At 42.4% G+C, this 119,476-nt stretch overlaps 4 protein-coding genes across 10 annotated transcripts in view; 2 read left to right on the top strand and 2 right to left on the bottom strand.

The window, feature by feature from the left end:
- Nucleotides 1–41,135, top strand: part of col14a1b (collagen, type XIV, alpha 1b) — an 89,489-nt gene extending 48,354 nt beyond the window's left edge. For 2 of the 4 annotated variants that reach the window (XM_029731812.1, XM_029731809.1), the window contains 27 exons: nt 2,816–2,965; nt 5,531–5,647; nt 7,927–8,073; nt 9,085–9,159; nt 12,297–12,436; nt 12,641–12,764; nt 13,480–13,623; nt 13,764–13,928; nt 14,024–14,062; nt 14,460–14,598; nt 15,249–15,391; nt 15,653–15,762; nt 19,480–19,638; nt 21,314–21,391; nt 21,644–21,730; nt 22,003–22,056; nt 23,006–23,101; nt 24,593–24,646; nt 25,445–25,498; nt 25,627–25,680; nt 26,020–26,091; nt 30,881–30,916; nt 33,201–33,267; nt 33,496–33,684; nt 33,977–34,054; nt 36,078–36,233; nt 39,472–41,135. In XM_029731812.1, coding sequence (XP_029587672.1) covers nt 2,816–2,965; nt 5,531–5,647; nt 7,927–8,073; nt 9,085–9,159; nt 12,297–12,436; nt 12,641–12,764; nt 13,480–13,623; nt 13,764–13,928; nt 14,024–14,062; nt 14,460–14,598; nt 15,249–15,391; nt 15,653–15,762; nt 19,480–19,638; nt 21,314–21,391; nt 21,644–21,730; nt 22,003–22,056; nt 23,006–23,101; nt 24,593–24,646; nt 25,445–25,498; nt 25,627–25,680; nt 26,020–26,091; nt 30,881–30,916; nt 33,201–33,267; nt 33,496–33,684; nt 33,977–34,054; nt 36,078–36,233; nt 39,472–39,839 — 3,095 coding nt within the window. In that variant the 3' untranslated portion in view covers nt 39,840–41,135. Of the gene's footprint in view, nt 1–2,815; nt 2,966–5,530; nt 5,648–7,926; nt 8,074–9,084; nt 9,160–12,296; nt 12,437–12,640; nt 12,765–13,479; nt 13,624–13,763; nt 13,929–14,023; nt 14,063–14,459; nt 14,599–15,248; nt 15,392–15,652; nt 15,763–19,479; nt 19,639–21,313; nt 21,392–21,643; nt 21,731–22,002; nt 22,057–23,005; nt 23,102–24,592; nt 24,647–25,444; nt 25,499–25,626; nt 25,681–26,019; nt 26,092–30,880; nt 30,917–33,200; nt 33,268–33,495; nt 33,685–33,976; nt 34,055–36,077; nt 36,234–37,675; nt 37,944–39,471 lie in introns of those variants that run through there. The other 2 variants (XM_029731810.1, XM_029731811.1) reach the window with 2 other exon arrangements.
- A 7,504-nt stretch (nt 41,136–48,639) lies between these two features.
- LOC115173580 (zinc fingers and homeoboxes protein 2-like) lies at nt 48,640–69,929 on the top strand. 4 transcript variants are annotated; one of them, XM_029731805.1, is made up of 3 exons: nt 48,640–48,778; nt 65,854–68,862; nt 69,286–69,929. In XM_029731805.1, the coding sequence occupies exon 2, from the start codon at nt 66,025–66,027 to the stop codon at nt 68,857–68,859; it is 2,835 nt and encodes a 944-aa protein (XP_029587665.1). In that variant the 5' UTR covers nt 48,640–48,778; nt 65,854–66,024; the 3' UTR covers nt 68,860–68,862; nt 69,286–69,929. The 4 variants fall into 4 exon arrangements, 3 of the variants coding, with proteins under 3 accessions (XP_029587665.1, XP_029587666.1, XP_029587668.1); XM_029731806.1 differs by lacking the exon at nt 48,640–48,778 and adding an exon at nt 55,734–55,794; XM_029731808.1 differs by lacking the exon at nt 48,640–48,778 and adding an exon at nt 55,794–55,857.
- Nucleotides 69,930–81,576: 11,647 nt separating this feature from the next.
- LOC115173579 (zinc fingers and homeoboxes protein 1) lies at nt 81,577–90,526 on the bottom strand. Its single transcript, XM_029731804.1, has 3 exons — nt 90,186–90,526; nt 83,452–86,234; nt 81,577–83,182 (listed from the first exon to the last, which is right to left on the bottom strand). Exon 2 carries the CDS (start codon nt 86,110–86,112, stop codon nt 83,458–83,460), a length of 2,655 nt encoding a protein of 884 aa, XP_029587664.1. The 5' UTR covers nt 86,113–86,234; nt 90,186–90,526; the 3' UTR covers nt 81,577–83,182; nt 83,452–83,457.
- A 2,573-nt stretch (nt 90,527–93,099) lies between these two features.
- On the bottom strand, nt 93,100–117,929 carry LOC115173152 (ATPase family AAA domain-containing protein 2). The gene is made up of 29 exons (XM_029731082.1): nt 117,764–117,929; nt 117,408–117,445; nt 109,250–109,344; nt 105,982–106,031; nt 105,654–105,753; nt 105,359–105,431; nt 104,627–104,711; nt 104,405–104,530; nt 102,938–103,055; nt 102,742–102,759; nt 102,508–102,600; nt 101,816–101,924; nt 101,531–101,646; nt 101,078–101,252; nt 100,734–100,822; nt 100,454–100,613; nt 100,195–100,285; nt 99,671–99,985; nt 99,305–99,422; nt 98,990–99,176; nt 98,563–98,748; nt 98,232–98,367; nt 97,920–98,116; nt 96,318–96,477; nt 95,884–96,006; nt 95,383–95,523; nt 93,675–93,802; nt 93,382–93,510; nt 93,100–93,207 (listed from the first exon to the last, which is right to left on the bottom strand). The coding sequence occupies exons 1-29, from the start codon at nt 117,927–117,929 to the stop codon at nt 93,175–93,177; spliced, it is 3,555 nt and encodes a 1,184-aa protein (XP_029586942.1). The 3' UTR covers nt 93,100–93,174.
- Nucleotides 117,930–119,476: the final 1,547 nt, after the last annotated feature.

Below are 119,476 nucleotides of genomic sequence, written 5' to 3'. Positions count from 1 at the left end.
TTACAACTACTACTCTTACAACTGCTTCTACAACTACCACTCTTACAACTACTACTGCTACTACTCTTACAACTACTACTACTACTACTACAAGAACAACAACACCTACTACTACTACTACTCTTACAACTACTAATACTACTACTACTACTACAACAGCAACAACAACTACTATTACTACTACTACTACTACTACTACTACTCTTACAACTACTACTACAACTACTACTACAACTACTACTACTATTACAACAACTACTACTACAACTACTACTGCTCTTACTACTCTTACAACTACTTCTACAACTACTACTACTATTACAACTACTACAACTACTACTGCTCCTACCACTCTTACAAATACTACTACTACTAATACTACTATTACTACTCATAAAACTACTGCTACTACTACTACTACTACAACTACTACTACTACTTCTACTACTCTTACAACTACTACTACTACTTCTACTACTACTACTACTACTCTTACAACTACTACTACTACTAATACTACTATTACTACTCTTACAACTACTGCTACTACTACTACTACAACTACTACTACTACTTCTACTACTCTTACAACTACTACTACTACTACTACAACTACAACTACTACTGCTACTACTACAACTACTACTACAACTACGACTACTACTACTACTACTACTACTCTTACAACTACTACAACTACCTTTACAACTACTACTACTATTACAACTACTACTACTACAACTACAACTACTACTGCTCCTACTACTCTTACAACTACTGCACTACTACTACTCTTACAACTACTACTACAACTACTATTACAACTACTACTACTATTACAACAACTACTACTACAACTACAACTACTACTGCTCTTACTACTCTTACAACTACTTCTACAACTACTACTACTATTACAACTACTACTGCTCCTACCACTCTTACAAATACTACTACTACTAATACTACTATTACTACTCTTACAACTACTGCTACTACTACTACTACTACAACTACTACTACTTCTTCTACTACTCTTACAACTACTACTACTACTTCTACTACTACTACTCTTACAACTACTACTACTACTAATACTACTATTACTACTCTTACAACTACTGCTACTACTACTACTACTACAACTACTACTACTGCTGCTACTACTCTTACAACTACTACTACAACTACTACTACTACTACAACTACTACAACTACAACTACTACTGCTACTACTACAGCTACAACTACTACTACTACTACTACTACTTCTACTCTTACAACTACTACAACTACCTTTACAACTACTACTACTATTACAACTACTACTACTACAACTACTACTGCTCCTTCTACTCTTACAACTACTGCACTACTACTACTCTTACAACTACTACTACAACTACAACTACTACTGCTCCTACTACTCTTACAACTACTACTACTACTACTCTTACAACTACTACTACTACTACTACTACTACTCTTACAACTACTACTACTACTACTATTACTCTTACAACTACTACTACTACTACTCTTAGAACTACTACTACAACTACTACTACTACTCTTACAACTACTACTACTACTACTACTCTTACAACTGCTACTACTACTACTACTCTTACAACTAAAGGTACAACTACTACTACTACTACTTCTACTACTCTTACAACTACTACTACTACTACTGTTACTACTACTACTACTACTACTACTACTCTTACAACTGCTACTACAACTGCCACTGTTACAACTACTACTACTACTACTACTACTCTTACAACTACTACTACTACTACTACAACAACAACTACTTCTACTACTACTACTACAACTACTGCTACAACTACTACAATAGCAACACCAACTACTTCTACTACTACTACTACTACTACTACTACTACTGTTACAACTACTACAACTACTACTGCTCCTACCACTCTTACAACTACTACTACTACTACTACTACTACTCTTACAACTACTAATACTACTACTACAACTACTACTACTACTCGTACAACTACTACTACTACTACTACTCTTACAACTACTAATGCTACTACTATTGCAACTACTACTACTACTACTACTAATACTACTACAACTACTACTACTATTACAACTACTACTACAACTACTACTACTACTCTTACAACTACTACTACTAGTACTGCTACTAATACTAATACTAGTTCCACTAATACTACTTCTACTAATACTAATACAACCATTACTATTACTGATATTAATACCGATACTAATACTACTAATACTACTACTACTCCCACTACTACTACTAATGCTAATACTACTAATACTACTACTACCACTACTAATACTAATGCCAATACTACGAATACTACTACTACTACACACACAAACACATGGTGTGAAAGTACATGAGTCCTCATTCAATATATTGTGTTAACTACAAAGGATGATATTCTGCACCACTTCCTACGCTTGTGATCCCACTCATATGTGATCTGGTCAGTTCATCACCTTCTAAGCACGAAATGTTTATTAAAAGAGAAATTCCTACCACCCTATTTATATATCTGCTAGAGGGAAAAATCGCCTTGACACAAAACATGTTTAAAACATTCCACACAGTGATGTCTAAAGCTGTTTTTTGACTGACAACTCACTACTCAAACTCCACTTCACCCTTAATACAATGCAGTATTCATGAAATTCTAGCAATCACAGTCAGCTGCAAAAAATCAATAACGTCTTAAATGCTCCTTAGGCGAGAGTAGCCTAAGGAGCACACACACACACACACCAAACCCTCTCTTCTCCACAGCTCCGGGACCTGCTCTGGAGACCTTTGTGGGCGAGGACGTGAACACCATGCTGATCCTGAACCTGATGAGCGGTACAGAGTACGGCGTCAGGGTCATCGCCTCCTACACTACCGGCTCCAGCGAGGCCCTCACTGGCAAGGCCAGGACATGTGAGTAGACTATCAGCAGCCCCAGGTAGAATGGGACCCGAGAATGGATATATGTTAATTAATCGATTATTCAACACAACGCCTCCAAGTAGAACAGGACTCCAGAATGGATACTGTGTATACTGTGACTACATAATTACTTACTTATCCCCTTTGTGCATAACAAACTTTATTAATTATTAAACACTTTCTGGTCACGTTGATCACTGTCAAGGTGATTGGAGCACAATGTTTGTCAAATACACTTCCGTTATTCATCATCTTCTTTCCAGGTAGGCCCCTCGACATTTTCCAGGCGCTCGGGGATTCAAACTAGCAACTTTTCTTACGTTGCTGGCCCAACGCTGTTAACCACTAAGCTACCTGCCTCCCTCTCTAATTTTAATCCCCAACTTTCCCAGCAAGCATCATTTGGATCACATGTAGGTCAACTGGTGCTGTCTGAGATTGAATCAGTTTGAATTATTGAGTAGCACAGCTTCACTCTATCGGAGACTGCAGCCGCCACAATGATATCAAGTGGCCAGGCAGGCGTGCCTAATGTAGTACCAGTGTCAGCGACTCAGCACTGTAACGGAGATCATTGTCTTATTAGGGCTGGCAGCTCCCAGATAATCAGATTGGAAGGGGGAGTGGAAACTAGAGACTCGCATTCGTTTGCATGTAACTACGATATCACCTTGTGCATGATAATTAAGTAAAGCACGCTTGGGTAGTGCGTGATTTGAAGGGCATAGATAGAGATATAGCAATCAGGATAAGGGTGTCTCTTGGGTGGAGTTTGATGCCTGACTGACATGCAGTGAGCATGTTAATGAACCCCGCACTATAATAAGAGAAAATGGGGATAGCTCAATGTTATGTTCAAGATCTCCTTGTTTTACAGTCATGTATGTGTATAGTTATTTTGTGAAAGTCAATGAATTGTTGTATTGTATGTTATGTATTATGTAACACAGTCTACCTGTGTAAACATTAATCCATGTATTCATATGCATTGGGAAATGTACATGTCCCAAAATATGGCGATTCGATTATTTACCAAACAGCTGTGAGTAAATTTGTTTTCGTGACTCTGAATACAAAATATGGACATCACTTACTCCAAGCTCCCCAAGTTAAATGGAGTTTATTTCCAAAACGCTATATCCACCAATTTTTCACGTTTGTGTTTTTTAATCAGAAATGATTGCTTATGGGTACTTTCATGCGTGGGTAAAATATTACTGTTCTCAGATTTTTTTTTATTGATATATTTTAGATGTGTTAAAATGTTTTATTTAGCCAAATGCTATATTTCCATTGTTTAGCTGGAATGGAATATCCGTATCATGTATAGTTGACAGTGATACTGTATGTGGTTGTCTTACCTAGCTTAAGATGAATGCACTTACTGTTTGTCTGGATAAGAGCATCTGCTAAATGACTAAAATGTCAAATGTAAATGATTTACATACAGATCTCATAATACTTTATTGAATTGATTTATTTTTAAAATATACGGTATATATCTATTGATGTCACAAATGTATAATTTGTACATTTCTTTGTTAAACATTTAGTTGTTTGTTACATTTGTCTCAGTGAAACTTAGCAGTACTACTTATTTCTCTGAGATTGAGGCAGGTATATAGCGTTTAGCAAAAAAACATGATTATTTGTCTCTCTGAAATGAAACCATCAAGTGACAGATGTTAAACAAATACATGTCTGTCATTGAACAACACTTGATTAGATAGTGAAAAAAAACACACCAATATGTTTAATCATTTCTTTCAAAAATTCATTTACCAACGTTTCTGAAAATGTATATAAGCGTTTTGGAATTAAACTTTAAATGTATGTCCCACTGAAATATTCAAATCGATAGCAGCACGCAAGAGTGAGATTAACAAATGCATGCAACATTTGCATAAATGGATTTGTACTGCTGATCATTAGGAGTAAGATATTGGCACCATATTTCAACTCCCCAAATAACTTTTGCGCCGTATGTTTAGAGTCCAACCCAAATGGAGACATATGCTGTGTGGCGATACATGCACTGCCTGACGATAGATGTCTGCGCATTATCATTAAGGATATGTTTATATTGCAGGGCTTTATCATTTAGTCACTTCTGCGGGTATCACTGGTGTATTTACCATCACTGCTCTGGTTAAAGTCAAGTCACGATGACGTTCCACTATGTTGCAGTATAGCATAACAATCTACTGATCCTTAGACATTCTTAGGCCCAGGTTCCAGCATGATATGGTGGGTCTGCCACATCCATGCTCACACAATTTTTTAAATTGTAACCTTATTTAACTAGGCAAGTCAGTTAAGAACAAATTCTTATTTACAATGACAGCCTACCCTAGCCAATCCTGGACGGCGCTGGACGTGCGCCGCCCTATGGGACTCCCAATCATGATGCAGCCTGGATTTGAACCAGGGACTGCAGTGACGCCTCGTGCACTGAGATGTAGTTCCTTAAACCATTGCGCCACTACAGTAGCCCAATGTTTCCAATGTGATGAGTTGGATCTATAGTGATAATGTGCCTGTCTCTCTCTGTCTCAGTATACCTGGGAGTGACCAATCTGAACACCTACCAGGTGAGGATGAACAGCATGTGTGCCCAGTGGAGTGCCCACCGCCACGCCACTCTGTACCGTGTGGTCATCGAGTCGCTGCTCAGTGAGTGCCCAGCACCACATACACACATACACACATCAATTTGCCCTGTTCCATTTGAACCAACAACAGTTTTTTACAGTATTGAGCTTACTATAAGCAAGTAATTTGTCATGGCAGCACAATATCCACACCCTCTCCTTGACAGTATGCCCTTACTTCTGTGTGTAGACGTACACTGTACAGTACACTATATGCAACCAAATCCACATTGGTATTCCCCACACACTGACACAGCCACTCTAGTGGAAGGAGGTGATTACCATGCGGCCACACGTCTTCATGTGGATAAGGCTGTCAGCTCCCCCCTAAAATCCACATGCGATCCCGGTCAGGAATTATGCACCTGGCAGGGAATCTCGGTTGGGACACGGAAACCTGCAGGGAGGAAGATTCACTTGTAATACCGACAGGGATTTCACACTTCCCCAGCAGAACTGTATAATTGTCATTTGTATATCATAGCATTTGAACAATATTCAAATGCTATGATATGCCATGTTAAATGATGCTATATTATATACAGTATAAAGCATAAGATAAAACATCAATAGGACAGACTCTGGGGGCTATATTTTGGGTTTCAGTTTAGAACCATATACATTAGGCCTACATGGCTTTTTAACAGGCGAGCTTAGTTGACGTTTACACATCCTATGGTTAAATAACTGAACGTTCGCTAGCCAAGATATACTTGTTATGCAGATGACCGTAATTGCACCTCATTGCATCTTTTTGAAAAAGTAAAACAATTGGGTTTCTGGTTCAATGTGCTCTGACAGGGGGAGTTCCAGATACTTCTGTTTCAGCTTGTAGTTAACTAGATACTGTATTTGCGTCAAAGCAGAACATTATGAGGCAAAACAATTATATTCAGGAAAATATTGTAGGCGCCTTTTACCTTCTAAGTCATAATTATCACCTCACAGACGTGAGACTTCCAACCAACAGTCAGTGTGGGTGGGTGTCTGGAAGTGAAATTAAGGTTGTTTTCAAGGTGATAGTTTGCTACTCAGTCAATGCAGTAGACGTAAATGGATATTTAAAGTTTGTGAAATGTTTTGAATTCCCTCAAGGGGTCTAAAGTTGCACGTAGTCCATATAAACTCTTTTCAGGACCCTGTCTTTCAAAGATAATTCGTAAAAATCCAAATAACTTCAATGAACCATAAACAATTAATGAACATGCACCTGTGGAACGGTCGTTAAGACACTAACAGCTTACAGATGGTGGGCAATTAAGGTCACAGTTATGAAAACTTAGGACACTAAAGAGGCCTTTCTACTGACTCTGAAAAGCACCAAAAGAAAGATGCCCAGAGTCCCTGCTCATCTACGTGAACGTGCCTTAGGCATGCTGCAAGGAGGCATGAGGACTGCAGATGTGGCCAGGGCAATAAATTGCAATGTCCGTACTGTGAGACGCCTAAGACAGCCCTATAGGCAGACAGGACGGACAGCTGATCGTCCTTGCAGTGGCAGACCACGTGTAACAACACCTGCAGTTGACAGTGAGAGGGCGTTTCTTTTTTTTCTGAGTTTAGTATGCCAGTCCATATGATAAAACAAAATACGTCCTGAATTAATGAGTGAACCTGGCCTTAGTCTAATTCTAGACAATTCATGACATACAATTAACAATTTATCCTAATATACAGTTAGCATATAGTGGGATTTATGCAACAGATGGCATGGAATATTTCAGCAATGGAACATTTAAAATGTCAATGTCTTATCAATGCTGTGTTGATCCCAATATGAGTATCATCTGCCAAATAGGAAAATAATGCGAGCAATTCATCAAGTTTAACACTGAGACCCAAACATCATTATTATCGTGTAGCGTTTCGCACATTGCAATTTCGCAGCATTACCGTTGGGAGCTCCTGAAATATTAGATCTATCAGCCGGTATTAAGCCCAAATTAGGATTTATGATGGCTAGATAAATATATAATTACCCAAAGAAAATACCACCTCGGTGTATGAGTGAAATTGGCTTAAATTGAGGCCTTAAGGGGAAGGTTCCGAAATTAAAATTCTCGGGTGAGAAATGAACCCGCCACTTCCACAGGAGACCTCATAATGAGATTCTACTCATGGAAAGGCCACTGCTCGGGTTGCCAGATATTTGAATAACCCCGAACAGTTTGGGTAAGAGGCACAGGTCTTAATACATGGTTTGTGTCAAGAACTGCAATGCTGCTGGGTTTTTCATGCTCAACAGTTTCCTGTTTTGTACACTCAGTGTATATTGTGATGGCTATTCTGTCTTCATTTTAGATGGACATAAACAGGAGGCAAGGCTGGGAGGAGGAGCCACCCGCCACTGCTTCAATGACCTGACAGCTAACACGCAGTACAAAATCAGTGTGTACGCCCAACTCCAGGACACAGAGGGACCTGCAGTCACCACCACAGAGAGAACCTGTAGGTGTCCCTATCAACTGCTGCTTAGTATACACTCTACAACAGCCCTACAACCAACTTGCTACTATTCTCAGAAAGGATTCTTACAACATTCTGACAATGTTGTGACGACATAAGTTCCAACATCACCTCAACAGTCTAGCTCAAGGGTCGGCAAACGGCAGCTCGCAGGCCAAAACCAGCCTCGAAGTGATTTATTTTGGCGCCCCAAAGTTTTTTGTGAAAACATAAACAAAAAAAGTATTCCCTCTAGACTGTAGCAACATCGTTACAACATTATCCACACCAAACATACAGTACATCAACATGCCTTACAGACAATCACAACATATACAATATTTTCAAGACATTATTAGCCTCTCTGGAGGCACTTGAATGCCTCTCCCAGGAATGAATCATGATTGAGTCTGTGGCTAGCTCACAACAGTAATCAAGGCACTCTCTCTAACCCACCAGGCATTTGTTTGCATTGAGTTGCTTTACTCTAAGTTTAGACACTGATTTATAGCTTTGTTTTGATGCCGATTAGAGCTAAAGGCCTTTTTTAAATTACCCTGCGTTTCCCCAGGCGGCCTTGCAGGCTGCCATCAAAAGTAATTCCCAGTTTCATGTAGCTGAATAACTACAGCGGTAAAGTATATGTGGGTTTCAGCAGGGTTCCAGAGCTAGAAAAAAATGCTACCATTCATTTCAATTTGACTGCCGCTGTTGGTAGTGATCAAGCTAGCAAATTACTGTATATAGGTAACTTAATCATCAACTCGACATGCTGCCAAGCATAAGCTGCCATCTCTGATTTATTCTCTGAATTCCTTCTGATTCTTCTATCATCTGACTGATTATATATGTTATGTTTGATGCTATTATCAATGTGGTATCTTCTGTCTGTAGCCATTTTTTTTACTGTAAATGAAAGCCTCACCAAGCATGTTTGTTAGGTGAGGTGACATAGACAACTAATGAGGATGTTAGAATGATTTGTGTGTATCTTATGTCATTGCGTTCATGCAGTCCCTGTTCCCACCCCGGCACCCACCAGACCACCCACTACCACCCCTCCTCCCACCATACCCTCAACTAAGGAAGGTAAGACAAAAGGCCTGTTGTAAACACATACCTGTTGGTCCGAGTGTGGTCCACTCCATTCCTATCTGGTAGACCAGTACTGATGTCATCAGTGTTTTCCCAAGTAAACACTGATGCTTGGTTTGGCTGCTGGAGAGAAAAACTTTAGGTCTGTATTGCGTTTAGTAAGCTATAGTGCTTTTGGCTTGGCCTCAAAGCCCTTCATGTTCCTTTATGGGGTAAAGGGAACTAATACTGTCCATTGTGAACGTCTACCTGGGTGATGTAGCGCAGCAATTTTGCATTCAAATGCTCACAAGTCCCCACCCATCGGCCAATAGATACTGTAGAGATATCCCCTATGGTAGATTATCTATGTATTTTTGTACAACTCACTTAGAGTGGCATGGACCTTAACATACAGGGCCTTCAGAAAGTATTCACACCACTTGACTTTTTTTCACATTTCGTTGTGTTACGAAGTGGGATTAAAATGGATTTAATTGTAATGTTTTATCAACAATCTCCACAAAATACTCTGTAATGTCAAAGTGGAAGAAAATTTCTAACATTGAAAAAACAAATGAAAAACAAACACTAATATATCTTGATTACATAAGTATTCGACCCCCTGAGTCAATGCATGTTATAATCACCTTTGGCAGCGATTACAGCTGTGAGTCTTTCTGGGTAAGTCTCTAAGAGCTTTCCACACCTGGATTGTGCAACATTTGCCCATTATTATTTTCAAAATACTTCAAACTCTGTCAAATTGGTTGTTGATTGGCCTCCCGAGTGGCGCAGCAGTCTATGGCACTGCATTGCAGTGCTTGAAGCGTCACTACTGACCTGGGTTTGATCCTGGGCTGTTTCGCAGCCGGCCGAGACCGGGAGGGCCATGAGACGGCGCACAATTGGCCAAGCGTTGTCTGGGTTAGGGGAGGGTTTGGCTGGCTAGAATGTCCTTGTCCCATCGTGCTCTAGCTATGGCGGGAAGGGCATATGCACACAGACACGGTCGCCAGGTGTACGGTGTTTCCTCCGACACATTGGTGCAGCTGGCTTCCGGGTAAAGCGAACAGTGTGTCAAGAAGCAGGGCCGTGTTTCAGAGGACGCATGACCTTCGCCTCTCCTAAGTCCGTACGGGAGTTGCAGTTATGGGACAAGACTGTAACTACCAATTGGGGAGAAAAAGGTGTAAACATTTTGGGGGAAAAAATTGGTTGTAGATCATTGCTAGACAATCATTTTCAGGTCTTGTCATAGATTTTAAAGGAGATTAAAGTCAAAACTGTAACTCGGCCACTCAGGAACGTTCACTGTCTTCTTGGTAAGTTGCTCCAGTGTAGATATGGCCTTTTGTTTTAGGTTAATGTCCAGCTGAAAGGTGAATTCATCTCCCAGTGTCTGGTGGAAAGCAGACTGAATCTCTAGGATTTTGCCTGTGCTTGGCGCCATTTATTTTTTATCCTGAAAACTCCCCAGTCCTTAATGATTACAAGCATACCCATAACATGATGCAGCCACCACTATGCTTGAAAATATGGAGAGTGGTTCTCAGTAATGTGTTGTATTGGATTTGCCATAAACCTAACACTTTGTATTCAGGACAAAAAGTTTGCTTTGCCAGATTTGCCAAATCTGCTTTGCCAGATTCTTTGCATTATTACTTTAACGCCTTGTTGCAAACAGAATGCATGTTTTGGAATATGTTTATTCTGTACAGGCTTCCTTCTTTTCACTCAATTAGGTTAGCATTGTGGAGTAACTACAATGTTGTTGATTCATCCTCAGTTTTCTCCTATCACAGCCATTAAACTCTGTAAATGTTTTAAAGTCAACATTGGCTTCATGGTGAAATCCCTGAGCAATTTCCTTGCTCTCCAGCAGCTGAGTTAGGAAGGACGCCTGTATCTTTGACTGGGTGACTGACATTCAAACCTCAAATGATTCCTGACACAAATATGTGAATCTAATACAAGTTCATATAACGTAGTGTCTATTGCACGGACATGACTACAGACATCTGAAATGATAGTAAAGCTGTTTAATGTGCTTTTAGAATAATCACAAATCTATTCAAATTTTCAAAAACGATCCCATATGAGCTTTTTAGTCTGAGATAATACCATAAACTGGAACTTATGTGACCTTGTGTCAGAATATCTCAGAATATTTACAATTCTCCAACAAACACATGCAACATAGTATTATTATACTTGTAGAAAAGCTTGTAGAAAATGTGTAAAAGTTGAACTTTATTTGCTCTTTTAGAGAACGATAATCTTAGCAGTTTTCTTTTTTCCTACACAGCTTTCCCGGGATGAGTTTTGTAGAAGTTAACTGAAAACTCAGTCCCCTCTGTTGGAACTTCCAAGCCTGTAATTCTTATTGTTTTATTATTGTCATTGTATGCCTAGGAAACATCAATAAATGCTACTTTTAGTTCACTTTGCTTCCCACGTACTCGCAACTTGGTTATTATTTTTGGTTCCTTTGAAAATGACAGAGCAGAACAGTAAACAACAGGAAATGAGGTATTCTACTGGTCAATCTGTCCCTGGCTGGCGCTGATATGCGAGAGGGAAGTTGTTGAGATAATTGCCAATCATCGCAGCTCCTCTCTCGTAACCTGTGGAGAATGAGAAAGCTCTCTCCATTCTCCATTGTGATTCTTCCACTGCTGCCTTTTGAGGCTAGTGTGTGTGTGTGTGTGTGTGTGTGTGTGTGTGTGTGTGTGTGTGTGTGTGTGTGTGTGTGTGTGTGTGTGTGTGTGTGTGTGTGTGTGTGTGTGTGTGTGTGTGTGTGTGTATTGTTCACTTTCTTTGTCAGTTTGTATTATATATGCTGTCTATTGTAGGAACTCTTATTGTGGGCACTGAATTTAAATTGCTCTTGATAAGAGCATGTTCTAATTGCCTTGTAAATGTCCTGTTCTGTCTCCCTCTGCCTCTTTCTCTGTTTGTATATTCTTTTCTCTCACTCTTCCACTCTCTCCCCTCTTCTCCTCTCCTTTTCTCACTCCTCATCCCTCTCACCTCTTTCCTCATTTCTCCTCATCCCTCTATCCCTTTTCCTCCTCCCTCCACCTACTTGTCTCTACTTCTATCACTCTCTCCTCTCTCGCTCCTTTCTCTCATTCCTTCTCTCATGCCAGTTTGCAAGGCAGCCAAGGCAGACCTGGCGTTCCTAGTGGATGGCTCCTGGAGCATCGGGGATGAAAGCTTCCTGAAAATCATCCGCTTCCTGTACAGCACCACAGGAGCCCTCGACACCATTGGACCAGATGGCACTCAGGTAAATATTGACACTTAGATCAACAAATGGGTGAGGTCCTGTAGCCGGCTAGCACTTACAGTACTGAAGTGATATACTCAAATAAATTGTAATTAATGGTCTTAAAATGTATGAAGGTACATTTATGTTTGACTATGTGCCACCTGTGCTTTTATGAACAATGCCCCATTTTTCATTAAACTCATAGTGTCTTTCTCCTGCCAGGTGGCCATTGTCCAGTTTAGTGACGATGCTAGAACCGAGTTCAAACTCAACTCCTACGACAACAAGGAGAGGCTACTAGAGGCCATTAACCGCATCTCCTACAAGGGAGGGAACACCAAGACAGGCAAGTGGACTTTATTAAAGCCAAACCTTTGTCAAACCTTATTCACTCCCTACCAATGTAGAGTTTTCATATAATTACTCTGAGCATACATTAAGTCCCCATTTCTTTTTCTTAGAATTTCTAAAGGGACTCCCATAACAGTTAATTAACAGGATAATTGGATCCCATTGAGACAGCTGTAGCCGCCAGATGAACAGAAATACCCCTTATTGACTTTCCTTTTGTAACCTGCCAAAAAAGAATCAGCCATTGTAATCAAACAGGCCAGAGTTGTCAAGCATGGCTTCCGGAGAACAGTGAGACACTGTCACTAATCAGTGTTTCTAAGTACCAAACCCAAAAACCCCAAGGGGAGCGATAATGCATTCTCCAAGTCATCCAGCATTGTTTTCTTTTTTTCAAACGGGTGCAACAAAGAAGTCCGCTTGGTAATGATAATTGTTGCGTTGTGTTCTCCTTTCATTCTGCTGTTTTTGTGTGTAATGTGTATAGTTGCAGGTGGGGTGGGAATAATAACTACATTGTATATTTTTTGCTGAATCATTTGCAGCGATAGTGGTAACCCAAAACCATGATCCTCTACCAAGTAACCTGGCTAAAACCTGCTGTCAATCTCTCTTTGAGTGTAACTCCTCTCTTCATCTTCCCCTCCTGCCTCTCTCTCTCTCTCCCTCCTTCCCTCTGTTCATCCCTCCTTCTAATTCTCTTACTCTAGGGCTAGCCATCAGGCATGTGAAAGACACCATCTTCACGGTGGGGGGAGGGATCCGGAGGGGCATCCCCAAAGTAGTGGTGGTGTTGACTGACGGGCGCTCTCAGGACGATGTCAACAAGGTCTCCAAAGAGATGCAGATGGAAGGTAATGCACGTGATGCGAGAATTCAATTGAATAGAAGGTGGTACAAAAAAGTATCTGTATATGTTAGTCCACCAAAATGTTCTAGATTTGTATGCACATTACACACAATTGGCAATACTGTATGCTTTCCTTCTTCACAGGGTACATTGTTTTTGCCATTGGTTTTGCGGATGCGGACTACGGGGAGCTGGTGAGCATCGCCAGCAAGCCCAGCGAGAGACACGTTTTCTTTGTGGACGATTTAGACGCCTTCAAGAAAATTGAGGAAAAGCTGGTCACCTTTGTTTGTGAGGCTGCCACTGCCAGTGAGTCCTACATCCGTGTAATTTGTAAGCAGGGGAGGGGCATATTATTGTGTCTATTTTTATCCATGGAGTGACATAAATGTTTTGTCTTTCAGCTTGTCCTTCGGTGGCGATGAGTGGCAGTACCTTGCCAGGTTAGAGACTGGAGCATACTTACTTATAGAACCTCTTCATGCCTCCTAGCATATAGAGCACAGTCAAGACCTCTACACTCTGACCCGTTGACTAGTTCTGACCCCAGTATAACTGTTATGCACAACATCACTGTAAACCGGACAGGCACAGTACAGTTGACACAGATCATTTCAAACGCTGGACTCTGAAGTGTCAACCCGTACCATTAACACTGTGTAAAACTGCCTGTTTCCGAGTGTGTACCAGTAAGTCAGAATATCTTTAATGATAAGAAGTAGAAGCCCAGTATTGAGAAGTCGTGATAAAAACAGATTATTTTTACTTCATCAGTAGACAAATGTGTATGGATATATCTGCTTTTACACCGACTCACGGTTGTTTATGTTGTGGCTGCAGGTTTCAGGATGATGGAGATGTTTGGCCTGGTGGAGGGTCTGTATGGACATGTATCAGGAGTGTCCATGGAGCCTGGCACCTTCAACAGCTTCCCCTGCTTCCGCCTGCACAACAACTCCCTCCTCGCCCAGCCCACCAAGTATGGACACTAGCATTTTAACTAAAAGGCATTACAGCGCATTATCTTCCATCAATCACGTAGAATTTAGTAGATGCTCTTGACCAAAGTGACAAAATGTCAGGGACTACAATGATACAGGTTGCATAACACAAGTACATGACACTTCATATATATTATAACTTTATGACAATGTATTTAAGTATCGGCAACACTTACCCAATGATAACATAAACATCACCTTATAGCATACAACTAACCCTACTCCCCCGAATTGAATCCTCTTTTCCTGTCATGTGACCTAAAAATGCTGTTATTACAATGAAGAGGTGGTGATAATGACAGACAGCTGGCCTCACCTGGTGTATTTCCTCTCCTTTATCTGCAACAATCCCCACACCACATCACACAAAGCATAGTCATTTTGTGTTCCATTCTCAAATTATAATGCAGCAAATGTGGTCCAAATACAGTATGGAGAAACAATAGCTTCCTGCTCCTAACCTCTCTTTCGAATTGAAAGACACTATTGAAAGAATTTAATTGGCAAGTTGAAACAGCATTTGAAAGTGCGTTTAACAACAGTTGAACTCGGTGAAGGTGCTACAGTACAACAAAACCTGCAGTATGTTCAGACTAGAGCCTATTGTTCTGTGAACTTTCCACCCCAGGTTTATCCACCCTGAGGGCTTGCCCTCCGATTACACCATCACCATGCTGTTCCGCCTGCTGTCTGAAACCCCCAAAGAGCCCTTTGCATTGTGGGAGATCCTCAACAAGGACAACGAGCCCCTGGTGGGCGTCATCCTGGACAGTGAGTAGAATGCCGGGGGACGGGGCTGGGACTGTCATAAGATAGACAAAGCAATGGACATTTCCCCAGGTGTCTCTGCTCATTTATCAGTTGTGTGCAGCACAAACATTTTGTCAATGGAGGCTACATTTTCAAAAGGTATCCCATTGCTCAGATTGCACAATGTCTACTAAACTGTCCGTGCCTCCTCTATTTGAAACGAGAACATTCCTCACTATATTCGAGTTGTACTGTATACTGTCAAACTCTTTCCAACTCTAGACGGTGGCAAGACCCTCACCTTCTTCAACCACGACTACAAAGGACAGTTTCAGACTGTGACCTTCGAGGGACCTGAGATCAAGAAGCTCTTCTACGGCAGTTTCCACAAGGTCAGAGTTCAAAAGCACTCCTTGTTGTCTCACTTCCTCAGTGCAAACGCTGCTACAACATCACCCTAACACCTCAGAGAATGTCCTGCTTCCTGGCTATAAGCCAGCTTGTTGAGTGATGTTAAGTCACTCTTGTCTGGCTGTCAGTGGAGCTTACAATACCTTTGCCCACATCCATGGCCTGCTGCTAAAATGAATGAGGATGTGCTTTATCTCTTCACTGGCACAGTTATCTGATAGTGTATTCAGGTCACCCACTTGCCAATGTCATTATCATCCTCTGTCTACAGATAACTAACATTATCATCTATGAGTGAGATGTAGCACCTGAAACAAACACCAACCGTTTTTGGAGCAGTTTGTAAATCACTTATGTTTTGACTGTTCAAATTGTTTCAACTTGTTTTGCTGCACAATAACTGTACTATATGTCATTTAGCAGACGCTTTTATTCAATGCGACTTACAGCCATGCGTGGATACATTTTACGTATGGGTGGCCCCAGTGGGACTATAAGCCACAACTCTTGGCGTTGTGCCGTGCTCTACCAACTGAGCCACACGGGACCAGTACACAGCGTATGGCTGTAGCAGTAATATATACTGTGAGTAATACGGTGCCATTATGATATTCACAAGGAATCCCCTTCATATTTCACCTGCTATCTGCTGAAATTCATTTTTTTCTTTTAAAATGCAAACCATGTGGAATGAAGCTGGCACCCCAATATTGCCGGAATAATATATTCATATTTGAATCATAGCCTCTTCCAAACAAGCTAAACCAACTAAACTATGTAGGGAGGAGGAATTTGATATGACTGAAAGTGACTATGGCCTGTATTCAATTAACCCGCTGTTGCCTTTTTCCTCAGCAAATTATCACCAGTGATTACTGCAATTCTTTGCCCTGCCAATCCATAAGTATTATCATGTGTCATCTTGTCAGCACATGGTGATAATGTGGTAACATTTTAGATTACCTCTCAAGAAAACCTGATTGATGGCCAGATACTTTGCTGACTCAAGTTGCCTAATTCAAATGATTAGTCAGGAATCTGTTTTTGTAGGAACAAAGGTGTAAATGCAAAGGAAATGCTACAGTTCCATCATTATCAGAGCTTTAGCATAGTAATGCACCAGTTTCAACAAAGCTGAAAGTGCTGTTTCATAAAGACACACATTTACATTTGATATTCAGGTAGAATAGATACACTACATGGCCAAAAGTAAGTGGACACCCTTTCAAATTATTGGATTCGGCTATTTCATCCACACCTGTTGCTGACAGGTGTATCAAATTGAGCACACAGCCATGCAATCTCCATAGACAAACAGTGGCATTAAAATGGCCCATACTGAAGAGCTCAGTGACTTTCAACATGGTACCGTCGTAGGATGCCACCTTTCCAACAAGTCAGTTCTTCAAATTTCTGCCCTACTAGAGTTGCCCGGTCAACTGTAAGTGCTGTTATTGTGATGATCACCATGCGCAATGCCAAGCATCGGCTGGAGTGGTGTAAAGCTCGCGGCCATTAGACTCTGGAGCAGTGGGTACGCGTTCTCTGGGGTGATGAATCACACTTCACCATCTGGGAGTCCAACGGACGAATCTGGGTTTGGCAGATACCAGGAGAATGCTACCGGCCCGAATGCATAGTGCCAACTGTAAAGTTTGGTGGAGGAGGAATAATGATGGTCTGGGGCTGTTTTTCATGGTTCGGGCTAGGCCCCTTAGTTCCAGTGAAGAGAAATGTTAATGCTACAGCATACAATGACATTCTAGACGATTCTGTGCTTCCAACTTTGGCAACATTTTGGGGAAGGCCATTTCCTGTTTCAGCATGACAATCCCCCTATGCACAAAGTGAGGTCCATACAGAAATGGTTTTTCGAGATTGGTGTGTAAGAACTCGACTGCACAGCAATATTCCCTCTAAACTGCGCGCAGGCGTGCAGTACCCCCGAGACTGCCACAGATGGCCGTGCAGAGCGCAGAGGAAATATCAGCCCACGGAGAGAAGCACAAAATGTAACTTCACTCAACTTTCTAGACTTTCCCTGTTAGTTAACACTATCAACGTTTACCTTTACTGTAGGAATTGTGATCGAAGCAATGCAATATTAACCACTTACAATGCAACACACCAAAACAAAACAAACTATACAAGAGATGTTGTTGTAGGCATCGGAGTAGGATTCTATTGTGCATGACCCAGACCATACTCTACACAGACCAGTGCAGCATAGCCATTCAGACCTGCGGTAGACCATTGCCATATATGGATCCGTGAGTAGATGCGCTTGTTTTGAGATCAAAGCAAGAGCTGCATGTAGCCACATGTGCACATTTTGTTCATATCCTTTACTAGTTAGTGAGTTAATAGCCCAGTTTCAGATCATTTGTAGTCAGCAATAGGGGAGTGATTGCTTTCTACAAGAGCACAAAAGGTGTACATTTCTAGACATTTTGAAAAGCGAGGTAAAGAGCTTTTTTTTGTCTTAAAGGGGCAGTGTTGTATTTTGAGACAGGCTTGAATAAGCTAAGTAGCCAATAGGCAGAGGGTAGAATAATTTGTCTGATTCTTTGTAATAATGGTATGGGAATAATAATGGATGTTATTTTGTAAAGTGGATCCTTTCATCAAACAACACAACAAAATGTTCAGTCACCTCCTTGTCTGAAGGACAGGTGGATTAACAGGTTAATGTCAAGCCCTGCATGTTTTCTTTATTCAGTCTCATGGAATGTAGGCCTACATTGAACACCACACATTAGCTGCTACTGTAGGCTGAATGATTAAACAGCTGTTTCCATGTTAAAATGTTATGGGATGCATTTTCTCCATTGTTTTTGATAGTAGGCCACTCTGGTAGGACCTACATTATAATAAAATAGCCACAGTAGCCTACTAGACCACTGTTTAAACTGTAACTTAAAGAGGGTACAGCCTCAGTGTTCACAGTAAATGCACGCTGGAAGTTGCACAGAATTTTCACAACGTTCAAGTTTGTGCTCAGCCGACCTGAAATTTGCTCAGTGCGGCTTTTTTTGGGGGAATATTGCTGCGCAGAGCCCTGACCTCAACCCCATCGAACACCTTTGGGATGAATTGGAATGTCGACTGCGAGCCAGGCCTAATCGGCAAATGTGATTTTGCTAATGTCTTGAAATTCCCCCATATATTTCCCCATGAGACATCCCATTTCCACGAAGCATACAGTAGAAGCTTGATGTGTCAAGGGTAAAAAAAAAAGCTAATATTTTATTTGTCACAAAAACGTCTTAAATCGCCCGACTTCAAAACCGACTCTTTCGTTTCGGGTGACTGGTGCAATTCTCAGAGCAGACCTTATTTTACAGCCTGTGTCTCTTTGAACCGCTGTCTGCGTTCTGGACTATTGGGAAAAAAGTATGTCAGCCCGCAACTCTGTAATGCTCCCCAGTGATTTATTGAGACTCACACATAAGACGTTTCAATCCCACTGTGTCTGTGTTCCAAACAGACCTGGGTTCAAATACTATTTTAAATAATTTAGGACCATTTAGCTGTGTTTAGGATTGATCTTGCCTGGCGCAATGGAACCAATAGAATAGCCACAAAAGGGTAAACTCTGCCAAATAGGCACTCCAGGCAGGCTTTGGCAAACGCTCAATGTATTTGAAAGATTTCAAGTAGGATTTTAACCCAGGTCTGGTTCTTAAACTTCCCTGTAGCTGCACCTGGCTATTAGCAAGACCAACGCCAAGGCTGTCATCGACTGTAAGCTGGTGGGGGAGAAGGCCATCAACGCGGCGGGCAACATCACCACAGATGGCCTGGAGGTGCTGGGACGAATGGTGCGCTCCCGGGCGAAGAAGGACAACTCTGCACCGGTAAGCCCTATAGTCAGACACAGCTGTTTTGACATAGAATAACTAGAATATACTGTAGTTCTAAGGACATCCCCATTCAATATCCATGTCAACATTCCGTAATTGGATTTCTATGCATTTTTAACCCCTTGATTCACCTTATTTTACATGTGTAGTCGGGCTGAATTCTAACTTGCCTTACAGTACAGTAAGATGTTTAGTGTCATACAGTAATCAATACACTGGTGGATAAACTATCTACGGCCTAGGTTATCAATTCCTATAACAGCATTAAGACAGAGGGTTTGAGTGAAGTATAATCACATCAGCACTTCAAGGTCCATTTGCCACTAAATATAAGCAAGTCATAGAAACAACAGAGACACTACCAACTGAACTTTCATATCCAATCGCCCAGTTCCATAAATAGCCCAGATATCCTCTTACAGAAAAAGCAGTGAGATGTACTCTCTGATAGGCTTGAGCATTTTCTTCCTTTGACAAAAACTCTTCACACCTTTTTTTCAAATGGACAGCAATCTGTTTGGAGAGACCAATTATTGATTCTTCCTCCTCAATAAGAGTTGTGCAACGAATCTGTTAGCTATGTGTAATACTGAAGAGTTATCATACTTTCGCTCAGGTCTTATTTAGGAGATCTGTAGCTTGCTGCTGGTTTTATCAAGAGACTAGTAGTAAAGTAGCACAACCTGTATATAATCTAAACGCAACATGCAACAATATCTAAGATTTTACTGAGTTACAGTTCATATAAGGAAATCAATCAATTTAAATAAATTCATTAGGCCCTAATCTATGGATATCACATGGCTGGTAATACAGATATGCATCTGTTGTTCACGGATACCTTAAAAAATAGGTAGGGGTGTGGATCAGAAAACCAGTCAGTATCTGGTGTGACCACCATTTGCCTCATGCAGCGCCATACATGTCTTTGCTTAGAGTTGGTCAGGCTGTTGATTGTGGCCTGTGGAATGTTGTCCTACTCATCTTCAATGGCTGTGCGAAGTTGCTAGAGATTGCCGGGAACTGGAAAGCGCTGTCGTACACATCTATCCAGAGCATCCCAAACATGCTCAATGGGTGACATGTCTGGTAAGTATGCAGGCCATGGAAGAACTGGGACATTTTAAGCTTCCAGGAATTATGTACAGATCCTTGTGACATGTATTATCATGGTGAAACATGAGGTGATGGCGGCAGATGAATGGCACGACAATGGTGTCTCAGGATCTCGTCACAGTATCTCTGTGCATTCAAATTGCCATTGATAAAATGGAATTGTGTTCTCTAAAATGACGTTGGAGGTTGCTTATGGTAGAGAAATTAACATTAAATTCTCTGGCAACAGCTCTGGTGGACATTCCTGCAGTCAGCATGCCAATTGCACGCTCCCTCAAAACATAAGACATCTGTGGCATTGTGTTGTGTAACAAGTGGCCTTTTATTGTCCCCTGCACAAGGTGCACCTGTGTAATGATCATGCTCATTTAATCAGCTTCTTGATATGCCACACCTGTCAGGTGGATGGATTTTCTTGGCACAGGAGAAATGCTCACTAACAGGGATGTAAACAAATTTGTGCACAAAGCTTTATAACACTTTACATGTTGCGTTTATATTTTTGTTCACTATAAAAAAAAATGTCTGTGTTTGTTGTTCTTTTTGTCCTCAGTTTCAGCTGCAGTCGTTTGACATCGTCTGCAGCACGTCCTGGGCCAGCCGAGACAAGTGCTGTGAGCTTCCTGGTCTGGTGAGTTCAAGCCTCACTACTGATCTCATCTACTGACTGACATGGAATGACCCTAACCTTTGTTGTAATGTGTAGTTGCATGTTGTAGGATCATGTCATATTGTGTCTTGTGGTCGTTATCCTCTTTTTTCCATCATTATGCTTTGGTCATTATCGTAATCATTAGCTCATTGTCCTCTTGTGTTCCATGTATTGTCATTTGGTCGCACAGCAGCATAGTCATGTTATTGTGGTGTTTCTCTCATCTCTCAGAGGAAGGAGGAGGACTGTCCTGCCATGCCCCGTGCCTGCACCTGCACACAGGACAGCAAAGGCCCCCCCGGCCCCACTGGACCCCCTGTGAGGACCCTCCGTCTCTCCTTCATCCCCTTCATTTGTTACTTAAAGCTGTTGTTGAGCTAGGAACTCATTCATTGCATTCAGTGGCTGATGAACAGAACACGGTGTGACATTTGGGGACGGAGAGGGATATATACATAGCTACAGTACATACACCCGGTGTGTGATAGTGTGCTTAGGATGTGTTGAAAGAGTGGGTCTTTAATGTCTGTGATACGTACAGTATGTTGATGGTGTGTGACAGAGGGTGTGTGTTTGTGTGTTATCAACAGGGAGGTCCTGGGATCAGAGGAGGGAGAGGGGACCGTGGAGAACCAGGAGCTGTGGTACAGTACACACACACACACACACACACACACACTCATGTAAATAAAAACCCAATAAAAGTCAATGCAGCTTGTAAAACTGAAACCACGATATGTTAGAATTCCACAAGCACTGAGTGGGTGGACAGACACATACCCACATTGATGGATACCAGACACATACCCACATTGATGGATACCTCTCTTCCATAAAAGATCCCTTATATGATGCTTGGCTGAAAACCCACTCTCTCTGAAAATGCCCCCTGCAAAGTTCTAATCTTTTATTCATATCTCATTCTCTCACATGCTATTCGACTCGGGATTGCATGGGTCTTGAAAGTCCCCGAAAATTGCACTGGTGGTTGAGTGGTGTGTTATTACAGCATGGGAAGGTCTTTGTAATGCAGCCGTCTTCGCAGTGCTCCCATGCTGTCTTCCTACTCTCATGAATTTTATATTCATCGGAGTCGCTGCGTGCCCCCATGAAAGTCAATGGCCTGCGACTGGTTGGCTCACGATAAGACTGACAGAGAGTGGCCTCATGGCTCTCTGATTTGCAGTTAAATCACAGAGTTAGCCTAAAGCCCCCTCAGCCGCCAAGAGCTGGGTCAGATAATGTATAAAGGATGAAGACAGTTGTATGGAATAAAAGATTTATTAACATATTGCTCGCCCTCCATGAAACCTCGCACAGTACACTATTGATATTCATGTCGTCAACTTTTGAAAGCCTTAGATTGCAGTTCCGGTGTTGTAGTCTTATATGTCATTAAAACATGTTTTTAAGTTCAACATTCACAAATTGGTATATTGTTGTTGTTTAAAATTGTACTTTCATACTACATAGAGGTAATGGCTGTAGAAAATAGGGGATTTAACTAGATCTGTAGTAAAATAGATCACTTTATCTCTTTGTTAACTATATTCTAATCTATTTGATCAATGTGTTCTTCTGTCTCTATGACAGGGGCCGATAGGTCCAGTTGGGGACGCTGGTACTCCTGGGCTGCAGGGGCCTCCTGGCCCCCAGGGCCCCAGCGGCCGCACCATCATGGGCCCCCCTGTAAGACACACACACACATGCGCATACACACGCTCACACACACCATACTGCACATATTAGAGGAGTCTAGTTTCCCGACATACATAACACAGCAACAGCAACCAGATTCACCTAGGCCTGCTATAAAGTCCACCTTGTAAAAGCTGTTGTAATACTCAGAGGTCGATTCTTTCTCTCTCAAGGACTGATGTTGAACATAAGCCGTAAAGGAGGAAGGATGTATCGTAATCTAATAGACTTAACTTTACTAAGGCAATGTTTAAGCCAACCTATGTGTTGAGAAAAACTCGTTCAAGGAATCGGGAGAACTCCTTTATCAGCAATAAGAAGTTTATTCAAGTGATTGCAAGGAAGATCACGCTCTCAGGATGAACCCGGAGAGGATCTTGATTATTTACAAGTCACTCAGTCTTCATATACTCCACCTACACAAAGAGCTGCTTAACCCTCAAAAAGAGGCAAGCTTACAAAAGAGAAAAGGGTCATTAGCTCTACTCCCTTAAAACGTTCAAACGAACAAAAGCAGGTTCTAAACGGTTCTCACAGCCGATGTGTCTAAGATAGGGGAATGATCCGATCTTTAGAGCCTAAACAGACAGGCAAATAATTCAACCTGGATGGCTTCTAGAGATAAGGAACGAGTAACAAATCACTCCTTTGTAGGGTGTATGAAGAGGTTACTGGTCAGCTGCGGAAGATTACCAGTGACTGTAACAAAACCATTTTTCACCCACAAAAGCATTAGAATGTAATAAATTAATTTTGCTCCAACACATGGTACATTTTTCTCTCTGGTATAACATACACACATTCTATTTATTTTACCAGGTAAGTTGACTGAGAACACATTCTCATTTACAGCAGCGACCTGGGGAATAGTTTCAGGGGAGAGGAGGGGGATGAATGAGCCAATTGTAAGCTGGGGATGATGGTATGAGGGCCAGATTGGGAATTTAGCCAGGACACTGGGGTTAACACTCCTACTCTTACAATAAGTGCAATGGGATCTTTAATGACCTCAGAGAGTCAGGACACCCGTTTAACACCCCATTCCAAAAGATGGCACCCTACACAGGGCAGTGTAGGGTGCCCTGTGTCACTGCCCTGGGGAATTGGGATATTTTTTTTGTAGACCAGAGTGCCTCCTACTGGCCCTCCAACACCACTTCCAGCAGCATCTGGTCTCCCATCCAGGGACCAACCAGGACCAACTCTGCTTAGCTTCAGAAGCAAGCCAGCAGTAGGCTGCAGGGTGGTATGCTGCTGGCGATGACATGATCTGTTTGTTGTTAATTCAGGATTGTGGTGACAGTTAGTAAGGGTTATTAAGGGTTAGTAAGGTCCAGCTACTGTAAGAGCTTGTGAAACAAATGGCATTTGTAATTAGAACGCAGGCGGTGACCAGATAGTGACGACCCCAACTTATGAAATAGCCTCCAAATAAGCTTGATATTTGCTGTTGATATCTATTGTTGTTTTTTCACACTTCAGGGTGGTCCAGGAGAGAGAGGTGAGAAGGGTGCAGCTGGCGCTCCAGGAATACAGGTAAAGACCACCATTCACTTCCTGCCCTTTCAGACACACTTTCCCTCATCACAAAATGGCACTCCGTCTTCAAATGACATTCAAATGACACCATTGCACCAAAGGGAGATCTTTGAATGTCATATTTAATTTCTATCTCTGTAAGGTAGCTGTTAATTGGAACAAGTCATTCTGAGTTCTGGTGAGAGAGTTTTGTGTGAAGGGCTACTGTTCCCCTTTGGTTTATGTTATGTCGGATTTGCACAGGGAGCAAAAGGAGAAAGTAGAAGTTGGTCTTAACCACTGATAACGGGTCAGATGTCTTCCCATCCCATTGATAGTAAATCTGAGCATCATCGGATAGGGCAATCTGATCCTAGATCTGTGGTTATGTGCAGCGCCTGCCTGGACCGTAACAAGACATTTTTACAGAACAACAATAGCTATTTCCTCTCTGTTGTAATGATTCATGTCTAAGATGCCATGAACTTTCATTATAATCAATCTCTGAGCTCAGCCAATTAAGTTGGATCCTGTCAATAACTGGAGATGTGTGTTTTTGTTTGTAATAGGCTTTGAGCCATGCCATTGGCATTCAGTACCCGTTGTGTCTGAGTGAGGGAATTTGGCTTTGACGGCTGTGAAGGTCATGCGAGAGACTGTGTATTACAAACAGCTCAGGCCTCACAACATTAATTATCTGTAATGAGTTAGGATAATGGTCCAACCAACTGAGCCCGTCAATACAAATGTATTCATGCTGACACCCTTAACAGGCCTTTCTGTTTTCACATGCTTTCTCTCTCTCTACGGTTGCAGGGCATTCCTGGATCTCCTGGGTCACCAGGTCGAGAGGGACAAACAGGAACAAGGGTAAGGTCTTGTAAGGCCTGTTGAATCCAAAGGAATAGATTTATGTGAATATAAAATCATGGTACAGGAGCTGGCGTAACAGCACAGTGTCATAGGTATGTATTTGTACATGTAACCCCTTTCCACAGGGACTGCCTGGTAAAGATGGACCCCAGGGGCGAACAGGACCTCCAGGGACTATGGTAAGTCAGATTGTGTGTGGATGGAGCATCAGGGACTGATGAATGAACTTGATTTCATTGAATTGAATTATAAAATACATGAATTCTGTAACTTTGAATTGTAAAATGTGATCTGCAACTTATAATACTTTCTGGTCAACAGTACTGTCCCTGTAGGTTACTTGTTTGTGCTTCTTGGCGAATGTAACAGTTTTTTCTTTTTTTTCTTGGCCAAATGTTGTTGTAGTACCTCAAGTTACCACTGGGAAAACGAAAGTTACAAATTGGAACTTTGAGTGATTGCTTAATCAGTGAGGTGACAATTTGTTTGTTTGTGTTTTTCTTCTCCTTCACCCACAGGGCACTCCAGGAGCTCCCGGCTCACCAGGGTCAAGTGGACCACCAGGGTCACTGGGAGACCAAGGACCTCCTGTGAGTCATCTGACTTCTCTATGTCCATGCATGTTACTACTTAAGGAGCTGACCCTCTAGCTAAGGAAATACCCAGCAAGCAGAAATTATGAAATTACATCATTACAACCAGATACGTCAGCATGATGTCATTTCTTTTGCCGGTTGTGTATAGTATTCCGGAGGTAGGTTTTGGGAGACAGCAAAGTCATATATGAATATATTGTACATAGTCCTACAGTACAGTATATATATCATAATTAGGACCTAGAGTTGTTCCTGACTGCCTGACTTGACCAATAAAAGTTACAAACTACAACGAGCGCCAGGCATTATTCTAGGGCAGGTCAAATGGTCAGGAATATGATGTATTTCTATGTATGTATAAAGACCTGGGAGAGAGGATAACAGTTCAAAGGGGATATTCGGAGACAGAGAAATAATTTAAGGAACTATGCATACATCTAGTTCTACATCTAGAAAATCTAACATTGTAAGGAGAAGGTATGTCAAAGATGTACTGTATTTGATGTTCGCCAGGCTTGAAAAAGGACTTTGCTAAACTAATAGACACTCAAAGTCCACCAACTTCAATCTAAAGCTATCTGTGTGTGATGCTGAAATGCAAACAGGATTATGCCTGCTTGCCTTTTGGGATCGGCACGCCTGTTGTCTGTCTGGTCTGGTGGACAGAGGTGTGATAGTCAGAGATGCCGAAAGCCAAGGAGTCTTCAGGAGATTGTTTTAAATGCAGGGGATTCAAATAGTGGATGTCTTGACATGTCAGGACACAACAGGAGCATTGTTCCTTAACGTCTTTGAGAACATTGTCCACACCATTTTCTACCTGTAATTGAAGCTAGTTTATGTTTTCTAAATGTTACTTTAACATTGATGTGACGTTGTATATACAGGTAAATGCCAAAATCAAGGAAACACTTGAGTTAATGAGGGATACAAAGTATATTGATAGCAGGTGCTTCCACACAGGCATGGTTCCTGAGTTTATTAAGCAATTATCATCCATTATGCTTAGCGTCATTACAGGAGGTTGGTGGCACCTTAATTGGGGAGAACGGGCTTGTGGTAATGGCTGGATCGGAATGGGTGGAATGGTATCAAATCCATCAAAAACATGATTTCCTTGTGTTTGATGCCATTCCATTTGCTCCGTTCCAGACATTATTATGAGCCATTCTCCCCTCAGCAGCCTCCACTGAGGGTCATGTATTTGGTGTGTGGGTGTGGGTGTGTGTGTGAGTCAGTCCCCAGATCTCCAAAAGAGTTCCAGACTAGTAATGCACATGTTGACTCATAACCCGCAGTCCCCGCGGTTATTTCAACGGGGCGGACATGTTTAGGGTCATTAAATATTGTGTGGCTGAAGGGCAGGTGGGTGGCAGGCAGGTTGAATAAAGAGAAACAATACCTTAAAGAAATCCATAAATGTAGAATTATTGTGCAATTTATACAGGCTACATTGAGGTTTTTCTTTCATTAATTTAGACTAACTGGTATTAGTGCACAAGCCTAAGCTTTAGGGTTTAACACGTGTCAAGTAGCCGACACAAAAAATCATATTTTGCACAGAAAATCTTTCCCGTTTTTTATTTTGCGTTATTGTATTTTCTCCCCAGTCTTTGCTCCGCAAACGATGACAGAGAGAACTTTACCGATGTCAACTAGATTGAACCATTCATTCTATCGATCTACTACATTATTCTGTTGTGCATGGGTTTATTTAGTCTTCTAGGGAAACATATAAAGACGAAAGAGAAGCTACATGTATCTAAATGTAGACAAGTTGACTAACAAATAGGCTACTAAAATGTTGGAAATTTTAAGCAGAAACATACAGTTGAAGTCAGAGTCATTAAAACTCATTTTTCAACCACTCCACAAATGTCTTGTTAACGAACTATAGTTTTGGCAAGTCGGTTAGGACATCTACTTTGTGCATGACACAAGTCCAACAATTGTTTACTTATAATTCACCGTATCACATTTCCAGTGGGTCAGAAGTTTACATACACTAAGTTGACTGTGCCTTTAAACAGCTTGGGAAATTCCAGAAAATGATGTCATGGCTTTAAAAGCTTCTGATAGGCTAATTGACATCATTTGAGTCAATTGGAGGTGTACCTGTAGATGTATTTCAAGGCATACCTTCAAACTCAGTGCCTCTTTGCTTGACATCATGGGAAAATCAAAAGAAATCAGCCAAGACCTCAGAAAAAACATTGTAGACCTCCACAAGTCTGGTTCATCCTTGGGAGCAATTTCCAAATGCCTGAAGGTACCACGTTCATCTGTACAAACAATAGTACGCAAGTTTAAACACCATGGGACCAAGCAGCCGTCATACCGCTCAGGAAGGAGATGCGTTCTGTCTCCTAGAGATGAACGTACTTTAGTGCGAAAAGTGCAAATCAATCCCAGAACAACAGCAAAGGAGCTTGTGGAGATGCTGGAGGAAACAGGTACAAAAGTATCTATATCCACAGTAAAACGAGTCCTATATCGACATAACCTGAAAGGCCGCTCAGCAAGGAAGAAGCCACTGCTCCAAAACTGCCATATAAAAGCCATACTACAGTTTGCAACTGCACATGGGGACAAAGATTGTACTTTTTGGAGAAATGTCCTCTGGTCTGATTAAACAAAAATAGAACTGTTTGGCCATAATAACCATTGTTATGTTTGGAGGAAAAAGGGGGAAGCTTGCAAGCCAAAGAACACCATCCCAATCGTGAAGCACGTGGGTGGAAGCATCATGTTGTGTGGGTGCTTTGCTGCAGGAGGGACTGGTGCACTTCACAAAATAGATGGCATCATGAGGCAGGACATTTCTGTGGATTTATTGAAGCAACATCTCAAGACATCAGTCAGGAAGTTAAAGCTTGGTCGCAAATGAGTTTTCCAAATGGACAATGACCCCAAGCATACTTCCAAAGTTGTGGCAAAATGGCTTTAAGGACAACAAAGTCAAGGTATTGGAGTGGCCATCACAAAGCCATGACCTCAATCCCATAGAACATTTTTGGGCAGAACTGAAAAAGCGTGTGCGAGCAAGGAGGTCTACAAACCTGACTCAGTTACACCAGCTCTGTCAGGAGGAATGGGCCAAAATTCACCCAACTTATTGTGGGAAGCTTGTGGAAGGCTACCTGAAATGTTTGACCCAAGTTAAACAATTTCAAGGCAATGCTACCAAATACTAATTGAGTGTATGTAATCTTCTGACCCACTGGGAATGTGATGAAAGAAATAAAAGCTGAAATAAATCATTCTCTCTACTGTTATTCTGAAATTTCACATTCTTAAAATAAAGTGGTGATCCTAACTGACCTAAGACAGGGAATTTTTACTAGGATTAAATGTCAGGAATTGAGTTTAAATATATTTGCCTAAGTTGTATGTAAACTTCCGACTTCAACTGTATCTAAATCAGGCAACAACAAAAAAAATGCACCCACTGTAAAAAAAAAATCATTATGTCATCATTGACTATAGCGCATATTCTATATTTGGTTAGGGTTGAGTGGGTCACATATTTTTTATTTGTAACTTTTATTTAACCAGGAAGAAACCCATTGAGACACGTTGTCTATTTTGCAAGGGGAGACCTGGCCAAGAAAGCAGCAGCGGTCAATACAACATTTAAACATACCAATACAAACAGCACAACAACACGTCATTAGGTGCTCATCTGGCCGGGAGGAAACATTTACACTCCTCAACAGAGTTTTGGGACAGAGTTTTAAACCCACTAAGGGGCACTAGTGTATCTAGGTGAAGCATATTTTGCAGACTTCCATGCCTCAGGTGCACAATCGGAATGGCAGTCTTGCTTAACTCGGCAATGGCCCTGGGGACTTTTAGTAGCAACCATCTAGTAGACCGCGTCTGGAAACTGCTAGTGGTGAAGGTGAAGGAGAGCAGGCTACCCAGAAGGGCTTTGTAGATGAACGAATAGAAATGTAGCTGTCTGCGTATGTAAAGCGAGGTCTAGCCCTCCATTTGATATACGGTGCACTGGTGGGTGAGTGACTGGGCATTTGTAACATAACGCAAAGATGCATGATAAACAGAGTCCAGTCTCTTTAACACAGAAGAGGCTGCATGCATATACAATATGTCACCATAATCAATTACAGAAAGAAAAGTGGCTTGAACAAGCTTCTTTCTGGCTTCAAACGGAAGCAAGCCTTGTTACAAGAATAAGAACCCAATTTGAGTTTAAACTTCCTCACAATTATTATCTACGTGAACTTTGTAGGACAGCTTATCGTCCAACCAAAGATCAAGGTATTTGTAGGATGACACCTTTTTAATTGGTGTGCCCCCAGACTTCAAAATGCTAACATTCTCTGGCTGAGAGCCAGACAAGGTTAGCAGTAATTACCTACTCTTGCCTACTATGTAATTACGATGTAATTACTGGTACTGCATAGTTATTATTTGTCATTATATGACCTTTGCATATAAATGGTTATGCCAGGGTTCAAATAATGACGCTAGCTTGCTTAAGGTAGCGTCTAGCTCACTGAAGTTAGCGTCTGTTCATTGTGCAGTGCTTTTTCTGAAGAAGAGTTTTTTTATACCTGTCATCCAGATTGTCTTTCAATGTCTGTTGTAATTCTGTTAACCTTTCCAAATTGATTTAACTTCTCTGGGGAAAATGTCTACTTCTTGATGCAAGTTCTTGAAAGGAAAAAGATGGCAAAGAAAATGGACAACAAAAATGTGTACAGTAAATGTACTTCATTGTTTTCTGTCCATTGTCATTCTGCCTCTTGTTCTGTTACAGGGTTCTGCCGGAAACAAAGGAGAGAAGGGAGAAAGAGTAAGTCATAGAGATAACAAACATATTGGTAATTTATGTAATACTTCATATACATTTCTTTGGCAACAGTGGCAACCACCCATTCATGCCAATAAAGCATTTATTAAATTCAATTGAATTGAGATATCTTATGATACTTATCTTGTTCTGTATAATATACAGTATACTATATATACAAATGTATGTGGACACCCCTTCAAATGAGTGGATTCAGCTATTTCAGCCACACCCGTTGCTGATAGGTGTATAAAATTGAGCACACGGCCATGCAATCTCCTTAGACAAACATTGTCAGTAGAATGGCCTTACCGAAGAGCTCGGTGACTTTCAATGTGGCAACTTTCCAACAAGTCAGTTCGTCAAATTTCGGCTCTGCTAAAGCTGCCCCAGTCAACTGTGAAGTGCAAACGTCTAGCAGCAACAACAGCTCAGCCACGAAGTGGTAGGCCACACAAGCTCACAGAATGGGACCGCCGAGTACTGAAGCGCATAGTGCTTAAAAATCGTCTGTCCTTGGTTGAAACACTCACTACTGAGTTCCAAACTGCCTCTGGAAGCAACGTCTGCACAATAACAGTTCGTTGGGAGCTTCATGAAATGGGTTTCCATGGCCGAGCAGCCACACACAAGCCTAAGGTCACCATGTGCAATGCCAAGCGTCGACTGGAGTGGTGTAAAGCTCGCGGCCATTGGACTCTGGAGCAGTGGAAATGCGTTCTCTGAAGTGATGAAATCACGCTTCACCATCTGGCAATCCAACAGTCAAATCTGGTACCTGCCCGAATGCATAGTGCCAACTGTAAAGGTTGGTGGAGGATTAATGGTCTGGGGCTGTTTTTCATGGTTCAGGCTAGGCCCCTTAGTTCCAGTGAAGGGAAATCTTAACACTACAGCATACAATAACATTCTAGACGATTCTGTGCTTCCAACTTTGTGGCAACGGTTCCTGTTTCAGCATGACAATGCCCCTGTGCACAAAGCGAGGTCCATATAGAAATGTTTTGTCGAGATAGGTATGGAAGAACTTGACTGGCTTGCACAGAGCCCTGACCTCAACCCCGTCGAACACCTTTGGGATGAAACTCTGAATGCTCAGCTATGAACTGACATTTACTCCTGAGGTGCTGACCTGTTGCACCCTCTACAACCACTGTGATTATTATTATTATTTGACCCTGCTGGTCATCTATGAACGTTTGAACATCTTGGCCATGTACTGTTATAATCTCAACTCAGCAGAGCCAGAAGAGGACTGTCTACCCCTCAGAGCCGAGTACCTCTCTAGGTTTCTTCATAGGTTCCTGCCTTTCTAGGGAGTTTTTCCTAGCCACCGTGCTTCAACATATGCGTTGCTTGCTGTTTGGGTTTTAGGCTGGGTTTCTGTATAGCGCTTTGTGACATCGGCTGATGTAAAAAGGGCTTTATAAATACATTTGATTGATTTGATTGAATTGGAATGCCGACGGCGAGCCAGGCCAAATCGCACAACATCAGTGCCCGACCTCACTAATGCTCTTGTGGCTGAATGGAAGCAAGTCCCCGCAGCAATATTCCAACATCTAGTGGGAAGCCTTCCCAGAAGAGTAGAGGCTGTTATAGCAGCAAAGGGGGGACCAACTCCATATTAATGCCCAAGATTTTGGAATGCGATGTTCAACAAGCAGGTGTCCACATACTTTTAGTCATGTAGTGTAATTCTGTGAAGTATGTGTTCGATGCTTTACACCAATGTTCAAGATAAATAATGCCCTCCTTTCAAGTAATTGCTGCTCCTCAGCTTGGCAGTATACAGTAGGTGTTCTCTGACAGCCTGACAGTATACAATTACCATTACAACAAGTTTTCTGAAGAGCAATATCACACGGTATACTGCGCCCAGAACACATTTTGTAGAAGACCTATTCATGCATACTTTATAAGCTAAAGCTTTAGAGCTGTGTTACTCAGCTGTTGAAATGAGTTTCTACTTTACAGCCGTTATATTTTAAAGAGCTATCGTTCTAGTGTTAAATACTTTATGGATTGGTTTCGCCCATAACAGCGAACAGCGAATGGGTAATAAGATTTTTAGACAAGGCTCAAAAAGCAACATCTATGCTTGTCAACAACAGCCATGTTTTCCAATCGAAAGAGTTTATGCCAAATTCACGGCTGGCAGGCTTTCTACCCAAGTAATGGTGGAGGAAATGTCACCTGTGGGATCGATGAAACAGGTTGGACACATCAAACACACAGTGTTATCTGTAGCCATGGTCTTGGTGTCACCATGTGTTTTTGCCTCCAGGGTGACCTGCAATCCCAGGCATCGGTCCAAGCAATCGCCCGGCAGGTCTGTGAGCAGCTGATACAGAGTGAGTATTTTTTTTATCCTGCATCTGACCCTCTTCCTGTATGTGTTTGTGCGGGTTTGTGTGTATGGATGTGGGTTTGCACAGGTCTTGTGTCTTTGAGTGTAATTGTATTCTATAGAAGGGGTGTACAGTTTGAAAAAAGGAGTGTTGTCTACGAAGGTGTAAATGTATTTTGCCATTGGCACCCATTCATGCGCCACTGACCTCAGTCTGACGTCTGTCCCACAGGTCACATGGCTCGCTACAGCTCCATCCTCAACCACATCCCCAGTGCACCCGCTTCGGTCCGCACCATTCCTGGACCCCCAGGAGAGCCCGGGCGGCAGGGCAGCCCAGGACCACAGGGAGAGCAGGGGCCCGCGGGCAGACCAGGGTTCCCCGGGTCCAACGGAGAGAATGGACAACCAGGAGCCAGAGGTACTGAATAGAGAAGACTCCGATTTAACTCAAGCTATCGAGTAAAGATATAGTCATGTAGCCTGTGCCATAAGCTTGTGAGAGAAGATGTTACAGTAAATGATATTGGCAGGTAATGTAAGAAAACATCACTAATATAATCAGAAAAAAGGATTACATATTAGGCTAGATCTACAATATTGGACATGACACTTGTAGTGCTGAAGGTGATATAATATGGAAAGGAGACAAGCATGCCCACTTCTCTGCATTTTGTCAAAGTGTGTGTCCCCCTCTGTCTCTGTCTGTCCAGGTTTGTCAGGAGAGAAGGGTGACAAGGGAAGCCCAGGTGTAGGAGTCCAGGGTCCCAGAGGCCCCGTAGGACCCCCAGGTAACCAAAACAATGCTTGGTGAAAAACACCCCAAAAAACTAAAAACTGCACATTTCCAACTTCAATTTTTCTCCAGGGACTTCCGTTGCCACCGAGCCTCTGCAGAGGAAATCAACATCTGTTAAGGGGATGGATTAGAAAATGGGAAGTCAGACGATCTGTTTTTTGATTTAAGCGTCTCCCTCTTGATTCAAGGGGAGAATATGACACGGAGAGGGTAGCCCAAGTTGGATTTAATTTACTTTTGTTTGTTGTTTTGTTGTTTTTCATTAAGCTGCCCCTACTGGTTTAATTAAACATTATTAGGGGGCATAGCTTTTGACTCCTTTATTGATTGTAGTCTTGCTGACGCAGTGTGTTGATTGAACTCCTGGAGCAGTTGCCAGGTCGATCTACATGAGAGAACTCGGAGCGCTACTGGGAGAACACGTAGGTGTCTGGCATGCGCGAGATCAGTGCCTCCAAGGATATTTGAAAAAGGATATTCATAGCCGTTGCATTTCCTGATGGAGACAGTTCAGTGATAATAGCATTTTGTGTCTGATGAAAAGACACAAAAGCTTATGCTTATTGGTACTGACTGCTGGGTAATGATAAATGTGCTGATTCTCTTCCTTTTGTGGAGAGATGTTTGGCCAATCAGTGGCCTAATTATGGACTAGTTTTCTATTTCAAAGCACACTACTAGATTTGAAGGGATAGCTCACCCAAATTACAAGTTGACGTATTCATTTCCTTACCCTGTAAGAAGTCTATGGATAAGGTATGACAGCAATTCAAACTTTGGTTTAGTTTCCTTGGCACTGTTTCCACATGCTAATGTTTTATCATTTTTGGCCACAAATTGAATTCAAGTCATGGGACCCAATAGTAGCATTTTTCAAAACATCTATAAGTGACTTTGTTGAGCTTTACAATAAATTGACTTGAATGGGATTTGTGCCACAAATGCTAAAACTAACTCCACGCTCGACTCTTTGACTAGCTCCAGGTCACTCCACAGCTCTCCACGGTAAGCACGGGAAGTTGGCTCAGGTCTCCCCTCTGACATTGCCAAACTCCCCGTATGCCCCCCCCCCCAAACATTTTTTGGGGCTGCCTCTCAACCTTGCCTCTTGGTGGATATAGCGCCTCGTAGTATCGTCGCTCCCTTTTTGCTGCTTCAATTTCCTCCCTCGGGCAACGATACTCCCCAGCCTGCCTCCAGGGTCCTTTCCCATCCAAAATCTCCTCCCAAGTTCATTCCTCCAGCTGATCCCTACCACGCTGCTTGATCCTTTTGTGGGTGGGTTGTTCTGTCACGTCTGTTCAAAGGATCGGACCAACGCGTAGCATGGTTGTAGTTCCACATATTTATTTATTCCGTGAAACGTTTGCTACACACCAAAATACTTGTAACAACAAAACAACAAACCGTGACGCAGAGAAAATAACACTACTCAAAAATTAACAACCCACAAACACAAGTGGAAAAACCCCCTACATAAATATGATCTCCAATTAGAGACAAGGAGAACCGGCTGCCTCTAATTGGAGATCATCCCAACAACCCCAACATAGAAATAGAAACCTAGAAAATCCACATAGAAACAGATAACAAGAAACCACCCAAAAACACCCCCTGTCATGCCCTGACCTACTCTACTATAGAAAATGACATCTTACAAGGGTCAGGATGTGACAGCCAGGGAAACTAAACCAAAGCATGGATTGCTGTCATAACTTCTACATAGACTGCTTACAGGGTATGGAAACCAATGTGTAATTTTGTTATTTGGGTGAACTATCCCTTTAACTTCCTGAATTCTACCTCAATATGCAGTGTTCTTAGTCACAATGAAGACAATAATAATGCCATCATGTTTTATTGGTTTGCCATAACGTTTCATATAATGTTTTAACTTCGGAATTTAGCTCAACGTTAAAACCTTAATTGTTCATTGAAAATGTATTTGTTGTATCAAAACACACTACCCCCATTTCTCTGCACTCTCATCACTTCTTTTCGTTCTCCTCCTGGAGGACCAACGGGTCAGGGGCGGACAGGTAGCCAGGGTCCGTCTGGTCGGCCGGGGAACCCTGGAACTCCTGGGCGGCCGGGTATCCCTGGACCAGTGGGGTCGGCTGGGCCTCCTGGATACTGTGACCAGAACTCTTGCGTGGGCTACAATGTAGGAGGTAATTATGACACTTATCCTCCCCTACCACTGTAAACACACCAAAACACCACAAGGCAACATGAGATTTTTATAATATCAAAGTCCGATACATTAGATCTAATTGTTTAGCCATAGTGAACTCCATTGGCATTCCCATCAGCTTGTTGTGTAGATAACCTTTACCTGAGAATGCACTCTCTGAGAATGGGTTTCCATGTCTGTATATCTGACCTATTGTATCATACCCTGTCAATCAATCATCAACTCATTTAATCCAATAAAAGCTCTTTGAAAGGGAGACCTGAGCAAAGAGGTCTCATTGGGTTAAATCCGCCAGGGGGTTGACCCGAATCACACCCTTATCCACACTGTATTTCAAGGTGAAGCTAAGACAACATGACCTATCTGACCTATCTTGAAAAGAAAGTTCTCAGAATCGTCTACACTATAGTATGACTAACTTACCAGTTAGCCAAGTTTAGTTTGGTTGCCCATACTGAGATATATTTAAGCAATTGGCATTTGTTTTCTGATTTACTTTATGCATAATAGACTTTGAATTCTAATGTATTGAGACCCACTTGATTAACCTCAGGACTGAACCTCATTAAAATAAACGAGTGGGAGCTCTTTATTCTCTGTTTACGACAGCTCAGGAAAATAATGAGCCCATTCTATTATCTGATGGTTTACAGTAAGATGGCCGTGAGCATATGGCTTATTTATGAATCCATTAGTTCCTGTTGCCATTTAAGCCTTGAAATACAAAATGTAACCAAGATGCAGAATTCAGCTTGGAAACAATGACTTACAATGTGATGAATTCATATAATGGTACCTGAGAATATTTTTTCAAATGTTGCCATCTCAGTATCCCAGTATTTTAGCTTGCGGAATTGAATTTAAACAAGCCTGCTTGTTTAAATGTCTATAGACCCTACAGATATCTGTGAATGCTTGTGACATGTACAATATAGTTATTCCGACAAAGTATCTATCAACTCTCAAAGTCTTATCACGATAAGTCATGTTTCAGTATTTGCATGAACAGACCACACTATTGCATCAAGTTTGGCTACATTGTTTCAAAAACAAAATTCTGCATCTTCACAGTCATGTGATCATGATTTACTCAACAATAGTTTGTCATCTAACACACATGGTTATTGTGAGTGTGGATACAATCTATAGCGCCCGAACTGTAAATGCATGTGTGCATGGACACCCATCAATGATGTCTTTCTCTATCGGCCATTTTCTCTGAGGAAAAGGCATTACGGTGAGCACACGGTATGGCTGGAAAGGCCTGCGGTGTTCTCCATGCACTCCACAGTGTGAGTAATACCAGCATGGTGACTTTATGATTTTGTCTCATCTGTCTGACCTGTGGTATGTGTGTGTCTCCCTCTTTCTCTCCTTCTGTCATCCCTCTCTCGCTCTCGCTACTTTCTCTTATTCAAGTCCAAAAGTATGGGTAGTGAGCAGCGTTCAAAAGGGTTGTAGTGGAGGTGTTAGGGTAGACAGGCTTGTCCCTTGGTCCTACCCCCTCGCTATATCATTGTCAGCAATGACTACTGCCTTGTTTCCTATAAAGCTGTCCCTCTCTTTGTAGAAACACATTCTGCCTGACACAAAAACTAATTTAGCCATAAATGCATTTTTTTTAGCTCACCCCATATAAACTAATACATACATTTGAAGTTGGAAGTTTACATACACCTTAGCCAAATACATTTAAACTCAGTTTTTCACAATTCCTGACATTTAATCCTAGTAAGAATTCCCTGTCTTATGTCAGTTAGGATCACCAGTTTATTTTAAGAATGTGAAATGTCAGAATAATAGTAGAGAGAATTAATTATTTCAGCTTTTATTTCTTTCATCACATTCCAAGTGGGTCAGAAGTTTACATACACTCAATTAGTATTTGGCAGCATTGCCTTGAAATTGTTTAACTTGGGACAAACATTTCGGGTAGACAAGCTTCCCACAATAAGTTTGGTGAATTTTGGCCCATTCCTCTTGACAGAGCTGGTGTAACTGAGTCAGGTTTGTAGGCCTCCTTGCTCGCACACACTTTTTCAGTTCTGCCCACAAATGTTCTATAGGATTGAGGTCAGGGCTTTGTGATGGCCACTCCAATACCTTGACTTTGTTGGCCTTAAGCCATTTTGCCATAACTTTGGAAGTATGCTTGGGGTCATTGTCCATTTGGAAGACCCATTTGCGACCAAGCTTTAACTTCCTGAATGATGTCTGGAGATGTTGCTTCAATACATCCACATAATTTTCCTGCCTCATGATGCCATCTATTTTATATAGGACTTGTTTTACTGTGGATATAGATACTTTTGTACCTGTTTCCTCCAGCATCTTCACAAGGTCCTTTGCTGTTGATCTGGGATTGATTTGCACTTTTCGCACCAATGTACGTTCATCTCTAGGAGACAGAACGCGTCTCCTTCCTGAGCGGTATGACGGCTGCGTGGTCCCATGGTGTTTATACTTACGTACTATTGTTTGTACAGATGAACGTGGTACCTTCAGGCATACCATGTTAGGAAATTGCACTGAATTTGAAGGTAGGCCTTGAAATACATCAACAGGTACACCTCCAATTGACTCAAATTATGTCAATTAGCCTATCAGAAGCTTCTAAAGCCATTAAATCATTTTCTGGAATTTTCCAAGCTGTTTAAAGGCATAGTCAACTTAGTATATGTAAACTTCTGACCCACTGGAATTGTGATAAGTGAAATAATCTGTCTGTAAACAATTGTTGGAAAAATGACTTGTGTCATGCACAAAGTAGATGTCCTAACCGACTTGCCAAAACTATAGTTTGTTAACAAGAAATTTGTGGAGTGGTTGAAAAATGAGTTTTAATGACTCCAACCTAAGTGTATGTAAACTTCCGACTTCAACTGTATTTTATCCAGGCTTCTCTATGCTTCTGCAGGGAATGTGTACAGTTTTTATATTCTATAAGGAGCCAATAGTTGAATACTGATTGTCATTTGATGCGTTATTCAGTTGAGCTGTCGCATATATTTAATAAGAGATCCACTTAGACATCCTGTCCCTGTCAGTGTAGCTCATCCATACCCCTCTTTAGCTCTTCTGGCCGCTTTGATGTCGTCGCTAACACTGTTCCTCGTGTGTGTCTCTTCCTCCTTCCTGTCCTGTCCCTGTCCCGCTAACCCAATCAAAAACAAACAAACAAATGCACGCTTTGGGGCTGGCCGCGGTGGCTAAAGAGGGTGGCAACGGTGGTGACCCATCTGACCACCGCAATCTTCCCTTAGTCCAATTGCCCCCCAACGTCTACCAGAATTATGACGAGGCGGAGGCGGAGGACCCCTATAGGTACGACGCGGGGGGCTACCCCTCCGAGTACTATCAGCCCAACTACCCGGCGCCCCGACCAGTTGAGCCCGAGGACCCAGCCCTGACCCAGGGCGACGAGGTGCTGAGGTCCCCCGGGATCCACCGCTCCTCCAGGAGCCTGGCTGAAGAGGAGGAGGAGAAGAAAGAGGAAGAGGGGCCGGAGGAGAGGAAAATGGTTGGTCCCATGAAGAAGAGCAGGCTAAGGAGAGTCTTGAGGAAGTCGGGGACACACGACTGAGGAGTTGGGACTGTTCAGTTAAAGGGAGAAATATCCAAAGGGGGTTCTAAGGACTATCATTAAGTGCCTGATGTCAATGTCAAAGGGACATATGGGAGGGGAAGGGTGGAGGAGGTTGGAGGAGAGAGTGGGAGGGACCATCTTCTTCTCCTTCTCTTCTCTCTGGAAGTGTTGTGGTTGGTGGTGTAGATAGGGTATCTGTACTGTTGGTTGTAGTGTGGTCAGATTTTTGTGTGTGTTAATCGGTTACTTCAGGAGATAGAATTGTATTGTTATTTTCTCTTCGTTTTCAGCATACCACCTCTGTGCTTCATTCATCTAATTTCATGCAAATGATCAATTTCCTGGTCACGGTTTACTTCAAGTGCTTGTTAATGAGCTTAGTAAATACTGGAAGAACATAGGCCTACAGTGTAGTGTAGTATATTATAGTCTAGTGTATAGTATAGTATAATATAGTATAGTTTAGTAGTAGTATTTTTGTTCAATTGCAGCTTTTATTGCTAGGATATTACTCAAGAGTGGATAGCAAGTGCTATTTGAACATTTTGAAAATAGAATAGAATATTAACGATCTACTACTTGATGATGTTTGTAGTGAATATAACTACCTATATTGATAACTATCCAACTAACATTATAAATAGACTCAATATGACCAGTTATTCTCCAGCTGTTCAAAACTTGACAATTATTATTTATTTTGATCAAATGTCCCATAATGTAATATTTGCATGTGTGTTTGTTTAACATATAATTATTCCATATCAATTTATAATGCTATTTTGTACCCACCCATGGGAAACAACATATCGACATAAATATATGCTTTCATATCTTGACAGGGTCATTCAAGCTACCAGCCATATAGCCCAACCAATACCCCCAATTGCAGTGTTACGGTACAAACATTTCGCTCTTTGTATTTTTACGATACATGTATGTCTTTAAAGGGTGTTTGAGAAGGTGCTAAACATGTAATATAACAACATTATGAGTTACATATGTGAAAAATATATTTCTTTTTTAATGTATGTTTATTGTTATTGCAAGTGTCTCGGAATATGGTCTCCAGAACAGGAACGTTCAGCCTACAGTATTGTGATGAGTTGTTAGGCCTGTGGTCTATTCACCTTGCAGAGCTCCAGAGACTAACTATGTGGAACAGGCCACTGTAGTGTCTCTCATCAGAACACGTTTCAATCAAGGAAGTCATTTGTTTTTTACTTGGTATTGATTTTTCAAACAATAAAATTGAAGTACAACCATTATTCACGGTGGGTACTCTCAACACTGCTTCTTTGTTCATATGGATGTGTTTGTTTTCTCCTACAAGTAATAAAATGCACTTCAGTTGGACCAATGGCAGAACTTCAATTACATGATCAGTTTATAAGACGTTTCATTACTAAAGGACCCACACAGATGGCAACCCCAAAGCAATGTGTACCCACACAGATGGCAACCCCAAAGCAATGTGTACCCACACAGATGGCAACCCCAAAGCAATGTGTACCCACACAGATGGCAACCCCAAAGCAATGTGTACCCACACAGATGGCAACCCCAAAGCAATGTGTACCCACACAGATGGCAACCCCAAAGCAATGTGTACCCAGACAGATGGCAACCCCAAAGCAATGTGTACCCACACAGATGGCTACCCCAAAGCAATGTGTACTTGCTATAGCTGAGAGTCTTCTAGATGACATCCTTAATCCTTGTTGTGGTTCTTTCAGCTATCGGCACTTGAAAAGGGATGGACTCACACACACTGAAACTTTGTAAGCAAGCAGTGTGCGATACTTAATTATTTTGAATCCGTGAACCTCATAGGACTTACAACTAGGGCTGTTGCGGTGACCGTATTACTGCAACACCTGCGGTCATGAGTCATGAAGGCAATCAAATTCCATGTGACTGTCACAGTAGTTAGGCTTCTCCAAGCTCTGATGCTGCTGGCCATCAGTAGCCTACAAAACATGCTAACTGCCTGGTACTCAGCACTTTATTGTCCCTCTAATCACTCTGACATCAATGCAAATGTAATGGAAAATCTAATCAAACACTTCATGAGAGCCCATGAGCTCATGTTGTGCAACATTTCTATAGGCTATGCAATTGCGCGAGAAAACAGAGTGATGGCCTCTACTAAAAAGAGGATCCCATCAGCTAGGCCTAGTATATTTATTTCTCAACTTTCCTAATATTAAGCACATAGGCTATACTCCTGTTGTAAATATAACCAAACTGGCCGGCAGGAAAATTAACCACTCAAAAAAAGCTTCCTCCATTCACTATTTAAGTGCATAGATGACATGTATTTTTTCCTGTTTCCATACAGGTGCATGATAATGGTCCATTCTAAATCAAAACAAATTTCACACACAAACTATTTAGTATATGTAAAGACAAGATTAAATCAAGAGTAGTCTGATGGGTAACAATATTAGCCTATCACTTGTGAATAATATATTATCACTTGTGAATTATGTCCAGCATAAGAAAAAATGCTTTTTTTGCAACTTTTTCTAATCATAGTCTGCACATCTCATGTAGCCTAAGCCATAGGCCTAAATGTTTTGATATGGTTTGTATCACAACTAAAGTGGCCAAATAACTTCTTAAAATGCAGCTCATTAATCCACTTTACAAGGGGTGCAGAGCCTAATTGGCATACATAAGCAGCACGTGAGTTTCAAGTTAATAAAAGCATTATAATAAAAGCATTACATGCATAATTGCATTTGCGGTCACTTTTGAGAATGCTGTTCTAATGGAACATTTGCGCTTATGAGGGTGCGTTATGGCCACACAAAGGGGATACCGCCTGCTTGTTGAGTGACGGATGTAGTGTGTATAGCCTGCGCAAAAAAAACAAAGCAGAGCTCGTTCCTTTCACGCGACTTTTTTCAAATCATCATTAGAGTCGCATCATGCAGCCTTACAATGTATTAAAATCAAAACATATAGCCCAACGTAAGTTACATTAATAACTCTAAATGATGCATATAGGAGTACTTATTTTTTGTTAACCACTCAACACAGAATAGCCGTATGAGCGCACTCTCTCAAATCGTTTGGAGAAAATATCCTTTCTATTTTATTCAGCTTTGTTCAGTTGTATTCTTCATACTATAAAATAATGCCACGGAATTCTAAGCAAATCTTGTCTGCTAAATTAACTAGTGTAGCCCACAGCCATTTGGCATAGCCAGATCAGGACCTAACATAAGGACAACTCAGAGTATGCTATTCTGTTCTTCTGAAATAGACTACATTTTCTTCATATCATGCTTCTTTAGACCTGTCTAAAATAAATAATGGATTTATTGTGATGGTGTAGGCTATATTACATGGATTTATTAGACTTTTTAGAATGTAGACGTTCCAAAGGTCTGCATCAGTGGCTTGTGGAAGCCATGGGATGCTAAATGTGTTTATGTTAATAACCGGTCAATTACCGTGAGACCGACAGTTATTTGCTTGACAATCACAGGCTGACAAAATTAGGTGACCGCCACAGCCCTACTTACAACCAAATGGAACTGACACACACGGAAACGTTGTGAAGCCAGAAACTTTCTTTCTCTGTCTGATTGCAGAGTGAGAGTAGAGTCTGCCTCGCTATTATTTCTGCCGCTTCCTGAGGGGAGGTGTAATTACATGATCTGCACCGAGGAAGTCTCCAGGGCAGGTGTTAGATCCCCTGGGGTCACGCTGCTAAGTGGGCCCTGGTGACAGACAGACAGACAGGTGCCCCTGTACATAGGTCTGCCTTTTCGTTCCAAATGCGGGCGAATGAATGACAAGCTGACCATGAAGGCCAAGGGTGTGCAAAGCTGTCATCAAGGCAAAGGGTGGCTACTTTGAAGAATCTCAAATATAACATATATTTTGATTTGTTTAACACTTTTTTGGTTACTACATGATTCCATATGTGATATTTCATAGTTTTGGTGTCTTCACTATTATTCTACAATGTAGAAAAACCCTGGAATGAGTAGCTGTGTCCAAACTTTTGACTGGTGCTGTATATATACACTACCGGTCAAAAGTTTTTTAAATAAATGTATCCTGCTGTCTTTCCCTCCCTCCCCCTCCCTCTTATCACTTCCACAAACCCAAACACACAAAAAATAAACACCCTATAAGGATTTTTTAAAATCTGATTTCAGACAAGTCATGTCACGATCACTACTAGGTTACCAAGTATTTCGGTCAAGTGAAGACAGAGAAGTCTCATCCTGGGGAAGGATACAGTGGCAGATGTTTCACTCTCTACTGTGTGAGCTGTCAACGCTAACAACCAGGCAATTTACAGGTACATTCCGAGGACATATTGAGGCATGGCGTTACATAAAGATGCCACAATCACCATGTTTTAGACCTATGTTTTTCCCAGTGAACGGTATTTGCTCAAATGCTTGGGTTGTCCGGTTGTACAGAAGCACTTTGTAAATGTACATGTTATTATTACTTCTAGTTTAACTGTCAGAGAATGTGAGAAACTTACATCAGCAGGTCTGAAAATAAGCTTGAGATTGTAAAGTTTGGACCTAGTGCCCCACCTAGTGTGGATTTTCAGATAATTCATGATCGGGAAAGAAATGTCTGCGCTATACATACATACATACTGCATATATTATATTCATATATTTTATATATATGGGATACATACATTTTGAAGGACTTCATTATCTCAGATGATTACATGACTATAGGTCTGGTGAATGTGATTACCACAGTCATTCTTCAGTTTTGAACAAGACATTAGAAGGGCCAAACAACCTGGAAAACAATCTAATATTTTCAATAGGGTAGTCATTTGGATTCGAATATATCAGAGCATGGGTAATTAGAGTAGATTTTCATAATCACATTCAATTAAATTAGCCTCCCTTTAGACAATTTATAAAAAGGCTACGTGATTTGGGGTAATCCGATGTTGTGCTTGTTTACGCTATTACTGGGTCCAACAAAGGATGTTACTGAAGTCCCTTACTGATTACCGTAGATAATACAAATAGATGTGGACTGTCTGAAGAAAAAGTGAGATTTCAATCATTTTAGTTTAGATGTTGGACTTTAAAACATATATAAAATTTAAAAACAACATGTCACGTGCCGAATACAATAGATGTAGACCTAACTGTGAAATGCTTACTAACATTAACCAACAATACAGTTTCAATAAAAATAATAGTTAAGAAAATATTTACTAAAGTAACACAAAATAACAATAACGAGGCTATATATACAGGGGGTACCGGTACCGAGTCAATGTGCTTTGAGACAGCAAGATAAATAATATATTCTCAGATATTCCAAAAAGGAAAGAAAATCTTGATGTAACAAATGTGCTTACATGTGAATGTGATGTAATGGACATACAAAAAGATAATTGCAAAGCAAAACTTTTTCTTTGGGCTGGTGTTACTATGTACAGTGGCTTGCAAAAGTATTCACCCTACTTGGCATTTTTCCTATTTTGTTGCCTTACAACCTGGAATTAAAATTGATTTTTTGGGGGGGGTTGTATCATTTGATTTACACAACATGCCTACCACTTTGAAGATGCAAAATATTTTTTATAGTGACACAAACAAGTAATAAGACAAAAAAAACAGAAAACTTGAGCGTGCATAACTATTCACCCCCCAAAGTCAATACTTTGTAGAGCCACCTTTTGCAGCAATTACAGCTGCAAGTCTCTTGGGGTATGTCTCTATAAGCTTGGCACATCTAGCCACTGAGATTTTTGCCCATTCTTCAAGGCATAACTGCTCCAGCTCCTTCAAGTTGGATGGGTTCTGCAATCTTTAAGTCATACCACAGATTCTCAATTGGATTGAGGTCTGGGCTTTGACTAGGCCATTCCAAGACATTTAATTGTTTCCCCTTAAACCACTTGAGTGTTGCTTCAGCAGTATGCTTAGGGTCATTGTCTTGCTGGAAGGTGAACCACCGTCCCAGTCTCAAATCTTTGGAAGACTGAAACAGGTTTCCCTCAAGATATTCCCTGCATTTAGCACCATCTATCATTCCTTCAATTCTGACCAGTTTCCCAGTCCCTGCCGATGAAAAACATCCCCACAGCAAGATGCTGCCACCACCATGCTTCACTGTGGGGATTGTGTTCTTAGGGGTTATGAGAGGTGTTGGGTTTGCGCCAGACATAACATTTTCCTTGATGGCCAAAAAGCTCAATTTTAGTCTCATCTGACCAGAGTACCTTTTTCCATATGTTTGGGGAGTCTCCCACATGCCTTTTGGCAAACACCAAAAAAAACACCAAAAGCAATGGATTTTTTTCTGGCCACTCTTCCATAAAGCTCAGCTCTGTGGAGTGTACGGCTTAAAGTGGACAGATACTCCAATCTCAGCTGTGGAGCTTTGCAGCTCCTTCAGGGTTATCTTTGGTCTCTTTGTTGCCTCTCTGATTAATGCCCTCTTGGCAGGTTTGTTGTGGTGCCATATTCTTTCCATTTTTGAATAATGGATTTAATGGTGCTCTGTGGGATGTTCAAAGTTTCTGATATTTTTTTATAACCCAAACCTGATCTGTACTTCACAACTTTGTCCCTGACCTGTTTGGAGAGCTCCTTAGTCTTCATGATGCCGCTTGCTTGGTGGCACACCTTGCTTAGTGGTATTGCAGATTCTGGGGCCTTTCAGAACAGGTGTATATATACTGAGATCATGTGACACTTAGATTGCACCAAGGTGAACTTCATTTAACTAATTATGTGACTTCTGAAGGTAATTGGTTGCACCAGATCTTATTTAAGGGCTTCATAGCAAAGGAGGTGAATACATATGCACGCACCACTTTTCCATTTTGTATTTTTTAGAATTTTTTGAAACAAGTAATTTATTTCATTTCACCAGTTTGGACTATTTTGTGAATGTCCATTGCATGAAATCCAAATAAAAATGCATTTAAATTACAGGTTGTAATGCAACAAAATAGGAAAAACGCCAAGGGGGATGAATACTTTTGCAAGGCACTGTAGATAAAATATGAATTTACATTTTAGTCATTTAGCAGACGCTCTTATCCAGAGCGACTTACAGTAGTGAATGCATACATTTCATACATTTATTTTTCATCCGTACTAGACCCTATACAGTGCATGTAATCATAAACATTAAACAGCGCGCGTGTGTGTGTGCGTGCGTGTGCTTTGGCGGGTATGCCCGGTGAGAGAGGCCTTATTATGCAGACCATGTGGATATGAATATGAATAAACACAATATCAAAGACTGATGACGCAACAGTGCAGAAAATACACAGTGCATTCAACCTGCTCCACGCACCAATAAATTGACTGTAAACAAGGAGGCAAATGATGACTTCAACAAACTTGATTAAGTGCTCAAAAAACACTAGCAGAGAACATACTCCTTCGCCTTACAATAACACTGATACTGTATTGTGTAGTGACATTTATAATTGGCATCCACTACATCAGCGGCGCCGAGGAAGAAGACGCCGGCCGAAGACAGCAGCAGAGGGGTGTATAAATAATGAATTCAAAGCTCATTTGTATGTAAATGTGCCCAGACACCATGGCGATCCAGTTTTGCCTCATGAATTATGCATGACGAGAGCCAACCTGTGCTGCAGTGGAGTGCAAAGAACTTCTTCTCCCAATTTATCACACCTATTTCCCCCCTCTGTAATTCATCAGATCATAACAGAAAGAGTTAGAGGCCAACTCCCTGTGCTTCATCAAAAGTGTAGTCATCCACCTCTCTGCTTATTCAATGTCACCCCTGGTCTTAAGGTCACTGAATCCAGAGGAGTAGCCTAAGACTGACTGTAGGGGGTTTTGTCACATTCCTATTGTAGTATCAATGCCTAATCATCAGTGACAGTCAGCTACATACTCCTCTTCAATTTGTTTATATCAAAATAGACATTTTAAGAGTTCAAATATTATGATACGGTGGTATCCCTAGACTTGCCTGTGTGTACTGTATAAATGTATATACATCTTGCTTGCTATTCTCCGTATGGACAGAAGATGTCGCTATCAGTCATGTTTTCACTACAGCTTGACAGTGGACATTGATGTTGCATTATTATGTTGAATTTGGTCATGTACATTAAGTTCACAGACAATATAAATTGCAAAATGATATTGTTGAAACACTGAGCTATAGGCTGATGCCTTTCTCCCATCAAAGTAAATATTCACTGATGACCATCCCTGCCAATCAATTTTCCATATTAGGTCTATATATTTAATATAACATATCTGTAATGTGATTGATGTCCCATAATATTGTTAATGCTAGGTTTATAATATTCATATTATGTCTAAATAGTCTAGTCTGCCTTATATTTATTTTGCTATATCTTATTTCAATGCATGGTAGTCTACATTATGAATTAACCGTTTTGGCACAGTCTATACCCATAGAATCCACTGAGTAAAACATGATTCATGAAGATTTATTGGATATAACCAATCAATGGAGAAAATGTGAAAATGACTTGAATTCATATTGTGTATTTCAGGGTAGATTTGACACTTTATTTCTTATGTAGGTTATGGTATACACACGAAGTTATTTGATATGTAGTATGGTCAATGTTGGAACATGCATTCGAATATAATCCACTCACCGGAGGAATTCAGACATTTTGTCCAATTGTCTTCAATTGCCAAATGTATAACTTTTAAATACATTTTCATGGCACTTGACTGAAACATATTTTTGGCGTCGTATGCAAATATATGCTGACGTAAAACATCATGTGGTTTTTGTCGTAGATCATGAACGACGACTTTTCTTTTTTTTTTCTGTTGTCTTTAGGTTATGCCAGAATCTTTAGAATTACCAGCGGAATATGCGCGTTACCACCGACTACTTAGAATTGGGAATTTTACTGCTAGTTTATCGTCCCAGCAACAAAAGGCTCTAGGCAGGTAAGAATACTATATTAAACCGTTTTTCAAGAATGGTGAAGAATATTGGCCAAATAAATTACTAAAATGAAGTTATAAACGGTTTGGTAGCAAGCGAGACTAGCCGCCTGGTTTACCCAGCTCGTGTGGTTATGCTAGCGACATCCCTTTCATCACTACTCGCGCGCTGTCACACTTGAATTAGAATCACCTTGCCATCAAATCATGCCAATAAAACCTTAAAGTCTACTTTACCCTTTAACTACATTAACTTTTCGTTTAGGTAAATATTTAACAATTTAGAATTAAGTACATGTTTTTAGTTTGACGTTTTAACTTTTTTTGTGCCCATTTGAAGTGGACACCTTAATGTATTGGTGTTAAGACATTTAGCTTGCCTTGTCACCTAGCTAGCTAGTGACCCAGCTCACTTCTGAAGTTTGAAAACGTGCTAAACAAAGATTCGTGCTTCAACACTACTTCTGAACTGGTTAGCTATAGAATGTCTGTTTACATAGTTAGCTAACTCGTTAAATAGTCCCATCATTATTTTAAGATTCGGCCTCCGTTTGTCAAGCTTGTTGACAAGTTCTGGATTTATACTATAGTAGCTAGCTATAGGACAGTAATGTAATCATCCTACATATTAGACAGCCTTCCTATTGTCACCAGCGAAACGTACAGTACCTAACTATGTTAATATTTTGTCTTCCTTTATTGTCACAGTGCTTTCGTTAGTTACATGTATTGTGTAACAAGAGGCACAATTTGGATTAGGTAACTAGCTAACGTTACTTATAGCTAATTAGTTATTGTAAATGTTACTTGCTGCTGTTATATAGCTCTGGTTTTATTTGTCGCGTAGCTGGTTGAAACTAGCTTCTTGCTACAGCAGTTAGCCAGCCAGGCAGGCAGATGGGTTAAATGTGGTGACGCCTTCCGCGGTATGGATTGGTGGTGGCACACTGGCAGCGCGGGCTATGCTGCCCGGTGACAGCAGTGTGGCAAATTCCACCAGCAGTGGCGGACTGGGACAATAATTCGGCCCTGGCATTTTATCCACACCAGCCGATATCACTGCGTCCAGCTTAAACCTGGGGAACACTACACAACTTTCTAAATCCTATTGCTGAGCCTCTCACATTAAACGTCCGTCTATCCAGTAGTTTTTGTGTGTGTTGCCAACGTAGTGGTGCACACACTAAACGATGTGGCACAGAGATGGTCACACACGACAAGATTCTTCACTTGGTCATGAGGATTCTCGATACCATGCTTTCTCGGGAAAACAATGATGTGATAAGATTTAATGTAGCTAGGAGCTGTGGCTCAAAGCAGCCTCGTGAACTTTGTCAGACATTCATGCTTGCCATACAGAGTTAAAATATCTAGCCAACATATTGAATTGAATAACATTGCTCGTGATCTTCAGAGCTGTAACAATTTGACACTTTGGTAAAGGCAAGTACAAACGCATACTAGTAGTAGTCATCGCTCCTGCTCGAGAGTCTACACATTCTGGGTGATGCGAAACATCTCACTGGCTTCCTCTGGCAAGCTCTCATTGGCTGTTGCTGATCACCATTCTCAAAACGTGTCATTGCAGATCTCACTCTACAAGAGAATTGCAGATTTTGTGCTGATAAAATCAAACATGTTTGAAAATATATTGATGTTTGGAACTCCTCAAAGATGAGTTTGGTAGCCCTCTGATTGCATCTTTGACCCACTCACATTAAGCGAGCGTCGGTGACAGACGCGTGCCCAAGTAGGCAACGACATGGGGATTTTATCTCCGATCTCAAAAACTTGTCTGGGAAGCTAAATCGTGGCCAAAAATCATGTAGTGTACATCCGCCTTTAGACGGGCAGTAGTGCTGACACAACATTGGCAGTACAGTACAGCTTTTCGCAACCGCTGCTATACCAGTGACTGGCAAGACATGGTCCTCTTTTAATTACATTTTTTTACCAGCTCATGTTTAAAAGTAATACAATATGCAGAAACACCACTGGAGCAGGCACGTGCACAGATAGGGCTCAACCAGTGCTCAAGCACTTGCCTGTTTGCCTTCCTATGAGAAAGTGCCCTATCTGCTCAGTGGATTTTGTTCATTTTATACATTTTACTGAATAAAAATTATAAATGCAACATGGAAGAATTTCAAAGATGTTACTGAGTTACAGTTCATATAAGGAAATCAGTTAATTGAAATGCATTCATTAGGCCCTAATCTATGGATTTCACATGACTGGGACTACAGATATGTATCTGGTCACACATGCCTTTAAAAAAAAAAAAAGTTTAAAAAAAGTAGGGGCGTGGCTCAGAACCCGACAGTTTCTGGCGTGACCACAATTTTCCACATGCAGCGCGACACATTTCCTTTGCATAGAGTTGATCAGGCTGTTGATTGTGGCCTGTGGAGTGTTGTCCCACTCATCTTCAATGGCTGTGCAAAGTTGCTGGATATTGGCGGAAACTGGAACACGATGTTGTACACGTCTATCCAGAGCATCCCAAACATGCTCAATGGGGGATATGTCTGGTGAGTATGCAGGCCATGGAAGAACGACATTTTCAGCTTCCAGAAATTGTGTACAGATCATTGCAACATGGGTCTGTGCATTATCATGCTGAAACATGAGGTGATGGCGGCAGATGAATGGGCCACAGGATCTCATCACCATCTCTGTGCATTCAAATTACCATCGATAAAATGCAATTTTGTTCATTGTCCGTAGCTTATGCCTGCCTATACAATAACCCCACCACCACCATGGGGCACTCTGTTCACAATGGTTGTGAGGCCGGTTGGACTGTGGAGTTCAATGCCCACAGCTCATTGCACTTTACTTATTAGGTTTACTGTATGGGAAAGTTTAGCTGGAAATGGTTTACATGGTTTCTTATTTGCAAGTAAACAAAGTACTATGACATTGATCAACTATACTGAACAAAAATATAAACACAACATGTAAAGTGTTGGTCCCATGTTTCATGAGCTGATATAAAAGATCCCAGAAATGTTCCATGCACACAAAAAGCATATTTCTCTAAGATTTTGTGCACAAATGTGTTTACATCTCTGTTATTGAACATTTCTCCTTTGCCAAGATAATTCATCCACCTGACGGTGGTATATCAAGAAGCTGATAAACAGCATGATCATTACACAGGTGCACCTTGTGCTGGGGACAAAAGGCCACTCTAAAATGTGCAGTTTTGTCATACAATGCCACATATGTCTCAAGTTTTGAGGGAGCGTGAAATTGGCATGCTGACTGCTGGAATGTCCACCAAAGCTGTTGCCAGAGAATTGAATGTTAATTTCTCTATCGTAAGCCAACGTTGTTTTTGAAAATTTGTCAGTACGTCCAACCAACCTCCCAACCGCAGCCCAGGACCTCCACATCCTGCTTCTTTACCTGTGGGGTCGTCTGAGACCAGTCACCCGGACAGCTGATGAAACTGAGTATTTCTGTCTGTAACAAAGCCCTTTTGTGGGGAAAACTCATTCTGATTGGCTGAGCCTGGCTCCCCAGTGGGTTGCTTATGCCCTCCTAGGCCTTCCCATGGCTTCACCCCTGCCTAGTCATGTGAAATCCATAGATTAGGTCCTAATGCATTTATTTCAGTTGACTGATTTCCTTTATATTAACAGTAACTCAGTAAAATCATTAATTGCTGCATGTTTATATTTTGGTTCAGTATAGATTCAGTCGCGGGACACTTATTATTATTTATTTTTTCTAGAGTGGATGGTTGGCAGGCCGGAGCATAATTACAAGTAATTTATTGACTGAAAATTGACCGCAGGAAGCCCAAACAGATATCATATTTGACTGAAACATAATAATTTCTAACCTTGCTTACATTTGTTTATGATCACGTCTCTAATATGCGTGGAAATACTTGAACATATTTTACAAATTAAAATTAATTTCCTGGTTTTTACATTTTTATGTCCAACAATGAAATCAGAAAATTCGGAGGGCTAAGTAAAACCACCTGCGGGCCAAATTGGGGAACCCTGCACTACAATGTCAGGCTCAGGCTACGTTTAAGTTATCTCTAAGGCCTGCTTTGAATTACCGGTAGCCCTGTCCCTTGTATGACTTCTCAGTTTGCACTCACTAAAAATAGACTCAAAACTCCTATAGCCTGGGCCAGATATGGTGAGATAAGTGACTAGTAGTAAGTCTATATTATTATTGTTGTAGTTATTTTTTGTAGCCTTAATTATGTAAGCCCAATGATAGATGTTAATAGTTTTAAAATGTATATTATGTTGATCAGTTACTTGTTGGTTTTGAATGATATAAGTATTGTCTAATATTTTTATCAGAAAAACAGATATTTCCATTTTGTCTTCAGACTAGCCCTTAGTGAACATTTTTCTGCAAAATCTGGTACTGCTCGATTTTTGTTTCAAGCTCAAGGAATTCATTAATCTGCATCTTATTTGAATTTCCTGCTTGCATAAGTATTGGTTAATGTGAGCTCCAGAAAGCTGCTTGGCAAGCATGCACATGTGCAAGTCATGTGGTGCAAATACAATGTGCTCCGATGAGCCCCCCCAACTGAGCATGTGCAACGCTGGAAATCACAAGCCCAGTGCTCAAATTCTGCAGCTTGGTTCTTACTCTCCTCCACTATGCCAGGCTTGCCTAATTGGATGTTAACACGCATAGCCTACTCCATTTTGCAATATGCAGCCCTGCAGACTAACAAGCAAGGTGTAGTAGACCTATCCTGTAAATACTTTGTATGACCAAGGCTAGTAGAATCTTCTGCTGCATTAGATTAATATATTTAATGCTCCAGTAAATGCATTTGCATTCAGTTGTCTCACTGAATCAAGTGGGTCTGTTTCTTCCCAGAGAGCTGCATGTGGGACCTAACTACTGTAGACATGGAGGCTGTAGTGTAGAGCCATCTACTGCAGTTTCCTCAAGATCATTCATTGCATAGTTACTTCTGTTTACACAAAAATGATATGTCTGCTCACCCGCTTTGAATACCATAGTCAATTAATTGCCAGCACCAATTAAGATATGCTAAATATTTTTATTTGTTACTCATTGTTAGTGAAATGGTGAAAATCCAAACACTTAAATGTAGGCCATATCTCTCAACAGCAGTTGGCAATCGAAAGCATTTTGTATTTCACATTATGATTCGGTGTAAGAGAAGAGAACCATAATCAACTAAATTTGCCTTCAAAAGCAGCTCTATTGCTTTAAGACTTCATTTGAGGGTCAGAAATGACATAAACTTGGACACAGCCTTACACTGTTCTCCTCTTCAACTCTGCCTCCAACAGTGTCCTCAAAAGTAAACACATGGCGTAGGCGTAAAGTACTCCTTGGCTGAACCTTCACTTCAGGGTTGTCGATTCTGGCAAACAGGAGGGGCTGTCAGGACCATCATATTTATTGGTAGTTATCACAGGCCTAGCCTTGGGGAGAGAGCGCAGTGGTTTTCATTCAATAACGGTCAATTTTGATTCTCCAAAAGAAAATGAATTTCATTGCAGCGACATTACCTTGAATAGGTCTACTCGTTTATCAATACATTCATTGAGTGGTGAGTAGGAGGTAGTTCTATGTGGCAACCACTTGCTGCGGTTCACATGTGGATGCTATGCTGTTGGTGACTAAGCAGTCGTTTCAGGTGGACGGATGATGTCACTTCTTTGGGCTTAAGCTCCCTTGAAAGCTGCGTTGTTGTGCTCTGTCTGTAGCAATGACCTCATCCTGAGGGGTAGCATCTCAGTGGCTCTCTGGTTGTACTGTCTTGTCATAAGTGCTGCATGTGGGGTGGATCATAGGCTGGGACGATACCAGTATCGCGAGACTCGTTAGTATCATGGCAAGGAAACAAAACAAGAAGCGGATTTAATTTCTTTAGGAAAACTAATGTTGGAAACAGTCATTATGTTGTCATCCAGAGTTACACATTTATTTTCCAAGCTATAGCGCACAATATTTTACATTCACAGGTTTTTTAAATGACCAAAGAATTTGTTCTGTTTCGTGTTTTATATATATATATATATATATATATATATATATATATATATATATATATATATATATATATATATATATATATTGGTATCATCCCAGCCCTAGGTGGATGACTCCATTTTGTAAATGTCAAATCAAATTTTATTGTTCGCATACACGTGTTTAACAGATGTTATTGCGAGTGTAGTGAAATGCTTGTGCTTCTAGTTCCGACAGTGCAGCAATATCTAACAAGTAACATCTAACGATTTCACAACAAATGCCTAATACACACAAATCTAAGTAAAGGAATGGAATAAGAATATATAAATATATGGATGAGCAATTTGAGCGGCATAGGCTAAGACGTTATGTTTTTGTTTGCCATAGATATCCTGTAACACATTTTTGGTATATTTTCTATAACATGCACTGTGTATTGTAATTTTGGGTTAGTTTGTTACATCTTCGAAATAAGCAGCAAAGATGTGGCTTGCTGCCTAGCTCCATTTTACACAGATTCCATCTTCATCGCTTTGGGCTGATTGTTATAAACTGGTCCTGGTTTTACCCAGTCTTGCACACACTTTTTTTAAAGTAGCCTAACTGTATCGGCGATGAGCTTAATTCCTAAAGGCGTTCATTGACAAGTTGTAATGTGATTAATTCTGATAAGTCAAGCGCAATGAAACGATACATCCCAGGTGGTGTTTGTCATTCAAATAACCTTCCAAAGCTGTCCGGCTCTTTCTTTCGGCACGTTTCCAAGGTAACAACCTTCAATTTTTCGGCAAACACAAAGCGGTGCAGTTTTCAGGGCCTTTGCAGGGCTCTGCCTCCGAGCTACCCCCCCCCCCCCCCCCGCCACTGACATTCTTGTCTCGTCTCAGATTCCAGAAGAGACTACCCAGAGTGCCGCTGGACCGGAGACCAAAAAGGAGCTGGAGAGAGTGGAGGCGGAACTGGAGCAAGATAGGCAACCCCCCCCCCCCCCAAGGGAAGCCCCACCCTACTGCGGAAGTGCAGTGAGTGCCCTTTCACAACGGGGCAACACTCGGGTGGGGGCGGGATGCTCAGGGGGGAAACCGGTACTACTCTACTGTTGTAATTGCTATGCTTGTTCAAATCGGCCCTTTAGACGGCGCTGTCTTTCGTTGACATCAGATTTACAAGTTTTCTATTTATATTATCCTTAGAACATCCTTGGATGTGGTATGGGCAAAGCCACGTTCATGCTACGCAGCTTTAAGCCCACTCAACATACCGTAAATATCACAATAGATAGCTATAAATACAAACAAAGCGAACAGCTGTTCATCTAAAACATATTGAACATAATATATGCAACAATTCAGAAGTCAAATTTTCCATTCAGCAAACTCAACAGAATGCACAGCACAAAGCTGTGCATTAACTATGCTAGCTACTATTCCTAGCTAGCATAGTTAATGTTAGTTGGCTGATTTTAATCTTCTCAGTCATGCATCGAGTAGGGCAGGCTATTTATTCAAATACAAACTATCAATCTGCATTTTAACACAGGTAGTAAACATTTCTCTGCATTTACTTTTTAAACACTTCAAAACATCTATTTCAAATCAAATCAAATTTATTTATATAGCCCTTCGTACATCAGCTGAAATCTCAAAGTGCTGTACAGAAACCCAGCCTAAAACCCCAAACAGCAAGCAATGCATGTGAAAGAAGCACGGTGGCTGGGAAAAACTCCCTAGGAAAAACTCCTGAGAAAGGCCAAAAACCTAGGAAGAAACCTAGAGAGGAACCAGGCTATGAGGGGTGGCCAGTCCTCTTCTGGCTGTGCCGGGTGGATAATTATAACAGAACATGGTCAAGATGTTAAAATGTTCGTAAATGACCAGCATGGTCAAATAATAATAATCATAGTAGTTGTCGAGGGTGCAACAAGCACGTCCGGTGAACAGGTCAGGGTTCCGTAGCCGCAGGCAGAACAGTTGAAACTGGAGCAGCAGCATGGCCAGGTGGACTGGGGACAGCAAGGAGTCATCATGCCAGGTAGTCCTGAGGCATGGTCCTAGGGCTCAGGTCCGTCCGAAGACAAGGCCGAGTATAGCCCACAAAGATCTCCGCCACGGCACAACCCAAGGGGGGGGGCGCCAACCCAGACAGGAAGACCACGTCAGTGGCTCAACCTACTCAAGTGACGCACCCCTCCCATGGACGGCATGGAAGAACACCAGTAAGTCAGTGACTCAGCCCCTGTAAAAGGGTTAGAGGCAGAGAATCCCAGTGGGAAGAGGGGAACCGACAAGGCAGAGACAGCAAGGGCGGTTCGTTGCTCCAGCCTTTCCGTTCACCTTCACACTCCTGGGCCAGACTATACTTAATCATAGGACCTACTGAAGAGATAAGTCTTCAGTAAAGACTTAAAGGTTGAGACTGAGTCTGCGTCTCTCACATGGGTAGGCAGACCATTCCATAAAAATGGAGCCCTATAGGAGAAAGCCCTACCTCCAGCCGTTTGCTTAGAAATTCTAGGGACAATTAGGAGGTCTGCGTCTTGTGACCGTAGCGTACGTGTAGGTATGTACGGCAGGACCAAATCGGAAAGATAGGTAGGAGCAAGCCCATGTAATGCTTTGTAGGTTAGCAGTAAAACCTTGAAATCAGCCCTTGCCTTAACAGGAAGCCAGTGTAGGGAGGCTAGCACTGGAGTAATATGATCAAATTTTTTGGTTCTAGTCAGGATTCTAGCAGCCGTATTTAGCACTAACTGAAGTTTGTTTAGTGCTTTATCCGGGTAGCCGGAAAGTAGAGCATTGCAGTCGTCGAGCCTAGAAGTATTTGCCTAGCTAGCTAACTATGTACTGTTTTCCTTTTTTTGTCAATGAGAAAGTAACAGGCTGTTACTGCAATTAAAACTAGGCCTAATAGCTCGATAAACAAGTCTCCAAATCTATGGTATTTCTGTTTTAGATTTGAGCTGTTTTACTTGTCTGTTTCAAGAGACATTCTCTTTGCACACCACAAACGCACTGTGGGGGATATGTGGCGCAGAAGTGTCCCTACAGACCCAATAGCCCCCTCTCGTTCGACTGGATTCCACTGGATTTCTGGATCAAAAGGGCCTAAGGTGGTGGGTGTGGTCGGCCCAGCTGAATTTGAGAACATTTTAGAGGCCCCCGTCTTGGCGGTGTGGACAAGTTTATCCATGGAGCTGAGAACAATGTTTGCAGTTTTTAAGCTAATTTCCTTATTCTATGTATTTTGCCTTGGCTAATGCTGTGTTATTTTGTTCAAACTTTATAACAAATCTAAACTGCCAAATTCATTGTTTTTGGAATTTTTGATTCTCCCTGACTGTCTAGCTTTTTTTGGTGATTTTGTTGGTTCTCAAAGATTATATTATTACAAAATATTTAGGTCCATTATCTTTTTTACATACTTATATCTGGTTTTAGTCATTTAGACTGAAGGTGCTTTTCCATCCTGAAAATGATATTTTTTTTACACTGTTTGGTGGCCCGAAAAAACCGCCTAGGCAGCCCGCCCAAGGATTTTGATAGCAGAAAAATCCCTGTGATGGTTAGTCAGATGGTTCAACATGCAGCAAAGGGAACTTCAGTGTTACCAATGTAATACTGTATATAGTAATCACCACACAATTCATTGTAGATGTGTCAGACTTTTTCAGGGGAACAAGCATACAATATATAGCATCTAGTCTGGTTTTTTTTCCCATCTACTAGAAGTAATGGTTTTTGGTACAGATAAGTGAATATTGTGTTTGGCGCTCACTTGAAATTCCACTGTAATTAATGGGCCGCATAACAAATTACACTTTACAGTATTTATTTCAATGTTGGAGCGAGACCCATCTGGGGTATGTTTATTTGTGCAACGACGCTCCACCATGGGTCATCACGCTGCAGTGACAGTCTTTGATCCGTCTCACACTTAGCAACATTAGTTCTCCTCGACCTCCGCCGTTAAAGCGGTTCACCCAAGTAATGTCTCCTACCTGGCCAGGGCTAATAGAATAATTCATATTTGGCAGGAAAACAGTGATTTTTGGTGCATAGTTAGACTTGGGAACCATATCTCTGGTCTTTCAACAGCTGACATGCCAGCACGTTTTCCCTTTCAATCAATCCAAGTCCTGAGTCACCAGGTAAGTTGACTCTCGAATCGCTGACAAGCAGCCACTGCTGCCTACTGCAACTGGAGTTACTGTGTGTACCCTTGATCAAGGCCACATTTAATAATTCATCAAGGGGGTGGGCATTTTTATTCCTTCCCACTCAAAGTGCCATAATAGATGGCTACGCATACAAACATGAAGAATACTCACTTTAAAAGCCACGTAGGGAACTGTTAAATAAATATATATTTATTCATACTTGTGTACCACTTTTAATATTGAGTTGCACCCTCCCCCCTTTTGCCCTCAGAACAGCCTCAATTCATCAGGGCATGGACTCTGTCAAGCATTCCACAGGGATGCTGGTCCATGTTGACTCCAATGCTTCCCACAGTTGTCAAGTTGTCTAGATGTCCTTTGGGTGGTGGATCATTCTTGATACACGGGAAATTGTTCAGCTTGAAAAACCCTGCTGCGTTGTAGTTCTTGACACAAACCTGTGTGCCTGGCACCTACCATAACCCATTCAAAGGCACAAATCTTTTCTCTTGCCCATTCACCCTCTGAATGGCACGCACACACAATCCATGTCTCAGTTGTATCAAGGCTTAAAAATCCTTCTTTAACATATCTCCTCCCCTTCATCTACACTGATTTTAAGTGACATCAATAAGGTATCATAGCTTTCACCTGGTCAGTCTGTCATGGAAAGAGCAGGTGTTCCTAATGTTTTGTACACAGTGTATATAAACATACCTGCAGTGTTTTGTACACAGTGTATATAAACATATCTGCAGTGAAGAATTTTCCCTTATCACTTCAACAAGATGACAAGCACACCTTGTTAATGCCAGATGCTTTCTCCAATTGGTTCTGTGGCATCAAGGGATCTATGTTGTGCTTCTCTTTGAGTCTCACCTGTGTGCTTGTCCTGGGTACATGGGAGGCTTAATTCCGCTCTCCTCCATACTTTGTTTGCCATTGTTTAGCTATATTTTTAACTGCTCTCATTATTCACTTACGTCTGCTGTCTCACTTGTGCATGGACAGTGTTTGTGACTTGATCTCACATGAATCCTACATGCATACGTTGTTGGATGGACATTATAATTTTAAACAGACAAGTCTCTTAATTTGTCTAAAAAGAAACATTTAGGCCTGCCTGAAGATTCTGTTGTCCCCATTTGAACTACTACGAGTTCTGATACCGTTTTGTACCTTAGACCATGTGTCTGGCAAAAGATACGTATTTGCTGTCGAACAACAGCCGAAAACTCAGCCCACTCCTTCCCCCTTGTCTCCATCAGACCCCCCCCCCCCCCCCCCCCCCCCCCCAGACACCCCCTCGGATCCGTCAACGTTGCTTTGCCTCTAAACTCTCTGGGAAAGAAGCCATGGGAGTCTGCCGCTCCACTGGATCCAGTTCCTGCTGGACATCCCCACATGTAGAGAAGCAGCTGGCCACCACACAGTTATTCAGCACATACCCCTTCCAGCTCTCTCACACACACTCGTGCTCCTGTCCTTTACGTAGCTCTTTTCTCAGTCTGTTTACACATAAACTGTGGTGGAGAAACCATTCATTTGTATATCAGCATCACACTTTAATGGGCTAATGTATTGTTTCATAACTTTTCATAAGCGAGCTCCAACCTTTTATTTTGAGTCGCTGGACATTTTAGCCTTTCATCCGTAGTTCAGTGGTCAGCAGAAAACCATTTCCTGCGTTTTTGCCATTGTTTAGAGTGACCACAAACCCTGCTTTACCACAATGTAAGGATCAATGGTTTCTTTGTCTGCAGGGGTGTAAGGAGGAAAGCATGGGGGGGGGGAACGTTTTCCAGATCGGAGCTTAAACAAGCAGCACAGGATGTGCAGCCAAACTATTTCCCTGCTTGGCTGGCGTTTTTGAAATAAATGTCTTTAATGTGTGGAGTTTGCAGACAAGATGGAGTCCTCTGTTCTCAGAGAACAGCAGTCCCTGTGGATGTCATGTGGTCTCGTCCCTTTTATTCACAGGTGGGCGGGACGGGATCCTGCCTAAAAACATACTTCTAATCCTTTGTCTGATCTTGTGTTCGTCTCTGTGGTTTAGTTTGTAGTTTATTTCAAAGACCAAGTTTAGAGATGTTTTCATGAACTAAGAGACAGTCAGACATTAGTTTGAGACATATTCGCAGGAGAATAAATGTGAATAATCACGACGAAGGACAAGGAATAGGAATATTAGTCACCAGATTATCGTTGGCCCAAAATTTGACCATTATACTCCGAACCAAAATCTACATGAATGTCCTTCAAAAGTATGAAAAAGAAGACCCTTACATCTCTAAATTCAAACGGAGCGTAACAATTGCCATCAAAAGGTCTTGGAGGAGATTGAATCACTCTTATCTCCGGTTTGGCAGTTTCCATAGCAACATGCCAGTCCCATGGCCGTCTGAGGAGAATTAAACCCCAGTAGCCTGGACCCAAATCTGCCATCAAAGTTTCAGGGGCATCAATCTGAGCGTAATGATTGAACGTTGTTTGGAATTGCCCTTACACACTGATGCTGCCACAGACTTTTCCCTAACATTTATATAGCTATGGGGAAATACTGTATTTTTTTTTATTACATCCTTACATAATAATATAGATTAGCCTACACTATATTTGTGTAGTGTACATTGCATGACTGCATTTGTGTTGTATAATTTGTTTTTTGTTGTATTTGACTCGTAGCACTTTGGGTTTGTGGGAGTCTGTATATAATGTACAGTTAGTTCTACACTGTGTGAAGATATTAAACCCGACCTATGTTGCCAGAGACAACAGCACAGTGCATAACTTCCCATGAGCTCTTCCCCTAGAAGGTAACTGTCTAACCACTTCAATTAGGCTACACTGACTTACGAAACACCAAAGGGGGACTAATGCAATTACCTCTGTCTCCATGCAGAACTGATAAGGTATTAAAGGGCGGCCTGATGAGATTTAAATTAATTCTGTGCTCATTCAAATTCTTCTGTCTCATTGAGATGAGCTGCTCTGTTATTTGGGTTTAGTCTCCTCTCACTGGCGAAGCAGTTCTTAAAACGTTTAACCAAATAGAGCAATATTTAGCCGATGAGCTTGTACTTAACATGCTTTTGAAATCAGACACATGCAACGTTTCCTCAGTGCAGTGCACTATTTGAGGACTTTGATATTGCATGTCAGTCAGTCACCACCTTTTGATATGGAAATGACTCTACACAGGAAAATAAAACATGATCCTTTCTAGAACTGCTTGTTAGGATTGCATGATGCTCTCTGAGCTTTGAGGACAACTTCTAACTAAGAACGTTGTCTCTGAATGAACCTGCATTCATTTGAGGACAAATTATGCCTTGTCTTTAGGAAGTGCAGCCTAAATCCTATATGAATCCTTATCCTTACTGGTGTTGATAATCATAGTTTTATAGTAACTAGGAAGTTCCTTTTGTGTTACTAATTAGCCTACAGTCGATCACATGCCATGATCCACTTGTGAAATTTGTTTGAGCCCTACATGACATGCTCAGATTGACTCGGTCACTCTTTTTTTTTTTCTTGTTTTTCCTCTCTCCCCTCTTACTTTCTGTCTGTCGTTTTCTCTGTTGTGATTTGAGAGAGCTGACCACGGGGCAGGGCTGCGTGTATGTGACTTAGTAGAGGCTGCCTCTGGGGTTTTACACAGTCTGCTCTGGCTGTACAGGACATTGATCATCCACGATGATGCATTGCGTTTGTTCTCTGAACTGGCACCGGAAAAGTTCAACGCAACATTTTAGAAATCTTCAGCACTAGTCTTTTCCACTGTATAGAACCCTGAACATCCCTGGCATATGTCACTGTCAGCCGCCTTTAGAGGGAATTGTCTTGCCCAGATTTTAGTGGGAGTTGTCTTGCCCTGATTTTAGGCAGTCAGTGTTGCCACCATTTATGAAGTGAGTTAATCGGCCAGTATGCACAGATGAGGTTTAAGTCATATCCCAGGCAGTCTGGAGGCCGGCTTATGTCCCCCGTGGCTGACTGGCGCTTTAAGAGTTGCCAGAGGACACGAGACAGACAGGCTCATGCATGTTTGATCAGCCCAGCCCTGCCGCCTCCGTGGCGAAGGCCTACCCGGGTGAGCGTCACGGATCAGCCGGAATGGATCTTCCCGACGGGGTTCGCGAGGACCCTTCGCCACACGCTGTTCACTGTGGCTGGCCCCATCTCCGCTCGACCGCAGCCCCCCTCGCCTAATTAGCACCTGTGAGAAGAAATCGTTAATATGCAGCGGTGTGAGGTAGCAGAAAGGCACCTCGCTGCCTTGGCTGTTGCCATAGTGACACCATGGCAATGAAGGCAGTCTTTAATTATTTTAGATTTTTTTTCTTCTCATTTTTAATAAGGAGCCACTGAATCTATTTCATTTATGAGGGAGGACTGATATAATTATTTATTCATGTTTTAGTTCATTCAGTTCTGGGCAATATGGGCATGACAATTCAAGTTTGGGAAAAATTGAGCGTGCCTTTGAGGCTGGACAATATTTGTGAGGCAAGTGTGTTCGAACAACCTTCCATATTTAAAAGAAAAGACAATTGTGGCCATGTCATAGATTGTTGTTTAGGTAGAGGTGACGAGATGCCTGGCATGTTGCATTCTTAAGGTGCAAGACAGCATAATCCCTGCTGCCCGGCATATTGACAGACCTAGAGCTGAGGACACTGTTGCTGAGCTTTTTACAATTAACAATATTCCTTTTGATTACTGAATATTGGCCTAGATCTGTCAGTTCCGTTTTTTAAAAACATGTTTTTTTTTTCTTCTGCGTCACATGAATAGTAAATACTGTATGCAAACTTCAGGAAGGCAGTCGTATGGCCCTGTCTTGGTGTGTCGTGCACCTTTAGGCACATTAACACTATGTAGCCTAATTACTGTTTCAGGCCCTGTGTGGATAATGAATGATTGATCAATGCTTTTTGTCATGCGTCTCATGGTGCTACTGAATACAAACTCAGCAAAAAAACAAATGTCCTCTTCACTGTCAACTGCGTTTATTTTCAGCAACTTAACGTGTAAATATTTGTATGAACATAACAAGATTCAATAACTGAGACATAAACTGAACAAATTCCAGACTTGTGACTAACAGATTTTGAATAGTGTCCCTGAACAAAGGGGGGGTCAAAATCAAAAGTAACAGTCAGTATCTGGCTGCATTAAGTACTGCAGTGCATCTCTTCCTCATAGACTGCACCAGAATTGCCAGGTCTTGCTGTGAGATGTTACCCAGCTCTTCCACCAAGGCACCTGCAAGTTCCCGGACATTTCTGGGGGGAATGGCCTTAGCCCTCACCCTCCAATCCAACAGGTCCCAGACGTGCTCAATGGGATTGAGATCCGAGCTCTTCGCTGGCCATGACATTCCTGTCTTGCAGGAAATCACGCACAGAACGAGCAGTATGGCTGGTGGCATTGTCATGCTGGAGGGTCATGTCAGGATGAGCCTGCAGGAAGGGTACCACATGAGGGAGGAGGATGTCTTCCGTGTAACGCACAGCATTGAGATTGCCACCAATGACAACAAGCTCAGTCCGATGATGCTGTGACACACCGTCCCAGACCATGACGGACCCTCCACCTCCAAATCGATCCCGCTCCAGAGTACAGGCCTCGGTGTAACGCTCATTCCTTCGACGATAAACGTGAATCCGACCATCACCCCTGGTGAGACACAACCGCGACTCGTCAGTGAAGAGCACTTTTTGCCAGTCCTGTCTGGTCCAGCGACGGTGGGTTTGTGCCCATAGGCGACGTTGTTGCCTATGGGCACAACAGGCCTACAACAGGCCTACAAGCCCTCAGTCCAGCCTCTCTCAGCCTATTGCGGACAGTCTGAGCACTGATGGAGGGATTGTGCGTTACTGGTGTAACTCTGGCAGTTGTTGTTGCCATCCTGTACCTGTCCCGCAGGTGTGATGCACCGATCCTGTGCAGATCATAATTATACTTTTGTCTATTAACCTGAACAAAAAAACTAGAGGCAATTAGTTCAGCTTGTTGGTAATAAAATGTAGTTGTACTGTAGGCCTAATTATTGTAATAATTTAGTAAGTTTAGGCTAGCTTGGGTAGGACCATTGCATGTAGTGTAGAAGTTTAATTATTAAAACGACAAAGCTAAAAGTGATAGTGTATTAGCCATTTTAAGTCATTAAACAAAACTAAGGTTTGTAATACTGTCATTATTAGATAAATAGGTTATCATGTGTCTTAGATTTTCTCTCCCATCCTCCCCCCATCACAACGGTCTCACTCACACTCAGGCCATGGCCTAGTTTATCTTCTGCTTTGTGCTCACATTGGCGTACATGTTACGCTTCAGAATGCCTGAATGAGACTCTTTCGTTACTCAAAACCTTCTCCACTTTTGAGTTTGTGTGAATGTCAGTCTGGCTTCAAACGATATAAGGATTTCCTTTGCTGTTAAACTTTGTACTGAAAGTCACACCTCAGTACTGCATTTTAGGCCCACTCTCTGTAGATATTGAATTATATGTTGAATTGATAGACCTACTGTTTTTCCAGATAAGATTAGCTATAGTTTTGAACTAGTTTTACAAGAGTGAAAATAAAAGGTGATGTCATTATTAAAGGGCCAATCTGTAGTTGCTCCATACATTTTTGGACTTTAATGATATATTCTTCAAGCATCAATGGGTACATAACTTAGAAATGCCTCATGAACTTAGTTTAACTGTCACACTCCATGAGAACCCAAAATATAAGCTTGTTTTACTCCATTGTTTGTAAACAAACACTATAGCCTCAAAACATGTTTAAATGGATGGTCAATCCTTGCATCCATAGCTCTGAGTTTGAGAGTGGTTACATTTCTCCAACCCCATCCCTCAGCTTTTTTTCAACTGCCCCTTTTTAACATTTCCTATTTTCCCCTTTTATTCTAGGTGAATGCCATCTGTGATGAACTCTCATGAAGCCGCACACGGGAGCTGACATCCACAGTCAGCAGGAGACACCACTGCAGACCCAGGACAGTAGAGGAGCAGGGTCTTCTTCAAACACTGGAGACTCACCCTCCCCCTGACCCAAATAACATCCCACATCAGTCACCAGCAATGTCCAGTCGCAGGAAATCCTCCACCCCCTGCATGATCCGGGTTAATGACATAATAGAGCAGGATGACTCTGAAGAAATGGAAGTGTCCACTGCCAATGTGACTAAAAATGGGTCTTCAGAGTCTGTGGAAAATCAAGAACATACATTACAAGGCACTATAGAAGATCTAGGAAGTGAGATTGAAGCAAAAGTTGTGGTGGAAGCTGATCCTATGCCCCAGCTGAGGCAGCATGGAGGTTATGAGTGCAAATACTGTCCTTTCTCCACCCAGAACCTCAACGACTTCAAAGAGCACGTAGACTCCAGTCACCCCAATGTCATACTCAACCCCCTCTACCTGTGTGCCGTGTGCAACTTCAGCACCAAAAAGTTTGACTCTCTTACAGACCACAATGAGACCCAACACCCTGGAGAGACCAACTTCAAGTTCAAGAGGGTAAAAGTAAATAACCAGACTATCTTGGAGCAGACAATCGAAGGCAAGACCAATTCAGTTCTCTGCAATACTGTAGACGGACAAGGTGGTAACGGCTTTGTCACTTTTCCACCGAGCAAACCAATTACGGTGAATATCAGAAAGCCAAACATGGACAACATACAGTCCCTCTACCAAGGGAATGATTTGGAGAAGAGGTTGGAAAACTTTATCCCAAAAGATCAAATCACAGCTGTGAACATAAACGGCACAATGATCATCCCTGAACCAACAATCATTCAAGGGCTCTCGTATGTAATGCCATTGCTTCAAAGACCACCCAACTTCTGTTCTGTACCAACAATTGCTGTTCCTCTGAACTCCACCAAATATAATCCTTCACTGGACAATAACCTAACCCTAATGACATCTTTTAACAAATTCCCTTACCCAACACATGCTGAGCTGTCCTGGCTAACTGCTGCGTCCAAGCACCCAGAGGAGCAAATAAAGGTGTGGTTCACTACCCAACGGCTAAAGCAAGGCATCACCTGGTCACCAGAGGAAGTTGAGGAAGCCAGGAAGAAAATGTTTAATGGCTCCATCCCACCCATACATCAGACCTTCACCGTTCTGCCTACCCCAATCTCTCAGCCTGCCAAAGCCACCCAGCCCCTTATTCAGACTAGCTTTGGGCAGTCTAGTCTAGTACTGACAAGTATTGCTAATGGATCAACCATGACCTGTGCTCCTGTTGCAGTGACTGTAGCCAGTTATGTGCAACCTCTCAAGCGACCCCTGACAACTCCTTCATTCGCCCCAGAATTAAAGCGCCCCATGGCGCCCCCTGCAGAATACACAAAGGAGAAGATACTAATGGCCCCTCCTCCAGTTCCACAAAAAGAGAGACTTCCAATGGCCCCACCCCCAGTGCCCCCAGAATTAAAGAGATCTGTAGCACTTCCTATTATCGCATCGGAGATGAAGAGGTACTCGGCAGTACCTCTCATGGCTTCTAAAGGAAAACTGCCCTTGGCCACTCCACTTGTGAACACCAAAAACAAGCTGCCAATGGCACCTTCTCCAGTCTTCCCTAAGATGAAGAGACCTATTGTCATCCCTCAATTCAAGAGTTACATGCTGCCTCCTCCTTCATTAGTTTCCAAAGACAAACTTCCAATCACCCACTCTCTATTGGCTTCGGACTTAAAGTTACCAATCTCACCCCCTCTCATTGGCCCTCAAGTGAGGAGGCCAACAATAATCCAGTCAGTGTGGACTCCCCTCAAGGGCCCGTTCCAACTCCCTAGCTTTTCCCAAGACGGCAAGAAAACAAAAACGCAAATAACAGAGATGAAGGCCGGATATGTCAGAGGACGTCTCTCAGAGGACAAAGTGCTCACCCCTCTTGGGGAAGCGAATGGTGTCTCTCGTGGGGATGCAAAGTGGGTTCATGACCAAGGGCCTTATGCACAGAACGGCATTCTACAGTTGTACAATGAGCTAGCATCGAAACCAGAGCAGCAAAAATCAGTACAGACTCAATTTCCACTCTTGGAGAGAATGAAAGGGAAGACTTCTGAGCAGTTGAAGATTCTAGAAGAGAACTTCCAGAGAAACAGCTCTCCAACATACAATGACGTTGACAATCTAGTGACTGCAACCCAACTGTCACGGGAGGAAATTGACAGCTGGTTTTTAGAGCGCCGGGCACTGCGTGACAACCTTGAACAAGCTCTTCTAAACTCCATGGGCTCAAAGAGACTCAACGTTGAGAAGCGTCAGCAACAACACGGACCGCTGAATGGTGTGCGCAAGCAAGGTGGCCATCCAAGAAGCTCTCCCTTTGCCATCATTGCCCCCACCACCACTTGCTCAGTGCCTCTAGACAGCAAATCCTTGGCTCTTCTCAAGGATGTTTTTGCACAAACTCGGTGGCCTTCCCCTGAAGAATACAATCAGCTTGAAGCTCAGACAGGCCTGGCTCGCACAGAAATCGTCCGCTGGTTCAAGGACAGTAGGTCAGCACTGAAGAGTGGGACCTTGGAGTGGATGGAGTTTTTCCATAAACTGAACAGCAGTGGGCAAAATGGCGAGGGGGCGCTACTGAGCACAGAGAATGCTTTCAGCATAATCCAGCGCTACCAGGAAGTAAAGGCACCCAAGGTGGAGGATATTGGGAGGCTAACGGAGCATGCCAGTCTTAGCAGCCAGGAGATCAAGGAATGGTTTGCCAGCAAATTGAGACAAAACACATCTGATATCAGCCAGATTTGTGGCCAAAATGGAGGCACTCGAGAGGGGTTTGGGAGCTGGATGGAGGAAACCAAGGGGATGGATGCACGCATGGGTGCTAAGGAGCTGGTCTCGGACAAAGACAGGATGATGGAGGATGCTTCTGGAAGGGTGACTGGATAAAGGGTAAGAAAGTGTATCAAACTTAATTTATTAGTTTTGTAGACATTTACATTTTAGTCATTTAGCAGACGCTTTTATCCAGAGCAACTTACAGGAGCAATTAAGGTTAAGTGCCTTGCTCAATGGCACATTGAAAGACTTATCACATAGTCGGCTTGGGGATTCGAACCAGCAACTCTTTGGTTACTGGCCCAACCTCTTAACTGCTAGGCTACCTGCTGCCACTAGAATAGGGCATGTTTTTCTTACCGTAGTAGCTGCATTTCACAACGTGTCCTAGTTACTAATGGGACCAAGGCACTGAGAGCCCTGACTGTTGGCAGTAGAATAGCATTTTAATCCCTTTTGGGAATTATCAGGGCTCTTGTGAAAGTGTTATTCCAATTGTGTAAAATGTAATAACGGGACCATTTTTCTTCCTTGCAGGTGAGAACAGTTGCCACTGTCAGTTGCCCACAGGAGCTGAAAAGGAAAGAGTTTAATTATTGAATATTGTATTTTCTGAACAAATAATTTCTTGCTTGTTCCATCCCAGTTTGTGCCCAACATTTCCTCAAGGTTGAGTTAACTTTGTAGAACGTTTTCAAAAACATGGTGGTAATGTTGTGTGTGATTTAGGATGAGGTAGAAGGCACAGTGCACTGAATGTGTGCCTGAAGCACTGACCAGGTGGTGATCGTTGAGTGCCAAAGCTGGATTTGCTGCATTATTACACTTTTAAAAAAAGGGTTCTTGTAAATATATTTTTTCTGTGTTGCTACAGATTTGTACAATTTTGGGGGAATTTTGTTACATTTTATAATGGGAGCAACTTGCCCCTTTTTTTCGCTCCAGCTGATCTTAGTGGTCTGTCCTACATTTTGTAATGAAACACCATGAACCACTACAACCGTTGGCAATACTTCAGTCAGTTTTCCAATGCTGAACTTCCGTTGCAGTTCCCTCCTGTCAGGTGGACTTATATCAAATCAAACTATTTACTGTTCTGAAGTGCTATTGTACTCCCTGGACTCTAAGCCAGCCTGCACTCTGGTAAGGAACATGCTTGTTTGACCAAGTGATGTTGTGGATCATTGTTAGAGAAAAGAAACGGTCAGTGGCAAAACCAGAAAGAAATAATCACATTGAAACAAATCCAGAATCATGCTGCCTGCATTATATTATAATCTCTTTCTCTATTTGATTTATTTGTTGTCTTGCAAATGAACATACACATCTGTAATAGCCTTTATACCTACGTACATGTTGACTTAATAGTAGTAGTGCTAGTTCCATTGTGACATTAGAAACAAACCAATACAAGCTCTTTATGTACCGCTTTAGTGTCATGGTCAAGACATACAGTGCCTTCGAGAAAGTATTCAGACCCCTTGACTTTTTCCACATTTTGTTACATTACAGCCTTATTCTAAAATTGATTTAAATAAATAAAACATTTCAGTAATCTGCACACAGTATCCCATAATGGCAAAGCGAAAACAGGTTTTTAGAAATGTTTGCAAATGTATTAAAATAAAAAATAGGAAAAACCTTATTTACTTAAGTACTCAGACCCTTTGCTATGAGACTCGAAATTGGGTGCAGGTGCATCGCGTTTCCGTTGGTCATCCTTGAAATGTTTCTTCAACTTGATTGGAGTCCACCTGTGATAAATTCAATTGATTGGACATGATTTGGAAAGGCACACACCAATCTATATAAGGTCCCACAGTTCACAGTGCATGTCAGAGCAAAAACCAAGCCATGAGGTCGAAGGAATTGTCCATAGAGCGCCGAGACAGTATTGTGTGGAGGCACAGATCTGGGGAAGGGTACCAAAACATTTCTGCAGCATTGAAGGTCTCCAAGAACACAGTGGCCTACATCATTCTTAAATGGAAGATGTTTTGAATCACCAAGACTCTTCCTAGAGCTGGCCGCCCAGCCAAACTGAGCAATCAGGGGAGAAGGGCCTTGGTCAGGGAGGTGACCAAGAAACCGAGGGTCACTCTGAAAGAGCTCCAGAGTTCCTCTGTGGAGATGGTTGTCCTTCTGGAAGGTTCTCCCATCTCTGCAGCATTCCACCAATCAGGCCTATATGGTAGAGGGGCCAGATGGAAGCCACTCCTCAGTAAAAGGCACATGGCAGCCTACTTGGAGTTTGCCAAAAGGCACCTAAAGACTCTCAGACCATGAGAATCAAAATTCTCTGGACTGATGAAACCAAGATTCTACTCTTTGGCCTCAATGCCAAGTGTCATGTCTGTCGGAAACTTGGCACCATCCCTACGGTGATGCATGGTGTTGGCAGCATAATGCTTTGGATGTTTTTCAGTAGCAAGGACTGGGAGACTAGTCAGGATCGAGGCAATGATGAACAGAGCAAAGTATCGAGAGATCCTTGATGAAAACATGCTCAGGACCTCCAACTAGGGTGTAGGTTCACCTTCCAACAGGACAACGCCCCTAAGCACACAGCCAAGACAACGCAAGAGTGTCTTCGGGACAAGTCTCTGAATGTCTTTGAGTGGTCCTGCCAGAGCCTGGACTTGAACCCGATTGAACATCTCTGAAAATAGCTGCGCAGCAACACTCCCCATCCAACCTGGCAGAGCTTGAGAGGATCTGCAGAGAAGAATGGGAGAAACTCCCCAAATACAGGTGTGCCTAGCCTGTAGTGTCATGCCTAGCCTGTAGTGTCATACCCAAGAAGACTCGAGGCTGTAATCCCTGCCGAAGGTGCTTCAACAAAGTACTGAGTAAAGGGTCTGAATACTTTATGTAAATATATTTCAGGTCTTTTAATTAGCAAAAATGTACCTGTTTTTACATTCTCATTATGGGCTATTGTGTGTAGATCAAGGGGGGAGGAATAATCCATTTTATAAGGCTGTAACTTAACAAAATGTGGAAAGTCAAGGGGTCTGAATACTTTCCGAAGGCACTGTATAACAAGAAATACTCCACTTATACCAAGATCCTGCTTACTCTTTTCAAAAACCAGTTGTCTGCTGTAATCCAATAAAACAGAGCCTTTTTAAAGGTAACTTGCTGTGTTTACTCTTTGTCCCATGTATGCAGCATGTCATGAGGTAACTTGGATGCAACGTATTGTGAAGAACTTTCTGAGCTCAGGTAAACTCTGATCTTGAGCCAAATCCTGTGAATACTTTCTGCTGGACTTACCAATCAAATTACCTTAGCCTTTCAGTATTAGTCCTGTGTGAAAACCATTATGTAACCATCTTATTTGTGTGGTTATAATTGGGAGAACCATTTGAATGTGGCCATCTTTCAATATAGCATACAACAGTTTGTGAGACAGCCAACAGTCTAATTTGTATGCAATTATCATGTGTAATTGTTTTATTGCATTTGTTTGGATTTTTCATTCCGATTTAATGTGGTCATTTCCAAACAATCATTGAACTGTGTAATGCTACGTTACCTAAACATACTGTTTGGAATAAGTAATTCATGTGTATTGGAAGTGTGTACTCTCTCTTTTTGGATAGAACAATAGGGTATATCAATTAGGATTTTTTTTCTTTTTGGCCTTTACTCATAACCCATATTTTACCACTTCAGACCATATGGGACTTTTCTGTTATTGCAGGAAACTTGCACTATTTCAGTACTAATGCATTCTGTGATTGCAGGAAACTTGCACTATTTCAGTGCTAATGCACTAATCTGCAGCCTGCTTATTTGATTTACGAAACACAGATTGCTTCTCTAAACGGACCACTTCACCAATGTCATGGCACGAGAGGGGACTATTCAGCCTTTACTCTACAATGATGCATATAACTCAGCACAGCTTTCAATCCTGTGCCACCATCGGGCAGTAATGTGATTTCTGGCCTTTGCCCTCCACTTCTGAGGAAAACATTTTTTGGGCATCCAATATAATGGTGTCTCACCTCCTGGAAATCCTCCACTTCCTGATGGCGAAGGCCAATTTTAACAATTCATTTTGGGATGTCAGTTCACCATCTACTGTACCAACCTTATTTTAAAGTCTAGTAGGGGCTTAGAGAGTAGAGTAACAGCTGTAATGGGACACAGAGGGCACTGGCTTGGCATTCTCTCCTCTGCTCTTGGCAGATGTAATGTGTCTTAAAAGGTTTACCTCGAGATTTGAATGGTACAGGACAGGGCTAATCACTCCGGGCTGACTCGCCATGGGCCCACCAACAGAACCCGATGCGCCAGTAAATTCATTTAGGCAAAGCGCAAGCCTCCTGTTTTATAGTATTCAAATGTTGACACCACAAATTGTCTGAGTACCAATGCAGCAAGCCGTACACTATGAGGGCACTGTCCATCCCTCAGCTCTTAAGCTGAATTCAAGCGTCATTAATTAACATGAAGTTGGCAAATCCTTAGTTTAAAGTGTTTAAAGCCCAAATACAGCTTCAGCCATTGGGGTTGTTTCTGCATGTCATCAGCAAAAGCAGGAGGAAAAAGGTGACCCTTCAGCTTACCATCCTGCAAAAGAAATGACAAGCATCACTGGAGGGGTTTGTGCACCTTGTTCAATTCCACCACCATTGACTCGAGACCATCAGACAACAGAGCTGGAGTTCTGTTACTTCCCACTTAGTTCCGCTGGGGTACATCTAATATTGGTTAGAGGTCCTGAGGCTCTGTCTGCTGGGATATTAGTGGTCAGAGCAACACAGGTAAGATGCACAATGGAGATTAAATTTGAGTCTTAACAGAAGCAGCCAACATTGTTGAGAACAACCGGAGATTTAAATGGCGTTGCTCGTGCTTCACTTGTTATTTTGCCACAATATCAACAAGAAGGTGGCGTGGCCTGCCCTGCACAACCCGCCGCGATACCTGCAGGCCTATGTTTCAGCTTTCGATAAAGAGATGGTTGAATTTTAAGGGACTGAGGCACAGGAATAATGGTCCAGGCGGAAGAGAAATCAGATACCCCTCCAGGCCCCTCGCTGTTGGGCCTCTGAGCCAAGGTCGGCCAACAATGCGGAGTGCTTAATAGGAGGAAGTGATTATAAGCTCACAGAAACTCCGGCGTCAAGAGAAAGGCGCTGCCGCCCATGTCCACTCAAACCATTAGGAAGCTGAGCAGGTGCTCCCTCATCGTGTCCCAAACAACTGGATGGATTGATACTTAAACACGTATCGTAATGTTTTGGTCCTACATCTGAAAGTGAAAGATAAGGGTATGAATGTGTATGATGGACTAGTTTAGTTTATTAATTTGACCATTTTTATAAACAAGCACACACAAAACTTGAAAAAGCCATACATGCACATGAGGTAAATCATTGAGGATAACACACAAAGTCGGACTTATTTCCATTGTGGTCCTTTTGAGACAAGATGGCTAGGCAAGATCGAACACGGTTGAACACAGTATGACAGCTCGATAATAAAACAAAAAACAAAGGAGAAGAACATCTATCTCATCATTGCAGTTACATCATCATAGGGGCCACTCATATGGGATCAGAATGCTTTATTTTTAAAGCTTCCCAGAGAGGATGTTGTTTTTATGGGCAGAGGCAACTCATTCCACTCTGGGCTCCGGAATACAAGAAAGTACCTTTCCCATCATTACTCCTGAACCTGTATAAGCACACATTAGCAACACCTGATCTGGTGCTGTGATTGTGTACATCCCTAATACAGGGAAATTAATCAGTTTGATATCTGGGCACAGAACCATAAATACTACTGTAAACCAAACCCGGTCTAATCTGGGACACCCTAGCCTCAACAGGCAGCCAGCTGAGTTCCTGAAAGCAGCTCCTGCATATGTGAGTACGTGGACTCACCTTCAATACTACCCTGATCAGCTTATTCTGGGCTATCTGGAGCTTCCCCTTCATAAGCTTGGATAAGCCCCCAAACCAGGAAGTACTAGCGTAGTCAAAATGGCATTGAATGAGCTAGCACTTTCAAGTCCTTATCAAGCAGCTTGGGCTTTCTGGCCAAAAACGTAGTCCTAGCATTAACCAGTGGCCATGCTCACACCTCCCAAGCTTCCATCAAGGATGCATCCCAGGTAGCTAACATAGGGGGTGAGGTGCTGACTACTAAAACCTAACTCCACTCTGATTTTAGAGGACCCACTCGATTTAGGTCTGGATCCCAAAATAATTGCCTCAGTTTTCCCTAAGTGCAGAGAAAGCTTATCTCCAAGCCATTTGCTAATGTTAGTAAGCTCTGTGCTAAATATGCTCTCCAACATAGTTTTACTTTTGTGAGACACCAGAAGTGTAGAGTTATCCGCATAAAGGAAGATGGCAAGAACAAGCATCTTTCATATCTTTAATATAAAGTAAAAACAGTAGAGGCCCAAGCACGCTCCCCTGCGGAACGCCACAGCTCACTGGATTTGCCTGAGACAGTGAACCATTAACCTCTACTACTTACTCCCTACCTGATAAATAGGACTTTACCCAGCCTAGAGGAATACGGTCTAACCCCAGTGACCTCCAGTTTGGAGATTAGGATACAGTGGTTAACTGTATCAAATGCCTTCTGTAGGTCAAGCAGTACCATTCCACAGAGATATCCCTCATCAATCTATTTCCTAGTGAAGTAAAGTATACATACATTTTTCTAAAACCTGAAAATCATACATTAGACTTTTGTTTGTTGACATAATTATACATTTGCTCATGTACAACTCTCTCCAGTATCTTTGATGTTATACTGAGGATAGAGACAGGCCTATAATTACCAGGATCAGAATGTATTGCCTTCTTATACAGAGGTATAACTTTAGTGTGTTTCATGTCCCTGGGAAAGATGCCTTGTTCAAGAGAGAGATTAACAATATGCGTAATACAAGGGGCAATTTGCTCAGCAGAATCTATAAGATACCTTGCAGGAATATTATCCAGGCCTGTGGCTTTGGAGCATTTAAGCTCTGCTAGCATACTGGCTATTTTGTCTGTTGCTACCTTTGCAAAAGGAAAAGAGTTTGGCTGAACCCCTTACTCATAATACTTCTGGACTTGGTCGTTTCCATACAAACCAGAACAGGTGGCAGGCAGCTTGCTGGCAAAATAAGTTAAAGAAAAAAAGAGTTGAATTCATTGGCATCCTCTGCTTTTTCATATTCCATCTCCCCCTGATGTTCAGTCCTTTATGCAGACATCAGTATTGAAATCCCCTAACAAAATTATTTCCTTCAGCAGAGAATCATTACAGTTTGACAACACAAGTTTGAGACCTTCATGGAATGCATTCTGATTGGGCGGCCAGACAATCTCCAGATCAACGCTTAAATCCGATTTGACGTTATAAGCAATGTCCGATCTAACAAATGCACATATCCCCTCCACCTTTCCGATTCCAATCCTTACTATCTCAATTTTTGAGTCACAAACAGATTAATCCAACCATGTCTTTGTAAAACGTAAGACACCCACCTCTGATTTGCGAGCCAACAGGCGTATCTCATCGATCTTCGATAGTACAGTCGTGGCCAAAAGTTTTGAGAATGACACAAATATACATTTTCACAAGGTCTGCTGCCTCAGTTTGTATGATGGCAATTTGCATATACTCCAGAATGTTATGAAGAGTGATCAGATGAATTGCAATTAATTGCAAAAGTCCCTCTTTGCCATGCAAATGAACTGAATCCCCCCAAAAAACATTTCCACTGCATTTCAGCCCTGCCACAAAAGGACCAGCTGACATCATGTCAGTGACTCTCTTGTTAAAACAGGTGTGAGTGTTGACGAGGACAAGGCTGGAGATCACTCTGCCATGCTGATTGAGTTCGAATAACAGACTGGAAGCTTCAAAACGAGGGTGGTGCTTGGAATCATTGTTCTTCCTCTGTCAACCATGGTTACCTGCAAGGAAGCACGTGCCGTCATCATTGCTTTGCACAAAAAGGGCTTCACAGGCAAGGATATTGCTGCCAGTAAGACTGCACCTAAATCAACCATTTATCGGATCATCAAGAACTTCAAGGAGAGCGGTTCAATTGTTGTGAAGAAAGCTTCAGGGCGCCCAAGAAAGTCCAGCAAGCGTCAAGACCGTCTCCTAAAGTTGATTCAGCTGCGGGATCTGGGCACCACCAGTACAGAGCTTGCTCAGGAATGGCAGCAGGCAGGTGTGAGTGCATCTGCATGCACAGTGAGGTGAAGACTTTTGGAGGATGGCCTGGTGTCAAGAAGGGCAGCAAAGAAGTCACTTCTCTCCAGGAAAAACATCAGGGACAGACTAATATTCTGCAAAAGGTACAGGGATTGGACTGCTGAGAACTGGGGTAAAGTCATTTTCTCTGATGAATCCCCTTTCCGATTGTTTGGGGCATCGGGAAAAAATCTTGTCCGGAGAAGACAAGGTGAGCGCTACCATCAGTCCTGTGTCATGCCAACAGTAAAGCATCCTGAGACCATTCATGTGTGGGGTTGCTTCTCAGCCAAGGGAGTGGGCTCACTCACGATTTTGCCTAAGAACACAGCCATGAATAAAGAATGGTACCAACACATCCTCCGAGAGCAACTTCTCCCAACCATCCAGGAACAATTTGGTGACGAACAATGCCTTTTCCAGCATGATGGAGCACCTTGCCATAAGGCAAAAGTGATAACTAAGTGGCTCGGGGAACAAAACATCAATATTTTGGGTCCATGGCAGGAAACTCCCCGGACCTTAATCCCATTGAGAACTTGTGGTCAATCCTCAAGAGGCGGGTGGACAAACAAAAACCCCAAATTCTGACAAACTCCAAGCATTGATTATGCAAGAATGGGCTGCCATCAGTCAGGATGTGGCCCAGAAGTTAATTGACAGCATGCCAGGGCAGATTGCAGAGGTCTTGAAAAAGAAGGATCAACACTGAAAATATTGACTCTTTGCATCAACTTTATGTAATTGTCAATAAAAGCCTTTGACACTTATGAATTGCTTGTAATTATACTTCAGTATTCCATAGTAACATCTGAAAAAAATATCTAAAGACACTGAAGCACTCTCCGCCCTAGGTAAATCCTCTGGTCCCACTCCACCTTCAATGCTCACACACCCAGCGGGTACAGCACACATACAGCAAACGTAAGTTTCATTGACCCCTTGCCCAAAGCTAGGTTCACTGCATTTTAGATGAATCCACTGCACGCATTCCAAACATACCAGACCTTTGCTTTTACTCTTAATCCAACGTTCGCAGGAGGAACATGGGTGCATAGGCCATTTGATTGTGTTGGTGATTAACTGAGGTCTAGGGCATTGATGGATATCACCTGATAAGAGAAGGCATAGAGTAAGATCACCATTCCTTTGAGATTTCAGGCTGGCTTTCGTTTTGGTTTGTGCCAAGGTGCTATGAAAGTTTGGTATAAAACATTCCTTCCAAACCCGAAGTGTTGGATACCATCAAAAGTGTCGGCATGACTGAGAAGTTGCTGAGAATTTACAGTTCTTTCATCTATATTGCAGCTGCCGCCATGCCGAACTTGCCGGCCACCATTTTGAGTGAGTATGAGGTGTGTGTGTGATAGCTTGTGTGAGTGAGGGTGCATGCATCACCTGGTAGAAGAAGGCTAGTGATGCTAATAACTAACTCAGTCCATCATCAACATTAGGGGATATTTTCTTTAATAGAGAAGACAGATGAAGGATCATACCAGTGGCATATAGTCATTTTATATGGAACAGATTTCCTGGTCCATTTTTCAGAAGTCACAGACACAGTTGTGTGATTTGCTGAAAGCATACATTTAGATATTTTCATTGATCTGAGATTTGTATTTGTCAGGTCTATGAAGTCAGGAACAAGGTCAGATACAATCTACGTCAAAGAAAACCTTGGGGATTGGTGACTGATCAAACTGAGATTTAAAAAAAAAAATACTGTTAACTTGACCTCCATAGACACGGATGCACCACAGGAGGAAACTGCACAGGAGAATGTCAGCGGCACTTTGAGGACACTGCATTCTCTTTGACGACCAATGACATTTGCAGAGCCTGAATTGAGAGTTGATGTAACCAGCTTGAAATCAGGCTTTACTATCTGTGGCAGTGCAGCAAATGCATTGACATGAAAACTAAGGGGGGGGAGAGAGGACACACACAACATTGTTCAAAACGTCTGGGAATGGTTTATTAAAACTGTGGCATTGAAGGATCGGTTAGAGCGGGCGTGATTAAAATGTCTGTACCCACGACACAGTTTCATGTCAGCTGTGACCTAGATAAACCGGCACACTGTGTGGGGACTTGGTACGATCGGAAAAGTACCTCGCTGACACAATACAAAACGCCAGGCAGATGAACGTGAACTGGTAACAACGCAGCGCGGACTACTGGAACCAGGGTTAGGGGGTGACACTTCTCTAACCCCAAGAGGAACTTTGCCATAATTGTATGTTATTGGATTGTATGCACTGAAGGAACACGTCAGAGGCAACACAATCTATTCAGGACATATCATGTTCAGCATATGAACATCTATATTATTGGATTGTATCACTGGGACAATGAATACATGCATAGATGTCAGTCCCTCAGTAATAATGACGTAGGCTGTGAGCAGAGAGAAGACAAAGTTAATGCTAGACGTGAGCTTGAAATTGGGTCACTCCTGTGGTCAGGATTCTTTATTTGATTTGTCTATTTATTCTTGATATTGGAACTATTTGAGACCAGTGGAACCATAAGAGATGTCCCAAACGGAAGATGGTGAAGTGAAAAGATCATCTGCTTCCTGTGACCAACTGTAAAGCTTGTGCAAGAGTCACAATACCATTACAGCATTGTACTACAGTCGCTGTAGTAGCAACACATTACTCCTTCAGCCAAGTCATTTTCAATACCGTTCCACTGCGGTACATTGATGGGATGCTCTGTTCCGTTTAAAAACTAAATTAATTCAGCTTAATTTTGGTCTCCTACAGATATGAATGGGATCGCTATGTAACATTATTCAGGTAATGAACTGATACAGCCGAAAACAATGTCCCTCAGCCACCAGATGGCAAATGGGATTTTAAACAGAACATGTTGACCGAAAAATAGCACACTGTTTGAATACATTCTTTGTATACTTCAGATTTCAATGCCCTCATACAATTGTGTAACAGCCCCCTTTTCAGACACAGAGATCCAGCTATGGGGTCTTCAGCCCAGGATTTTTAGGCTGGGTTCAACAGTGCTGTGCAGTACATTGAGAACAGACCTCTGTTCACTCTACCCTGGATCATATCCCAGTTTCAAACTCGGAACACAAAGGCAAATATGAGACGACAGACTGGATTCGGTGTGATGGGTGGCATGCGTGGACTGAACCGTTCGGGAGTCTAGAGATGGTGGCCTAATGGTATATCTGTCAACAGCTATACAGCATCAATCCCCTTTGCCTTGTGAGTCAGGGTATTGTAAGGACAAGTTCAGGGGAGGCGCATCTCTGGACACTGCCATAGCTGCATCAAAGCAGTCGATCACGTTGTGGGTTGGTTCAGCCCAGTAAAGAACTCTGTGTTCTCTATTCGTCCCATATAGGCTACATAGTCATGTGGGGGCATTATCCCAGGTGGGGTTATTGGGGATTAACTGGATTAAAAAATGGTTTGCACTGTAGACCGTCGTGCGACAGACGTTGGGAATGCTTTATTTGCAGCGTGTCGCAACATGGGAGCAGGCAGCCAGGCATTTGATATGTAGGCCGACGCAGTGCTCAGGGACCTCAGGCTGCAGCAGCAGATACGTGGGGGAGGGCGGGGAGACGGGGAGAGTCGTCCTTAACATGACCCAGTGAGCACCAGAGACTGGGTTGCTCTCTCCTCGTTCGCCCTCTGCTGCGTAATCGCTGGGGGAAAAGCAGTGGCTGCGGCTGGCACAGATGCCACTGCTGCCAAGACGAGAGCGTACAGCATTAACACATGCTCATCTGTACCGCCATGCGTGTTTACATAGCACTGCCTGGGTATGCATATCTGGGTCAGCAGAGAATGGGTATGTATTCTACCTCTCATTGCTGGTCGCTGACACCATTTATTTAACTTTCTTCCATATCTAATTATTTCCCCTCGCTCCCTCTTCCTCCCCTCTCTGATTAGGATGGAAGCCCACAGCTGGTCACACCCTTGATTTGGCCGGTTCTCTTTAACATTAACTCTTCGATGGCCAAATATCAAGCAGTCTCCCATTGAGCAAGGCAATAAATCTTAGTGGGGATTTTCAGCCTGCCAACACATTTTTGTGGGGCATTTCAGCACAACAGGACATTTCTCTTTGGGTAAATGCATCTCCAGTGAAATGACACTGGACTTGTTAATGTGTGAAGCGATAATATAACTAATTATATGAAGATAATATAGGTAGACCGCAAAGGTGACTAGTTCTACCAAGCCAGTCCCCTACACTATGTCCATCATTGTAACACTGGTAGGACAGGTGACAATTTCAAGTATAGTCAAAACGGTACTTGAAATGTTATATCACCCCACTCTGGCTTACCTTATTCAAAGTTGGTTTAGAAAAACAATAACATTGCAAATAGCTCCACCTCCTGGAATAAAAAGACAGCCATACCAGAAGAATCTGAACCATAAAAGTATACCTCAGCATGGCTCGTTCTTAATAAACCTACCTCAGCATGGCTCGTTCTTAATAAACCTACCTCAGCATGGCTCGTTCTTAATAAACCTACCTCAGCATGGCTCGTTCTTAATAAACCTACCTCAGCATGGCTCGTTCTTAATAAACCTATCAGGTGGTATAAATACAACTGGATTGACAAGTATTGCCATTTAATGATGTAAGGTTCAAATAATGACATCCAATATCTTATTAAAATCATATTTCCCTCAAGTATGTTTTGCTGCGTAGATGTCTATATTAAAATACCTCTGAAATGGCATGCCAGTTATGACAAATTGTGGAACGCAAATGCATCAAAACTCAAGTTGAGTTTGTAGTAGATAGAACAATAATTGCACAAAAGTCAAAAATCAGGGTGCAGTGTTGTCCACACTTCTAAATACAAGCATGTCACACACAAATGTATTGTCTGACTGTAAAACAAATAATACATTTAGTATTTTAGTTGATCTCAATGGCTTACAGTTAGTTGCAGTTTTCCTATAGCTTGACATTGACTACTGAAAATCTGTTTCTTCCCTGCAAAACCACTGGTCTGAAACTAAATACATTTCTTGACAAAGTTTATTTTAGCTTCGGATAAAAAATATTCATGAAAGTAAGATATAATAAATAGACTAATCATACTTGTCAATTATTACAGCAATTAAGGATGGCAAAAGGCTTATCATATAAATTCTGTACTAAGGTTCCCTGTCTACTGAAAACAGAGAACCAAAACAATAATTTACAATTCACCATCCCCCTCAATTGATTGTTATTTGATGTACAGTTGCATATAACCTGTACATCCAGATTTTTAGCATAGTCCTTGAAGATAAGCTGAGGAAAAAAAGTTAAAAAAATGTAACTAAAGTAAAATTGGCTCTCGATTATAAAGGAACCATACCAAGTGCTTGTGGTAACTTCACCCTATATATATTGTCATTGTACACCTGAAAGATTTTAACCCGTAATTTTGGGGGGGAAAGGACAAGTTAGTTACTTTAGAAAAAACTGCCATCTGAAGCAAATTGTGAATGAAGATGTTTCATGTGTATTTTTATAACGCATCTAAAATGAACAGTCACTTTCTTCAACTCATAGCTTAAAAGACTGAGGTAATGTTTACTAAGTCCTGAATTACAGCACACATGCCTTTTTCATTTGGAAAGCCAACATACAAAAAAAAAAAAAAACACCCCAAGAAACTGAGCATAATATTAACCAAGCTTACTCCATATTTCGTAATTTAAGACTAACAAAGAACTTGAATACATATAAAAACAGTTTTGTAGAACTAAAGCACTGGTTCCATTTAAAACATAACCCAAAAACAGATGGCACTGATTTAAGTAATATTCACAAATCTGTGAGGTTTTAAAAACCGTTTTGTCAGTACATCAAAGAAAATACATGGGGAAATTCCCTTGAACCTTGACACAATTTCACGATTTAAAAAAACGGTTCAATGTTATCACATAACCTACAAGAAAAAGGTGAGGTTTAACCTCATTGACATGTCTTGGATTTAGTAAAGATAGCAAGGTCAAATGACTAAAATGTCCCAAAAGACCAAATAGTATTTTAAACAAAGGTAAAACATACTGTATGTATCTATTATTCCTTGCTAAAATTATTTGGCATCATACACCTTCTCTTGTTTCTTTGTGTCTGGTTGGTCCATGCAGTATAACACAAACACTTAGTACATTTCACCTGTGTTTTTCATCTCTTCTGTAGGCAAACAATGTGAATTCTGTGGGAGCAAAACACGTCACAAATGAGAAAACATGAGATTTTCTTCTACTTAATGTTCAAATTTCCTCATTGACTGTATAAAGAGGAAATCAAGGTAAAAAAGGTAATTGCATTTGTATTAGGCTAATTTAATTAAATTCAGAGGGGGAAAAAATTGCTATGTTAAAAAAAGAAGCATCCAGGACACACAAGGAATGAATGCCTTTACAATTATAAAATGATTTCATGCATGAGCTCATTCTACCCACCCTTTTCATCATCACTCACCTTTAATCACTGATCCTCTGACTCCGGCTGTGATTGCTTGATACATTGAGGCTCTTCCGTGGTTTCATTGTCATTATTTTCAACTTCATCATTGTTATTTTCATCATCTTTGTTATCGTTTTTTTCATCAGTGACGACATCCCCTTGCTCTTTCACTTCCATCTCTGCCTCACTGTCGCCATGTGTCTCCTCTTCACCATCACTGAAAGGGTCAAGGCCTTTCTCTTCCCTCCTGCTGATCTCCGCAAACCAGTCCCGCACCTGCTCATAGCTCATACTGGACTTGGCCACCAGTTCATCCAAATCTTTCTCATTTAAGACCTTATGCTTGAGGTAGTGCTCCTTTAAAATCTCTTTACCCGTCTTGACTTTGATGGCAGGGGTTGTTTGTTTGCAGGGGTATGGCCGCCTCGTCCTCCTGGACCAACCTCGAAAGCGTTTCCGTGGCTTCTTCTTAAGTTCACCTCCGTTCATTGCCTCATTAACTTTTCCACTCTGGTACAAGTAGTACCACTTCAGGTTACTGTTCTTGCAGGCATACCGGGTGTCTCCAAACCAGTTAACAATGTAGGTTCTGGGTAACCCGCTCTCCTCTGCCATCTTGTCGTACTCTTCAGCAGAGGGCCACTGGGTACGAACAAAGGTGCTTTTCAGGACGTGGAGCTGCTCTGGGGTTTTCTTCATTATCTTTCGGCCGCTGGGTGGAGTCTGAGCCTCTTGCCCAGAGGAAGGCGCTTTGATCCGTTCACTCTCCGGCTCCTCTGTGCCATCAGAGTCCACTGGCATTTTTCTCCTCTCGGAGAACCAGGCGTCCACCTCTCGCCTAGTCAGTTTAGTTTCCATTCTAAGCCTACTTAGCTCCTCATCGCTAGGTGTGTCAGACTTCTGGAAGCTGGCCTCCAAAAGCAGAAGCTGCTCCGGAGTCTTTTCCTTGAACTTCTGAGGTGTGAAGTCAGGAAAGGCGTGGCGGAACTTGATTCGTGGATCATAAATGGGCCCTTGGGTTGTCGGAGAGGATTCACTGGCGTCGTCGCTGGAGTCGATCACAATGGCTGTGCTGCTGCTGCCGTCGTTACTGTTGGCGCTGACTGAAATGTCATTTAAGGCAACGCCGTGGTGGTCCTTTGAGTTGCGTTGGTTATAGCGTGTATCGCTGAACCACTTCTTTATTGCTCTTTTGGTGAGGTTAGTGACCTTCATCAACCGAGAGATTTCTGCCTCAGTGGCAAACTGCCGTCTCAGGTAACTGGCCTTCAGCTCTGCTAGTTGCTCCTTGGATTTTTTAGGTCGCGCTCCCAGGGAATCGGGACTGAGTGGAGAAGCGGTCTCAGAGGTGGAGGGTTCTGGCACCTTACTGACACTGGTTCTGGGGTTGGGGATCCCAGCTACAGCTAACGTGATGGGTGAGGCCACAGGGACAGCGTTACCACCCCCGACCTGAGTCAAAACCATCCCTGGTTGCCCTACAATCTGACAAGTCTGAAAAATGGACTGCAGGCCATTGGCAGCTGTTGCAAAATTGGCTGGGATGACAGTGATGGTCTGTGGCACCGCTTGCACTGAGCCGTTAAACTTCTTCCTCCTGGCCTCCTCCACCTCCTCCGGGGTCCAGCTCACACCGTGCTTCAGCCGCTGGGCAGAGAACCACACCTTTATCTGCTCCTCTGTGAACTTGGTTTGGGCTGCTAGACCCATGATTTCTGACACAGATGGGTATGGGAACCTGTTGTAGGCGCTGACCAGCAGGACATTATTGTCCATGGCCCCATTGTATGTGGGGATACTACTGACCGGGATGAGGAGCTGGGTCTGGGAGGTCTGCTGATTCTGTAAGGCAGACAGAACTTGGGCCAATGTCCCTGGGGGGAGCATTGTGGCAGAGTTACTGGTCTTTATTTGGAGCACGTTTGGGCTGTTGACCATTATGCTTTGCTGAATAGGTTGAATGGTCAGAGGGGTCGACACAGCCACTACATTGGGGGTGACAGGTGGGGGGACCACCTCCTCCGTCTCTTCCTCCCCATCACTCTCCACTTTAATGACACTGTAATCTGCCATTTTGTGTGACCCTGTAAACTTCTTGGCCTCCGCCCTACTCTTGATCTTCATGATTGGCGTTTTGCTTAAGGCAATACCCTTACAGGATGTGTCATCATCCTCCTCAACCTTAACAAAACTGCCATCAAAGGTCAAGTCATTGACTCTCTGCTCAAAGATGGTTTGATTGTTGCGTTTCACCATAGTCCTGGTGAAATTGTCTTCTCCAGGGTGGTGGCGTGCATTATGCTCCAACAATGCATCATATCTCTTGGTGTGAAAGTCACATTCAACACACACATAAGATGAGTTTAGAACTATATTTGGGTGCTCAGTGTCCACATGCAAGGTAAACATATTGAGCTGTGAGGTCTGAAAGCTGCAGTACTTGCACTCATAGCCTCCTTCTGCGGTACTCGAGTCCATAGTTTTAATGAAGTGGTCGATGGCCTGTGAGTCATCCTCATTCGGGATGCTTTCAGTTGAGTTTTCCACAGGACAGTTAGCGGCCTCCTCCTCAGCCTCTCCGTCTCCCTCTTTAACGACCTCCATGTCAGGGTCTGAATCCACCATTTGAACAGGAGGGACCATGCAAGGCGTTGTTGATTTTCTTCTGCTCGCCATTATCCGTCTTATCTGAGCTTGTGTTGAATATATATATATATATTGTTTTAATCTAAATCTTGGTTCAGGTCTTGTTGCTCCATTCAGGCGCTCAAACTTGAATGTTGGCTTATTCTTAAATCCTGCAAGAGATAGAACCATATTATGTGCACATAATTGAGAAATTCAAGGTCTAAACAATTTACATGAATGCCTATCTACTGGAAAATGTAGAGGGGGGCCTTTACTGCAATGTATGTAAAACCTCATTCTCTGGCTGGGCCTGGCTCCCAAGTGGGTGGGCCTATGCCCTCCCAGGCCCACCCATGGCTGCGCCCCTGCCCAGTCATGTGAAATTCATAGATTAGGGCCTAATTTATTTAAATTGACTGATTTCCTTATATGAACAGTAACTCAGCAAAATATTTGCCCACAAAATGGCTTTATTACAAACATAAATACTCTTCAGCACCCTTGCCCTTCCCCCTCTGATGATCCCACAGGTGAAGAAACCGGATGTGGAGGTCATGGGCTGGCGTGGTTACACGTGGTCTGTGGTTGTGATGCTGGTTGGACATACTGACAAATTCTCTAAAATGACGTTGGAGGTGGCTTACAGTAGAGAAATTAACATTAAATTATCTGGAAACAGCTCTGGTAGACATTACTACAGTCAGCATGCAAATTGCATGCTCCCTCAAAACTTGAGACATCTGTGGCATTGTGTTGAGTGACAAAACTGCACATTTTAGAGTGGCCTTTTAGTCCCCCAGCACAAGGTGCACCTGTGTATTGATAATGCTGTTTAATCAGATTCTTGATATGACACCTGTCAGGTCGATGGATTATCTTGACAAAGGATAACATGCTCACTAACAGTGATATAAACAGATTTGGCAACAAAATTTGAGAGAAATAAGTTTGTGTGTATGGAAAGTGATAAGATGAGTGATAAGATGGCGCCGAAGAGGATGGCTGACATTTTACATACTCCTAACCAACTGTGCTATTTTTCAACAACAAAAAATTGCGGCGTTTGTAACTTTTTTTAAATGTATTTTATATATAATGTTGCTGCTACCATCTCTTATGACCGAAAATAACTTCTGGACATCAGTACAGCTATTACTCACCACGAACTGGAAGAAGCTTTTTCCTTTAACGAGTCTGACGAGAAGGATACACTGCTTTCCCGGGAACAGGCTCAAATCCCCGTCATTTGTGTGAAGAAAAGACGGAGGAAAAGAGGGCGCAGGTCGGGCTGCCTTCTGAGAATCTGTAGGCGAGCGAGTAAACTTCCACTGCCATCCGTTCTACTTGCTAACATGCAATCATTGGAAAATAAAATTGATGACCTACGATTACAATTATCCTACCAAAGGGACATTAAAAACTGTAATATCTTATGTTTCACTGAGTCGTGGCTGAACGACGACACGGATAATATAGAGCTTGCGTGATTTTCCATGCACCGGCAGAACAGAGAAGAAGCTATGTCTGGTAAGACGAGGGGTGGGGGTGTGTGTCTTTTTGTCAATAACAGCTGGTGTGCGATGTCTAATATTAAAGAAGTCTCGAGGTATTGCTTGCCTGAGGTAGAGTACCTTATGATAAGCTGTAGACCACACTATCTACCAAGAGAGTTCTCATCTGTATTATTCGTAGCAATCTATTTACCACCTCAGACCGATACTGGCACTAAGACCGCAGTCAACCAACTCTATAAGGTCATAAGCAAACAAGAAAATGCTCATCCAGCTGCCGGGGACTTTAATGCAGGCAAACTTCAATCAGTTTTACCAATTGTCACATGTACAACTAGAAGAAAAAAAAAGAAAATAGAGAAAAAAAAAAAACTCTAGACCACCTTTACTCCACACACAGAGAAGCATGCAAAGCAAGAAAAAAAACTAAAGCAGGAAGTACCAGTGACTCTCTCAATACGGAAGTGGTCAGATGACGCGGATGCTAAGCTACAGGACTGTTTTGCTAGCACAGACTGGAATATATTCCGGGATTCATCTAATGGCATTGAGGAGTATACCTCCTCAGTCATCAGCTTCATCAATAAGTGCATCGACAACGTGGTCCCCACAGTGACCGTACGTGCATATCCCAACCAGAAGCCATGGATTACAGGCAAAATCCGCATCGAGCTATGCCCTCAGACGAAACATCAAACAAGCAAAGCGTCAATACAGGATTAAGATTGAATCCTACTACACCGGCTCTGACGCTCGTCGGATGTGGCAGGGCTTAAACTATTACGGACTACAAAGGGAAACCCAGGCGTGAGCTGCCCAATGACGCGAGCCTACCAGACGAACTAAATGCCTTTTACGCTCGCTTCGAGGCAAGCAACACTGAAGCGTGAACGAGAGCACCAGCTGTTCTGGATGACTGTGTGATAACGCTCTCGGTAGCCAATGTGAGCAAGACCTTTAAACAGGTCAACATTCACAAAGCCGCGGGGCCAGACAGATTACCAGGACGTGTACTCAAAGCATACACGGACCAACTGGCGACTGTGTGGCCAAACACGACTCCAACACCATCATTAAGTTTGCTGACGACACAAAAGTGGTAGGCCTGATCACCGACAACGATGAGACAGCCTATCTGGAGGAGGTCAGAGAACTGGCAGTGTGGTGCCAGGACAACAACCTCTCCCTCAATGTGAGCAAGACAAAGGAGCTGATCGTGGACTACAGGAAAAGGCGGGCCGAACAGGCCCCCATTAACATCGACAGGGCTGTAGTGGAGCAGGTCGAGAGTGTCCACATCACCAACAAACTATCATGGTCCAAACACAAAGACAGCCGTGAAGAGGGCACGACCAAATCTTTTCCCCCTCAGGAGACTGAAAAGATTTGGCATGGGTCCCCAGATCCTCAAAAAGTTCTACAGCTGCACCATCGAGAGCATCCTGACTGGTTGCATCACCGCCTGGCATGGGAACTGCTCGGCATCTGACCGTAAGGCGCTACAGAGGGTAGTGCGTACGGCCCAGTACATCACTGGGGCCAAGCTTCCTGCCATCCAGGACCTATATAATAGGCGGTGTCAGAAGAAAGGCCATAAATATTGTCAGAGACTGTTTTCTCTGTTACCGCACCGCAAGCAGTACCAGAGCACCAAGTCTAGGACCAAAAGGCTCCTTAAAGCTTCTACCCCAAAGCCATAAGAGTGCTGAACAATTAATCAAATAGCCACCGGACTATTTACATTGCATAGATAATAGTGGGGGGTGTCATAGTCACTTCACCACTACCTACATGTACAAATTACCTAAACTAACCTGTACCCCCGCACACTGACTCGGTACCGGTATCCCCTGTATATAGCCTTGTTATTGTTATGTTATTGTGTTACTTTTTACTTTAGTTTATTTGGTAAATATTTTCTTAACTCTTCTTGAACTGCACTGTTGGTTAAGGGCTTGTAAGCAAGCATTTCACAGTAAGCTCTACACTTGTTGTATTTAACGCATGTGACAAGTAAAGTTTGATTTGACATTTCTGGGATCTTTTATTTAAGCTCATGAAACTGGGGACCAGCACTTTACATGTTGCGTTTATATTTTTGTTCAGTGTACTTTAACATATTGTTGTAGGTGTGGTGGGACATGTATATCAAGTTTAATTTCACTAATACGCAAACATTAAGTCGTTACATTGTTTCCACTGCCATGACTAAACTCCACGCGGAACATTGATGCAAGTCTTTAAATAGTACAATACACGCTTAATATGTGGCTGCTTATACTGTATGAATTCTAGCCCAAAGCAAAGGGATGTGAGAAAACTGCAGTAGAAAACATTTGATTCCTAAATCGATGTAATATTGATAATACTTCTGTATCATTAGTCTGCTAACTACCAGTGTTTTTAATAACTTGTCAGTCAGTTACACTGTAAAGAATATTCATGTTAGTTGTCCCCTTGTGCCTCTGTCACGAGTGTACGGTATTTTGCTGTTTTTTGGGGGGATGGGAGTATTTTGCAAAAAGTGGGAAATGGTAGTCAAATCTTATTAATGGCAGATATTACGTGAATGTATGATTAACTTCGCATGGTGTTCATTTTATTACATACCCGTGCAGATAACTGTCGTTTACAAGCATCTTGCAACAACCAGTTAGCTTCCAATCTGACTGCTGATGCGCCTTCTTCCGCCTTTGCCGTCGTTCCCTCACCAACAAATGCACTGTCGACTCCGGCAGTGGCACACAGGCGCAACGAGTCCATCTGTTGTTACCATAGACTCAGAGCAGAATAGTGAATGCGCCGAGATTCGTTCGGTTTTTCACTCCCTTTCCTTTTGCCTACAAAACGTCGCCTTGTTTAGTTTCTTCATGCATTAAAACCGACCTAGATGTAGGCATCGATAGTTCATCGAATCTAAACGAGTCATTTTTTTCTTCCAGAGCGTCATGACAAATATTTTACGTCATTACGTCATCGTAAAGCGACTTCCTGCATGGAAAAAAATAAAAACCCACCAGAGAGGAAGAGGCTCATTATATAAATAATCTTTGAAAGAACTGACTTCTTCTCAATTATCCTAAAAGGCCATAATTTTGATGTGAAATGTAAAAGAAAGTCATAAAAATAGATGTAAATAATATGCAATTAAATCAAATTGTATTTGTCAGATGCCAAATACAACAGGTGTAGACTTTACAGTGAAATGCTTACAAGCCCTTAAACACTTTCTTAAATCTGCAACAATAAAATAACAGTCACAAGGCTACAGTTGAAGTCGGAAGTTTACATACACCTTAGCCAAATACATTTAAACTCAGTTCTTCACAAATCCTGACATTTAATCCTTGTAAAAATGTCCTGTCTTAAATCAGTTAGGATCACCACTTTATTTTAAGAATGTGAAATGTCAGAATAATAGTAGAGAATTATTTCAGCTTTTATTTCTTTCATCACATTCCCAGTGAGTCAGAAGTTTACATACACTCAATTAGTATTTGGTAGCATTGCCTTTAAATTGTTTAACTTGGGTCAAACGTTTTGGGTAGCCTTCCACAAGCTTCCCACAATAAGTTGGGTGAATTTTGGCCCATTCCTCCTGACAGAGCTGGTGTAACTGAGTCAGGTTTGTAGACCTTGCTCGCACACGCCTTTTCAGTTCTGTCCAAAAATGTTCTATAGGATTGAGGTCAGGGCTTTGTGATGGCCACTCCAATACCTTGACTTTGTTGTCCTTAAGCCATTTTGCGCCAATTTTGGAAGTATGTTTGGGGTCATTGTCCATTTGGAAGACCCATTTGTGACCAAGCTTTAACTTCTTGACTGATGTCTTGAGATGTTGCTTCAATATATCCACATAGTTTTCCATCCTCATGAAGTACCCAAAAAGTACAATCTTTGTCCCCATGTGCAGTTGCAAACCATAGTCTGGCCTTTTTATGGAGGTTTTGGAGCAGTGACTTCTTCCTTGCTGAGCGGCCTTTCAGGTTATGTGGATATAGGACTCGTTTTACTGTGGATATAGATACTTTTGTACCGGTTTCCTCCAGCATCTTCACAAGGTTCTTTGCTGTTGTTCTGGGATTGATTTGCACTTTTCGCACCAAGTACATTCATCTCTAGGAGACAGAACACTTCTCCTTCCTGAGCGGTATGACGGCTGCGTGGTCCCATGGTGTTTATACTTACATACTACTGTTTGTACAGATGAACGTGGTACCTTCAGGCGTTTGGAAATTGCTCCCAAGGATGAACCAGACTTGTGGAGGTCTACAATTGTTTTGAGGTTTTGGCTGATTTCTTTAGATTTTCCCATGATGTCAAGCAAAGAGGCACTGAATTTGAAGGTAGGCCTTGAAATACATCCACAGGGACATCTCCAATGTACTTAAATTATGTCAATTAGCCTATCAAAAGCTTCTAAAGCCATAACATCATTCTGTAATTTTCCAAGCTGTTTAAAAGCACAGTCAACTTAATGTATGTAAACTTCTGACCCACTGGAATTGTGATACAGTGAATTATAAGTGATATAATCTGTCTGTAAACAATTGTTGAAAATAATTACTTGTGTCATGCACAAAGTAGATGTCCTAACCGACTTGCCAAAACTATAGTTTGTGGTTGAAAAACGAGTTAATGACTCCAACATAAGTGTATGTAAACTTCTGACTTCAACTGTATATACAGGGGGTCAATGTGGCTATATACAGGGGGTCATGCAGTCAACGTGCGGGGGAACAGGTTAGTCGAGGTAATATGTACATGTAGGTAGGGGTAAATTGGGTGGTGGGTGGGGTCAATGAAAATAGTCTGGGTAGGCATTTGGTTAGCTGTTCAGGAGTCTTATAGATTGGGGGTAAAAGCTGTTAAGAAGCCTTTTGGACCTAGACTTGGCGCTCCGGTACCGCTTGCCGTGCGGTAGCAGAGAGAACAGTTTATGACTAGGGTGGCGGAAGTCTATGGCAATTTTTAGGGACTTCCTCTGACACCGCCTGGTATAGAGGTCCTGGATGGCAGGAAGCTTGGCCCCAGTGATGTACTGGGCCAAAAGCACTACCCTCTGTAGTGCCTTGCGGTTGGAAGGCCGAGCAGTTGCCATACCAGGCGGTGATGCAACCAGTCAGGACACGGTCGGTGGTGCAGCTGTAGAACTTTGAGGATCTGAGGACCCATGGAAAATCTTTTCAGTCTTCTGTGGGGAATAGGCATCATGCCCTCTTCACAACTGTCTTGGTGTGTTTGGACACCATTAATATTAGATTTCGTGCACCAGCTGGTAGATTAAAGACAGACTCAGCGATATGACATAGATGCAGAAAATAAACAGCATAGTGGGTCAATTTCCACAACAACTAAGAGCGTTGAAGTCCGAGGCCAAACTTCTCAGCTGTTTTGGTCCTGTGGGTCCCACACACCGACTTGCAAGTCTCAAGTCAATTCTGACTCAAGTCCATGCCTCAAATACTGTAAATTATGGAAAACCAAATTTCAGACCAATGTAATGCATGATTAGGACCATTGTAATAGGTAAAAAAGATCATCTTTAAATGCATCATATTTTATTACAATATGGAAATAAATAAAACATCAAGCGAAGTTAGGAAAAGTTGTCAATGTCTCTCTTCATTTCCTAAAATGAATGAAAGGAAAATGAACAGAGATTAAGTCATTTGAGTGACTCACATGCACATCAATTAACTAAGCACACATTTCAATGTAGGGAATGTTTTTGGTTTCCATACTCAACGTACTGTATTTCCTACAACAAGGGACGTGAAAGAGTCATAAGTTGTAAGCCACATACCTGTACGAGCTCCGTCTTATCAAAGTTCTTGCGGTGTCTGTAGATGCTCTGACACAACAACGCATAGAGCTTCTCCAGCTGATGCACCTCATAACCCTCAGTCTTGGACACAGCTCTTTTGAGCAATTCCTGGACAAGAAATATTACACAAACACTGTATGAATATAGCGTTTGGCTGTGACCATGATTGTTTTCTGGACCCATATTTCTGGTCTACAACGTTCTGGTTGTAGTTCTGGTACATTGTAAGAAGCATGGCCTGACGTTAAAGACTAGTCATGAGGTTACAGTACCTTGAGTTTGTCATGGTGCACAACCAGCTGAGGGGTCTTCTGGGTCAGGATCTCCAGGGCCTTGTCCACGTCGATCAACTGCTGTTGCTGCTGCACCAGAGTCCTGGTGGCACGGGTCACACGCCTCTCTGTTAGAGGGAAACACAGGAAGCAATCAGGAGGGTGTGGGGGGGCTGATAAACTGAAGTCCCCTGCTGGCTGAACAGGCTATTGCTAATGCTAACACAATGTGCAATTGATGTTGACATGCACATCTAACATGCAAATTAGGTTTCTACTCGAACGTTGGATCTCAAGCATTAAGTGGAGGCATGGTTTCCTATTCTAGACCTTAGAGGTGTTACTCTGAAAAGCGTTCAAACTAAGGCACAGAAGATCATTATAAGCATTTGCACTATTATTAATGTCGTTTGATATCTACAACAAAGTCAACCTTTCTGCATGCGTTCACTCGCACTCATGCTGTGGCGAACACATTTACAGTACAACCAAAAGGTACTCACTTTTACAGAGTATTTAAATAAGTCAAGAGGTGGATGTATCCCTTTAACTGATGCGTTGTGCTGAGTTAGAGCTGCAACAGCAGGAGCCCCAGAGACCAAAGGTCAGCGAGACTGACTGAACTGTTCCCGTCGGCCAGAAGCAGTAGCTCGCCTCGCTGCCCGTGTCCTGGGCCCTAATACAGACCTATGTCCCAGTCCTCCTCCAAAATGTCAGGCTCTTTGGTCTTTGCGTGGTGTTTCTCCCCCTGGTCTACCTCCTTTGTAGGGGTGTTGTTAACTGGACTTGGGTCGTGTTCCACTGGAGGGCTGATGGTGGTCTCCATTGACTGCCACCACTGGACCGGCTTAGACCCCAGATTGGACCTGTGTGAGTCTTCTGTGGGGTCTTGAGTTTGCTGTTGCCAGTCTCCATTGGGGATGGTGGGCTACTCTAACACAGGCCTCTTCCACATCCTCTGCAGGCTTAGTGGTCTTCTCTGAGGTACACTCCATAGGGGAGTCTCCACAGCCGTTCTCTAGAATAGTCTCCAAAGGCTTAGCTTGTTTCTCTTCACCCTCCTCTATGCGATCCCTCTCATCCCCCTCTTCCTCCCCAGAGTTTGTGATCTCCTTGTTAGAAGAAAAGGAAGATGTAGGTTTCTTTTTAATTCTTCTTTATGACGCCAGAGCTCCATTTGCTTTTGGGTCGTGTTTTGGGCCGTTTCTTCTCACGGGCTAGGAAAGTGGTTAAATAGAGAAGGTCATTTAACATGATAGAGAAATGGATAGGCAGAAAGACTTCTCTGTAACCATGAATATCATCTTCCTCTCCTCCCTGGCTCTCAATTTCTGCTCTTCCCTGTCATGGTGGATTTTTTTTAACTGTTTGGTCTGGTCTTGTCTTCTGACTGGTCCACTCAACTGGAAAGACTCCTCCTCTTCCTCTGGCTACACCTACTTCTGTTCCTGTCCTGATCGTTGGTACGTCCACTTTCTATCACTCGCAACATCTGGCTGGTATTAGTTTTCTGCCCTTACATTTTGAAACACTACTATAGATAACTGCTTATGTACTGTAAATCAAGCAGTAAAAAACCCTTGGTGGTTGCCCAGTGTCTACCAATATGAATACTTTCTGAAGGCTTGTAATTTCCACTGGATGTTCCTCTGCTCTGTAACAAATAACCTACCAATAAACAGTTAAGAAGTAGAGTGGTGAGACTTACGTGCGGGCCGTGGGGTGTTGGCAGTGTACGGGGTGCTGGCGTCTTTGCCAGCGTTACCGCCTGGCCTCTTGGACTCTGCGAACCCTTCCTCTCTGGGCAAGGTCTGGTAGTAAGAGGGGGCGAACTTTGATGACGTGCACCCTGTTAGCAGACATAAACATGTTATTCGCTTTGTCAATGAAAACTAAGATGTTTCAGGGAAAATAAGAGAAGGTTCATCTCATCATTGGACAAATAGTTCAAGAAGCTGAAAAGACACTGAAACAATAACTAGCTGAACTCGTCTGGAGAATGGTTGGTCATAGTTTGTTGATAGTATTCAAATAAAGTATCTGTTGATAAGCAACTGCTTGCTAAGGCTACGGTTGGGTTTAGAATCAGGGTTAGGAGATAGATAGTTGAAATGTTACTGATAGAGCATCTGTAGATGCTCTAAATAAAGTGTTACCTAGATGTCACTACTGTAGCTTTTAAATCCCAGCAATACGGCAACGTTATTACCTCTCTTGTTGCGTGACTCTCTGATCTGCTCACAGATCCTGTTAAAGTCCTCGTCCAGTTCGTCACGGATGATGGCGTGGGTCGTGTCCTTCAGGGCACAAGCCCGGTGACGAATCTGACGATCTGGAAACACAAAGAGAGAGAGAGAGACATTGATGACAAAGGTACATAGGTAGGGGGCCTTGTCATCCACGGGGCCGACTAACTGCAGCGGAACAATGAGAAGGGAGATAACTAACACAAATAACGTAGCATACTCAATGGAGTAAGATAAGCTTGGTCCCAGATCTGTTTGTGATGTCTTGCCAACTCCTACGGTCATTGGCAAGACAGCGGAAAACAGATCTGGAACCAGGCTAGAATTACATTTCAGTTATAATTTAATAATAATAGCAGCATTCAGTTGAATGAGATGGAGATGATTGTAGGTATACCAGATGGGTCGCTGTCAGGGTTGTACTCCAGGGCGTTCTTCCAGATCAGGTCCACGTCGTTGACAAACTCCCTGACGGTCACGTACTTGTGGAGGTCGACCTTGGACAGTACAGTGGAGAGGTCCATGGGATGCCTGATCACCTTAATATAGTCAGGAACCTGGTGAGAGAAGAACAAACCATTGATAAGATGGGGGACACAATACCACTCTGATAGATTGTTTTGGATGAGAGCGTCGGTAAAGGAGAGAGGCTACAGATCTGAGGTGATAACAGTGCAGCCCAAGGAACCACAGCTCACTTAGACTGTATGTACTTGTATTCAGACTCGCTAGTTAAGAATTGACTAAGTTTGGGTCATTCAACATTCAGCTTACATTAGAGTAAAAGTAATCTTGAATATATGTATTTATTTTACCAGGTAAGTTCACTGAGAACATATTCTTATTTAAAGCAACGACCTGGGGAATAGTTACAAGGGGGGGGGGGGGTTGGATGAATGAGCCAATTGGAAGTTGGGGATGATTAGGTGGCCATGATGGTATGAGGGCCAGATTGATCATTTTTCCAGGACACCGGGGTTAAAACTTCTTTGGGATAGGGGGAGGTATTTTGACGTCCGGATGAAAAGCGTGCCCAAAGTAAACTGCTTGCTACTCAGGCCCAGAAGCTAGGATATGCATATAATTGGTAGATTTGGATAGAAAAAAATGGTTAAAATAATGGTCTGTGAGTATAACAGAACTGAAATGGCAGGCGAAACCCAGAGGACAAACCATCCCCCCCAAAAATCCTACCACTGATTTCAACGGCTGGCACTTTTATAATAGGGTGAAATTGTGCCCGATTGCAGTTCCTAGGGCTTCCAGTAGATGTCAACAGTCTTTAGAAAGAGTTTCAGGCTGGTTTTTGTAAAAATGAGCCAGAAATTGTAGTTTTTCTAGGTGGCTCCCATTTTGGCTGCAGTGTTTCCAAGCGCGTGAATGAGAGCGCATTCTTTGGTATTTTTCTCCGGTAAAGACAATAACGATTCTCCGTCTTAAATTGTATCGTTTTTTAGCGAATTAGGGTACCTAAGGTTTGATTATAAACGTTGATTGACTTGTTTGGATAAGTTTATTGGTAACATTTGGGATTCATTTTGAAGGAGGGAAAACGAGTGGATTATTGACTGAAGCGCGCCAGCTAAACTGTGTTTTTATGGATATAAAGAAGGAGTTTATCGAACAAAAGGACCATTTGTAATGTAACTGGGACCTTTTGGCGGCTGGATTAACAACAAGTTAAGCATTATTTTGATGTATTGCACTTACGATTTCATGAAAGTTTAATATTTATAGTAATTTAATTAGAATTTGGCGCTCTGCAATTTCACCGGATGTTGGCCAGGTGGGACGGTAGCATCCCACTGATCCGCAAGAAGTTTTAACACCCCTATTCTTACAATAAGTACCATGGGATCTTTAGTGACCACAGAGAGTCAGGACACCAATTTAACATCCCATCCGAAAGACGGCACCCTACACAGGGCAATGTCCCCCGGACTACAACACCCCATCTTCCTTCCTTGTTTCTCTCTCTTTTTCGGTGTTTTCTCCCTACCTCTTCAATGTCCACAGGCTTAGTGAAGGCCTTGAAGCGCTTGTCCTGGGAGAGGCGCTCGGTGACGTTGCGCAGGAACAGCCTCAGCTCCCTGAGTGTGTCCTCTTCCTGCTCCTCCAGACGCAGACACTCCCTCTCACTCATCTGCCTGGGGGGAGGAGGAGGGGCAAGGGGGAGCACCTCCATGGCATGCATCACTGAGGCGGGGGAGGCAGAGCGGGTAAAAGAGAAGGAGGGTTCAAATGGAGAGATGGGACACAAACAGCAATTATACCAAGTGATTATCAAAAGGTATACGTGTCTTGTACTTACAGGCTTTCTTCTTGGAAGCGGGTGCCCTGGCAGCCTGGCTAAGGATGAGATTCTCAAAGAACTTCCTTCTCTCCTGCTGGGTGGGAATTTGGATAGAGTGCACTTCTCCATACTCCAACCGGAACAGAGTCTGGATCTGCGAGAGACAAATTGTAGAATAGTTACCTCAGTAACCATTTAGGGCCTTCACCTCTACAAAGAGTATTAACTGAATGTTAAAAAATAAATACAATTTAAAAAACAAAATGGGTTGAGTAGCCCAGTAAGGTACACATACCACTTCTCTACAGTACTTGTGATGTATGTTGGGGGAGGCCCAGGTAAGACCTACCTCGTCGGCCAAGTCGTGGTGAGCCACGTTGCTGGTGGCCAGCAGCATGATGGGGGAGAAGGAGGGGATGTCCTGCAGCAGGCTGAGGAATGTGGCCTTGAGGGCCAGGCCCACCGTGTCCCACCACTGCTGGATGTGGGGGATGTACAGGATGCTGGGGGAGGTCCGCTTGGCCTCGCAGAACACCTGGGGCAGGCAGGGCAGAGAGGTCACCGACACTGTCACTCACCAACCTAGCACTTAGGTCGGGATGCAAACTGTTAGCACTGCACCGACATTTTGCTGCACTTGACTTAGTAATTATGTGCTTGATGGAGTTAGCCTTTCTACACTGAAGTCAAATCTGGGGCTATAGTTCACTGCACCACAAATGAGAGGAGCATATTAACACTTCACTTCTAAAGACTACATTCGGTTCAGCCAGTACCTGAGCACAGGCCTCCTCGGGGGAGGTGCAGCTGACTCCAAACAGCACGGCCATGTCCAGGGTGTAGACGGTGAACTTCTCCAGGGCGTGGAGCACGGCGGGGGCCAGGTGGGAGCTCTGACCCGCCCCGGGACGCCCAGCCAGCAGCAGCCTGGGCCGGTAGGTGGTGGGGTGGCAGGTCGCACTCCTGGAACAGGAGGCGAGAGGTGAAGTGAATGGAGACTCAGGGATGTGATTATGAACGGAAACAACGAGAATGGGGGGTTTATTTAAGGTTCAAATGTATGTACGTCTTATAGGTAGGCTATACCTTACCTGGCAAAATGGAGGAAGCTCCCTTTGGTGGTGGTCTGTTTGGTGATGGAATTATTGGATGAGGGGCCCTCATCCCCACTGTACATGAGGTCATCCTCCAGAATACTGTCTGTCAGATCTGACCAAAGGAAAAACTTGATTAAGAAGTTGCATCACCTGAACTTAACCAAGGATCCAGTCTAACAGTGACCTAGCCTGGTCCCACATCTGTTTGTTCTGTATAGCCAACATTGGCATGAAAATGACCATAGGAGTCGGCAAGACGGCACAAAATACATCTGAGACCAGATATCAGATATAAATCTGGGATCAGATATCACCGTGGACGGTGTTCTCAGACCAAACTGAACCGCGACCCGGACCCACCTGTGTCCCTCTTCCTCTTGAGGCCCTGCTCGGCGTGGGGGAAGACCTTCTGCAGTGCGTCCAGCACGTTGGCGAGTTCGGGGCCCAGCAGGGGCGTGACCACGGGGGTCAGGGCCTTGGCAGGGGACGACACGGCCCTCTGGGAGGCTGGCACCATTTTCCTCACAGCGGCCACAAAGTCCCGGCTGTTGATGTTGATGGAGCCCACGTCCAGCAGGAGCTTCTGGGACGTGCCGTAGATCTGGGGGTAACGGCGGCGCAGCGCGCAGAGGGCCGCCTCGGCGCACACCGCCTTGATGTCGGCGCCGCAGTAGCCTGGGGTACAGAGGGGGAAGATGTTGCGGTTAATACGTGGCATGTGTAGGACTGACTGTGGAACTGTGTTAAATCGATAGATGAATTGTGGTGATCTGTCTGAATATTATGAGACAACAAAACTACATAGTCCTTTTTGTTCTTACAATTATTGTGAAACCTCGACTTCCCCAATGCTAGAGTTGATTTGGTACACATTAGGCACCTACCAACACATTTATCAGCCAACTCTTCCAGGAAAGGATCGGACGGTGTAGGATTCCACTGTCTGGTGTGTATCTTTAGGATATCTTTCCGGGACTGAAGTTGGAGAAAGAAATGAAAAGGTAAAGCACACAAATGAAGCGTAACTGTATGTAGGTCTCTGATTTCAGTGGGAGAGTCAGATAAACATTGGAGTTACGCATGCACACATATCAACTCAAGTGATGATTTCCCCCCCCCTCCCCCACCGGGGATCAGTCTTACCTCGCGATCAGGGAGGCCAAAGAGGAACTCCCTGTCGAAGCGTCCGGGGCGTCTAAGAGCGGGGTCGATGGAGTCCAGTCGGTTAGTGGCTCCAATCACCACCACCTCTCCTCGGCTATCCAGGCCGTCCATCAGGGCCAGCAGGGTGGACACGATGGAACTGCAGGAAGGAACCAAAAGGGGGGAGTACACAATGTTTAGCATGCAGGTGCAATCATGGGTAAGTCTCTGTAAGCAGTGACTTCACTGGTGTGAAATGAGAGTGGCTGAAATGTCTCACCTGTGTATCTGGTCTTGGCGACTGGAGCGAACCGGAGCCAGCCCATCGATTTCATCAAAGAAGATAATGGCTGGCCGCATCTGGTAGGCCTGTGGGTACAAATAATGAGTCTTGCGGTCAGTGCAAGTACATCCCTATATAATAGGCATTACCCTAAAACACTGTGTAGCCAGCCACCCTTGCATTTCACTTTGCAGAGTTGCAACAAGAGACCAATAGTGACTTGAGCAGGAAATTCTGATAGATAGGCAAATTCTAGACTCAATGGTCTCACAAAAACTGAATGCACCAGTGATAATTATATGAATGATCCCCACTATGTTGTATGAGGAAATGTACTGTACCTGGTCAAAGAGCAGTCTGAGCTGCCGTTCTGACTCGCCCACCCACTTGCTCAAGCAGTCGGCCCCCTTCCTCATGAAGAAGGCCACCTTCCTGTCCCCCTGGCTGCACTCGTTGGCCAGCGCTCTGGCTACCAGGGTCTTCCCCGTACCCGGGGGACCATAGAACAGGCAGCCCCTACAATAGACAACAGGGATTGTCTTAGAACGGATCCTTGCAAAGGACACAACTGATCCACGAGCCAATTAAATGAGTGGATAAGGCTGTGATTAGGGTTGGGGGTGGGCCTTAAATCCATTGACAGGATCCATTCTAGTTGCTCACCCAAGTAAGTTCCTCATCGAGTCATAAGCTACTTCCTATGTCATTATTGTAAGCGATCCAAGATAATGTAAATCAACTGCTAGTTACCCAATAAAGTATGTTAGCTTTTCAACCCTAAAACAAGTGCTTACCTTGGGGGCTGGATCTTGAATTTCTCAAACACCTCTGGGTAGAGCAGAGGGAAGACTACCATCTCTTTCAGGGCGGAGATGTGGCTTGTCAGACCGCCAACGCTGTCAAAGCGTACCTTGAGGGAAGAGCGAGGGTTGGTACATTACACAGAAGAAGCAGGCAGTTAATTTAAAGACCATAGCATGTAGGCAAACCAACTTTGAGAGATATATATATATATATAAATAAAAAAATGGCTTAAAATCTTTTCACATTTAAATTCAGCTGACTGTGATAGAACGTACCGACTGGTCAATCGCCATGGGGTCGACATCCGCCAGACTCGCACCCATCTTCATTCTGTCCTTATGGATTCCCAAAATGTCCTCTTTGCGCAAATTCAGAGGCAGACACCTGAGAGGGATCCCAAAATGTGCTGTTTTCGCAAGCTTATTCTGAGCAAAAGCTCAAAACCACACCGGATTCCGCTGGTGTAAAATATTAGACTGAGATTTTGTTTAAAAATCCAGATATTAATATTGTTCCTTGTGTTAGTCTCATATAGGAGAAACTCATGAGTAAGATCATGTGTTCACTCCAAACGGTCTGGCTCCCAATGAACCTCACCAAAGAGATATTACTAGAAAACCAAGCTGGAACCTTCGTCTATTATTACATCATCGACGACCACCACTCATGTTGTCATAGACACAGTTAAAAAAACATTCAAGAGTGGGGAATCATTCGTCTGCTCAGGCCATTTTTTTCTAGCATGTTCATTATCCTTTAAAAAGGATTGAATCGTGTCCGAGATATGTGATGTCATAACAGATGATCAGTATAAAAATGATGTAATATGTAACAAAACATTGTTTCATCCTTTCTGTAGTACCAATTATAGGCGGAGATGTCATCTGTGAACTAAATGAAACATTTTACCATTGTAGGGACAAGTGTAACTGCTAAAGTGTAACAAACTGATGACATGTTAACTGACCTGTTCTTGGCTTCTTGCTCTGCGTCTTCCTCGTCAGAGGAGTCGTCCTCATCAGAGGAGCTGGCTTCCCGGGTGTGCCAAGCATGCCTTCTCCTGTGGGTCAAACCAAACCGTAAGGAGACAGAGAAAGGACAAACGTCTTCACTACTTTACGGTGCTCCTCTCTTCCCAAGCCATCAGTCCCCAATAGCAAATGTGAGACCTAAGTTGTTTAAATTGTGCCAAAAGACTCACCTGCCTATAGACCCAGTCCTGTTATTTGAAACAAGGAAAGAGATGAAAAACATTAAAACATCACATTGAAAAGTAATCTATATTCACAACGTCCTACAAGAGCAGCCCTTAGACAACAACCAGAACTATTTACAAAGACCCAACACATGAAACACAGCCGTATTGGACCCTACAATATATTTAGGTTAAAACAGACCTGCCACTCCTTCGGCTGGTGGTGTGGGCACTCCTGGGCACTGAGGCACTGATGCGGTAGCTCCCTCTAGTGGAAGATGCCTGACGGTCAAAAAACATGGGCGGCTGTTTCCTGGATTCTACAGATGAAACAGTGAGAGGAGTAACATCACGATAAGCACTGATCTCCCTGCCCATAGTCAAGCACTTCAGAGTGGGAGTGTTGATCTAGGCTCAGTTTTGCTTTCTAGATCAGAATATTGTTTGTGGAGATATGCTCTGATGAAAGCTTAGCTATCATTAAAATACATTTGTATCTGACTTAGTGTGCAGAGACTTTTTTCCTGTTTTGTATTTTGGCTCCAGCACCTTCACATTGGTTTTGGGTGTACAGTAAACTCTTCTTATTATGGACTAGATCATAATGAATAACATGGACAGGAGGGACTGCATCCCAATCAGCACTGCTAAGTTGTTCCACGAAATGAGGGCCTTTTGCATCCCTTTGATATTTTAAGTAGAAATCGCGCACTAATATTGAATTTTAAAAGCCTGTTATATTAAATGAAGTGTCACTTAATATAGACCACATGGAGAATTTAATCAATATGATTTTTTTAAAATAGAAATTAAGACTTGGTAAAGTGCCAAAATTCAGGATGTCCCTCCGTGCACCCTCTGTGACTTCTAGGAAGACTATAGCCAACTTAAGCCCAAATTATCTCCAAGTTTTCGCCGTCATTGTAGATCCCTAGTTATTTTGTTGCTTTGACAAAGTCATTTCTGAAGATTATTATTTCTTTAATGTGATTAATTTATGTTTGCCCCTCATTTTACTGAATTCTCATTTTCATATGGTAAAACTACTCCTTTTGAAATATTTTGTTTTTCAAAAGAAACATTGAACATCTAATAGTCAAATCATAGCGTAAAAGCAGGTGAGCTGGTTCTACTCTTTTTTTTTACATTTTTCTGGTGTTTTGTGTTGGAAAACTGAGCGGGTAAAGCGTACCACATCAACCCTGTTACCCATAGAGAGACAGGCTAGAAACGTTTTAACAACTTCCTTTTTTGGGGGTGAAGCTAGCATTCAATTGTCACTCCCTGTTGCACACAACAGGCTTCCATTCCCGCTGTCACAAGGGGCTTCACAGCTGATTTAAGAACAAATCGTATACCCTGTTACAGTAAACCCTGCTACTTTATTTAGCAATTAATAGGCACTTACTATATTACTTTTTATTTCAACTCTTGAGATGGGAAAACGTATTTCTTATTAAGATGAACATGAGCTCATTATGACAATGTTAAAATGTGATGAAATCCATATTTTTTTTGGTTTTTACTAAGTTATACTTCTCAAAAGACACCGAATTGGTGAAACTACGCTAAGTTACAGAGAACATTTCTCAGAAGGCTCTAGTTCAGCGAAGAGTAGTAATACGTTGGGATGTGCCTTTTACGGGATTCAAATGTAAAAAGGACCAACCATCCAGTGGCGCGTGGTAGCGAACCACCGCTTTTTTCTGTCGAGGTTCATAGCGCTTGCTGTTATCGTCGTTTTCATCGTCCTCATCGTCGTCGTCCTCATCCTCTCCACCGTCATCAGAGTACTCTGGAAATAGGTATCGGACCAAAAGTTGATGAATTCATGTTTAGAGAGTTATGGTCATAAATACTAACTTTCCCCTAAACTACAATAGAAACATACCTTCAGCTTCTTGTCTGGAAACAGTTTTTACTGTTGGAGAGTCGGCAGTCTTCTTTCGCTGGGCTTTAGAATACATCCTCTGCAACTACATTTAAAAAATGTAATTAATTCATAGATACAACTGGTATGGTATAGTATATCCTTCTTTCAATGACCGGTATGACACAATGGTACATATTTCAGTGAGACTTCAAATCTCAATAGGGATTATTGGTCATTTCCATGCACTAGTCTCATTTCTCATATCTCAAGGCTCTAAACCAGGGATAACTGTGTGAAAGTCTAATTAAATGTATTACTACTACTTCGGCTTCTTGAAATACGGTGGCCACTGATAAACCCTTTATAAGTCATCTGCTGGTGAATGAAGCAACATGACAGTAGTGTGATTACTTTCCCCAAACCCACAGCACAGAGGACTGCTGAGGGCAGAGTGAGAGAGAGAGAGAGGGTGGTGGACCACAGATGGGTGCAACACCCTTTACAATGGCCTGGTAAGAGATTGTGTGCGGTAGCAGAAGATATAGAACCTGGAAAAAGTGGCCAGTTATTATGTAAATATTTCTACAGTGCAACAAGCCCTTGTGGTTGGGTAAGAGTTAGTGTGAGTCTTCAATGTCAATGAATGGTTTCTTATTGTTTGCAAATTATACGCTGTACTGTATTCCATCCCTGCCTTTGTGGATGGCTGAATGACAAAATTATATTTCACGGGATGGAAAAAAGCCTCACTGATTGTTTTGAGTTTTCCAAGTGGTGGCACATCTTCATGTCATCGATCTTGTGGAGGACCGCCTCAGCAGGACTATGGAGAAAAACAAGTGCTGATATAAAAACTTCTGATGGTATCCTTCTTTAGCATGACTTCATGGAGGTTTGACATCTGTCTGACATCTGTAATAACTCAAATAGTCCCTGTATTAGGACTATCCCCCATGTTACACACTCTACTGGGGAAGTAAACAAGAGACTAGGGAGCAAGGACACACGGGGGGGGGGGGGGGGATTTTGTGGTGATGCTCCTTACTTAGTGATGAGGCAGTCGTAGATCATAGACTGTTGGTCCCTGGTGGTTCTGGTGCTGCGTCTCAAAACCCCCTGGGATCCTCCTGGTCTAGGGGACACCTCTGGAACAGGTATTCAAAACACAATTCATCATTTATTCACAATTCCATGTAGGTGAATGAGTGTGAATGAGAATGATTGTTTTTAAAGGAGTCAATTGTGGGACATACTCTTTTTTATTTTTTTTTATTGTTGTGTGTTTATGACATGTCTAAATAGGTGAATTGTTGTGTTCTAGGAAATACCTAGATTGTGTTTGCATCATAATGTGAAACATGCTTTAAGCTCACCAGTTTGGTCATCTTCACTGGCCCCAATGACCTGAAACCTGGGCGATTTCCTGGGAAGTAATCAAAAATAAAATTGAAAAAAAAAAATACCTTAAAATGTCAGAAGAATACTTGACGATATCGGAATCAAAGTGCTCTGTAGAACTAGCCTGGGAACCAGTCTGTTTAGCTAACATTCCACTCCAGCAATGACATGGAGTAGGCCTACAGAGAGTGGAAAGTTACCTAAACAGACTAGTACACAGGCTACTGTAAGACTGCAGACAAAGACTCAGCTTGACTTTATATCTGGCTTAGGGATAGAAACATTAGCCTACCACATGCCAAAATGTTTATACGGTGCATTCGGCAAGTATTTCAGATCCCTTGACTTTTGCCACATTTTCTTACATTACAGCCTTATTCTAAAATGGATTAAATAAGACATTTTCCTCATCAATCAACACACAATACCCCATAATGAAAAAGCAAAAACAGGTTAATTGTTTTTGCAAATGTATATAAATAAAACTTGAATATCACATTTACATAACTATTCAGACCCTTTACTTTATTAAATCACCTTGGCAGCGATTCCAGCCTCGAGTCTTCTTGGGTATGACGCTACACGCTTGGCACACCTGTATTTGCGGAACTTCTCACATTCTTCTCTGCAGATCCTCAAGCGCTGTCAGGTTGGATGGGGAGCGTCACTGCACAGCTATATTCAGGTCTCTCCAGAGATGTTCGATCGGGTTCAAGTCTGGGCTCTGGCTGGGCCACTCAAGGACATACAGAGACTTGCCCCAAAGCTACTCCTGCGTTGTCTTGGATGTGTGCTTAGGTTCGTTGTCCTTATGGAAGGTGAACCTTCTCCAGTCTGCGGTCCTGAGCGCTCTTGAGCAGGTTTTCATCAAGGATCTGTACCTTACGTCGTTCATCTTTCCCTTGATCCTGACTAGTCTCTGTCCCTGCCGCTGAAAAACATCCCCACAGCATGATGCTGCCACCACCATGCTTCACTGTAGGGATGGTGCCAGGTTTCCTCCAGTCACGCTTGGAATTCAAGAGTTTAATCTTGGTTTCATCAGACCAGAGAATCTGGTTTCTCATGGTCTGAGAGTCCTTTAGATGCCTTTTGGCAAAATCCAAGCGGGCTGTCATGTGCCTTTTACTGAGGATTGGCTTCCGTCTGGCCACTCTACCATAAAAGCCTGATTGGTGGAGTGTTGCAGAGATGGTTGTCCTTCTGAAGGTTCGATCTCCACAGAGGAACTCTGGAGCTCTGTCAGAGTGACCATTGGGTTCTTGGTCACCTCCCTGACCAAGGCCCTTCTTCCACGATTGCTCAGTTTGGTCAGGTGGCCAGCTCTGGAAACAGTCTTAGTGGTTCCAAACTTCTTCCATTTAAGAATGATGAGACCACTGTGTTCTTGGGAACCTTCAATGCTGCAGACATGTTTTGGTACCCTTCCCCAGATCTGTGCCTCCACACAATCCTGTCTCGGCGCTCAACGGACAATTCCTTCGACCTCATGGCTTGGTTTTTGCTCTGACATGCACTGTCAACTCCGGGACCTAAAATAGACAGGTTTGTGCCTTTCCAAATCATGTCCAATCAATTGAATTTACCACAGGTGGACACCAATCAAGTTGTAGAAACATCTCAAGGATGATCAATGGAAACAGGATGCACCGGTGCTCAAATATGTAAATAAGGTATTTCAGTTTATTTTTAATACATTTGCAAAAATTTCGACAAACCTGTTATTGCTTTGTCATTTTGGGGTATTGTGTGTAGAGTGATGAGGAAAATGTTTTATTTAATCCATTTTAGAATAAGGCTGTAACGTAACTAAATGTGGAAAAAATTAAGGGGTCTGAATACTTTCCGAATGCACTGTGTACAATGAACAAAAATATAAAACATTTTACTGAGTTACAGTTCATATGGATATCAGTCAATTGAAATAAATTAATTAGGCCCTAATCTATGTATTTTACGACTGGGACAGATACCTTAAAAAGATACCTTAAAAAAAAAGGTGTGACCGCCATTTGCCTGTGGAATGCTGTCTCACTCTTCAATGGCTGTCGAAGTTGCTGGATATTGGTGGGAACTGGAACACGCTGTTGTACATGTCGATCCAGAGTATGCCAAACATGCTCAATTGGTGACATGTCTGGTGAGTATGCAGGGCATGGAAGAACTGGGACATTTTCAGCTTCCAGGAATTGTGTACACATCCTTGCGACGTGGGACAGTGTATTTTCGTGCTGAAACATGAGGTGATGGCGGCGGATGAAAGGCACGACAATGGGCCTCAGGATCTCGTCAAGGTATCTCTGTGCATTCAAATTTCCATCGATAAAATGGAATTGTGTTCGTTGTCGTTACTTATGCCTGCCCATACCATAATCTCACCGCCACCATGGGGCACTCTGTTCACAACGTTGACATCAGCAAATTGCTCACCCACACGACGCCAAAAACCGGGATTCATCCGTGAAGAGCACACTTCTCAAGCGTGCCAGTGGCCATCGAAGGTGAGCATTTGCCCACTGAAGTTGGTTACGACGCTGAACTGCAGTCCAGTCAAGACCCTGGTGAGGACGACGAGCATGCAGATGAGCTTCCCTGGGATGGTTTCTGACAGTTCGCGGAGCAATTCTTTGGTTGTGCAAACCCAGTATCATCAGCTGTTCGCGTGGCTGGTCACAGACCATCCTACAGGTGAAGATCCCGGATGTGGAGGTCCTGGGCTGGCGTGGTTACACATGGTCTGCGGTTGTGAGGCCGGTTGGACGTACTGCCAAATTCTCTAAAACGACGTTGGAGGCAGCGTATGGTAGAGAAATTAACATTAAATTCTCTGGCAAAAAATCTGGTGGACATTCCTACGGTTAGCATGCCAATTGAACACTCCCTCAAAACTTGAGACATCTATGGCATTGTGTTATGTGACAAAACTGCACATTTTAGAGTGGCCTTTTATTGTCCCCAGCACAAGGTGCACCTGTATAATGATCATGCTGTTTAATCAGCTTCTTGATATGCCACACCTGTCAGGTGGATGGATTATCTTGGCAAAAGAGAAATGCTCACTAACAGGGATGTAAACAAATTTGAACACCAAATATGAGAGAAATAAGCTTTTTGTGCTTATGGAAAATGTCTGCAATCTTTTATTTCAGCTCTTGAAACATGGGACCAACGCTTTACATGATGCGCTTATATTTTTGTTTGGTATACATCCCTAATATTTAACTCATGAGTGCTCTGACTTGCCTTGTTATCTTTCTGACAGGTCTCCCATTCTCTGGTGTTTGTCCATTTAGCTCTTCCAAGGAGATAATATGCAGATCCTTCTCACCAACATATCCCTGAAAAAGAGAACAGCAGAATTCAAATTTAAAAAATGTATTGGTCAACCTTGAAGTCACTGAGAATCAATTGTCTTACATCTGTTGAATTTAAGTGGTTTGTTGTGACAAAGTTTAGAAATTTACAACAATTATCTGCATAGCTAACTTACAATGAAGTTTTTTTTTTTTTTTTTTAATCGGTGACATTATTTGCAGATTTTGCAAAGAGCAGGTGACTGACAGTTTTCAAACGAGGCCACTAGAAAGAAAAAATTCGCTCACTGTCAAACTGTTCAACTCACCTTAGTCAAGCGTGCGGACTTCCTCGGTAAATTCTGCGTGGATTGAAAATCGGCGTCTGGTTGTGAAGACTTTTGGTTTGTTGATTGGTCTGCGTCCGAAATTCTACGTATTATCACCATTGTGTTGAATTAAGTGCGCGTTTATAGAGTTTAATAGCTAATGCTACGGCCAATTATTCACAAGTGCAATGTTAACAATGGTATGCATCGATCTATCTCCATATAATTGTGAACGAGGCCCTAGCAAACCTGAGCTGTCAAAACTACTTCTGTATAAATTCAAAAGACAGCATTCTGGCGCCACCAACGTCACAGATCGTATGCTGGCAGCGTTCGTTTTACATCTCCCGGGGCGGAAAGATACGTTTATTATGAATCACCATTAGCTACGGCACACGCAGCAGCTACTATTCCTGGGGTCCCCATAAAACGTACAAAAACATGACAAAGTACGGAACAGCATCCCGGAGTCGCCTCTTCACTGTTAACAATGAGAATGGTGTTTTGTGGGTACTATTTAAAGAAGCTGCCAGTTGAGGACTTGTGAGGCAACTACAATCTGTTACGAACAGAGTGGACTAAGTTCTGTAGACTTTACCCTTTGCAAAAGTTTCAAAAAATTTAATCGTTTATAAAAGGTGTACAAAGGCGAATTTAGTTATTGCACAAGCGCACTTCACAGAGTAGGCGTTCCTCAACGAAAATATGCAAACGCCTGCTAGAATGTGCCAATAGAATCTTGCTAGCTCGTGCTTGGCTCTGCCCACTTCTTTGCTTGTTCCGCCCACTATGGCTCATTTGTTCCTATTTGAAACGACAGGCTGTGGTCTATCTTGGTACAATCCTGATCTAGCGAGTTCTGTGTAGCGATACAGAATGTAAGCTTGTGAGATCAGGATGGTTCGCACAAGGCTACAAGGGGGGTAGATAATTAACTGAAATGTATTAGTCACACGCAATCTCAATTGGTCCAAGGGGGTGGGGGGGCTGCATCATTGGTAGGGGACGACATATCTACTGTTGCCTTGTTTCCTTATTGATATAAACTATATATGCAAAAGTATCTAGATACCCCTTCAAATTAGTGGATTCGGCTATTTCAGCCACAACCATTGCTGACAGGTGTATAAAAATCGAGCACACAGCCATGCAATCTCCATAGACAAAACATTGGCAGTAGAATGGCCTTACTGAAGACCTCAGTGACTTTCAACATGGCATCGTCATAAGATGCCACTTTTCCAACAAGTCAGTTAGTCAAATTTATGCCCTGCTAGAGCTGCTCCGGTCAACTCTAATTGCTGCTATTGTGAAGTGGGAACGTCTAGGAGCAACAACGGGTCAGCCGTGAAGTGGTAGGCCACACAAGCTCACAGAACGAGACCGCCGAGCACTGAAGCAGGTAAAAATAGTCTGTCCTTGGTTGCAACACTCATTACAATACCTATCATAGGGAGCTTTATGAAATGGGTTTCCATGGTCGAGCAGCTGCACACAAGCCTAAGATCATCGTGCGCAATGCCAAGCGTCGGCTGGAGTGGTGTTAAGCTCGCCGCCACTGGAGCAGTGGAAACAATGACATTCTAGACGAGTCTGTCTTTCCAACTTTGTGGCAACAGTTTGGGGAAGGCCCTTTCCTGTTCCAGCATGACAATACTGCCATGCAAAAAGTGTGGTCCATACAGAAATGACTGGGCTGCACAGAGCCCTGACCTCAACCCCATCGAATACCTTTGAGATGAATTGGAACACCGACTGCGAGCCAGGCCTAATCACCCAACATCAGTGCCCGACCTCACTAATGCTCTTGTGGCTGAATGGAAGCAAGTTCCCGTAGCAATGTTCCAACATCTAGTGGAAAGCCTTCCCAGAAGAATGGAGGCTGTTATAACCGTAAAGGGGGGACCAACTTTATATTATTGCCCATCATTTTGTAATGAGATGTTCGACGAGCAGGTGTCCACATACACTACATGACCAAAAGTATCTGCTAAAACAAATAAACATTTGTATTAGCATATTTCAAATAATTGAATAAGGAATTCACATGATCATATATTATAAACACAATATATGTCATAAACGTAATTATCCCCAGCACATAACAGAGCCAGTATCCAAACATAACATAATTGCAGTCAGTCTTTCAATCAGAATAATAATAATATTCATCATAATATAAAACCTATTATTTCTATCAAGTCATCACTCTTAAACCATAATTATCTCCAAAGCGTTTACAAAATATATGCACCATCGTTTAATGATTATATTATTTCACTGCATAGCTAAACGTTAGTATCCACACGCGGCAACATTCCTTTGCCACTGAAAGTGGAAGTGGCAGTGTTTTAAATACGTTGCCGATATGAAACAAACAGACAATCATCATTTCAGTCAAAAATATTAAATTCCCAGTTTATGCTTCAAAACCAACTTTATAAAAACTTTTTCAAATTAGCTTCTATTTGACAATTCCATGACGTGACGTACAGTAAGGCATTGTTGGCAGAATAGATGGATGCAGTTCAATGCATGATTAACATACATTTCTTGGTAGTCTAAATAAATATTGCTAGCAGGTTGTAAATCACAGCTGGGCTGGTAGATTGTTTACTGCCTCCCCCCATTTGACATGCACTGTTTCAGTTTCAATTACTCCATATTTTGAACAAAAACGGACAACTGTAACTAAGGCAGGGAATGACAATACAATCAAACTAGCAAGGCAATGATCCCAAATCAGTCATAATGTGGCTAATAGGCTAGCGCACATGTCAAACGAATAGAACACAAAAGCAAGTATAAATTAGTCAACAGTTCAGTCATCTACTTTATGAAATTACAGCCTGATGTGCTCCCATCCGGTGAATTCAACTCCAATTGTGCTGCTGTCGTGTGTCCCGTTAACAGCTGAGTGAAGGTTACTAAAATGTCGCAGTCTGGCTTCGGTTTTTAAAGCTTGACAATGAATAACAAAATGTTTTAACCTGCAACAAAACACCACACAAAGGAGAAAGATGTAGGCCTATTACAGCAACATTAATTAGTGGCCTAGGCTGGCTACTCAACTACAATAACTTACATTTTGAGTGCACCCTACAGCAACGTTGCATTTAAGTTTAAATGTTACAACAAACCTATAGCTACGTTTTTGTTATTTGGAGTGAAATACTTTTTAAAAATTATTTTTTAAATAGGGTCACAGCATATCATGCACCTCTACAAGCATAACAGCAAAGGCTAGACAAATATTATTTAATATTTTATTTAAATATGTAAAAATGCTATATACAGCAGCATCCTATGTACATAAGTGAGCATTATTATTCTTATAAAAAAAATTGCCTATTTGGGTCTCGGTTGCACGTTTGTTTTGTAATAAAAAAAATTTTTTTAAATCAATATGGCCCATGAGCCGATTCAGTTTGACACCCCAGGGCTAGCGTATCTACACTGAACAAAAATATAAACGCAACATGTAACGTGTGGCTCCCATTTTTCATTAGCTGAAATAAAAGACCAGAAATGTTCCATATGCACAAAAATATTATTTTTCTCAAATGTTTACATCCCTGTTAGCGAACATTTCTCCTTTGCCAAAATGATCCATCCACCTGACAGGTGTTGCATATCAAGAAGCTGACTAAACAGCATGATCATTACACAGGTGCATCTTGTGCTAGGGACATTAAAAGTCCACAACACAATAACACAGATGTCTCAAGTTGAGGGAGCATGCATTTGGCATGCTGACTTCAGGAATGTCCACCAGAGCTGTTGCCAGATAATTTAATGTTAATTTCTCTACCATAAGTCACCTCCGTCTTTTTAGAGAATTTGGCATTATGTCCAACGGCCTCACAACCGCAGACCACATGTAACCACACCAGCCCAGGACCTCCACATCCGGCTTCTTCACCTGCGGGATCATCTGAGGGCAGCCACCCGGACAGCTGGGGAAACTGTGGGTTTGCACAACCAAATAACTTCAGAATCTGTCTCAGGGAAACTCATCTGCGTGCTGGTAGTCGTCACTAGGGTCTGGACCTGACAGTAGTTCGGTGTCGTAACCAACTTCAGTGGGCAAATGCTCACCTTTGATGGCCACTGGCACACTGGAGAAGTTTGCTTTTCACAGATGAATCCCGGTTTCAATTGTACCGGGCAGATGCAGATGGCTAACAGCGTGTATGGCGTCGTGTTGGTGAGCGGTTTGCTGATGTCAACATTGTAATCAGAGTGCCCCATGGTGGCGGTGGGGTTATGGTATGGGCAGGCATAGGCATTTGCTACGGACAACGAATCCAATTTTATCGATGGCAATTTTAATGCACAGAGATACCGTGACAAGATCCTGAGGCCCAAGGCCGCCATCACCTCATGTTTTACCATGATAATGCACTGCCCCATGTCGCAAGGATCTGTACACGATTCCTGGAAGCTGAAAACCTCCCAATTCTTCCATGGCCTGCATACTCACCACACGTCACCCATTGATCATGTTTGGGATGCTCTGGATCGACGTGCACAACAGTGTGTTCCAGTTCCCGCCAATATCCAGAAACTTCACACTGCCATTGAAGAGGAGTGGGACAACATTTCAAAAGGCCACAATCAACAGCATGATCAACTCAATGCGAAGATGTGTCGCGCTGCATGAGGCAAATGGTGGTCACACCAGATACTGACTGGTTTTCTGATCCACGCCCCTACTTGCTTTTTTTAAGGTTTCTGTGACCAACGGATGCATATCAGTATTCCCAGTCGTGAAATCCATAGATTAGGACCTAATACATTTGTTTCAATTGACTGCTTTTATAATATTAACTGTAACTCTGTAAAATCTTTGAAATTGTTGCATGTGGCATTTATATTTTTGTTCAGTGTATTTATGTAGCTAGCTATTTATTTAGCAAGCTAAAAACACAGAGCCTACGCTAACCAGCTAGCTGCTGGGAGGATGTCTTGCCATTGGAGGAGTGGGTGATTGACTGACTTTTCCCCCCTCATTGTTTCTCAGTGGCTACAGCTAGAGATGCAGGTGTTATTTAGTTAGCAAAAAATGTGAAATTGCTTTGCTAGCTAGCTAAGCTGAACTTAAACTTATCCACAGTTAGCATATCTCCTAGTTGTCAACCAAATAACGTATTTGGCGTTGATCAAACGGGCGGGCAGACAGGCAAGTTCCCATTCAGATCTCAAAACCTGGTTTGGAACAAGCATGCATTGGCAGGCAAGCTGCAGAAGGACGAGCAGGCTACTATTCCCCATCGTTTCAGTGGAGGTTTGATGGCCAACTAGCTTAACAAGTTTGAGAGGGTTTATCTAAGGTTTCCTCGTTAGATATGAGCTTCTCTCGCTAACAATAGCATTAGTTGTTGGGTTTTGTTGAGGTGCATAACTGGGGGAGAGCGAGCCTACCTTTTCATGGTTGTTTGATCAATAGGACTGTGAAGTTCCCAAATGGAAGAGGACTCCCGTGGTGTTTACATATTTGCAGAAATCCATTCAGGTGTATTTTGTGGCTTTTGGGCGAATACGTTCTAATGATCTAAAGTTGCACTGTTGCTACTACATGTAAACACACAGTCCAGTTCAAAGTGAAGGATGGCAGGCCCGTGTGGCTAACGACATATTTTGCATACAGGTCTACTATAGCTCTGATTGGCTATGGCGCACCGGTCTGCGTAAAACTCTGGTCCTAGACATATGTTTTTATTAGGTTTAATTTAGTGCAGTGTCTATTAATTGTCCAAACACACAGCTGCTTTCCCACTCTATATTGCTAAAGAATTTTCACAAACGTCGTACTATACATCCCAGGCATTATATGAATTACCATATCTAAGTGCTCGCTTGTCAGAATATTAGAAATGTTTATTTTAAAGGTGTCATTTTCCTGGGGGTGTATATGAACAGATTTTTATAAAATGTCATGTTGCTAAAACGCTGTCAGTTCTACTTGAAACAAAAGACAAAAGGAACCCTGGGGTGTATTCATTACACCGATTCTGTTTCAAAACGTTTTGTCTGTTGCAAAGAAACCGTTTTGCAATGAAAACAAGTGTTTCTATTAGACAAATTAAGTAGGTCCCTCTCTGTTTCGTTCCATTTCCATTACATTTACGTCATTTAGCAGACACTCTTATCCAGAGCGACTTACAAATTGGTGCATTCACCTTATGATATCCAGTGGAACCATTTGCTCAGTTTCCATTGCAAGATGTAACGAATACACCCCAGGTATTTAACAAGGGAACCGGTTACAGGTGCACGCATAGGAGTGTATAGTTAAAGGGGCATAAGAGCCTTTGCTACACAATGATATTGTAGCAAATCTGGGTGGTTGCCCCAACCGGGATTCGAACCCAGGTCTAGCAACGGTCAAGCCAACACCTTAACCGTTAGGGCCAAGAGGTCCCAAGCTCTAGACCAGGTGTTGGGTTAAAGCTGAAATCCTCAAAAAACAGAACCATTGATCACCCAGGCACATTTGTTATCATTTTTGTTTTGTAATATTTTTTTTTTTTAAGAATAATAAAAAAAAATGTAAAAAGTAGTACATACTCTGCTGTTCTATCACGCGTGCAATGATGTCAGAGAAAAACATAACTGTTGTTTGAAGTAACATCTTTGTTGTTATATCACAAACGTACGTGGAAGTTTCACCACAACGGATTTCAACTTTAAGGTTGCTGCAATATCACGGATGAGCAGCATTAGGTCAGAATAGACCATCAGGTCAAATTGGATAGCGAAACACTCAAATTCAAGGATAGGATTTTCTGAAAAGTTTTCTGTATGAACATCAGTCTGATCATTTTCTCTTCACCGTGGCTCAGACATTCCAAAACAATCTAATTGTTAATAGGCTAATGTTTAAACAGTCTACATCTATTCATTTGAAACCAACAGCATGAATGATCCAGTGTGGTGTTGCTTTCCTACGAGTTTTGTCCACATCCTGCATTTCTAGTCCCATCCTCTGACGTAAGATGTCCGTGTCCTCACTGTCTTTCGCCATTCTGTTTTGGTTCTGGTTTTGTTATTTGTGGACTTTATCCACATGTTTCAGCAGGTAAGCATTCTCAGCGAATCTTCTACCACACACAGAACATCTGTGCTGTTTTTTACCCGTGTGAGTCTGGATATGCCTGTTCAGATGTGTTTTTCGACTGAATTTCTTTCCGCAGCTACCGCAGCTAAATGGTTTCTCTCCTGTGTGAGTACGTACATGTTGGGTTAGGTTCCCCTTCTGATAGAAGCTTTTCCCACAGTATCCACAGCTAAATGGTTTCTCTCCTTTATGAGTCTGTATATGCACATTCAGCAGCCCCTTGCGATGGAAGCATTTTCCACAGTCGGCACAGCTAAATGGCCTCTCCCGTGTATGAATCATCATGTGCTGGGATAGATGTGCTTTGTTTTTAAAGGTCTTGCCACAAACAAGGCAGGGGTTCCCACCGTGACAGAGTGGGACATGGGGCTTCAGTTTACTGGTGGAGTTGTAGGGGCATTCAATGGGTCTTTCCCTGGCGAGAGTCACATGCCTCTGAAGGTCAGCTTTTAGAGCAAACACTTTGCCGCAGTCACAGCAGCAGTGAGATTCTTTAGACATGGTGCTGAGTTTAGAACAGTATGCCCCCAATGGTGGTTCGGGATCCAATGGTGGACTGTTTACTTGGTCACTAATTACAGCTGAGCAGTGGCTGATGGCTTCCTGATCCCATTCACTTTTCACACAGGGAGAACTAAATATAAACTCTATGGTATTACCCTCCGGCCCCTGAAACTGCTCTTCCTCCTGGCTGGTCCTCAGTTCCTCTTTAATCAGTATGTTCCCTGGTTCCTCTTGTCCCAGACTAGGGCACCAATCCTGCTCACAGTGTTTTTGCTCAGGGGGAAACTCCTCTTCAGAGACAGGGAGAGAGAGCTGCTGGGAGTCTGGATGGAAGAAATGATAGGCGCAGGCATGTCTGAGTACACATGATTTTTGCAAAATCGACAAACTAATCATGCATGGTGAAAGCTAAACTAAAACGTTAATGAAAAGATAATCGCTGATAGCCTAAACAGTATATTAAGTGAGTAAATGGGATCTACACACAAACCTGGTGTACATCGTTTTATACCCGGTGTGATCCCAAGTAGTCTCCGTAGACGATCATTCTCCTCTTTAGATCGTGAGATCTCCTCCTGGTACTCAGTTACGACTTTCTCAACTGCCCCCAAAATCTCCACTGTCGCCGCCGTCAAACACTCAGAAAGAAACGAATTCAAAGACTGTAATTTAGACATTCTTAGACTTGTGGTATTATTATTGTCAAAGGAGCCTGTTCCTCTCAGGTTGTATTCACCTATCCAGTCTACGAGGAAGTTAATGTTAAATGTTAAAAAAAAAAATCGCTCTCCCAGTTCTACATCCGCGTTGTCTTCTTCTTCCGTTCTAAAGAGTGGGTTTGGCGAACCCAGAAACACAAATTGGCGCCCCCGGGTGGATGCAGTTTTACTACAGAGAACTGCATACGGCGCAAAAAGCAATAATTTATACTGAATAAAACAACAATTTCAACGATTTTACTGAGTTACAGCTCATATACGGAAATCAGTCCTTTGAAAAAAAATCATTAGGCCTTAATCTATGGGTTTCACATGACTGGGCAGGGTCGCAGACATGGGTGGGCCTGGCTCCCCAGTGGGTGGGCCTATGCCCTCCCAGGCCAATCAGAATGAGTTTTTCCCCACAAAAGGGCTTTATTACAGACAGAAATACTCCTCAGTTTCATCAGCTGGCCGGGTGGCTGGTCTCAGACGATCCTGCAGGTGAAGAAACCGGATGTGGAGGTCCTGAGTTGGTGTGGTTACACGTGGTCAGCTGTTATGAGGCCGGTTGGATGTACTGCCAAACTCTCAAAAACGACATTGGAAGCGGCTTATGGTACAGAAATTAACATTAAATTCTCTGGCAACAGCTCTGATGGACAATCCTGCAGTCAGCATGCCAATTACGTGCGACCTCAAAACTTGAGACATCTGTGGCCTTATGCTGTGTGACAAAACTGCACATTTTAGAGTGCCCTTTTATTGTACCCAACACAAGGTGCACCTGTGTAATGATCACGCTGTTTAATCAGCTTCTTGATATGCCACACTTGTCAGGTGGATGGGTTAAATTGGCAAAGGAGAAATGCTCACAAACAGGGTTGGAAACAAATTTGTGCAACAACATTTCAGAGAAATAGGCTTTTTGTGCGTATGGAACATTTCTGAGATATTGTATTTCAGCTCATGAAACATGGGACCAACACTTTACATGTTGCAAGAGGAGGAAGGGAAGTGCTACTAAGGTACACAATAGTAGGTTTTGGTAGACAGAAGGTGGTCTTTGGTAAAAGGGGTAAATTGGTCATCAAAAAGAAAGGAGGACCAAGGCACTCTTCATATAATTAATTAAAATGCCTTTATTTGTATGGCATGTTCAATAGAAACAAGGTTTTAAACATCCGTGTTTCGGCTGCATGGCCTTCGTCAGGGAGTACAAAGAAATAATACAATGTCCTCTTTTGAACAGCTTTTCCAATTAGCCCTAATTTGAAGAGGGAGTGGTTACAAAATTGATTGGACACACCTAGTAAGCAATACTATACACATTAAAAAGTGAAATACTGTAGCTATGTTATCAAAAAATTGAACTCTGAGCTAGAAGTATCAGAACGCTTAGAAAGGTAGTTCTAACCTTAAATATGACTGGGAGAAGTGTCAAGAATAAGAAAGCAATATATTCCATAGTACACTAGAACACAGCAAACATGAACAGTATTAACATAGCTGAGGGAAATTGAGCA

The sequence above is a fragment of the Salmo trutta genome, chromosome 34, assembly GCF_901001165.1.
Source record: "Salmo trutta chromosome 34, fSalTru1.1, whole genome shotgun sequence".
Lineage (NCBI taxonomy): Eukaryota > Metazoa > Chordata > Actinopteri > Salmoniformes > Salmonidae > Salmo > Salmo trutta.
This window is presented reverse-complemented; position numbering and strand designations above follow the sequence as displayed.

What these genes read in the sequence shown, in the direction of transcription:
- LOC115173152 (XM_029731082.1), bottom strand. Translation starts at nt 117,929, where the DNA reads ATGTCTAAATTACAGTCTTTGAATTCGTTTCTTTCTGAGTGTTTGACG. An exon ending in CCTGTCAGAAAGATAACAAG is followed by an intron (nt 106,032 to 109,249) that starts GCAAGTCAGAGC and finishes ATTACTTCCCAG; the next exon opens with GAAATCGCCCAGGTTTCAGG. An exon ending in GAGCAAGAAGCCAAGAACAG is followed by an intron (nt 101,925 to 102,507) that starts GTCAGTTAACAT and finishes GATCCCTCTCAG; the next exon opens with GTGTCTGCCTCTGAATTTGC.
- LOC115173580 (XM_029731805.1), top strand. Translation starts at nt 66,025, where the DNA reads ATGTCCAGTCGCAGGAAATCCTCCACCCCCTGCATGATCCGGGTTAAT.
- LOC115173579 (XM_029731804.1), bottom strand. Translation starts at nt 86,112, where the DNA reads ATGGCGAGCAGAAGAAAATCAACAACGCCTTGCATGGTCCCTCCTGTT.